A 142,285-nucleotide genomic window follows, 5' to 3' on the forward strand; every position below is an offset into this window, starting at 1 on the left:
ATTACAAGCTTCAATCATTTACTGATCGTTAAAAATAGAATTTATCATCATTTTAAAGAAAAATTGAGCTAATTATCTATTAAAATACAACTGCATCCGTTCTGCTCTGAATGATAATACAAGTTCTCATTGTTCATACAAGTATATCAAATATCTGATGTTTTTCTGAGTACTACACTTTGAATTTATCATCAAACTTAGACTGAGACCACTTTCAAATTGGCTAAAACTCAACAATTTTAGCCAAAACTCTATGTTAAATAAAATTTATCGTCATATTTCGAATTAAATTTTATTGTCAGTTAAAATTTATAACTTCAACCTGAATAAAAATTTTAATTGTAATTTTATGCTTGACAAAAATGTAAGCTTCAACTATTTCTTGACTGGCAAAAGCAGGATTTATCATCATATTATCACCAAATAGAAATTAACATTCATAAAAATTTCGACTATTTAAAATTGTAAATTTTAACTGGAATTCTGTGACTGCTGGCAACAGAAATTTCAATGTTTTCCTAACCGTTGTGAAAGGAGCTTATCGCCAATCAGAATTCCAACAGCTTTCTGACTAGAGTGACTGCTTCTATGTGCATATTGACAGTACAAGTTACAATTGTTTCGAAACAATGAGAAAAAATTTATCGAATTAAAATTATCAAACAGACTAGCTACTTTGCTTAAATTGTAACTAGATTTCTGGGCCTGATGCCAAAACAAGTTATAGTTTTGTCTAAGTAGTTTATAAGAACATACATAAATTGTATGTACATGCATATATTTCAAGTACATACATGTATTTATTGGAAATACAATGTATGTACGATGAACGTACAGTCTGTAAAAAAATATATATATATATATCACCCTGAATAACTTCCGTTCTAATGATCGGATTTTCACGAACTAAGCGTAAATCTTATTGGTTCCTGGGGGTGACCTCAAATATGCTAATTAAATAGTGCTAACTATTAATTAAGCTACGAAATCAGACACAAAAGCGTACTTTCTCTGAATAAACATACATTTCTTTTTTACATATTTGGAATGTAAAAAAGAAATATGTTGTATAATATGTTTTTGTATCTGATTTCGTTTCATGAAATATCATCTGCACTCTTTGGATCAAAAGTTATTCTTGGGGGTGGTCTTTTTTTTGTGCACTGTTACATTTATTGAATTAAAATTTTTATCTGCCTTTCACAGATTGCAATTTTTATTACTAAAAGGCTTTAAATTTCTTTTTCTTCCTGTTAAAGTCATGGTTAACTGACCTGAATGTGAGTACTGAGAAACTCCAGAAAGTGCTATGTCTTTTACTTATTGCTTGAGTCAAAGGTTGTGTAACTGTTTACCTGCATTGACTAGGAACAGTATTAGATTCAAATATACGACTTTTATTTAATGTGTTTAAAAATTTCAATCAAATATTGCATGGCTAAGCATGAGTCACTTTTATCACTTAATGTCACTATCTAAAAAATAGTAACTTTTATTCACTGTTTTTAAGGTTTAGTCCCTCATCTCACTTTTTTTAATTTCACAATTTAATCCCCCCCCCCCATTTCAATCAAAAGAAAGATTTCACATTTCCCTAAACCCATGATATTACAATCCTCTTGCTCTAGTAAAGAAAGACTATGGGTTGGGCATAGAAGTGGATTGAATATGTGAAGAAAAATAGACAATTTTGACTTTCAAATGAATTCCTCATGAAATGAAAGAGAGCTATTTACTGTATCGAGGAATGAATTTAATCATCATCTATCTTAAGTTTCATTTTTCTATCTACTGTGGAGTTTGCAGAACATGAAATTTTTTGTATTTCTCCTTGATTTAAATTTCCTTTTCCTGTGGGGTTCATATTTACCTTAAATGTGCTTAATAGAGCATAATTTTGCACTCTTAAAAGTTCTTATTTTACATTAAAGTTTTTTTTTTTCATAAGAAAAAGCGTAACTAAAATGTTAACTTTTATTACCCATTGGCAAATTGGGTGTTGTTTTGGGTTTGATGCCATGCGCACCTTATTTGGACATCATCACACTCTTCAACTGTGTTCAAGAATAATAGTAAACAGTGTGCATGTCTCTGTATTGCTATGGCGACTGCTATTGTTTGATAATTTTTGTAGAATTAATCTTCTCACTTACTATTATTTAATTTTGTTGTGCATTAAGTTGGTGAGTTTATTTGAGATATAGGGCCAGAGAGATCCCATAGATAATTCTTGAGTTGTGAATAAAAGAGAATTTTATCATTTGAATTATATTTTTGTTTATATTAAGAATCAGAAATTCTTACCTACAGTTCAATCTGAATCGATTTCGATACTTATACAGGTGAATATAAAAATAAAGAATGTATAAAAAAAAATAAATTAGACAACAGACATTTTGCCAAATGGTAACCTGGGATCGCTTTTCTGCAATCACAACTTCTATTGTTATTTTTTTCCCTTTTCAAAAATTTGATTCTTTTTTATCATCATATCTGGCTAGACAGCCCAGGGTGGGCCAGTGCCTTCCTTTGAATTCGAATCCACTTCTCTCTACTTTTGACACTTGTTCGCCAGTTTTTCTCCTTTAGAGTAAGGAAATCAGTCTCAACAAAATACAGCCATCTCAGCCTGGGTCTACCTCTTTTCCTGTTCGTTAGGGGTTTGTGTATAGGATTTTCTTTAAATTTGAGTCATCATTCCTTCTGAAAATGTGAGCTGCCCAGTTCATTCGATTTATTTTTATGAATTTCACATTAAGATGTTATTATGTCATGCGAATTTGAATAATTTTTTTTTGACACGTAATTTCAATTTGCATCATAATGATCCCTATTCATATAAAAACTATTAGCTTATGATGCAACAGAATTCAGGTTAAAGTGATTTATGTATCACACATTGTGATTTACGTCTTGATAGTTCATACGTTTTGTATAATTTGCTATTCATATTGTTCTGATTTAAGAAACATACACCGCAATTCAGTTTCAATTTGCAAATCACACATTGCGCTACGTAATTTACGCTATCTTCGAGACTTACTTCACCTTTCTTATAATTTTGATTTACATATAGTATATATGTAAATTAGATTCGTATAAATGCGATAAAAAAAATTATACTCAGCGAAAATTACGCATGCTCACAAAATTTTAATAATCACGCTTCACATTCTATGGAGATATTTGAAAGAAAATAAATCTTGTTAAGTCTTAGTTATCAGTAAAATATTGTTCTACAATAGATTTTATTATGTTCAAAATACATTACTGATATTCTGAAGTAACAATTTGTAGATAATTTGCTATTAAAATTGAAACAGATATGTTAAATGGATATATTTTGATATTTTATTTAATTTTATACATTTCCTATAACCTAAAATTGGGTCTAACATATTAGAAAATAGTATTTATATTTTAATAACAATACAATCACGCAAACTTTATCAATTATTTAATGTAATATACATTATTCATTAATTCAGTTTCATTAATTCTAATTCACTTCATTAAATGTTTCATGAAGATTTCATGTAAATTTTGACAATTAGATAGGAATGTTGTCTAAATATCACCAATGCAGTCATATCTCATTAAGAAAATTACATCAAACTCATTTTTTTTATCTATTCTGGTTTGAAAATAATAGTATGTTTAGACTGATTCAGATTTGAAAGAACTTGCTATTGTCTAATTATTTGCTTTTCAATTTATGAATAATTTAGGAGATTATTATTTAGTTGTAATATTTTTCAAATGTGAGTTTTGAAAAACAAAAGGAAAACTAAAACAAAAAATATCTATTCACTTTATTTATTAATATAATCATTTGCATTTTTTTGTGTATGTTATGTTCAAACTTGCATTTGTTTTATTCCCCCCAAAGTAATGAGTGATATCAAATTCTTGCTATATAGTATATAATTTACAGTCTGTTTCATGTATATGTTATATTAGCATCTGTATCAATTCAATGAAAATATAGATGTTTACTAAAAAAATATCATGCAAAATATTTAGACCATACATCTTGTTTAGCTATAATCTTGTTCCAATTTATTAAACTTATGCATGTGCCTTTCTTTAATATTACAACATGGTGCATAGCGTTTTTAAAAAATGCTTAAAGGTGCTTATTTTCGATATTCGTTTTTTAAAAGCCCTTAAAGGTGCTTTTTTCATTGGGTGTTTTTAAAAAGTGCTTAATTTTTCCTTTTCCAAAGTGAGATTTTTTTGTATATTGTTATGTATGACTTAGAACTATTGTTTTGTGATTAATGTCATTGTTGTAAAAATATATTTGTCAGTAGCTAATACCTAATACGGTGCACTGCTTTATCACACTTGATCATTTATTGTTAATCTTATTATTGCATAATTTAAATTTCTTAAAGTATTAATGTTAAAAGTTACACCTGGAAAAAGTTTTCTTCTATAGTTAATGCTTACATATTTTGGAAATGATTGGTTATTTTCTTAATCTTGTGATAATTTTTACATAATAAATTTAACTTAAATGATATTATATATTTGTTTGATATAAAAGCATGGATCTGCTTAGAGTTTTTAAAAAATGTAGACTTTATATTGGTTTATTAGAATAGTAGCATATAATAAGTTGTTGAAGATCCTGATACATTTTTTAAACCACTTTTGTAATGACTTTTTTTTTTTTAATTTTTATAAACAATTGAATGTTAATTTATTTTAAAGTGCATTTTTTTTCACAAATACAAAATTATCCTGAACTAATTAAAGTTATTTCTTGGATTATATTTAACTAAAAGCAAATAATGAACTGAAATATCCACAACTTTCATATTTTTTACAACAATTGTGGCTTTTAAAGTTATTGAGATTTTTGTAAAATAAAATGTTTTAGTAGTATAAGTTAGTAGTAGAAAACAATTGCGGTGTAATTTACAGTAAGGCAATTTTTTTACAAAAAGTTTAACTAAGTTTCTTTGAAAAGTGGTTCAACTAATTAAACTTCTTTTTGCAACTAAATTTTATTGTGCTCATTTATTAAATATTGAAAATTGGTTTAGAAATAGGTGGTAAAAATAGAAAATCATCTCAAGAAAGATAAATAATTTACATTCATATTAGTATAATTTTCAATTTAATTTAAATTTTGCATTATCATTCAATACTTCACATAAAAATAAAAAACATTCTTTATTATAAAAGTTAGTTTTTCTACTTATGCATTACATTTGGATGGTTTGTTCAGTGTCTAATGTCAAAACATACCTAAATTATTTTGAAAAGCTTAAATAGTATGAAGCAGTGTGATGGGAATGCATAAATTACATACTAAAAAAGATCCGAAACTTTTTTTTATTCAAACTGTATTCTTGTTTTAATCATTTCTAATAATCAAATTTTTTTATGTATCATTTACTTTATATAAATGATACTTGATAAAAATTTATATGAAACAATATTTTTTTAAATTAATTTTTAATTGAAACGTAAGAAACTAGTTAAAACCATTTTTTAAATAAACTTCATAGCTTATTATAAAGATTGTATCAATGCTAAGAACAAGTATATGTATATTATAAATAATTTAGTATACTAATTTTATTAAAATATTATATGTGCTTTACAAAAATAATATTCTGAAAAAGTAAAAGTTATTTTCTACCTAAGGCCAGACGGATATTGTAACTGTGACTGTTCAAGAGAAAGATATTTTTACTGATATTAAGGAACAATTAAGAATACTTCTCGAAAACCGAATTACTCATTTTGGGTAATTATATTATTCTTTCTTTACATATTATAAGATATATTATTATAATATATATTCTTCTTTTCTTTATAATTTAGTCTAAATTTGCTTATTATTTAAAATCCACTTGCTAATTTGTTTTTTTAAGTTTAGGTTATCCTTTTAGAGGTTATCTCTAATGTACCCCAGTTCATTTTTTTTCTCTCTAGACTTAATTAATGGCAAACTTTTATCAGTTTACCTGAAGCAGATAATATTGCTTACATTTTGTACAGTATGGCTAATTTTTGAAACTCCCCTCTTAACTCAACTTTTTTTTTTAAACATAAAATATTGTTTAAATCTTTTTATTTTGTAATTTAGTGTGTGTATGGCGTTCGTAATTTAGTGTATCTTGGAATTCCGGTTTTTTGGTATAATCTTTCTGGGTCTTCAAATTAGGAGCAGGGCGTGTAATTTTTCTGGGAATATCGCAAGATTCCGCCTTTCTCAATACGATTGGTCCTCCAACTTTTGCTAATCAAAAACTTATAATCCGACGAAATTTTCACGGAATTCCTCAATCTTTCGGTTTATAGGATTTTCGCCATTTTGCCCTGGAACTGCCCTGGAAAGTTTAAAAGTCCAACATTGCGATTCTTGCAAGAACTAAGATTTTTCTTAAATTAGTTAGCATGAAGGTGTGATATTAATGGTAGGTAATTATAAGTCTTATTTCTAAGGAAAATTATGTTAAATGTGAAACATGCTGGGTATATAAATTGCTATCTCGATAGCGATTTTTTGTGCATAAAATTCTCATTGTTTTTCACATTGTGTCACAATCACAACTAGTAAAATTAAATGTTTAAGTTTTAATTTGTGCCTGCAATATTCATTTTGAAGTTGCTTTAATTTTTCTTCCATTTTTTTAATTTTAGTTGATAAATATTCATCATTTCTGGACATTATTATTTTCTTACTTAATTTTCAAAAGTTTTTAAATATTATTTTGCTTACTTAAAGTTATTTAAATAATGAATTAATTTTTTGTTCAATAATTTGCAGTTTTTAAGTATTTTTCTTAATTAATATTTAAAAGATTGCTCCTAAATTATTTATGCTATTTAAACAATTGAGGAGCTCAGTACAATAATAAAACAAATCTTTTTATTTTTACTGTGAACTAGTACTCCAATCAATATAAAAACCAACCATAAATGTAAAACTAATCCTCTACTGTGTGATAAATATTCTGTTGAATAGATACGTAAGACTATAGATTTTGAATTGAAAAGAATTTTTTTTTCTCCACATTTAGCTCTCCCTAACTATTTGTGAAACTAAATCTTGTTATATTTCACCAATACCTTCTTTGATATATATTAAACGATTGTAAAAATTTAAGAATAAAATAAAACAATAGAAAAATGTTTAGTTTTCGTTCTTGGTAACAAAATTAACAGAAATTAATTTCATGTATTTAATTAAGTATTATTTTACTAATTTCATTAGTAATTAAATTTATTTTAGAATAATAATATCATATAATAAATAGGCTTTATCCTAAAATTTATAATATATAATTTTTATTTTAATAATTTAGTCGAGAATCTAACAGTGTACGATGGGCCTCACTCAACGATAATTAAAAGGGCCCCGTAAAGGACCCGCTTTGCTTAAAGCCACTCAAAGTTTAGCTACGGCTTTGAGAACCTCAATTCATTATAAATTTTGCCAAAACACTAATATATAAACTTATATGAGGTAACTTTCTCATAATAGAAGTTTGGTCAAAAACATAGTTTATACAATAAAATTGTATAAGTTAAAAATTAATTAAAATTCATCAAGAAAAGAAGTCAATAAATTTAATTTAAAATTAATATCTAGTGAAAGTCATGAAAAAACAATTAAAAAATAAGATAAATTTTTAATTTTATTGGTGATTAAGCGAATTTATCTCCGGGAAAATCGGTTTGTTGAATTTTACCGAGTCGGTTTTTAATTTACTTTCGTTTATAAGCATTAGATAGCGCCACCAGCCACTAATGATCCACCTTTAAAAACGTTTATAAAATTTAAAACGAGTTCGCCTCCCTTTAATCATGCTGCTATCTAGTGAAAAAGATAAAAGCTTTTAATTATGCTATTTACGAGTTTTTAAAATAGTTTTTAATTTTGGAAGAAGGGAGGAAAAGAGACAACTTTAAAAAAAAAAAAAAAATTCTTGTATAGTGAATCGATATATTTGATTTCAATGATCTAAAAACTGTAGGGAACTAATCACTACGGTAACTGGTAACGACATCTAATGACGTTTATAGAAAGTAAATGCTTATCATTTACTTTCGTAAAAAATAAAATAAATAAATAAAAAAATATATAACTTCTTTTGGTATTTTTAGAAAATTCACCTTTTGGAAAAATATACATTTCAAAGTATTCTATACATTTCAGAGTAAAGATTATTTATTTATAGTTCAAATGAAGAAATTAAGCTGTATGAGTCGTTAATTGCTATGATAAGAATAGGAAAATGCCGCAAATTAGTAGGAGATGTCCTATTAGTAGGAGAAGGTGAGAAGGCCCAGACGTGTAGCAATGGCGCATCTCTTTTTCTAGCTGTTTTGGCTCTAGTGGTTATCTTCCAATAGATGTAAACTTTGATAATGATGGTCTCTGATGGAGACTAACGCAGAGTGTTTTGAAAATTTATTCGAATCATGATATGAACTATGACTGTGATGCTGCCATCTACAAACTGATATAAGAACTAAAATATCATTGTCTCTTACTTGTGGAATTTAGTACATATAAAACTCGTTCTGTATGCGATTAACGCATTTACACGTAGCTATGTTTTATTTATTTATTCATTTTGAGGGGGGGGGGGGTACTATGAAAAAAATTCAAATTAGATCAGAGTTTTTTGTTTAAAATTAAAATTAAACAGAGTAACTTAGATCATCATAAATTATTTATTTTTCAAACTTCATAAGTCAAGGTTGCAGATTTAAATATTCGTAATCTTTGCAGGGATGCCAAATGTTCCACTTTTTACAAAACATTTTTTTGTAGTTGCAGAAAATTATGAATTGCAAAATTATTTAGCAATTATTTTAAAAAATAAGAATTTGTGAAATTTTTTAGTTAATTTTGCGCACACATTTAAACTCACATCTAAAAAATAAATAAATAAAATATAAAAAAAATATTGGTCTTGAAACTAAAATTAGTTTTAGGTTTAAAGCTAAATTTGTTTTTCTACCTCATTCCCGAAATAGTTTAACAAAACATTACATAAAAAAATGGCTTTAGAAAGAGCAAATAGGACATAAGAATTTATTTACACATCCTTTATGAGAAGTTAGGTTTTAAGCAGATTTTTCAATAACTGCTTTTGTAAATACCAAAAATTTTTATAATTGCTGAGCACAATAGGGTAATGAATCACCCTTTTAACTTTTGATCAAATGATCGGTTTTTCATGTTCTAAGAGGTGTATTCTTCCTACGGGGCCCCATGCACATCATTCGTCGTTCACCTAAATTATTGAAATAAATGATTTATTTCCTTGATTTATTTCATGATTATTGCATGATTTATTTCAGATTTTTTTCTAATTTCATTCTTAAGAACAGACATTTTTTCGATTATTTTAACTTATTTTTAAATCAATAATTTTAATTAAGTTTCATTGCTGATTTATCAGACGAGGGATTCATTAAGTAGTAAAATGACCTTTTTATTTTAAATTGTTCCACTTTAATAAACAACTAAAAATGAAATATGCTTTATTTTCTGATTCAGAGGCTTTGATTTCCATGTATATTTTCTTGTGTGGGGCCCCTAGAAACTGGAATCTTCAATTTAATCTAGAATTCAAGAGCCAAGCTTAGGCTATTATCTAAATGCTTCAAACAGAAAACACATTTATTCAATATTCAATACTAAAAAATGATTATAAAATAATAATAATCTAAATTTTTACATTAATTAAACAAAATTATAAAACTTGAGTGAGGCCTACAGATTCCTAGATATATCCCGTTTGCTCCACCTTTACGAAGGTTTTGTCAACGATTAACATAGGCTAATTTATAACTGCTACCGGGCTACTTATTAATTAATTTCTCTCTTTCTCTGAATAAACATATATATTATTCAGAATATATACTCGTTTGTTTGAAATATTGCAAATAATTTCGATTACTCTAAATAATTTCTTACTTTTCAGCGACGAATAATCGGAATAAGATGAAACACTCAAAATGAACAGGATAAATTTAAATTAAGTTAGAAAATAATTCTAATTTTAAAAGTTATAGGAAGTGAATAACAAAATTAATATTTCATTGCAACTTACTCTTGCTTTACTTTATATGATTTTTTTTTTTTCCTTTCTAATTTAGACATAAGAACTTTAGTCGCGTTAACACCTAAATGATAACTTCTGTAAATGAGTGAAAAAAAGTCTTATTTGTTAAAGAACGCTAAATATTTTAAATCATAAAACTTGGGGGGGGGGGCGGACGCTTTAATTATAAACTAAGTCGGGAAGTTAATGTGAAACAGTGCATGGAATTAGGCGAATATATGAGCCACAAATTGATTTGTTTCGATGACATTCTCTCTGTCATCTATAAGCAAATCAAAAACAATGGACTAAATAGTTTTTAAAAATATTTGTATTTTAGCATGGATTAAAAAGATAAAAATGACTGCTTGAAAGCTAGATTTCTATCTTTACTAACCTGGATAGAACTCACTCTATGGCAATTAAAAAATAAAATAAAAAGCAGTTACAAAAAATAATTTTTCTTTACTGGAAATCACATTTCAGGAAAATAATTTTTGTGTTTATTTCGCGGGAAACAAAAATCTGAAAATGGTTGATCTATTATTTTCTAACGAAAGTAGAGTTGTACAAGTTTTAGATTTTTATGCATATATAGGGCACTCATTTTTTTATATGAAATCAGTAAAAATTAATAAAAAAAAAAGAAAATACAGAAATCAAGTAACTGTTCTCTAGAAGTTGAGAAATAACCAGACTTAATTAATAAAATTTAGCTTACTTAGTAACGTAACGCCATATAAAAATGTTTTGTTATGGTGTTCTAAAACATTGACTTCTAAGCACATTCCACAAGTATTAAAACATGTTTAAAAAATTGCTTTGTTAGACCAATCTATGTTTTCGGTTTGGCATATTTTGAACTCAAGTTAATTTCTTAAAAACTGTTCTAAAATATTTTGGGAAATAAAACAGTATTTTCGGAAAATATGACCCCCATTCTCTCAAATAAAAACGATTTCAAAAAAAAAAGAAAAAAAAAGGATTTAAAAAAAAAATACGGGGATAACAATAATAAAAATTTCACAAATTGTTTGCCAGAAAATATGACGATGATATCGTCACATATGCTCTCGAATTTCCTTTTTTGGCTAAATTATAAAATAAAAATCTTTACTATAAATATTTCTAGACAAATAAGGGTATTTTTTTAGATAATAAGGACTAGAGGGTAAACTAACCAGTGAAGGAACACTTAAGCTTCGCTTGCCTTTTAAAAAATCACATAAATTTCAAAATTCGTAATTTTACTTAAACGACAGTGTCAACATATTTGTTACTTGGTAAATAACTGTAAAAAAAACATATTTTCAAACATATTTTCAAACTTATTTTCTAAATATGTTGGTAAATAACTGTTGATAAAAACTGTAAATTACGTAAAAAAAATTGTAGAGAACTTACATAATATTGTTTTGAAGTTTTGGAGGTTCAAATAACAAGTAGTAAGAAGACCAAGTGAAGGAACAGCTCTTACCAGTGAATGAACACCCAGTAAAGGAACACTTAATTTTGGTTATTTTTTAATGCTCTTTATGAATTTATAAGCCATACAATTACTTAAAAACAAGCCTATTCTTGTAATTATAACATATAAATACTTGGAAAATGTTAACTTTTTTTTGTAATCATGAATTGAAAATTAGAGTGTCAACATATTAACACATACTGTTCATTCACTGGAAATCTGTGTCCAGTACAGGAACATGCCTGTTCCCTCAGTGATTAGAAGTTGTTTTTCGTATTGTTAGCATACTTTCGATGCGGAACATCACTAAAGGTACAAGAAAATTAAAGTTCATCTTTTATTTTCATTAACTTAGAAAAAAAACCAGTAAGGGAACACTTGTTCCTTCATTAGTTTTTCATCGTTTGGAGATCCAGTGAATAAACACCCCCTTATCTCAGTACTTTATTATGCTATGATGTTTAAAAAAAAATAAAACGTAAGTTCAATAACTATATTTTGAATTCTCTTTTTCACAGTGAGAAAAATAAAACGATTACATGCAATTAATTCCACTTCAAACATATAAATACAAACTCTCACCTTATAATTTTTTCAAAGATACAAGGTATTGCAGAGATAATAACAAATTCAAAACTTTTTCCAAAGAAGTCTATTTGACCAGGTAATCCAAAACATTGCTAGATGACTTCCTATTGTTTGGCAGTAAGCTATTGTTACAAATCAATCTAAAGAAAAACTTTCAAATTCTTATTTTTAATCAATATATAAGAAATGTTCCTTCCCTGGGTAGTGTTCCTTCACTGGTTGGTTTACCCTATATTTTTGAAAACTGGAATTTCTGCTAAAGCGTTACTATGTTAACGGAAAAATTACGAAATAAATAGTTTAAATATCGTATGTTTTGGTTTTTATTGCCAAATTATGTTTCGTTGTATAACTTTTTTAATGAGAGCACAGTATGGTAATTTTACCAGAATTTATTTCTTATTATGAAATAAGGCTGTTTTTAATGAAGAAATGTGGATAGTAAACTGCATCCTGTGTGTACTATACTTTTTAAACACTTTTTTTTCCAAAGGTGCCTTTACATTAAACTGTACCTAATACTCTTCCCAGAACAATTAATTCCCTAATACTTTCCTAAAATTCCGGAATTTCACAATATAACAGCACAATTCGTTGAAGCACTTACGTAGTTATTGCGGCGTTTTCAACTGAAAACGCTTTTCTGATCCATATAAAATTGTGATTTATCATTATATTGCCTCAAGTTCATCAGGTTGATACGAATTCCACACCCGGCTCGCACCGACCACAGTACTGACGCAAAATACCTTAAGTGGTTGAGTTATGCATGATGGTTGAGTTATGTATGATGGTTGAGTAATCATGAGTTATGAGTGGGTTTTTTCTCCATGTAAGGCAGTGTTTCTTAACCTTTTTGATACAATGGACCCCTTTTAAAATTTTTTAAGAATTTACGGACCACCCCTCTGAGAAAAAAAATTGCAAAAAACATCAATTTTTAGTATTTAATTTGTTTTAGCATTTAATTTTATTATTTCAATAGTATACAAAATATTTAAAATTAAAATTTTTAGTCTGAAGGTTGTTGCTGCTTTTCCTTTATTTATAAATTAAACAGAGGGATGGTTTTCGACAAAGCAACGCGCATAACATGTTCAACATTCAATCGATAACGATGTTTTGCTTTTATTGTCACAACTGTGGATAGTCCGGCTTCGTTAAGATACACTGTAGCTAATGGAATTATAGTTGAAATAGCTCGCTTTACAAGCAATGGGTAGGCTTCTTTCACAGAAGACCAGAACTCTCCGAGTGTGTTTGAATCGAAATCCATTTTTAGCAAGGACTTTATTCTAAGATCAATAAGCTCATCTTTGGCAATGTTCATGTCATCAATACAGTCAATAGCACAAAGAAAAGGACGACGAATCCACAACTCATCTTTTATGTTTATCTCATCTAAATTGAATTATTTTTTCAATGAAACTTGAAGTACTTCCAGATGTTCACAGATTTCATTTTTTAAGTTATTCAGTAACAAATTATCTTGCCAAGATCCATTTTCAGAAAGCACTTCGTCCAACATTTAAAAGTTTGCAGATATCTCATTTTGAATTTTATTTTTTTCAAAGTGGCATCTTCAATTAGAATGCTTGCAATTTCTCAGTTGCATCCATAATGGTGATATCGGGTCCTTGAATTAAAAGACTTATATTGTTCATGCGGTTAAAATTATCTGCCAGGTAAGCCAATTTATAGGTAAAATCTTTTTTGCTTAAATATTCGAAGAATGAGTTATCTTTTTCTTATAGAACAAGTGATAATTCGATCTTCAACACGAAAAATTGTTTCAAAACCTGCCCTCGTGACAGCCAGCGCAATTCCGTGTGGTACAGAAGTACCTCATGTTCTGCGTCCATTTCTTGACACACCGTTTTAAAGAGGCGATGATTAAGAGCTCTACGTCTAATAAAATTTACAGTTTTAATAACTTTTGATAATAATAATAAAGAAAGAAAGTAGAAAATTAATTGAATAAATAAATTATAATACGTATACAATAAATAAAAATAAATGAAGAAAAAATTAAAGATGAGACAAAAACAAAGAGTGAGAAATAGACAATGAAAGCTGCGACAATGAAGCGATATGAAAGCTGGTCTTTAAAAAAATTGAAACAAGCAACTTTTCTTATATTTTTGAAAAAGAAATTGAAAGTAAGGACAAAATCCAAAAAAGAGTATTATCGATACTTTCAATTCATCGATGATCTTTTTCAAGATATTGCAAGAAATTTCAACTCATCTTGAATGTGTCACATCATTTGAAAATGGAATTGACTCAAGTTTCTTTTCTCTGTTCCAATCTACAAACTAATTCAACCATCTCCAGGCCACATGACTTAATTAACGTCTATCCAATAGTATGCCGTTTATTGCTTTTAGCAATATGATATGCAACTTTGAGAGATGCCTCAACCAGAGGTTTTTGTGGAATACCAAATCCAAGTTTGTCTAATGCTCCAGATTTCAAAAACTGGGCTTTCTTCTTAGTAAAAAATTCTAGATCTAGTAACCTGAACAAGGTGTCAAATGTACGTAGCTTGATAGGGGATAATAAAAATAGTACAACGAACGTCATCAGGGGTTGCCCCTGATGGTGCAAACTGAAAGCCGGTTAGTGGAGGATATTAAAAATATGACAGGGATATTAGAGGGCTGAGTGCAGTCCGTACTGAATTTGGGGTATCTCGATCACCTAGTTTCAAATATGTATGTATTTTCACCTTTTAGAAAGAAAAAAAGATGAATGTTATTTAAATATTATTGATCCAAACGTTTTAAAAATTAGGAGCAGTCGGTGGACCCCCAAAATATGACCCATGGACCCCTAAGGGGTCCATGAACCACAGGTTAAGAAACCCTGATGTAAGGCAAAGGAGGGTTAATTCCATCAAAAATACCTTCACGAATGCAAATTTCTCCCAATACTTCTAGGAGGTTTTTTTTTGGATATTTTTTTGAGGAAAAACGCAATGTAAAATAAAATCAGTCTTTTGCTGACCGAAAAATTATTTAAAATTTTTTGTGGCAGCAGTTTCAGTAGTTGTACAGCATGCATGATTAGTTATTGCTGTTTTGAACAATAATATTGTTATTATTTATTATTACAACTTATACCTAAAATTGTTTATATATTTGTTATGCTTATAAAAGAGTTTTATTGAGCGGGCTACCATAGATTTCGTTTGTGATTTTTGGAAGGAAAAAAAAAAGGAAGAAAAAGATGAGAGCTTTCGCAGACTAAAACCTAAGTCAGGATTAAATCACTGTTTATAATTCAGACTCCCTCCTTTCTATATGCTTTTTTTTCCCCCACACCATAGAGGCCTTTAAAGGTGCTGAGTAAGCTGCTATCTTTGTTAAATGACAGGAATTGGGTAACATTAAATGGAAGTCGGCCTAGCATGTAATAAAAATGTCGCTTTTCTGCGGAATATTAATGAGAACGGAAGATCCTTTGAGATTTCCTGAATGATTACAATAGGTTAACAATAGTAAGTTTCATTTGATTATAATTTTTAATGATATAGAGCCGTTACGTTGATAACAGTATAGTTGCATGATTCACAAAAAACAATAGGAAAATTTGAATAACTTTAGTTTCTATTTACCCAACAAGCATTAGTTTTCTTAAGCTGAACGGCGAATTAATAAAAAAATCATTAATTTAGCGGGAAAACTGTCAGTGATAAATAATGTTATATGAAGTTTTTCTTTCTTTCTTTTGACTAATGATTTTTTGTATGTGTGTGGCACAATCTAACAGTATGTTGTTAAATTAAATGTGTGTTTTTAATATAAATACATTGTCTAGTTCTGTTGATTTTAAAATAATTCAAAATTAAATTACGTAGCTGAATAAAAAAAAAATTTTTTTAAGTAATGAATGGTGAAGCAAATAAGTATATAAAATGTGTTTTCATTGAAAAAATAATAATAAAGAAATTTTTTTTTGAGTGACTTCTATCTCTGCAAAATGTGTTGTTTTGAATGCGATTGTCTTTAAAGCTTTTTTCTAAGCTTTCTAAAATTCCAATGTTTTGATAATATTATTAAAATTAATAATAAAATATGGCTTCATAATACAGAAATGATAAAATTTGATAAATAGGGTAATTTTATCTTAGAGCATGTCATAAAAATCATTTATTCGATAAAATTTAATTTTCAATTCGGTATTTTTTTTTTATTGGATGTGTAGAAATAAGAATTATAATATTGAAAACCAGAATTTCCGGTAAACCATTACCATATGAACTGAAAAATTACCAAAATAATTGTTCAAATACCGCATGTTTTGGTTTTATTACGAGGATTATGTTTGTTTTTTTTTTCATCGAAAAGGTCAGTACCATACAGCATGGTAATTTCACTAAACATTTTTCCCCGTGCATAGTATACATAGTTTCTGGCACAATTTATTGTTACAGTTCTTTCTGAAAATATAATGAATGACGGGGTAGTAATTTATTTCTTTGCATGAGCTATGTTGCTGTAAAGTTTTTAAATGAGAAAATACAGCCACAAATAAAAAAATAAACAATTTTTTCTATCTTTATTAAAAAAGTTTTTAAAAATATTGCTATGATGAATGAGTTTTTCCAAAATTTCATGTATTTTTTGAGCAGAGAACGTTTTATTAAAAAATTAGATCATTTTACTAAAAATTAAAGGTAGTAAATAACTTATCATATTGTAACAAATTTTTCAGAAACATTAAAATTTTATTTTAATGTTTCTGAAAAATTGCTAATTTTACTTTTTTATTCTTTTTTTTTATTATTCCATTAACTTCTAATTTATTACTCCATAAAGCGTATACGCTTTCTTTGCTGGATTTCACACACAGAAAACACCCCATGCATGCTAGAATATCCAAAATGTTACAAAAGGAGTCGAAAAAGAGCAAATAAACTGATTTTCCTGGATTTTTCCAGTTTTTTCCCATTTTCCCAATAAAAAAAATTATTTCCTACATGCAGGACCCTCCAGAATATCGAAAAACACATTAAAAAAATAATATAATGTAGAATAAACAAAAGAAAAAAAAGCCTACCATAGTTTCGCTTCAAAAGCTCTCTCCGCACATCTTCGCAATATACCTTTAGGGGCCCACTGAGACCCCCCTAATTGGCCTATAAAATTTTTCTCCGGCAGCCATGTTAGAAACATAGACCACTACTTAGGGTCCGAGTTTGAAAATTATACTTTGATATTAAAGGGAGCTAGGGGGACTCGAAATTTGAACCTTACTCGCGCCATTTTATTTTTTTATTATTCCATTACGCTTTCTTTGCTGGATTTCACACACAGAAAACACCCATGCATGCAGAGGCGTATCTAGAGAAAATGGCGCCTATGGCAATCCTCCTATCGGCGCCCTTTTTAAGATATTTTTATTCTTTATTGTTTCACACACACATGTATATATATATATATATATATATATATATATATATATATATATATATATATATATATATATATATATATTGTGTTTGTATCAATAAAATGCTAAAAATTCATTTATATAAGCAAAAAAATATTATAAAGTGTTACAAATATAATTTTGAACAAAAATACGCGCACACAAATGTTGCTCTGAGTTAAAGAAAACCGTAACATAACTGGATGCTGAAAATTAAAACTGAAAGAAGTTGATTTTTTAAGAGTAATTATGTTTTATTATCATCAAAGCAGTAAAATTATCGTGATATTATAAATTTATTAAAGATCACAGAGTAAATAATTACGTTTTGTTATGGCAATTATAAATTAAATAATTGTTATTAAATTATTCATTTTGATATATTTATTATTTACAAGTCATTAGAAACAATACGCTTTCAATGTAGGTCAGATAAGTTTGACAACCATATTATACTAAGTTATAATAATAAAAATGTCTGCTCATAATTACATACTCTAGATTATATAATGACAATAATACATTATTTGATACGATAAATAAGTCCCGCAGTGGACTGATCGATAAGACACGGTTCCCAGCAGATCACCGAAGTCAAGCATCACTGGCGGCGGTCAGTGTGCGGGTGGGTGACCACTTGGATCAGTCTGCGTAGGGACCGAGGGTGTGCGGTATTGGATCCTCGTTAAACTGTGCTACAGTAAAGTGCTCGACTTCGCGCGCAGGTCGTCGGGCTACCAAAGCGGGGGTGCCATTCCCTCCGCAGAGGATCAAAATTGTGATGGCATGTCTTCGTATCATCCTCCGGGATGTTTCCCAGACCGTCGCCAATAGCCCATTGTGCGACGTAAATTAACAACAACAACAACGATACGATAAATATTGCAAGAAGTTTCTAAAAATAATTGATCCAAGTAATCAATTTAGTTAATTTATTTACAATTCATTAAAGAAAACGATGCTCTTAATATAACTAAATTTGGCAAACATTACATACTAGCAGATAATAAATTAAAAACATTATCTACTCATAATTATATACGAAACTCTTGATTAAATATTGACAATAATACATTCTTTCATGCAAAGAATATTGCAGGATGTTTCTAAAAATAAATGAACCAAATAATCAATTTAGTTAATTTATTTACAATTCATTGGGAAAAAAAACGACGCTCTTAATGTAATTAAATTTTGCAAACATTACATACTTATAAATAATAACAAAAAAGCATCTACACATAATTACATACGAAACTCTTGATTAAATAGTGACAATAATACATTATTTGATACAAAAAATATTGCAGGATCAATACAATAGTGCGAGGAACACTCAAAAAAAATTTTTGAAACAAAATAGAACACATTAAGTAATAAATATCACTCAAAAAGCAGAAAATGAAATGTAAAGAAAAAACTGAACAAAACACACAACAAAATCTATAAAGCGAGTAGCTAATTCAAATGAACTTACATGTACGGGAAAATTTTGAAAGAATGATTTAAAATATTTCCGTAATAAAATTGTCAGATTGTAAAATATAAAAACAGAAACGCAAATTGAGGTAAAAGCGTAAATAGAGGGATTTGTTTTAAAGCGCGTTCTTACTGAAGCGCGTTTAATTTGTTAGTTACCAAAGATTGGCTTGAAAATGGATGTGCGCAAGGTGATATTATACTGGATAATTAAAGAAGTTTATGATAATTAAGGTTGATATTTAGTCATACAATTTTAATGATTTTAGAAAAATAACATTTATATAACAGGGAAAGGAACATGATTTGCCAACTTTGCACATATTTTTAGCTATGAAATTGCCCGAAATGGATTTGCACATTATATAAATTATAAAATTATATAAATTAACCAAGAAGTTTTGAATAAACTTATTTATAATGACATACAATTAACTCAATAATTTCACATAGAATATTATTACTTAAGTTGGGTATCCATTGTTTTTTATCAAATTTTTAAAGAGTTTGCCACTTTAAAAAAAAAAAAAAAAAAAAAAAAAAAACTTTTTTTTTAATAAATAAACATTACTACATGTTCTTTTAATTCTATTAATTTGATTAAAAATGGTATTTAAATAGATATTTTTAGAAATATTAGAATTCTAAGAAATTTGTTTATTTATATTAAAATTGAAATCATTTCTGTTATCGTTCAAATCAACAAAGCAGATATTTTCTTCTTCTATAATACCCAAATCTAAAAAATTAAAATTAATATTATCATCATGATTACGAATCAAGATGAATTCTTCGGGGTAAATATTATTTAATAAAATTGTATAACCTTGAAAATTAAAGATAATTACATCATCAATAAATCTAAAACTAAATTTAATATTAAGAGTATATTTTTTTTCCTTTCATAATAGTGCAAAAATAAGTTAGCTAAGAGAGATAAAAAATTAAATCCTTGTGATATTCCATCGATATTCTAAACTCCGGTGATTATAAGTGACAATTCAGGAAAAACCTTCTTTAATAATATTGTTAATAATTAATATTAAAGTAGTTAGAGAAAATGGAAACCACTATGTACATATTTTTCCGGCATTGTGCTTGAAATTTTTAAAAGGAAAATAAAGGCAGTTAAAGTCTAGACATTTCAGTTTCATTTCGCATTTTTTCTTCTTTTTTAGGATAATAAAACTTTTTTTAAAAATCGTATTGTAGACTTGGAACTATTCAAAAGAATTATATGTTTAATAAAAAGTTTGTATATTTAAATTAAAAATTCTTATCTTTAATTCTTGTTTGTTCATTTTATACACTTAAGTCTGAAGGTGGTAGGAACCCATCAAGCAAATTAGAAAAAGAATTAATTTTGATAATCCTAATTATTAGTATCAGATAATCATGCATTATTACAATTTTAATGGTTCGATAGGAAAACGTTAAATCTTTTATTTTAAATTACAAAATATTACGATAAAATTGTAAGTTACTTTATTTTTCTTTAAACCCATAGAAATAAGCTGAAAAATTAGTACATACAGTAACGTGAGCAATAAAATCAAATATGAAAACGTAAACATACTTCCCCTTAATAAACACATTTTTTATCGAATTTAGGTTTTTGATCTTCAAAATATTCCCCAGAAGGTTAGATTAGAAAACAGGTCGAAATTCTGTGCATCGTAATGATGATACTCCTCCCCCCTAATATATTTCCCTTAAATTTGAACTAAATAGAATATTATTTTTATGTAAATAAACAAAAAACAAACAAAAGTACAATAATAACTGAAAACACATTTAGAAAATCTGCACTAATATTAAAATGTTAAAAACACACATTAATTTCTCTTGCTCATATTTGTCACACAATTTTCGCATATTTCACAAAATAAATAAATAAATAAAATGAAGGATAAAAACTTAAATTCTAAGCAGAAATATTCTGAATTAATATAATAAATAAAAACTGTTTTACAATAATCTTATTTTTCCAAATATAGCCATGGCTACTGTACCAAGGGTATTGTTAAAAAAATCCATAAAAGATATGATAAAAAAATTACTAAAAGAATTACCTAAAAAAATATATATTATTTTTCGTGGGGACAAAATTTTTTTTTAAAGGAAGGTAATGTAATATTATTATTAAATATTTTGAATAGTTCAAAGAAATTTCTATAATTACTGTTTATTAAAACCAAAGTAGGCTGTTATGTGACCAAATTACTACGTTAAACCTTAGTTAAAAAAAATGTCGTTTCTTAAATTTTGCACTCAAGCGGCAATTAGGTGAAAATATATTAAAAAAAAAAAAAAAAAAAGATAGAGACGAAATGCACGTTTACAGAAATAACTATTTAAAATTCATATGATCAAATTTAATCCAAACACATAGATGGTCAAATACATAATTATTAATAACGTACATTTTTGTCTTAGCGGTTATTCGTTTAAACAATTAATGATGCACACACATTTTTCTAAAATTTAAATATTGTCTGGGGTGATAAGTAAGTTTAAAATTTTAAGCGGTTAAAAATTTACCCAATCGAAAACCTTTACATTAAAATACAACTTCAGTTTACAAGCAACAAATAATTAATATATAAAATAAAGGATTTAACCATCGATATTTTTTTTCACAAAGCCATTATCCGAATAAACTTGAGCCTAAGTTATTAATTTAAAATTAAAATTATGTGTGAATAATATTTCTGTGACTTGAAAGCAAAAAAGAAAATCAGTTTGAGCAATTAACAGATACGTTCCTTAATCCATTCATTCAATAAATAAATACATTAAAAAATAAATTAATTAGTTAAAAATAAATAAATTGAACTTTTATGAGTGTTTAAACCTAAAATCTTTTAATGAATGAAAAGAAATTTATTTTTTTGTAGTTGGCACTCTTAACAGAGCCAATGCTACTTAATTTACGCAAAAATGTTTACTTATTGCAATAATTTTTCAGGAAACTTGAAAAATTATGTTTCCAACATTTATAACATGTATAACATTCGTTTTTTTTTTCCATTACGACTTTGTTTTTAATAATAATAATACAATAACGAGCATTTAATTACACAAAGTTCACTTTTTGCTACCAAAATATCATTGGACATATTAAATGATTTTTTTAATAAAATAATTATATACAAAAACAAAATATTATAATGTAGTAAACGCCCCTCTCAATCTACATATACAGAGATGCAAACTTGCTCTGCTCCGTGTAGTTATATTTATTGTATGATTCTTTGTTTATTTAATGTAAAACCATTTTCCCTTTCTACGTATAATTAATAAATAATTAAAAAAAATCATGTGAAACATAATTTTTTTCCAGGTTAAAATTATAAATTTTTCCAGAATTATCTTAAATTGTGCATGGTTTCGTTTTTAATTACCACTCAATAAAATATTTTAAAGAAAGTTGAGCATTGCTAGAAAATATATCGATCGCTACAAAATATAACGTGAAATAATAAAGTGAGCATTATTCATAATAAGAAATTCATATTCATAAATAAGAAATGATTACTTACAATTTAATCCTTGATTATAAGAAAATCCTAACACTTCGTTTAAAATACACTTATGACTGTCTTTTTTTTTTCATAAAAAAAGAATAGATGGGGTGTATTCATTGTTAAGTATTACCATTGGTTTAAGCAACAGAGGCACCTCCTATTTTTAGTATTTAAATGTTTTGTGACAGTCATTCCCACCGTGTGTGGCAAAACCTCCCTTTTTGGAAGGATTTACGCCAATTTACAGCAAGGGTTCTATAAACTGGACAGGGACACCCCATGGTTTTCACATTTCTTTGCCCTCTGTCACCACCAAAGGGCTATTCTCTGCCTGCAGGTGTTCTATTCATACCCGGATAATTGCCCTTTTACATCCTGGTAATGTGATATGAAGAGATGTTTATCTTGTCTTTTTGCTTGTGGTACTGGAAAAATAAAGATTTATCTGAGGATCGGATCATTGGAAGTTTTTATTCTGCATTCTGGAGAGTTTTCTAAATGATTTTTTTCAATGTTTTCTTTATTTTTTTAAAATTTGTATTATTGTTTTTAAAATTTTTATTTGTATGTATGTAAAATTTTTTTTTTTTTTAAACAAACAAAATATCAAAATATTTCGAAAAATTGAAAAAAAAAAAAAAAAAAAGAAACGTTGGTGTTGGTTGATTTTGCGCCCTTTTCAAATATTGCGCCCATGGCTCTCGCCATACCTGCCATACCCTAGATACGCCACTGCATGCATGCTAGAATATCCAAAATGTTACAAAAGGAGTCGAAAAAGAGCAAATAAACAGATTTTACTGGATTTTCCCAGTTTTTCCCATTTTCCCAATAAAAAAATTATTATATAATAAAAAATATATTATATAGTAAAAAAAATTATTTCCAACATGCAGGACCCTCCAGAATATTGAAAAACACATTAAAAAAATAATATAATGTAAAATAAACAAAAGAAAAAAAAAAAGAAATTTTTTTGAAAAAGTGTCCTTCCCTATTATTCGAACCCCGGACCCTCCCTCCAGCAGCGAACTTGCATGAGCAATTTTTCTGAAACATTAAAATAAAATTTTAATGTTTCTGAAAAATTTGTTACAATGTGATAAGTTATTTTGCCTGAAAAATGAAAAAAAAGTTACTATTTGTATTATGAGTTAGTATGAGAGTATTATGAGTTAGAGAATGTAGTTGTGTTTTTGTTTAAACTTCTGAATGAAAACTTGTACTAGCTTTTCTCATTTCTAAAATTCCATGCACATGTCCCACTATGGGTATTTCATCTCAAATTTTATAAAAAAAATTATTTTACCTAGCATTCTCTTAGTTCACTCATTTAAAGTCATGAAAAATATTCTAGTGCATTCGACGTCCAAATCATGTAACATGCTTTCATGTTTATTTTTAAAAAAATCATCCAATTTCAGAATTTTTTTTTTGTAGTTGCTGATCATCCCCAAAGTACGGTCCTTACGGTTTCACAAAATTATATGATACTTTTACTTACAATAATTTTCATTGTTCGCACAGAACAATAGTAAAATTATAATTTTTTTCCTTTGTGGAACTCCCAACCCCAAAAAAATAAAATAAAAAATAAAGAATTTTGATGGGGACAAAAAAGTAGTTCGAAAAAGTATTCTTTATTTTTGATTTAAAAACTCAAGCTCTGGATGTCGGAGAACCCCATTATACTTACAATGAAGCATTTACGATTTTTAGTTAAAATTATAAAAAAATAGAAAAAAAAAAATCACGAACTGAATGAATATTCTGGAGTAACTGTGTTCGAAACCATATTTGATGTAAAAACAAAGAAAGGACGTAGTGACAGAAACAGAGAAAAGCCACGAGGGAAATTAGGTTCGGGTGTTCGTTATGCCATTTCGGGGTCGTGGAATCCGTATTTATAATAACAATACTAACATGAAATAAATCATCTGCATTTTAGGATAACCTATATGTAAAATTAAAATAATATCTGAAAAATTAAGAGACTATATCAACTCGATTCTCAAATGTCTAATTTATAAGTTACTTTCAATATTTTATTTCTTGCTTTTTCAAAAAGACCACAGAAAGAACATTTTTTTTTTCTTTTAAATATATTTCTTCGTACTTTTTTGTCTTAGGGTTCGTTAAATCTTCAAAAAATGAACGTTGATTTTTTTCCAAACTTTTTTCATCTTTGTAAATTTCGAACAACAAATCGCAATTGACAAAATTTAAAATCAGATAATTGTCTTGTGCATAACAAGAGAGAAACGCTTGTATAAATCAGCATATCTACATAAATATTGATTTTAATTATTTAAGCCATCAGGAAAAAAATAAACTTTTATAGACCACAATAACGATGACGGTAACAAATTATGATCCGAAAACAAAATTGAAGCACTTGGCCCATGGGGGGATCGAACCCACGACCTTCGCGTTATTAGCACGACGCTCTAACCAACTGAGCTAATGGGCCTTGTTGTGAAATAGTATATAAAATTTTTTCTTTTTAAAAAAGTTATTTTAATAAGATATTTGTATTGTGTAAAACTAGAGGGAAAAGCTTGTATAAATTAGCATATCTACATAAATATTAGCTAATGGGTCATGTTGTGAAAGAGTAGGGGAGAGTGGGGTCAATTGTAACATTTTTTACTTAACTATTTTTAACTAACAAAAAATCCAATATATTATTAGTATTAATTGACAGACGAGTAAAGTAGACTATACTCTACCAGAAAAATAAATAAATACCTGATTTTAAATGTTATTATATTAGTTATTAACAATTTTTGACAGTCGTGCACTTGTTACAATTGTCCCCACTTACGGGGTCAATTGTAACAGTTCATAAATTCAACTAAAACATAGTTAATTATACATATTATCATAGTTGTGATATATTTTTTTTATTGATCAAAATAGTAGTGATATTTTAGGAGGGAAAATAATAATGAGCAGAGACCTAAAGGGTTAAACTTTTAACTTTAAGGGGTTAAAAATTTTAATTTATGCTGTGAAAGGTGACAAATGAAATAATGCACATGCAACATAATATAAATGATATAGGAAACTATTGGTGGTTCTTAAAGAGTTAAGTAATGGTTTGTAAACATAAGATTATTTATTTTCATCTGTTACATTCGTCCCTTTACTTATTGTTACAATTGTCCCCAAGACACCATTTCAGCTTCATTTGTTAAAAACAATGCTAGTTAATTAGCAAAACTAATCTTTTCTTTTATTAAAATGTTAATTAAGGTGTCCACTTACATATTCGGTTACTAATTTTTATTTGTTTAAACAAAATTACTTTGGTAAAATATAATATTCTAATACCAAAAAAAGTACTTTCGGGGCGTGAAAATATCTTTTATGATGTAACTCTTTCAAAAGTACATAAAAATGGTTGCCATCAGGGGTGTACATGTAGATTTATTAAATACACCTTGTGCGCCACCTAGGAGCCAAATCTAGAACCCGATACTCGAAATTTTTGCTCTGTTACAATCGTACCCTGTTACAATTGACCCCACTCTCCCCTATATAAATTTCTTTTTTTTCAAAAAATGATATTTTAATAAGATATTTGTATTGTGTATAACCAGAGAGAAAAGCTTGTATAAATCAGCATATCTACATAAATATTGATTTGAATTGTTCAAGTCATCAGGAAGAAAAAAAAGCTTTTATAAACTACAATGACGATCACGGTGACAAATTATGATCCGAAAGCAAAATTGTACCATTTGTCCCATAATCGAACCCACGACCTTCGCGTTTTTAGCACGATGCTTTAACCAACTGAGACAGTGGGCTGCATCAGGGAAAAGTTGATAAAAATGAAAAAACATAATTTATATGCATAGAAAAGGGAAGAAGAATGCAATCTCTTTGGTTATAATTGAACTTATTAAATAGTGATTCTAAACATATTTGATAAATTTTTACTAGTACGTGTTTTTTTAAACAAAATTTTTAAATTGATAAATTCTATTCACTTTCTGCTTGTCATGCAAAAGTATTTGAAAAATGTAACGAATTTTACTCGTATCAAATTAAAAATATTAAATCAAATGATCTTATAGTAAAATATCAAAATTGTTTTAAGCGTTTATCTACTTCGACTTCCTTACTGAACATACTTATCGTTTTTCAATTCTCGATCGTACTTAGTTGTTTTGATTGGGCAACTTTTACATAGAATTGAAGTAAATTTTTTTATGACGCCTGGCACGCAACTGGTTCGTAAAAATTTCGAATCTTAAAAATAAAAAAAAATAAAAAATTGGGATGGGGGGTTGTTCAACAACGCTTGGTATGACTCATAGCAGGTACAACGCTAAACTTTTACTCTAAAAAAAAAGATATATCGATCAGTTTAAATTATTTTCAATGAAACTATGAAGTAATCAGAAATTCTAAATATTAATCATACAGAGACTAAATCTGGGAAAATGCATATTTTAAGTGCAAAAATTGTTAAATAATGAAGTTTTATATTTTTCTGATACATATATGTTCTAGGTTCTGTTTTCAAATGACAAATAAAACGAAATTACATATGTTATTTAAATGCAGCTTTATTAACATTCATGTACAGTTTATTGGGATTATGAACACCAATTTACAGTTTATTGAGAGAAAAAATAGAAACATTGTGAACCACTCATATTTCGAGGATGAAGAACACGCTGTTGCGACTGGATGCAATAGAACATTTATGTATTCTGCGTCTTCTTATAGTTGGTTGAAAGTTATAAAAGTTTTTCAAACTACTTTTTGATGTTTCTATGCATTTCAAAATTGAATTTTTTTTTATTTATTAAAATTACAAAACTTTTTTAAAATGAGCTCCTTAAATTATATTTGTAGTCCACTGCAAAGTTTTTACTGAAGTCAAATTTTTAGTAACAACATTTGAACAGTTGGTAACAGATATTTTCGCAGCAAAATATAATTGTTTTTTAAATTGTAATTGGCAATTTAAAAAATAAATTATGTATGTATTTCATAAATTTCTGGGGGAAATTTGTACAAAGCCCGGTCTTTAAAATTTCTTTTTTCCCTTTAACAACTCCGTAAGCAAAATTGCTTAAATTTTATTTTGAATATATTTTATTTTTACTGCATCTAGGTTTCATGATTTGGGATAAATACCAGCAGTAGTTGTTTAGTCAAAAATGCTGAATATTTTATCCCCTGTTTTGTACAGCTCTCCTTTTCAACTCATTTAATCGGCAAAAAATTCTGAAAAAAAGTAGAAAGTGAAAGTATGGATTATTTCAATATGGATGGTGTTTTCAGTAGAAATGTAAACAATAACAATCTCGAGCTGTGCCTGCTCTAGTTCCGGTTAGAAAGTCTGCAGCTGCTTACTATATGTTATTCTGCGAGGCGATATTTTCGAACGGATTACTTTGTTTTCAATAAAAGAAATAAATTAGATAATTTCTGAGCTCAAATCTGCCGTATTTCATAAGATATTAATGTTATTATGTAACTGGTGAGTTAGAAGAGAAAATTTGTTTTAGTTATTTAGAGATATATTGTTAAAAAAGGTGACATGGTTGCTGGATTTTGAATAACTCGCTTTTTTTTTGCAGTCTTGATTTAGCCTCTTCCCATAAGTTTATTACTGTTTGTTCTTGTTTGCAAGCTGTGCACCATCTTACCTTAGTGTTAACACTTTTAGCATTGTAAACACAAGTAATAAGTAATCAAATAAATTGTTTGCAAGAATCTCAAAACACAATGATGTCAAATGGCTTTAAAATACAACGGAAACAGTAACCCTGAAATTTAGGCAGTACCGAGCTGGCAGCGTTCCCTAGTATAGAAAACACCATCCATAACAATTTTCTTAGAGAGGGTAGATAATATTGACAGAGAACAATTCAACAATCATGTGGAAAAAATTAATAAGAAAAGGGTACTTAAATTAGAATATTTTTTAAACATTTTAAGAGAAGGAAAAAAAAAACCATAGATAAAGTTTATATTTCCTTTAAAATATTTTGTTAACCTTTTGATCTCTGACGACTTGCTTTCGTTTCTTTAATTGATTCCCGACTAAAGGACTACTTACCGACATAAATAAGTTCACTTGACTGGCGATTCCAGGAAAGAATAAACAAACTTTGCTGTAGTTCATGTTCATCTCTGTTTATCACTAGTCTTGCTCTGTCAACTGTTGATTATCATCAAACTGAATGATCTATTGTTACATGTTACGTAAATCTTCATTTACGATTTAACCATTGAAAAGACGACACCTAGTCTATCTATATCTTTATGTTAAGATACACTAAATTAAAATAGATAATAAACATTTTTAGAGCTATCTGTTCCTATATCTTCTGACTAATTAATAGTTACAACTAATTAATTAGCTCACTCAAAAGTCACTCTTTGAGCCATTTAAACTGGCATTTAGTTCTTGAAAATATTATAATTGGAACAAGAAATGAAAGTTAAAAAAAACTGCACCATGTACAGCATGCAATAAAAATAATAAATGGACCACCCTGAATATCTTTTGATCTAACGATCTGTTCTTCACGTTCTAAGACTCAATCTTTGGTTTGAGGGGTTGACTTAATATGCTAATTAATTAGGGCAGACAATATTTTAAGTAACAAAATCAGAAACATAAATGTATTTTCTCTGAATAAATATATCTTTTTCAAAGTATTCGGATTTCTGAACACCAATTTATAAATTTGAGCCGCAATCTGGGAAATATGGCCCCAATAGTTTAGTCAGGAGAGCAGTCAAATAAGTTTGTTAATTTTACCCTTAATGTAAATTTTACTTTTTGAGTATTTCACTAAATCTCAAAATTTTTTAAACTGAATTGAAGCATTTATCACACAATTCTAAAATTTATTTATTTATTAAGAAAATTTTACGCAAAAAAATGACCTTTAGCAAATATTTATTATTTTTTACTATTATATTTATTAATAGTCGAACAATTTTTGAAACGCAATTTAAAATTCATTTTCTCAGGAACTATTCAACCAATTTCTCCCGAATTTTGTATTTTGTCTTGTAAAATAACATTCCTTAAAATGATGATGATTCTTTGAAATGATTCTGTTAAGGAAATGAATCTTTTAAATAAAGTTATTCAGAGTAATCCGTTTTTTTTCGCACTTCACCTTTAAATTTCAGTGTATGACTCTCGCGATAACAAGATTCGTGTTATTTTTATCTGTACGCACTCTAATTTAAATCTAAATGCGTAGTGTAGAAAAATATGCTGGAAGTAATTGAAAAAAAAACATAATTTATGTGATTACAATATTCTGAGCGATGATTAAAATTGAAAAAAATAACTAGAAATAACTGTTACGGGGAAGGAGTCATAAGTCATTTAATTGATTTTATCTTTATTTTTGAAATAAAAAATTAGAAATTATTTTCATCCGCACTATCTCATTTAAAAACATTTTTAACAATTATTGTCAACAAACAATAATTTTAAAAGTAAACATTTAAAGTATAAACATTATATTATCAAGTTAAGTTGCGATGTCACATTACTTTTAAAGTTTAAGATGAGTTTCAATTACTATCACCGATGGGTAGAATTCGATCAACTTTTAGGGTAAGTAAATAATATAAGTCTCATTTAAATTTTATAATTTGAAACTGCTTATACATCACTTTTCATTCATTGATTCGTATGACTACCACTTTTTAATTAATCTACCAATTTAAGAGAATTTACGTCAGAGACTAATAATTAACTGTTGTAAAACTTGAGTCTACAGATTCACTCTATTTTTAAATGTATGTAAGATTTCTAAACGCGTACCGAGAAAAAAGTATGGTTAAAACTGCACTCTGTAAAAAATTCAGAATCAAATTATGGTACGGTAATTTTACAGGAACATGTTACGGAACAAAAAAATCTGATATACCGTAGTTTTTACAGTAATAATTACCATAAAATGGCTGAATCACTCGAATTAAATAAATATTACTGTTAAAATAACGGTTACTGTAAAAATGAATTTTACTGTAAAATGGTACTTTATATCGTATTTGATTCGGAATGGCAGAATATTACAGTAGTTCTGGCTCTATGAGAACACCAAGAAAGTTCAGTAATTTTTATAGCAGTACTTAGGTAATGATAAAATAACAATAAAAAATTAACAATTGATAAAATTAACAATAAAGTAAGGTTTAATAATTTGGGATAAAATTTGGTAAGTGTCTCAAAATTTGATAATTTTAACATGATGCTTTAGAGCATGGCATAAAAACCTTTTGATCTGTTGAATTCACTTTTCAGTTTCGTATTCTTTACAAAACGTGTGGCAATAAGAGCTATAAAATTTGATAACCAGAATTTCCGGTAATCCGTTACCATATGAATTGAAAAATTACCAAATGAATGGTTTTAATACTGTATATTTTGGTTACATTAACCAGAATTATGTTTCTTTTTCTTTTTTTTTTTTACCAGAAATGCCATTACTAAACAGTACGGTAGTTTTATCGTGATTTTTTTCTTAGGTTGTGTTGATAAATATCGGTAGTATATTTATCTACACAACCTATTTATATTATTATGACCAACTATATATACTAGTATTACCATAGATATTACTATAACCTACAAATATAATTCAACTGAAAAATATGAGTCAGGTGATTAAAACTAAAGGTAAATTTGAGATGGAATTATTTTATATATAAGGGAAAGTCTCAATTTTTTTTTCTTTTAAAACACACAAAGCATTAAAACATATAATATTTAAATAAAAAATGAATAATATTGTATAAACGCAAAGCTTTTTTAGAACACAAACGACTGCATAAAATGAAAGAAAAATTGCAAGAAAAGTACTAATGTTTTAGTGCTTTATTAGATTTCCTTCTTTTCTTGTATTTACTTAAACTTAACACCTCGTATAAATTAGGAAATTATCTTCTTGTTTAAATGTATACTGAATCAACTTAGAATAATTTTGTTTGTTATTTTCAAAAATCATCAGTTTGATCACAATTTCGGCTATTTTACTACCTTCATTTTTCTATTACGCAAAACAATTCAACATATTTAAATGAAATGTTATCTTTTGATTAGGAGTATTTTATTATTTTCCAACATCAAATCCATGTGTGAATTTATCATATTCAAAATAACAGCAGGTTCATCACAAATGACAGATAAGATAAATAATTTTTTCATACTTTCTTGGGAAATTATCAACTTAGCTAGTTTCTGTCCTCAAAAATAATATTTGTTTGAGTTACATGATTTGTGTTTTCTATTGTTTTCTATGAAAGGAAAATTCAAATCCGGTCTTTTTGTTTCAAATGCATAAGGATATCTATCTTGAATTAATAATTAAGTGTTAAATGGTATTTAACTTTTTTCATATACTGTATCTGAGTTTTGATTGGTAAATGTAAGAAAATCTCACTTAAATAAAAAATAGGATTTTTTTTTAAATTTTTTTTTTTAGAAAAAGTATGCTTTTTTTTCAAATACTCCTTGAATTTTATTTACAAAAATTGTTTTTGCAAATTTATTTAAATACATGAATTCATAAAGATTTTAGTGACAAAAAAGTATTAAATCGAAAAAAGTGGACCTTTGTTTACAAAATAAGTAGAGGCATTGGGCAAAATATCTTTCACTGAGATAGAAAAGTGTGGTTAAAACTACCAGAATATGGTAAAATTTACCATGTTTCTGGCTCTATGAGAGCACTGAAAAGCATGGTTATTTTCAGGTGATAAAATTCGGTAAATGTGGTAAAATATTGTTATTTTATCATGTTACCATGGAGCAGGGCAAAAAAAAACATTTATTTGGTTAAATTTACTTTCCAGTTTTGAAATTAGAACTAAAATTTTGAATACCAGAATTTCTAGCAAATCTGTTACCATGTGAACGGAAAAATGGTTTAAATACCGTTTATTTTAGTTTTTTTTCAACCAGAATTATAGAATAATGGTTTTTTTCTTTCAGAAATGTTATTACCATAGTAAGGTAGTTTTACCAGAATTCTTATCAACGTGCGGTTACTATCGTTAGAGAGAGGGGGATTGATTACTTAAGATTATTTTTAAAGTTTACTACATCTATTTTGTTAACTAAAGTTTACTACATCTATTTTGTTTACTAAAGTTTACTACATCTATTTTGTTTACTAAAGTTTACTACACATATTTTGTTTACTAAAATTTACTACATCTATTTTGTTTACTAAAGTTTACTACATCTATTTTGTTTACTAAAGTTTACTACATCTATTTTGTTTACTAAAGTTTACTATATCTATCCTTTCATATTTTGTTCATTCATAGGCTATTCTACGGAAAGTTCGACAATTGCGTCCTTAGCATTACAAAGATTTTTTCGTTTTTAAAAAAAACTATTAACGTATTCTAATTTTAGTTTTTTTAAAAATAGATGATAAATATGGTGCAGGGAAATGAGGGAGAAAAGTAGCGAAATGTTACTTTTGTCCCTTTAAAAGTAAATTTTCAATTTATTCACAAAGCATGTAGAATACATATTTTTGTAACCACATATTAAGGTTGTTAGAAATATATAATATTTCTTTCCCCGGTCTGTCTATATTTCCACAATGTATCAGAAAAATTCAATCTCTTAATTAACTTGTTACTACAAATCTTTACTCTGAATATTGTAAAATTGATCACTACACTGTAAGAAATACCCGCACTCAAAATGAAGGTACTTTTTACAGAAAAATATATTTTTACCGGAAAATGTTCTGAACAAAAAATCTGATAAGTCGCAATTTTAACAATAATATTTACCATAAAATTACTGAATCACTCTGATAAATATTACCGTAAAAATTACGGGAGATAAATATGGATTTTTGGGTAAAATTGATTTTACGGATGATACATAAAAAAAGTATTTCATATCGTAATTTGATCTGGAAATTTTTACAGTGTAGAAAGCCACATAATGTATGAAATAGGAATAAATTGCTCGTGCGACTATTTATTCTTCACATGTAGTTGAAATGTAGTAAATTTTCACACTAAAAGTTAGATTTATGCATTCAAATCTTAAAAGTAAAAATATTCTTTTTAATTGTCAACATTGTCCCCCTTTCTTTATGTTTTTTAATAGATTAGTTTATATTTCGTAATTTATAATCCCTCTGAGGGTTAGTTTAAAACACACACACGCGCATACACAATAAGGTTATTAACCCTTTGACGCAGCAGATGGGACACCAGTGTCCCTTTTATATATTTTTTTCTGACTCTCTAACTACAACGAAAATTATATTATGTTACTTTTTAATTAAAAAACCTGTCTAATAGTTACCAAAAAAATCTGTTAATTATTGGAATTATATGAGTATTAAAATATAAAATTTAAGAAAAAGCAGTCAGAATTTTTTTTCTTCATTCATATTCAAAAAATTGTCAACAACTGATTTTGTAAATTTAAAAATTTCAGTAATGAATAATTGTTTCTTTTAGTTCTAAATAACATCTAATAAGTGCAAATTTGAAAAACTGATCAGAAGCTAGCCGTGTTTGGAAAATTTTACCTTTAACCAAAAATAGCTGTATTTTGCAAATTCAGTATTTTGAAGCATTAAATTATTAAAATGCTAAATATAATATTTTCCCTTGTTTTAACCTAAATAATTACAAAATAACGAAATAAATGTATGAAAAATGTGTTTAAGAAGAATGGGGGTTAAGCCTAATTAGGTTAATACTAAAAACTATTTTTCAAGATTTTGTCTCCTCTGACCCTGTCTGGACTGTCCGATTTATGCTTCAAATTTTTTTCCTTTTTTAATCAACATTAAAATTATTTGCTTCATCAAATGTACGTTCATCAAATATAAGTGTAATTTCAATGATAGTCAATTTGTGTAGATTAAATTTCTAAATACTATTAATTTTTTAAAAAGGACTTAATAGTTTTATGATCCTGAATATCTCACTTTCTGAAGAATCGCCCTTCTATGCGTTGGGTTACCTTTCTAAGGTAGCTGACCATGGCCCTTTCTTTGTCAGAAAATTTTTTCCATTTACTCTGACCTTGGTAGCAATATTTTTTATTGGTGTAAATTTTGAGGTGCTTGAAAGGTGCTAATCGGTCTGAAAAAGAAGGTGAACGCAAAAGAATTTCATTACCCAGTTCTCTGAACTTTAGAAGATCGGAGTAACTTCAAGGAAACAAACTAGACGACCATTTAATGGATTGCATCTTTCAGTGTTTCTACTTACCTGTGATTGGAAATCGCTGAACTCAGTAATTTGATAGAGAACTAGCAGGAGTTGAAACGTGGTTTGATTCATTAATTAATTTTATCGGATAATTATCACTGATAAATTGGATTTGTCAGAAATTCTTAAATTTTTGAGTTTGAAATCATTCTTTGAACATCACGTTCTTCACAAATATCTGGTTCATTTGATAAGATTTATAGCAATAACTAGTTTTTGAGTGAAACAAAGAATTTGTTGCTGACGTCCTTGAAACTGAGATGTTCTTTCGTTTTATTTTTTAAAGGATAGATAATCATATCAAAGCAATTACAGTCATCAATTTCACGCGATGACTTGCAACAAAAGCATTAATTTCAATTTGGGACAAAAAACTTTTTTTTTCAAAGATCTTGCTTCTAAAGCATAGATTGATGAATTTGTTTTGAAAAATGCTGAATATTAAAATCGAAAGAATTTTGTTAATACATATTGCAAATTATTAATTTGAAATTTTTTATGAAAATAGTACTAACATGCAACTTTTTTTTAAAAAAAAGCTTTTTTTTTAATTGAAAAGAATTTAAATTAATTTTCACGTTCATTAAGGTGAGTTTACGAATATCTGTTACGTATACGCAAATGAAAAGATACATGTAGGCAACAACTAAAGTTTTTCACCAATAAATTAAAAAATTTAAACCTTTTATTTTGATTAGAACTTCTTAACACTAATATGGATGAATTCGTAATTTATAATATATGCCTTTTTACATTTGTTTTTTTTATCTTATAACAACACTAATATTAATAATATTTCAAATTAAAGTGATATTTTATATCTACGTTCTTAGAACATTCTAATTCTGCATCAGCATTTTTTTAAAATGCGTACCCTCAATTTTAAAACATCATCAAGCCCGAATTATCATCATTTTCGCAGTCAAAACAAAAATCTCTTAGTTTTTTATTTATTTATTTACTTATTTTAATTTTTTTTTATTTCTCATCTTTTCAGTTCCTGGATTCCTAAATTCCTAATTCATATTTCCCTAATAAAAATCAAAACATTATTTCCAAATATATATATATATATATATATATATATATATATATATATATATCACCACATTGTGAGCCCCTTAATTGGCCTGAAATAGTATTATAGTACCTTGATGTATAATACCTTGCCGAGATAGAATATTATGAGTTAATATTAAGGTGAGACGTATACGCCAACGCACAAAGTGTAAGCGCATTAATTGTATCAAGCCAATTGCAAAAATATTTTTCAGTAAAAATAAAGATAAATGAATAAAATAGTAAATTTTTTTTTATTGATTTCATGCACCAAATACGGTAAAAAGTATTGGTAACCTAGGTGCATCATCCGTAAAATCCATCTTACTATCAAATTCATTTTACTGTAAAATCATTTTTTACCATAATATTTTATATCGCAACTTTAAGAGTAATATTTACTTAAGTATAGTGATTCATCAATGTTACATTTAATATTACTGCAAAAAGTACAATAGATCAGCTTTTTTATACCATTAAATTTTACGGTAAGAATGGATTTTACAGTAAAATGTACCGTAATGTGAGTGCTGGTACTTTTCACCGTTATTTGATCCAGAACTTTTTACAGAGCATGAAACAAATTGTTGGATGCTGACATGAGTTAATTTATTTATTAATTTCCACACTCTTCTATCACAGATTATTATTTTGTAAGTTCAAGAAAATTTCTTTTATCTTTCTTTCGCTCTATAATAACAAAGAAGAAAGACCGAGGGCTCAGTATATTTTACGTTATACCCAGATAATATTTCCAGACTACAGCAATCATAATCTAAACAAATGCACGTACAAATATTTCCTAATGTTATTTTCACTCTAGAGACTTTGTACGACGTGAGAAAAAGTGGATACACAAGGTGACTAATAAAATAACAGTTCTTGTTCTTGTCAATAAAGCTCATTGCTGACAGTTAAGTCAAATAAGTAATCGAGATTCAAGAAATTTAAATTAAAAAATAACAATAAAATGAATATTTGGAGATTAGCATTTAACCCACTCTTTCTCTAACAAGGAAGGTGCCCCAAAATGTCTATATGTATACACTGTAAAAAGTTCCGAATAAAATTACGATAAAAAGTACAGGCAATCAGGGTGCCGGTACTTCTTTCCGTAGAATCCATTTTCACCGTAAAATTGCATGGAACAAAAAATCTGACGTTTCTTAATTTGTAGAGTAACTTTACTGTAAAATCACTGAATCACTGTAATTGAATAAATATCGCTGTTAAAATTACGATATAAAATTTTACTATAAAAAATCTGATATACCTTAATTTTTACAGTACTATTTACTGTGAAATCACTGAATTACTTTAATTTAATAAAAATTAATATAAAAACTACAATATACATTTTTCGGTAAAAATGAATTTTGCAGTAAAAAGGAATTTTACGGATGCTGTACTCTGGGTGTCAGTAATTTTTAAAATTAGAGAAGGATTACTTTAATGTCTACTGCCTAGCATATAATGTTTACGTATTAAAGAAACGTTTTGAAGTGGTTTTATAAAGTTATTTACTTGAAATCACGATAATTGACCTTGACTGGCCCCCCACAATATCAGTTTTTTCTTATAAACTTTCAATAAATTTATTTTAATTTCAATTTTAAAGCCTTTTTTCATTTCTTAAATATGTATAAAAATTTAAAGAGAAAATATAAACAAACGAGTGGCTCGTTAAAGGTAAAATTAAGAAGTTTTGAAACCTGTGACAGTGGCTATCAGCTGAAGCAATTATAATAGTGGATAATTTTTTAAAACATGGGGCCAATTTTTACAAATTGAAAACTTCAAAAAATTAAAAAGCTATTGAAATTACTAATGTCACTTCTTTTGAAGTATTTCTCAAAGTATGGCTTTTAAAATGAAAGTACATTCTAAAAAACAAGTGAGAGATAAAGATATTTACAGAATATTACAAATATTAAAATTAATTACATATTTTTGAAATAATAATAATAATGAAATGTGCGTGGGGGGAATTTTTAATAAAGGAAGTGGCGATTTGCCGACAATTTTTTTAAATTTTTTTTTTATCTCTATTTGTTAAACTTTGTCTTCCTGTGGACCGTGGCGACTTAAATTTTGTCCGTTGTTCAGTGCACAAAAGAACCTGTTACATTAAATTTTATTTTTTTTATTCCATTTTTGACTGTAGAAAATATAAATGTTTCGATTGGTAGAATACCTGGCACAAATGTTATTTATTCAGTTCTCGTCCGTGGGGTAAATTGTTATATAAAATTCAATTGTGTTTTTATAATTTCATTTAACTTTCCTCAACAATTTCTGACTCATGCCTTATCTTATCTTTTTCTTGCCTTAAGCCTCATCAATTTCTAAAAAAAATTCTGCAAATTTTTTTTTTTTGAAAATGAAAGTCGATTTTTGTATAGTGAATAAATATATTATTAAATCGTATATTCTCCCTACCGGTCCAGTAGCTTTTGCCATCTTTCTGGTAGTAACATGATTCCACACGCATGAATATGTGTAAATAAATATATGTTTTAATATATAATGAAAAATGTATATAATGAGAAATGAATATATATTGAAAATATATAACGAAAATGTTTATGTTTTAATGTATAATGAAAAGAATATATGCTTCAATCTTGTTGAGTTTGTAGAAAATTTGCATCATATAATAATTTAAAATAGAACAAATATTTCTAAGATTGTGCATTAAAGTTTATGAAAGCCTCTGTTAATATAATAAAATATATGCACATACTATTAAAAACTTTAAATTTTTAGTAATAAATTGAGGAAATAAACCAGAAGGAAAAAGATATTATTATTAAAATAACGTTTCATGCATATTATTGGACTGTTCTCAAAGTAATTTTTTTTTATGGAAATGAAAGACAATTTTCTTTAAGGTGAATAAATATTTTATTGGATCATATAGTGCTCATTCTTGATCATAACCTTTTGCCATCTTTCTGGCAATCTGGCAGTAGTATGATACCACGCGTATAAAGTTGTGTTCTTTACTGGCAAAGACCTGATCCAGGTGATTTTTGTCCTCCTTAAAATTGTAAAGACCAGAACATTGTTTCAAACAACCAAACAACCTATTTCTTGTTCTCAGTGATGATGCACTTCAAAAATAGATAATTATCTTGACGTCTCGAGAAGCAAATCTCAGACGTCAACGCGACGGCACAAATTTCTTTCCGTAAGAACAAGAGGAACACATATGTCGAGCTTTGAAATTAAACCTTTAGGCTTTTCAAATGATCATCAACTGTCGAATTCGATAAATTTAATATCACAACGATCTTACGAATTGTTATTCACCGGTTTACATCAATTAATCTCTTTATTGTGTCTTCATAAGTTTAAACTGGTGTGATACATTTTATACCAAAATTAACCAAAACGAAACCATTCGTAACCAAAATTTCGCCGAGCCGAAATTTTGCTTACCAGTTATGGCACTGGCTATTGCCAATACATCTCTATGTATATCGGATAATTGTTTATTTTGCTTGAACAGTATTTTTCTTTTTTCGGTAGCAAGAAGGTAAAATATGCCAAGAATACTGCTTTTGACTTTACATATTTAAAAGAGCTCCAACCAAAATTTACTACTTAGAATCAATTGAACTTTTTTGCAAGCAAGCGCTGCTATATTAGCTGTCAGAATATATAATGATTATGTCGCTGAAGTGTAAAGATGGCTGTGAAAAATTATACTTAAGTCCTTTGTTGGGAGGAGAAAAAAAAGAAATTACATTCCGAACAATATTCAGTGCGGTCAGATTAATTAAATGTATATGTATTTATTGTTTCAAATATGTTGTATTTTTTAAACATATTTGAAGGCAAACTATTCTTTTTTTTTATGACACTCGAAAAGAACTTGGTAACATTTTGATACCACCTATAACTCCGATGACTTCTGATAACTCCGATGAAATATGCTTCATCAAAGCAAGTTTCAGAGTAATATAGAAGTTGTATTTTAACTGTGTACCTAAACAACTCCAACTTTCTCTTAGTTACACATAAAATTGCTTATAAATATAAATTCTAACAACAATAACTACTGTTTTTCAATAGTATTGTTGTTAGAAATAGGAGTACAATAGTATTGTTGTATAAATTTTAAACCAAGTTAAATGTAAAAATTTATTTTTTTGAAATTTTATGTTTGTGATGTTTTTTTTTAAAAAAATTGTTAGTTTCTTTTCTCAGTATCCAAATTCATTTATTTGATGTAATACCGACATAAGTTAGGGATTCAGATGTGATGAACAACACGTAAAAGAAAACTGAAAGACAAATTAAGGAAGGAGATTGGCGATGATAGTTTGTTTTGCTTTGGCGAAGTGACCTTTTCAACTTAACTGATAAGATAGGGAAATCTACTTTGGTAAAAGATATGCAAGGTAGACCAAACGTTTCAAACAAACTTTATTCCATGGTTTTCCAAGGAGCTAGCAATTTTCTTGAATTTTTGCTTGAAATTGATAAATTTTACTATTTAATCATGGTGTCACCAGAATGACTTCAAAGAATTTGTAGGGTTGATTTTAGAAAACTACTTAAGGTAAAAGAATTTTTAGAATATTATATTTAATTTTTAAAACAAATTATTTATTGTTTTATTATCAAATGGATAAAAAATTTATTTATAACTTTAAGTACTGATGTGTATCATTAATCTGTTCTGATACAGATAATCTGAATATGTTTTTTGATAAAGTCCGGTAACAGAAACTCTGCAACACGATGGAGGGTGCTGTAGATTATATCAGCAGCTACAGGCTATTTTTTCTAAATCAGATTTTTAAAAAAATTATCTCAATCTCTAAAGAGTATTTTCAACTCAGATAAAAAAAGGAAGCTAAAATATGAGAGAGAAGCAGAAATATCATTTTTAATTCTTTTACTAATTCAATTACTATTTGTTTTGGTTTGTTCAATAAAACTTGTCTGCCAATCTGCAGATAAGTTTAAGAAAAGTGATTGTTCCAAAAGTTTCTGATAATGCTATTTAATTAATTGGAATTTTGAAAGGAAAAGAATTTGAATAGAAAAAATTGAAAAAATTAGAAAATAGAAACAAATTAAAAATTGTATATCAATATTTTAGCAATTTTTATCTGTCTTATATTTGTTAATTTTACTGTACACATGTTAGATTAAGCCTAATTTTTTTCAGTTTTGACTGTCTTTAGTTCGAAAATAAGAAATAAGTTTAAATTTATGAAGAATGTGTTGCAGATTAACTCTGAAAATTAGTTTTGCCACGTAAATGTACTTAAGCAAGGTGATAGCAAAGATTTTAATTCATTTGGAGTGGAGATAGTACAAGTACTTGTTTATCTAAATTATAAAACTTCGAACTTAATTACACACAGATTTTAAGTCCTATTCAATTCTTGAAATAAAAACTGATATTATTTTTAAATCAGTAAAAGAAGTTCTTGCACTAAAAATTTTTATGCATGTAAATTGAACAAAAAATGATTCTTAATAGATAAACTTATTTTATAAAACATAATTTTTAAATCCATTTTTATTAAATATTAATTGCAAACATTTATGTACTCATTTATTTGGATGAGTTAAGAATTTAACATGCTTAATCAGGTTATTTTGGCGAAAAGGTTTTTTTTCGCAATCACTTGTAATTAGTACATTGAATTGATTTACCAAAACTTTCATACGAAACAAAATATGATAAATTAGTTGATGATTTGTTAGGCGGGGGAAGAATAATATTTTTATTTGGGAATAAAATTTTATTGCTATCGGAACTTTTGATTCAGAGTTAAGTAAAGCTCTAACGTCCATTTAAGGACATAATGAATAGCTTTCAATAATGATTTCAATTGTATCAGATTTGATAATCAATTGTATCAAATTAATTGTGCTAGGTAATTGTACTGGTATCTAATTCTAATGCACGCATGCATAATTTTAATTTAGAATATACTAACAAATAGAATTTTAAAAAACCACCGAATTTTTCAGCCATTTCATATATTCCCCCCCCCCATTTCAATAGCATCTTACGACTAAAAACAATACGTCAAGTTTTGTGAGAAGCAAAAAATAATAAGTTAATATAGCATTTCCTTAATGGAAGTCATTTTATTTTACGTTCATTTCGAATTTAACAATTCTTTAACAATTTATTAAAAACACACGACAGCACTGGATCCTCCAATAAGCGAATTTTGGGCAATCACTTAGGGGTGCCAGAGAATAAGGACGGAAAATTAGCGTTTGTGATTTACTCTCTAGAAAATTATTTTTTAAAAATGTTTAATGTCTTTTGGTAAATTTTTTTTCAAAGACGAATTATAAATCACACTTTTCCTTAATTTTCTCTCTCAAGTTTAAAATGCGTGGTCTTACCTTTTAACTGATAATTTGTAGAAAAATGCTCGTTAAATACTTTTTCAACCTTTCATGTAACACTGTAACTGTACAACTAAATTGGTTGAGTTATCAACTATATTGTTAGTTTCCTACTTCTTAAATATATATATATATATATATTTGTATGTGTGCGTGTGTAAAATACTGTTACGAAATTTACTTAAGTACGCGACTTTCTTTCTAAAATTCGACTTCTCAGAAACTATTTAACTGATTTCTCTCAAATTTTGTATTTTGCCATGTAAAATTAGACGCTAAAATACTGTGTAAAAAATTTTATACCTTAAAATTCATTTTTTTCCAACTCTATTATCAAATAAAATAATAAATACTTACTAAAATCTATTTTTTGCATGAAATTATCTTTGGTCAAATGAATTTTTTAGTTATGTGCAAACATTTTTCAATTCGCTCCAAAAGTTCTCGAGATATGACGAAATACGCAATAAGTAAAATTAACATTAAAGTGTTCGAACTTTGGATCGCTCTCCTGACCAAACTATGGGGACCATATTTCCCAGATTGTGACTACCCCCTATATTTTGGGAGTGAGAAATCCGAATCGTTGAAAAAAAAGGTATGCTTGAGGTATGTAAGAAAGTACGTTTTTGTGTCTATTTTCCCAACTTAAAATATAGTCTGTACTTATTAACTAGCATATACTAGCTCCCCCTTGACCATTAAGATTGAGTCCTAGAACGTTTAGATCCGATCATTAAATCAAAAGTTATTCTGGGTGATCAGTTTCTTTCTTTCTTTTTTTAAAAATTTATTTATTTATTTTTTTCATTTTTTTCGAAAGAATTTTGGAATCAAATATTGTTTAATAATTTTCTTCAGGAAGATAGGTTATTAGAAGAATACTTTTTTTTGTCATTGTGAACAACAGGAAAGTAGAAAATAATTTTAATTGAGAATGTCTCAAGTTAAAAATAAAACTTGAATTCAACAGTTTTTCCTTAACCATTTTTTAGACTCTAAATTCTCGAAATGTTTTAGTTTTGAAACACAATAAAATTTTTTTACATGAAGCGTTATTTACTGATACAAACACCCTTATTTCTGAAGCATTCACATGACTAAGGAAAGAATGAAAACCTGAAATTTATGGCTGAAGATATAAATTAAAGGCAGACAAAGCTTCTTTTTGAAAAATATCGCATCTGATGCTTTGTTAAAATACATTATGAACTCGAAAAATAATGAAGCATCTTTTCTTTAGAACAAGGAAAAAAATAGTAATTATTTTTATCTTCTTTTTCATTTAAAAATTGTATATTGTTTAGAGTAGGCATGCGTTTAAATTATTCATAAGTAACAAATAGCTTAAATTTGATAAAAGAAACGGGAAACACATGCTGAAAATTATTAAATTTGGCTACATGATAAAATTATCTTTTAAATTTTGCCCCAATTTATAGATAAAAAAATGAAACTTACTAATTAAAAATAAAAACTACCGCAACCAACATTAAATACTAAATGTTAATTAATATCATCAGCTCTAAAAATAATAAAAACTAAATGTATGCAAAACTATTAGTTATAATAATTATAAAATTTTCATAACAAAAATTGAGATGCATAAAAAGTTATCAAGAATTATTAAATAAAATAGAGAAAAATTAACCACGAGAAAAACCTTTACTTAAAAATGAATTTAAAAAAACTATGGTGTTTGCGCTATTTAGTCATAGTTTTTTTTTTTATCAAAGATTTCATGCTATAATTAAATATTTTTACATTGTACATACTAATATTTAATGTTTACTATATATATATATATATATATATATATATGTACAGAGAAAGAGAGAGCTCTAAAAATAATGAAGATTTATAAATATAGTTTTTTAAAAATTTTTTTAAAAATTTATTAAAAATATTAATAGAATTCCAGAAAACAAAATAATGAAAAGATGCAATCTCTTCATTTGCTCACTCTATTATATTCGCAAAAATGAGTGCTTTCTAATTTGTATTAATATAGCCAAATTAAAATACATCAATTTATTATAAATATTTAGAAAAACCTTTATTTTCTATAGTTAAATGAAATTTAAAGAAATATTGTTGGGTTAAGGGTTTTGAAACTAAGCAATTTTCAATCGATCTATAACAGTCATTTTAAAAAAAACTTGAACACGTATTTTAGTTTGTAAAATGTTTGAATGAGTCTCATTGCAATGTAAGTTAAAATATTTGCTTTCTAAATAAATGTGGAAAATAAGTACTTATTCATTCCTGAAACGTGACAAGGGCTAATTTAAAACGTAGTTTTCAAACCTATCACTTTCGTATTGGAAAAATATTAAAATTATTAAAAAAAAAACATTGTTAAAACTTTAGTTTATTTAATACCTTCTCAATTTCGATTCACTGCAGACAAATATTTCAATAAAAAAGGATTTCTACTTGGTAAGACTTTGCTTTTTTCCTTCCCTATTGAATTAAGACCTTTTCAATTAGAATAATTATTAAGCGTAAATTTTAATTTAAATAATACAATCGAACTCGCTTATTACGAGCCTTTATTTAACGACAATCCAAATTTAACGGGGAAAAAAATCCGAAATACTTTTTAGGTAAAATGGTAAATCTATTCGCTTTGATGAGCTGACCCGGTTTTATCGAGTAATATTCTTGTGATTCTACTTAATTCTACCTCTCTAGCTCAGAAATCCTGGAAAAAAAAATTCATATTTTTCGGATGGACAAATTCATTTTTGATATCGACTATGTTTTTCGGACCATTAGTTTTATCCTAAATACAATAACAAAAGAGACAACAAGGCAGTTCAAAACAAATTAACTAACTTTTCTTGTACTGTACATAAAAAAATTATTAAAATCAGTATTATATTTAGTATAATGAGCATATATGAAATATATATGAGCTATTATGATTTTTTCACGAACTCGTTTTTTTTACGAGCACTCGGTTGTTAAGAGCAAATATTGAGGTCGTTTCGTGTTCGATATAAACGTGTGCGATATTCCTCATTTGTAAACTATTGTTATATTTGTTGTACTTGTTGTATTTGTAGAGTCGCCTAGCGGTCAGGCTAACCATGGGAGATTTTCCTCTCCATGTAGCGCAACTGTAGGTTAGTTTCCTCAAAACGGCCTTTCTCCCAATACTTGATCCAGGAGTTCCCTTGTCTTCTGTATTGGGTTCAAAATTACAAGGCTATGAAGTTGATCATTAGTAGTCGTAAACCCAAAATCGGGTAGACTGTTCAACGACAGTTATAAAACATATTACTACACGGAGAAAAAAAAGGCTTGCAAAATTACCGCATTGTTTAATAACGACAATTTTGATAAAATAATAATAATAATAATTTTGGTTAATAAAACCAAAATATACTATTTTTAAACTATTCATTTGTTAAGTTTCCTGCTCATATGATAACGGTTTATCGGAAATTCTGTTTTTCAAAATTATGGTTTTTATTGCTACACTAAAAAATAATAAACTGTAAAATAAATTTAACGAATAAATGGTTTTTATGCTATACACAAAGGTATCAGGATAATATATTATAATATATTACAATACAATCTATGTACAAGATATACCATGTATACAATATATTGCAAATATAACGATAGTTTATCGCATATTATGAAACTACAGTTTATTGTTTATTTTACCAAAATAATTACCAAAGCGCTTCGATGAGAGCCAGAAGAGCGGTAATTTTTACCATATTCTGGTAGTTTCACTCATTCTTTCTTTTTCTCTATGTATGAAAGCAACAGTATTTAAACGTAAAACAACTGAGCCTCACATAAGGCCTTGAATTATCAGACAATTATACCACGCATGGGGATTATAGAGGCACGTGTACACGTAAGCAAATCTGCACATTAATCTTAAGATTATTATGGGTAAAAAGAGGCCCGACTTTAAGGAGTTGTTTCAAGTTCCGTGCTTTTGGGGAGTGAAAAACTTCAGTCTTTTACAAGCTGCAAATTAGAATACAGGATAAACTGTAATTTTACTTCAAAGATGAATATTTAGAAAACTATTTTTGTGATTAATGTTGACTATTATTCAAAAATTATTATACATTATTTGGATTCTATTATTCATTCATTCTGTCATTTAAGTCCATGAAATTTTTTGAAAAGTAAGGATCCACTCTCTATATTTTTCCAAGTATCGAGCTTTGAATAATGGCAGAAAATGGTATTTTTACTTAGAAAAATATGGCATTGAAGAAAGTAAATTCATAAATGTAATAAAATAGTTTTTTTTGTAGAAAATTCAATTAATAAAACTTAATTAATTAATTTTTTTTTAAATATTGAGTGAAAAAATTATAGATTTTAATTTTTTATATTGTACGATATTTTGACGGTATATTTCTTCCCATTTTGATCATGAAACGAAATCCACTAATCTTAAATAATAAGAAATTTTTATGCTATAAAACTTTCTTAAAGGTTTCTTATAATTTCTTACCTTTCTGAAGTTTTTTTTCATTGTAATTAAACACTTCTTCTAACAAGGATAAATAGAAGCAGATTTTTACATAGTTAATCACTCAGTAAGAACATATTAGCAAAAAAAATATTGAAATATTATCTTTTAACAGATCAAATGGTTCTAATAAGTGTTGTCTAATATACCAGACGTTGGATCTAATATATTAAGCGATAGGGAAGAATATATAATCAATAATCTATAGCCTATTAAGAAATCTCGAAATCCTAGTAAAACAAAATTAACAGATTTGTTTTAAATCTTAATTTTATTAAATAAAATCTAGTAAATTATAATAGGAAATAAATGGCGTAAATATTATTGCTATGAAGCAATATTCCGCTTAAATATTTAAAATTTAAAGTGTCAAAACTTTAACTAATTAATCCTTATCACTAAAATCATATTAATATTTGCTTCTATATTATTACAGATTAAAATAGAGGTGTATCCGCAAAATTTAAAAACACGTTTTGAAATTCGATTTCTTATAGTCTTGTTAAATTTGCATTTAAGTTAGGCTCGAACATAGTTTCATTATTTTTTTTTAAAAATGTAAACGAGGCATCATAAGGATGCTGTGCAATATATTAAAAATTGTGTTATTTATTGTTCATAATTAGAGTTACTTAGCGAAACATATTTTGAAATTAATAAAAAATAATATCTAATCAGAAAATCTAATTTACAAATACAGAAAAAGACAAAAAAGTAAATTAATAATTAAAACATTGAATCAAAATGGAAAAGCTCCTAAAGCAGCTAAAACCAAATTTGCTTTATTTTAATTTAGATATTGACACAAGCAATTAAAGCAGAAAAAAGTAATAAAAGGCAATAAAATAAAAGATATGTGTGTTGGCAAGACAGCACTTCTTCAGGGGACATACTGCCTACCAACACACAGGAGCCTTTCTGTTGTCAGAGGAAAAACCAAAACTGACAGTGCCCCGAGGCCCCATAATGGATAGACAAATAAGAGAAAATCATTACAAGAATTGAAAAGCACAGAAAAATAATGAACCAGCAAACACTGCTTAAAAGTACACATAAGTAAGACTAAAAAATGAAACGCCCTCTTATAAATGAAAATAAAAATAGTTGCAGTTAGAATAACCAATTCAAAATAAAATATAAATTGTCAAATCAGTAAGAAAATATTTTAAATACATCAAGTGCTGACCCCTGTTTGAAAATCTTGAACAATGAGGTAATGTGGTAGGCAGTGTGTCCCCTGAAGAAGTGCTGTCTTGCCAACACACACATCTTTTATTTTATTGTTTTTTATTAATTTTCCGTGCTTTAATTGTTTGTTTGAATATCTAAATTAAAAAAAATAACATTTAATACTTAATTTAATAATATAAATAAAAACTTAAACTATTGAGAAAATTAAAAAGTGGATATATATTTCTCAAATTTTTATAAATAACACTGATATGAAATTATTAGCTTTAGTTTTTAAAAATAATTTTAAAATCCTTTAAAGCTCATTAATCTTTCATGATAGTCATAAATAATGATTATAATGATTCCATCTTAAAGATGTTGTTTTTTCCGAATCTTTTATCAGTGTTCAGTAACAAAAACAAAATATTTAATGTTAAGTAAATGCATACAAACAAAAATCTAGAATCCTCGATTAAATATTATCATGAAGTTTAAGATATAAAAAAATTAAAATCATAAAGCATGCTCCAGAAAAAAAAATATACTGGAATTTAAGAACTTCTTAAAAATGTAAAACTTCAAAATTCCATGAGTTTTCATCAGAAAATACAGTAATTACGTTGCTTTATTAGAATCTATGAAATTTTAATTTTAAATTTTAAAATTTTTACATCAAATTCTTAAAGTATCATAAAACTTTTTTTCAAAACCTATATTGCCGGTGTCTTAAACTACTATTTAAAAACTACCATAGCTAATTTAATAAAACTTATAAAGTAAAATTAAACAAAAGTTTTCATTTTTGAAATGATTTTAATAAAAAGAGTCAAAATATAACTCTATAAATAGCCTAATATAAATTGCAATATAAATTGTAATTGTACTGGTGCATTTCCTGGACAAGGCAGAAACTTTTGTCAAAATTTAAAATGAAATAAAAAAAATAAAAAAAAACATTTGATTAAGTATGCATTTTTCGAAAAGTTTTGGAGACACACCTCGTTAGACACTGTGACCCAAGTTTGAGTCTGGTTTTACAGATATAGAACAACTGTTCTAGTACAACGCATGCTTTACTTTAATTCAAACCTTACCTTTAACCGTCAATTTAGCACTAGTTTCATCAATACAAAAGTAATTTTTCGAACAGCCTACCCAGAAATAAAAAATATATAAAAGCAACATCTGAAAAACTCGTCTTAAGCCAACGTTATTAAATTTCATTTAGAAATGAGTATCGACCTTTTGTAGGACGAGTATGAAATCATAAATCTAAACTTTCGTAGATTGACGTTAGAGTGGAAGCTGGAATACGTGAAATGAATAATTCCATTTAGCCCCCTAAATTGCCCCTTATACATTACATAGATATACCTCAGAAGGTTGAATCTCTGTGACCTAAAATATATTGCGAAAGTCTAAGAATTTAAAGATCGCCTTTCTTCCCCACTGTGCAATGAGACTAGACATTTGTCCAGTCTTTCTAAGTGGGCCAACATGCCTCTTGGTTCCCCAACTAGTTGAAATCCCCCTTCTTTCAAAAATATTTAAAAACCAAGCTTCTTCAAAGAGTTATTAGAAGATATGTCCTTGATACTATCCATTGATCATCCGAGGATGTTGTGCTTTTTAGTTGAGCTCTATGGATTAAATTATTGAGTATAATGAGTCTGCGTAGATTTCATTTAGATTTTATAAATTTTTAAAAGTTATTGTAGTATTAGTTGCATCATGTTTGGTAGATTGCGCAGAGAATACGTTGAAAAACGTTATTATTTTGAGCCATATAAAACTCCGGTAATATGCAGTGCGATACCATCACTTATAACTGAAGAGAAGTAAGTTTGCTATTAAATATTTTTATAAGAAAACTAATAATTTTAATATTTTTAAGCGTCAATTAATTAAATTTGTGCTGATTTTCTTTATTTTGACATAGTACATAAGTAATATTTGGTACCCAGAGCAATATCATCTTTTATATATGTACGAAGCAATAAGATTGCTTTTAAGTATTGTATTTAAAAAAAATTAATATTTGTAATATTTATTTTGCTTTTTACTTTTTACAGACATTTATTAAAATAATTAAAAAGAAAAATATTTTTAGAAATTTGTTTTTTTTTTATTTATATTCTCAAATTTTAAATGTTAACTTAATCTGATTTTCTAACTAAATGCTAGAAACTTTTACTTCTTATCGTTTAACACATAGATAGCCAAGCCGTGAAACGCGTGACACAGAGTATGGCGTAGCGGGGTTTTAACTGTGACACAAGAAGCATTATTTAGAAATTTTAAAAAAAAATTTAATAATAATGCCAAAATATAGTTTCAAAATCATTAAAAACTCTACTTTTTGAATATTTTATTTTTAAAATTTGTACCAATAAGCAATTTCGCAAATTTACACAGTTTGACTGTCAAATATTTTTGTCAATTAGTACTTAATAATTATTTTTGTCTATTAATACTTTGTGCATAATTAGTACCTTAAGTCATATGTACTTAAAACGCCTAAACTTTTTCTTATCTTCAAAACTAATTCTAATATATATGACTCGTTAAAAAAATTTAACATTACTTAGTTTTTTTAGTTAATTTTTATTTTGAATCTAATAAGTTTGACTGCTTATTTAAAGATTAATGGATCCGAAGTATTTAAATAGACGAAAGCCAATAGATTTTTCTATTCTTTATGTTGATATGCAAATATATTCTACTTTAATAAACAATGGCGAAAAACAATTATTTTGTATTAAGTGTTTTCGCATCTAATATATATTTTATTAAATTTCAAAAAACGAATAAAATAAAAATTATATGCTTAAAAAAGAATACTATTAAAAATGCTTTTTTACGAGGTAAATATTTGTGAACTGTTAAAATACACTCACTTAATCCAAATAAAAAAAAAAGGATATACTTTGTGCTATGTATGAATAAAACAATACACAACGTTAATATAACTGATTTCACAATTCATAATTTGTGTGCATTATTTTGTTTCATTTACGTTATTATACTTTATTCACATGAATATAGCACAATTCCTTCATAATTCCATAAAATTTTGTGCCTTTATTTGCGCTTTTTCACGTTGTTTTGCTTTATTCACACTCATTTAATTTAAAAGTCATATTTGTTAATTAAAAAAGAAGAGTTTCTCTCAAATGCTTTAGAATAACTTAAAAGCAATTTCTAATATATATTGCTTACGAACAATTGATAAATTTTTAGAGCAATTTAATGAAGCATTCAATAAATTAACAGGTAATTAATTATTTAAAGCAGTACAATCTCAATTATTTAGTTCTCAATTAGTTAAAGCAGTTAATAAGCAATTTTCAAAACCATATAAATTAGTTTAAAAATCTTAAACATGTTTAATTTGAAAAAAATATGTTAAAATATATTACATATCATGTATATCATAATCAACAAAAAATCATTGTTTTAATTGTTGATCATTGAATTTGTTTTTCATTCACGATTGACCAAGCATTAAAATGACAAAGAATATTCAAATTTTCTCAGCACTAGGTCTCTGTGTCATTTGGACTAAATAAATTATTTAAAAATATTTATGTTGCATGTTTTTGTGTTGAATTTTAAGTGACCAGTTTGCTTCATATTTTGAGTTTGAAGTGATTATTTTCTTTAATATGTTGAGTTTTAAGGCACTTGTTTTCTTCAGATGTTGAGCTTTTAATGTGTTGTTTTCTTCACGTATCACATTCATGAGAAATGTTGAATTATTATTGATTTTGTAATGAATGTATGCACTCGTTGAATTATTATATAAGCCGATTACAGTGTAAAAATTTCAGAATCAAATAATGGTAAAGTGTACCGGAACTTAGGGTGGTGATATTTTTTACTGTTACATTTTTACCGGAAAATGTTATGAAACAAAATACCGTATTTTTAGAGTAAGAATTACAGTAAAACACTGAATCACATCACTTTAATTAAATAAATATTACAGTAAAAATTACGGTATAATATTTTAGGGCAAAATTAATTTTACGAATACTGCACCCAAAGTGCCCATACTTTGTACCGTGATTTGATCCGGAGATTTTTACAGTGTATAATTTGAAGGTACCTTTTTACAAGCATTAAATTTATTCGCAGCTTTCTGATTAATATTTTATTAGGTGATTTTCAAAGATGTAAAAAATAATAAGGCAAATCCTGGTTTTCCCTCTTTATCAAAACGATTTAATTTCGTTATGTTTTGAGGATGATTTAATTAAAATTCTACTTCTTATTAGTTCAAATAAAAAATGTACATGTTCTTATGATGAATGACTATCCCTTTTTATACTATTTATATCTATAAAAAGCAATTACAAGTAAGGCGTTCATTAAGGCGTAAGCAAATTCAGGACGCAAGACAGAGATAAAGAGATAAGTTGCCTGACGAAACCTTCCTTTCTCAGATGGTTAGTTTTTTAACTCTATATTTAGAAAAATGGTAAGGAAAAAAAAGACGATCTGCTTCTTATTTCATTGCAAATTAAATTGAAAACCTCGGGGCTAAAAAGTGATCCACATCTTATAAAAATTTCATTTCCCTGCAGTTAAAAATCATATCCCACAAAAGATTTTATTTTGCTCAATAAATGTTTAGAAATTGTTAGACAACAAATGTTTCGCTTTAAGTTTTGCTATTTAAGGTATTTAATAATAAATACATTTTTTTGAAGATTTCACCGGGGAACAAATTAAATTTGTTATAATTATGCAAATCTTGCCTAATGTGGGTGTAGGAATATTAAATCTAAAATAAGTTTTGCTCCTGAAGCTACAGAATATTTTCAAATGACATTTACAGAGTATTTTTGTCGAATGGAAAAATTTAAAAACGTTATATATAAATGTTGATACAAACTTCCAGGGGAGTTAGTGCACATATTTAGGATTTTATTTTATTTTATAACCGTCGCCGAACAGCCGACCCAATTTTTGGGTTTGCGACTACTAATGTTCAACTCCGTAGCCTTGTAACATTGAACCCAATCCAGAAGACAAGGGAACTCTTGGATCAAGCATTGGGAGAAATTCTGCCCTCGTGGAGGACTTTTTGATGGAACTTACCCGCATTTACGTTACAGGGAGAGGAAAACCACGAGAACCTCCCACGGTTAGCCTGACGGCAAAGGGACTCTAACCCATTGTCCGTCTAAAACTAAGGATATTTCACGTCAGCACTGTGGTCGGTGCAAGCCAGATACAGATTCATATAGACCAGCCATCGCTGGATTCGAACCCGGTTCACCTCATTGGAAGCCGAACGCTCTATCCCCTGAGCCATCATGGCTCACATATTTAGGATTAAATTGCATAGGAACCATCCAGATGGGTCTCTATTATGACCCATTCAAAAGCACATGAATAAATAATTCATAATAGGGGTGCGCCCCTAGCAGCGTATGATGACATTCTCGTTCATAGATCGTTTGCAATTTTAATCCTAAAGATGTGCCTTAACTCTTTTAGAAGTTTGTCGCAACATTTTGGCAAACTTCTAGTTTTCTTAATTAATGCTTAGCAATTGGTAGACAGCAAATGTTTCGCATAAAGTTATCCAATTAGAGATATTTAATAATAGATATATTTTTTTGAAGATTTTAGTGGGAAACAGTTTATTTGTTGCAAGTATACGGATACTTGATCTCGTCTAATTTGGGTGAGGGGGTTTCAAGTTTGAGATTAGTTTTCCTTCTAAAGCTACAGATTTTCTTAAATGACATTTTTAGTCTATTTTACTGTTAAACTTACAAATTTGAAAACATTATATATAACAGTAAATTGTGTAAATGCTGCTACAAACTTTTAGGAAAGTTAGGGCGCATCATCAGGATTAAAATCACATTGGAGCCTATACTGAGTGTTTTGTTTATCCATAGGTTGCTGGTTGTCAAAGGATTTTTTTTTTGTTTAATCAAAAGTCCGAACCCGATTTATTAAAGGTGAATTCCGGGTTCAATCCATACGAAGGAAGGTTACCCATCAGTTGATCGCTAACTACTGGATGGAGTTTGAAACAAGCGATGCATACATGAACTATTTTTACATACATGAGCTAGATCTTTATATTCTTTCAAAAAATCAGTATAGAGTGGTTGAATGGTCTGCATTGTCAAGTGAAAACAAATTCACTGACGAAATTGAAAGAATTGAAATTTATGATAATTTCATATTGACTGTTAGCATTATGTGACTTAAAATATTTTAAAAAATTGAATTCGTGAAAAGTCACATTTTTTCAAGGTATTACTAACTGTTCTGAAGTATTGTTTCCAGGTAGACACTTAACAGTTTTCGAAGTTCTCACTAAAAAACAGTAAAACATGCAGAAACAACTTATTTTTGACATGAAAATCGTGATGTTTTTTTACAAAAACGCTCACCTGAGCAATCTAAAAATTTTGCCTATCATTATTAAAGGGTGTGTATTAAATTTCATATTTGTACCTTTTAACCTTTCTTTTCAGCATTAAATAAAATAATTTAATTTTAGAAAATGGATCAGAACCCAAATAAAATTCTGCCACAATAAATATCTCTGTTACATACTTCTGTTGCATACCTCTGTTACATACTGAAAAACTGTCCTGAATTCAATCTAAATACATGAAGGGACATTTATAGATTTATGTTCATCAAAAGAATAGTAAGAAATAACTTTTATTAAATTTTCTAGAATGATCAGGTGCCTTAAATAAATTTTTAATGACTTCATTTGTAATTTAATAAAATTTCTTTTTTATTCAAGTTCACTAAAGTTCAAAAACCAGTACATACAAGAAATGTCCATTGAAATTTCGGAAGCAAATCTTACGGCAGAAATATCTCATGAACAATATCTTGTGAGGATAAAATATTATTCTGTCAAAACATCATTGCTAAATTTTAAAATAAGAACTTAAAATAATTGAGAAAAATATAGAAATACTAATGCAAATCGATTGGATTGTGAACATTCATACAATTAGATCTTCGAACAATTTAGAACAAACACAGCCACTTTTTAAATGAATTTTTGAATACTTAAAATCTGTAAAATATGAACTCACTAAAATATGAACACCCTCCATATCCTAAATACCAGATATATATTTTTAGACCAAGGCCCACCGGATTTTTATTTTTAGAACCCTCGTCAAAAATTATGTCAAAATAATATGAACAGAAAAAGGCACAGATTAATATTTAAGCGAGGGGGGGGGAATGTTAATGTATAGTGAGTCACGTGAGATTCAAAACAATTTAGATCATGCACAGCCACTTTTTAAATGAAATTTTGAATACTTAAAATCTGTAAAATATGAACTCACTAAAATATGAGCACCCTCCATATCCTAAACACCAGATATATATTTTTAGACGAAGGCCAACCAGATTTTTATTTTTAGAACCCTCGTCAAAAATTATGTCAAAATAATATGAACAAAATGAGGCACAAATTAATATTTAAGCGAGGGGGGGGGATGTTAATGTATCGTGAGTCACGTGAGATTCAAAACATCCGAGCAATTTAGGGAAGGGAGGTTCTGAATATTCATCAATAAAAATTCTTTTAAATCAATTTTTTTAAAATCTAGATTCATGACATTTAATCGTACTTAAAGCAATTAATTACATAAATATGTTCTGATTAATGCATTCAAATATCGAAAATAAATTTTCATTAAATGGATGAGTTCTCTTAATTTATGGTTGAAATCAAGGCTATATTCTATTAGTTCGTTATTCGATACGTTAGCTCTTTATGAAGAGCTCCGGTATGTGAAGATCAACTCTTGACATCATTTTAATCTAATTCGTTCAAAATGTAAGTAAAAAGATTTTAGAATGTGATTTTACTCTTTAAAGCTGAAGATTTTACTTTTTACTTTAGATTAAGATTTAGATTAAGATTTTACTTCTGATTTCATTTTTTTAGAACTCAATCACATTTTTAAAAAAATATATACTTTTTTTGTTACATAACAATTTATTTTCGAAAATTTTATTTATTTTTAGAACTTAATTAATCAAATTTTTGAAAATATTTTTTTTTTCTGTTACGTGATTATATTTTTTTCAAAGCTTCGTATTTTTAGAACTCTATCACATTTTGGAATATATATATATGTATATTGTTACATTATAATATTTTATCGAAATTTTTCGCTACCTTAAATTTTAAAATAAGACCAAAAGGTAAATTGATGAAATTTAAATACACTTGAAAGAAAAATGTGTTTTTATCATATATGCGTGATTATATATGTAATAAAAATGCGTATCGTCCTTTTAAAAGAACTGATCCTTTTTTCTCAATACATGCATTCAACGCAAATTCGTCTTTGGCAGGTTTGTTAATTTCTTAAATTTATGTAGCAAATTAGGAGTGTCAAACAAATTTACTTATTGTAAAGCAAGTAATGTAATCTAGTTAATCGAATATTTAGTCATTTAAAGATATTTTCTGAATTTCCCATTTTAAATTTGCCCTGCGCTCAAACTTTCGCTTCATGCTGTCACGCATACCGACACATACCAAAGTCACATACCGACAAAATTTTATGCAAACGAAATCCTGTGCGTATAATGAGGGGGGGGGGGCGAAACTCCTTAGTAGCCCCTTCCTGTAAAATGACAAGTATAGCTCGCCATTTGTTTTTCATTTCATACAGCACAATAACAACTAATACTCCTTCACTGTCACAAATTTCGGATCAAATTACGGTAAAATATACCAGCACTCAGGGTGTCAGTACTTTGTACAGTAAAATCCGTTTTTGCCTAAACTTGTTCCGGAGCAAAAAAATCTGATAAACCGTAATTTTTACAGTAAAAATTATCGTAAAATCACTGAATTCCTCAAATTAAATAAATATTTTTTTAAAAATTACGGTATAGTATTTCAGGGAAAAAATAGATTTTACGGACGGGGCGCACAAAGTGCAGAAACTTTATACTGTAATTTGATCTGGAATTTTTTGTAGTGTTATGCGAATTAAGTTACCATGGGATATGATAATGAATTTCGTTAAAAATTTCTAGTGCACTGAATTCGGCAGAACTTTTTAATTGGTTATTTTTTATTTTTTTAAATAAAAATTAAATTATTAAGCCATGCTCTCAGAACAGATATCCGCGTAAGCTGCAATTTTGGTGGTTCCAGCAAGCGTACCTTGAATATTCAATATGCTAATTAATTTGTGTGGACCATTTTTAAAATTACGGAATTAAATACTCCGTTTTTGACGTGCCTATTTCGCTATAACTCTAGATCTATTTAAGCGAATTAAAAAATTTTTGCTCACAATTATAAAAGTTGATAATTCACTAAAATTTCATGCGGAATATGTTTTTCACGTGCGTTAGTACTTTTTCGTAATTTAATTTATAAATAGTCCAAAATATTTTGAATTGTAAGGTATACTAATTTTGATATCCTTTAAAAACTAGGAAATTGCGAATGCCAATATACAATATTTTTACGTAATCGGTCAGTAAATTCTTGATAGATGAAAATATTAAAAAAAAATTATAACATAAAAAAATTCTTTTTTCGAAAATTTTAATCTTTTTTATAACTTAAAAAATATTTGTTTCAGAATATTTGATACAACTTTTATAAAGTTTAATTATTCAGAAATTAATTGACCAAGTTTGTTTAATTTTTTTAACTTTGGTATTCTAAATTTCAAAGCGATTTAAAATTATAATAAAGGGGTCTCCTATTTTTAACCGTTTTTCTGCCTAAACCAAATTTTCTTTTTCTTTTGTGTTGAGAGTTAAGAATCCGAATACGCTTAAAAATATTGTGTTTATTCAGAGAAATTACGTCTTTTGATTGAATTTCCAGACTTAAAATATTTGATACAACTTTTATAAGAATATTTGATACAACTTTTATAAAATTTAATTACTCAGAAATTAATTGACCAAGTTTGTTTAATTTCTTTAAACTTTGGTATTCTAAATTTCAAAACGATTTAAAATTATAATAAAGGGGTCTCCTATTTTTAACCGTTTTTCTGCCTTAACCAAATTTTCTTTTTCTTTTGTGTTGAGAGTTAAGAATCCGAATACGCTTAAAAATATTGTGTTTATTCAGAGAAATTACGTCTTTTGATTGAATTTCCAGACTTAAAATATTTGATACAACTTTTATAAGAATATTTGATACAACTTTTATAAAATTTAATTACTCAGAAATTAATTGACCAAGTTTGTTTAATTTCTTTAAACTTTGGTATTCTAAATTTCAAAACGATTTAAAATTATAATAAAGGGGTCTCCTATTTTTAACCGTTTTTCTGCCTTAACCAAATTTTCTTTTTCTTTTGTGTTGAGAGTTAAGAATCCGAATACGCTTAAAAATATTGTGTTTATTCAGAGAAATTACGTCTTTTGATTGAATTTCCAGACTTAAAATATTTGATACAACTTTTATAAGAATATTTGATACAACTTTTATAAAATTTAATTACTCAGAAATTAATTGACCAAGTTTGTTTAATTTCTTTAAACTTTGGTATTCTAAATTTCAAAACGATTTAAAATTATAATAAAGGGGTCTCCTATTTTTAACCGTTTTTCTGCCTTAACCAAATTTTCTTTTTCTTTTGTGTTGAGAGTTAAGAATCCGAATACGCTTAAAAATATTGTGTTTATTCAGAGAAATTACGTCTTTTGATTGAATTTCCAGACTTAAAATATTTGATACAACTTTTATAAGAATATTTGATACAACTTTTATAAAATTTAATTACTCAGAAATTAATTGACCAAGTTTGTTTAATTTCTTTAAACTTTGGTATTCTAAATTTCAAAACGATTTAAAATTATAATAAAGGGGTCTCCTATTTTTAACCGTTTTTCTGCCTTAACCAAATTTTCTTTTTCTTTTGTGTTGAGAGTTAAGAATCCGAATACGCTTAAAAATATTGTGTTTATTCAGAGAAATTACGTCTTTTGATTGAATTTCCAGACTTAAAATATTTGATACAACTTTTATAAGAATATTTGATACAACTTTTATAAAATTTAATTACTCAGAAATTAATTGACCAAGTTTGTTTAATTTCTTTAAACTTTGGTATTCTAAATTTCAAAACGATTTAAAATTATAATAAAGGGGTCTCCTATTTTTAACCGTTTTTCTGCCTTAACCAAATTTTCTTTTTCTTTTGTGTTGAGAGTTAAGAATCCGAATACGCTTAAAAATATTGTGTTTATTCAGAGAAATTACGTCTTTTGATTGAATTTCCAGACTTAAAATATTTGATACAACTTTTATAAGAATATTTGATACAACTTTTATAAAATTTAATTACTCAGAAATTAATTGACCAAGTTTGTTTAATTTCTTTAAACTTTGGTATTCTAAATTTCAAAACGATTTAAAATTATAATAAAGGGGTCTCCTATTTTTAACCGTTTTTCTGCCTTAACCAAATTTTCTTTTTCTTTTGTGTTGAGAGTTAAGAATCCGAATACGCTTAAAAATATTGTGTTTATTCAGAGAAATTACGTCTTTTGATTGAATTTCCAGACTTAAAATATTTGATACAACTTTTATAAGAATATTTGATACAACTTTTATAAAATTTAATTACTCAGAAATTAATTGACCAAGTTTGTTTAATTTCTTTAAACTTTGGTATTCTAAATTTCAAAACGATTTAAAATTATAATAAAGGGGTCTCCTATTTTTAACCGTTTTTCTGCCTTAACCAAATTTTCTTTTTCTTTTGTGTTGAGAGTTAAGAATCCGAATACGCTTAAAAATATTGTGTTTATTCAGAGAAATTACGTCTTTTGATTGAATTTCCAGACTTAAAATATTTGATACAACTTTTATAAGAATATTTGATACAACTTTTATAAAATTTAATTACTCAGAAATTAATTGACCAAGTTTGTTTAATTTCTTTAAACTTTGGTATTCTAAATTTCAAAACGATTTAAAATTATAATAAAGGGGTCTCCTATTTTTAACCGTTTTTCTGCCTTAACCAAATTTTCTTTTTCTTTTGTGTTGAGAGTTAAGAATCCGAATACGCTTAAAAATATTGTGTTTATTCAGAGAAATTACGTCTTTTGATTGAATTTCCAGACTTAAAATATTTGATACAACTTTTATAAGAATATTTGATACAACTTTTATAAAATTTAATTACTCAGAAATTAATTGACCAAGTTTGTTTAATTTCTTTAAACTTTGGTATTCTAAATTTCAAAACGATTTAAAATTATAATAAAGGGGTCTCCTATTTTTAACCGTTTTTCTGCCTTAACCAAATTTTCTTTTTCTTTTGTGTTGAGAGTTAAGAATCCGAATACGCTTAAAAATATTGTGTTTATTCAGAGAAATTACGTCTTTTGATTGAATTTCCAGACTTAAAATATTTGATACAACTTTTATAAGAATATTTGATACAACTTTTATAAAATTTAATTACTCAGAAATTAATTGACCAAGTTTGTTTAATTTCTTTAAACTTTGGTATTCTAAATTTCAAAACGATTTAAAATTATAATAAAGGGGTCTCCTATTTTTAACCGTTTTTCTGCCTTAACCAAATTTTCTTTTTCTTTTGTGTTGAGAGTTAAGAATCCGAATACGCTTAAAAATATTGTGTTTATTCAGAGAAATTACGTCTTTTGATTGAATTTCCAGACTTAAAATATTTGATACAACTTTTATAAGAATATTTGATACAACTTTTATAAAATTTAATTACTCAGAAATTAATTGACCAAGTTTGTTTAATTTCTTTAAACTTTGGTATTCTAAATTTCAAAACGATTTAAAATTATAATAAAGGGGTCTCCTATTTTTAACCGTTTTTCTGCCTTAACCAAATTTTCTTTTTCTTTTGTGTTGAGAGTTAAGAATCCGAATACGCTTAAAAATATTGTGTTTATTCAGAGAAATTACGTCTTTTGATTGAATTTCCAGACTTAAAATATTTGATACAACTTTTATAAGAATATTTGATACAACTTTTATAAAATTTAATTACTCAGAAATTAATTGACCAAGTTTGTTTAATTTCTTTAAACTTTGGTATTCTAAATTTCAAAACGATTTAAAATTATAATAAAGGGGTCTCCTATTTTTAACCGTTTTTCTGCCTTAACCAAATTTTCTTTTGCGTTGAGAGTTAAGAATCTGAATACGCTGAAAAATATTGTGTTTATTCAGAGAAATTACGTCTTTTGATTGAATTTCCAAACTTAAAATACTGTCTGCATAAATTAATTAGCATATAAGGTTATGGTATTAATATACTATCAATAGGATAGAAAAGATTTGATCCATTAGACGACTAAAAACACTAACATTTTAAATCCATTACACTTATTTTTATTGTAAAATTAATTTTTTAACAAATAAATATTTTGCTCAAGCAAATTATTTTATGAAAAATCGAATAATTAAACAAATTAAATAAAGAAGTTTTTGGACATTTGAAGAAGTTTTCTTTACATTAAAAAAGTATTCTATTAGAAATAATAATTTTTTTATCACAGTGTCGTTTCCTTTTAAATTTACATGAAAATTCAGATTTTTATATTTTCAACATTTCTTAAAAATTTGTTCTTTCTTAGCCCCCTCTAGTGATTTCCTTCCTCTTTTAAAGGGTATCCAATCCAAGATTTTAATCCTGGTATCATCACACCTTTTCACCCATCTGACTGTAGTTGTTTATTAGTTTTGAACATCGGTTAATAGAAAGATAACTTTTTTCCCATGCTTAGTTTACTATTTTTCAAAATATCAAATCGTATTTCCGAGAACGAAAGTCTATACAAGTATCAGAAGCTCGGAAGTTATTGATGAAAGATAGATTATACGTTGTTTAATTTTCTTTTGAAAGAAAAGATTAAGAAGTGACTAAGTTTGAAGTGTCAGCATGATAATTGTTTATTCTTATTCCTGTTCTCTATCAATTAAACTTGCCAAATTTTTTTCATCGTCTGCTTTGTTTTTATGTACAATTTTCATCAGCGGCGATGATGGCCTTTATTTGAATGAAAGACTATCATATCCGTCTGATATGATGCGTCAGATAAGAGTTTGACTTGATATTTCTCGCAAAAGCGGTGATTTCTTATCCTTAAATAAAATTTATTTCAAAACTACTTAAAAAGTGATAATATAATATTTTTCTCTTTTTGTTTTAGTTTCAATGATAACACTGATAAGATAACCGAGTTTAATAAATAAACCAGTCTCTCAGAGCTTCCGATTTAAACGTTTCATTTCCTCATACGAATTTAGATCCTTCCTTCTATTTTTCTTCTTTGAAATGAATTTTTTTCACTAAAATACAACAAGAAATGAAGAGTTCTAATTCTTCTTTACCAAAACTACTTTTGAATGAGAGAGAAACATTATTATTTTTATTTACTTTTCTCTTCTATACCCAAAATAGCGAGTATTTTTAATTTTATTTTTTTATTAAATTTAATTAATTCTTCATTCTCTTTTTTTTCGATTAATTTATTTTCTCAAAGAGTAACTAACCCCGTTTTTAATTTGAACAATTTTTCTACTTTGTTTTATAAATAACTAGTTGCATTCAATGCAATTAGTTTATGCTGGTCTTAGTAATAGTTTTTTTTTTATTTCCAATGAGCTGCACAATCGGTTTTGCCGATGCGTTCTCCAGAGGTGGGTCCACTCTTTCAGGACCACCACAATAGGTGAGATACCGTTGGCGATGTTAATTTGGACGTCTAGTTTCTGCCACACTAGATGGCAGCACCGAGACTCTATTTGGATGCTAAAGTGCACTAGGAATTTAATTTTGCCGGAAATGCTAAGAGCCAATAAAACACTCCAGGGATCTTTTACATGCCGCATAATCATACGACATGACCGCTGAGGATTTTCTGAAAATCCGGTGCCTGGGCCGGGGATCGAACCCGCAGGCTTGGGCTCAGAAGGCTGACGACAAACCAACTAGATAATAGATCTTAGTAAAAGTTTAGCACAAAGTTATTATTTAGCACAAAGTACGAGTATAAGACACAAATTAAAATTAAAAAAGCCGGCAACCATTTTAGTACTATATACCTTCAATAGTGCCGAATCATTCATTGTATGTCTGTGTACTAATGATTAGTAGGTACTATATACCTTCATCAGTACCGAATCATTCATTGTATCTCTGTGTACTAATGATTAGTAGGTACTATATACCTTCATCAGTGCCGAATCATTCATTGTATGTCTGTGTACTAATGATTAGTAGGTACTATATACCTTCATCAGTGCCGAATCATTCATTGTATGTCTGTGTACTAATGATGGTTACAGAATATAACCCTGAACAACTTTTGTACGCCCGATCGGATTTTCACGAAATGAGTGCCCTTCTTAATGGTCCAAAGGGGGTGACCTAAAGCATTAATAAATTTTCGTAACTATTAACTAAGTTACGAAATCAGATACAAAAACGACTTTCTTTGAAAGAAGACGACTTTTTTCGGCGGCTATTAAAATTTTAGACAGTCAAAACATGGCTGGTAACCGCAGTCTGAAATCTTGACAATGGTCGATGGTTGGTTTACTAAAAGGTTAATTCTGCTTTTTAAGTATTTCACTATATTTCGGGAACTCACTATATAAGAGAATCCAAAAATTTTTGCACAAAATTATGAAAATGCAATTTCAACATCAAATGAATGCAAATGCAACATCAAAATGCAATTTCATGTAAGAATAATTTCTAATAATTATTAACTCTTTTTATTATTTTAAAAAATAATTTTAATAATTATTAATTATTTTTAAAAATAATTATTCAATAATTATAATTTATAATTATTAATTAATTTTTGAATAATTAAGTATTTGAATTTTTATATCATTTCAAACTATGTGATTAGAAATGGCAAAAACCGAATTTAAAACGAAATAGATCGAATGATTCTGGAGGTATAAAACTTTAAAAAAACCTTATTTTTAAATTTTCATTTCTCCAAAATTGTTCTACTGATTTCTTTTAAATTTCAGATTTTTGACATTTCAATTTATCTAGTTCAAAATAGTGTAAAAATTTGCAATCTTCGCAATTCAAAACTTTTTTGATTCGCTCAAAAAATTCTTTAGAGATATGGCGAAATAGGTAAAATTGATATAGGCAAGTTTGATATTCTAAATTTATCGAAGAAAAAATATGTTTATTCAGAGAAAAAACGTTTTTGAAAGATTCCCCATTTTAATTAGTTATTAGCACTAATTATTTAGCATGCTTGATGTTGCCCTTTATAACCCTTAAGATTGGATTTTGTAATAGCATGACAAACCAATCGATAAAACTAAAATTTTTAGAGTGATATCTTTCTTTTTTTAGGCCTCTGAACTTATTTGAAATACAAAATTGGCTATCTAACTTTTTACCTTTTCATATTTGTAACAGATTCAGAACTTTCTGCACAATTAATATATATTTCTGGAATCCTTGTGAACACTAAAATAGAAGCACGAGGAAGAAAATATTATCAAACCTTGACGAATTGTGAACGAGGAAAGCTGGATTTAAGAAATTTATAACCTCTTTGATTTTTGAGTGAAATTGAGGTACGGTGAAAGCAGTTTTCAGAAACATCTTCATATTGCGTCCTGCAGTTAAACTGATTCTGAAATTTTTAAACTCCTCTTCCTTAATAGTGATTCGTCAGATTTGTGTATGATTTTTCATCTTTACTTAAATATTAATTAGAGCCTCCTGATGTTCATACTCTTTTTACTTTATTTTTCATAATGATTCTAAAAATATATATTAAGGGTGGTAATTGCAAACTACCCAGCATGCTTAAACTTCATTGTTTTTTTCAACAAAGAGAAAACCCTCAAGTTAGCATTAAATGATATTTTAATGGTTCTCTCTTAGCGCCAAAAAATTGCAAGGTACGATGGCGCTAGACATTGAAGAAGAATTCAACTCAAGACTAGAAACAATCAAGTGTGTTGTGGTAGGAGATACAGCTGTTGGAAAAACACGTTTGATCTGTGCAAGAACTTGCAATGCAGTACTCAATCTTCCTCAAATGCTTACTACTCATGTACCTACAGTTTGGGCCATAGATCAGTATAGAATTCATAAAGAGGTAATACATGAAGAGGTAATTCATAATAAATAATTTCAGCGCTTCTTAAAGATTTGTACATATCATTCGAACTATAGTAAGGTACAGTTTTAAAACAAATCAATAAAACTATGATATTCCTATGGATATGTAACCCTATATAGCTATGCACAGGTGGCGTTTTCAATTAACATTTGTATTACTTTCTTAATTTTAGCTTAAAAAATTGATCATTTTCTTGTTAATGTACATTGTTACAATATGACTTGTTCTATTTATTTCCATTTATAAATTCATTTAACTTAGGCTAAAAACTCAAAAAACTGACGATAATATTCAAAACATGGAAACCTTTAGACTTTATGTTGTAATATTAATTTCTGACCAATTCTGAATTTGCGACTAGCAATGTTCAATTCCGCAGAATCGTTATTTTGAACCCAACCCACGGCAAGGGAATTCCTGGATCAAGCATTGGGACAAATAAGCCTTCGTAGAGGACTTTTTTGATTTAAATAACCCACATTTGCGTTACATGGAGAAGAATTTAAACAAACAAACAAACACGAAAACCATCCACGATTAGCCCGATGGCAAGGGGATTCTAATGTATGATCTATCTATTCCTGAGGATATTTTGCGTCAGTGATCGGTTCGAATTCGAAACAAACAGCCACCGATGGAATTCTGAACCACCTCATTGGGTGGCGATCGCTCTATCCCCTGAGCCACCGAGACTCTTTTCTTAGAGTTGGTGAAATTCAGAAAAATCATTTAAGCGATAAAAGTACGTGCAAATTTAAATACAATCTCATATCTTGAATATAAAGATTCATATATCGCCTCACAAGCGGATGGATACTCCGGAAGTGACGATTTTGGAATCTTGTTATTGTTTGCATTCAGTATACCATCCATAGGTACAGCTTTGAATAAAACAATGCAACTTTCATAATCTGAAAGTAATGATTGAAGACACGTTTCTGACATTTATCGCAGTGGATCGTTTTATGGAACATTTTCATTGACTTACGTATATTTCTAACATGCTTATGCAAACTTTGAATGACATTGTCTGGAATATGTATTTTCCACACTCTCGGGCTCGAAAATTTTACTCTTCATTCTTTTGATCACGGGAAGCCTTTGAAGCTCTTTTGGCCAAAAGTAAATAAATAAAGGGAATTTTAGTACCTTAAATTCGAAGCTAAGATTAACTCGAAGATGCGAACTTAAACTAACTATATCATCTTGTTGTGAAGAATCGTTTGAACTTTAAAACGGATAAATAGCTTAAATATATAAAAAAAAATTCCCTTTTTTTTTAGAGATTGCTAATTCGGCGAGTTTTATTCATAGTTACGTATAAAATATTTAAGACTTCATAAGTTCTAGTTGAGTAGGATTTTAACTGAACTATGTCATGCATATAAGACGTGATTTGTGTTTTAACCAGATCAATATTAAGGCAACAATAAACGAGAAAAACTAAGAAGGAAGCTATTAATAGTTCTAAAGGTAACCTCTAATTGGAACGTAAAATAATTAATGTTTAAGGAAATTGTAACACTTCGAAAATAGAAAACTTAGTTTAAAAAGAGGGGGGGAAAAGAATTTGTCCTAAACTAAGGTTAATATTTGCCATATTTTAATGAATATTTTGAGCTACTATTTCCAAAATTCAAAAGCAATTTTCCTGAAACAACAAATGGGTTTTCTTGCTGCAACAAATAGGTTTTCCCCATGCTGTTTATAGAAAAAAGCAGAAAAATTTTCTTTTCCTTTTTAAACATTTAAAAACTAATAACCGGTATAAAACATTTAATATTGATACTTAGCAAACTTCAGTATATAAATCAACCTACAGTATACTACCAAATAGTATGTAAATCCTTAACTGGTTTGTTGCTTCTAGGGGCGCAGATGTTATAGCGGTACTAAGCAATAAAACAAATTCAACTTTTTTTTTACCACTTCAGTTTTCCAAACTTCACACTTAGCTGTGTCACACATTCTTATTACGTTATTTTTGAATAATAAGCATTTCTTAGAAAATAACACTGAATTTTCGGAAATAATTTAATAAATATATATTTTTGGCATCGCATAATTTGCTCAATAAATAAATCACGCCATTGTCAGAAAATGTCGATTTCTTTGCAGATTTCGTCACGTCTTTCATTATAGCTCGTGTAAATTAAGAATAAAAATGTTGTTTGTATATTGATGTTTAAATATGTATTGAACAGTTTTTCGTATACAACTTCCTTTTTCTCCCTTTTAAAACATATTTGTGCATTCCAAACCTAAATTATGCCCATTTTCAATCTTAAAATGTGGAGCAATATGACGATAAGCCACACTTTTTAAAAAGTCACCATTTTCACATCCAGCTGTTCCTTAGTATTTCTTCAAGATATGTATTTTGGAATTCTCACTTCTTTACAACAACATTACACAGAAACATCTCCTTACTTTATGGAAATCAGGGTGTTTTTTTAAAGCTAAACATGCTTTTATCAATAATACGGCGTACCATTATATTGCCCTAAGTCAGCGGGATCGAACATATAACCCGCAAATCAGATATTGACCCATGAAAAACCACAGTGCTGACGTAAAATATCCTCAGTAGTAGACGGATCATGGGTTAGAGTCCCCTTGCAATAAGGCTAACCATAGGAGGTTTTCGTGATTTTCCTCTTCATGTAACGCAAATGCTGGTTAGTTCCATCAAAAAGTCCTCCACGAAGGCAAATTTCTCCCAATACTTGATCCAGGAGTTCCATTGTCTGTCTTGTCTTGTTTCTGGATTGGGTTCAAAATTACATGGCTGCGGAATTGAGCATTAGTAGTCGTAAACCCAAAATTTATTCGGCTGTTCAACGACTGTTATAAAATATAATCATTAAAAAAAGCGAACAGACAATTCGAAATATTAAAAAATTAAAATATAAGTATTTAATTCAATTTTCTATATGAAAATTGGACAGCTGATTTTCTGTCAAGTATACAAGCAAGCACCTGTGCATGAATTTATGACAATTGGTCATAAACTTAGAAGTAGCGCTCATTTTCGATAATCATATTATTTAGTCAAAACATGATGTGACTTGATCAACTACTCGATAATCATAAATATAAAGGAAAGGACAAATTTGATTGTACCTATCAAATTTCGCATATTTAATTTATATGTAGTACATATATAATTGTAAATAAATTATTTCAAATTTAATAGTTTGAGAAAAGTTAAAGAAACGAAGTAATCCTTTTTAAAGAAGTTCAAAAGTGAAAACAAAGAAAGAAACGATCAACTACCTAGTTTTCTGTTAATAAATTTCCGATGTTTCCTAATTATGTTGTTGTTCATTTACGTCGCACTAGGGTTGTTCATTTACGTGCACAATGGGCTATTGGCGACTGTCTGGGAAACATCCCTGAGGATGATCCGAAGACATGCCATCACAATTTTGATCCCCTGCAGAGGGGATGGCACCTCCGCTTCGGTAGCCCGACGACCTGCACGCGAAGTCGAGAACTTTACGGTAGAACAGTTTAACGAGGATCGATACCGCACATTCTCGGTCCCTACGCACACTAATCCAAGTGGTCACCCACCCGCACACTGACCGCAGCCAGTGATGCTTGACTTCGGTGATCAGGCTGGGAACCGAGTCCTATTGATCAGACCACTGCGGGACTTCCTAATTATGAGTACACTTTTAACAACTCTCCTTTGCTAATGGAACCCCTGAGTTTGTAACCCATGGTCGACTATTTAAGGCTGTTTTTCGAAGGCTCAGTCGTAATTTGTTGTTGTTGTTAATTTACGTCGCACTAGAGCTGCACAATGGGCTATTTGCGACTGTCTGGGAAACATCCCTGAGGATGATCCGAAGACATGCCATCACAATTTTTATCCCCAGAGGGGATGGCACCTCCGCTTCGGTAGCCCGATGACCTGCGCGCGAAGTCGAGCACTTTACGGTAGCACAGTTTAACGAGGACCAATACCGCACACCCTCGGTCCCTACGCAGACTGATCCAAGTGGTCCCCGTCGTAATTTGAAATGATGCTTTTTACGAATAATATGCTATTTTTACAGCTGCTTTGAGTTTGTAGCAGTTACTCATGATAGCCAGCGCTGTCTACGGTTATTTTTAAAATGGCGCAAACATCAATATGGAGAAACGCCACAGTTTTGTGAAAATGAAAAGCGTTTGTGGTCTAATTTTTTAATATTTAAAAGCTTACTCCAATGCAGCATTATCTGGGCTCATAAAAATTTGAAAAAACTGAGAATAGAGCAGTGATTTTGATAATTTTCATCTAAGTGAAAAATGTGCTAAATTAGCGATTTTCAAAAATGTGTAATAACTTTTAAAATATTTAAGTTATTCGTCCGTTCTAAAGCCCAGACAATTCCTCACAGCAAGATCATATATATAGTTCAAAATCATCGCATTGCTTCAAGTGTACTTAAATTATGGCTATTTTATTTTGTTTGGCGACTGAGCTTCGAAAAACAGTGTTAAATTTATAATCAACAGAACTTGACCCACTTCGACATAGCAGCCTAAGGCCTTCATGTTTTCTTTAACCGTATCAGTAACACAGTAAATATTAAAATTAGAAAAGACGATTATTATTATTTAATACAATGTTATCCAAACATTTTCCTAATTTACCTAAATATACACGCAACGCTTCAGCTTCGCTGGTTGAGTGTTTTATCTACTTTTGAGTCTCTGGAAAGTTTATTTGCGTTAACACAGAATGTTTTTAGGTTCTTAAAAGATCTTGGATGAGTGTGGACGGAGTCAATGTTTCACTGCGTTTATGGGACACATTTGGAGATCATGAAAAAGACCGGAAATTTGCTTATGGAAGGTAACTAAAATTATTTCTTAAAGATGTTTTTTTCGAAACTCTGGCACCTAGCAAAAACAAAAGATAGCAAATGTCTTCAGTCCGAAGCAAAGCTATTTTCTGTCCTAAGTTATCTGGGCTTTAGAATGGCAAAAAGTTTCCTATACTGTACATCACGTGCTGTTTCCTATACTGTATGTCTTAAATAATTGTCAATATTCAAATTTGGGAATATAAAGGAATATACTTAAAGGAATATATTTGGGAATATACTTACGAGAATTTCTGAATTAATATTTTAACCTTTTAGATATCCAAAATATCTTCCAATTCCTGACATACAATTGGGGAGACGAAAACCTAAAAATTTAAAAAAAAAAATGCTGAAAGAATAGAGGCTACAGCTAGCAGACACGCCGGAATCAGAGTAACTTTTGCTTCGCCACAGTTAATCAAAAATGTCTATATCAGAAAATCAATGAAACCAATTAAATGGTTTAAATGCCAACGCAATTAGATTAAATATTACTGAGAAAACTAAGTTGACTTTAACAAGGAAGTTTACATTTCTATGGGAAAACTAATTTGATAAAGTTAAGCTGTAGAAATTTGAAGTAAGTGTGATGCGGCAATATCACATTTTATGGGTCCATATAATGCAGGAGTAACTTTTCAAATATTAAAATACCAGATCACAAGATCACAAACGCTTTTCATTTCAAAAAAAATAATAATAATAATAATATTTTTCTTATTGACAAGTTGTATTATTTTCATTGCTAGCATAGAGAAGGCTGGCCAAAACTAAATCTGTCATAAATAACTGCTATAAACTCACAACAGTTATAAAAACAGTATGTTATCCTCTAACGAGTATGACGAGAGACCATTCAAAAAAACAGCTTCAAGAGCAGTGATTACGTTACACAATATGCCTTCATTGAATTTTTAAAAAAATTCTGTTTGAAATTTAGGGCTGATATTGTTCTGCTATGCTTTTCCATATCCAGTCCCCAATCTTTCAAGCATTGTAAAACAAAATGGTTTCCAGAGATTCGCCAATACTGTCCTCAAGTGCCAATTGTAGTGGTGGGATGCAAGAGTGATCTGAGACACATGTACAAAGATGATGGATTTGTTACACTTTGCCATGAGAAAAATCATCAGTTTGCGAAGTAAGAATTTAAAATGTATCTGTATATATATGTATGTTAACCCAAGACTGAATTCTTAGACAAAATTTTAAACACCATTTTTTTATTTATTTTTAATTTTCATTCAATATAGTTTCTAAGGATGCATATCTACATTTTATACATTTGGTGCGTGGCCAAGGCCGGATTAACCATTAAGCATACTAAGCACGTGCGTAGGGCAGAGGTAAAGGGGGCACCACGAAGCAAACATGAAAAAAATATCTTTCTACTAGGAATATTTTTTTACACATTTTAATTCGATTTTTAAGTTCTTACATGGTTTTAACTTATTTGATATTGCGTTAAAATTTTTTCTATCACGCGGACACGAAAAAGAAAGTTCTGTATTTACAGTATCCCATCACCAAATGACCAATGTTTTTTTCCTAACAGACCTCCTATATAGTCAGTGAATAGCCGAGACCTGAAATACAAAACTACGGCAAGTGACACATTTTCCATTGTATTTTTCTCCCTGAAAAGAATGAAATCAATGTCGAAACTATCATACTTATAGTTTAGAAGTTATAGTACAATTTTGTACTTAAAACGCTTATAAGTATTTACGAATCTGACCTAAACAAATTGCCTTATTATTGCCTATTGGGCATGGGCCTAGGTCCCAAAATTTCTAAGGGGTCACGAAAATTAGTAAAATGTAATCAACATTACTATTTCTTTTAAATACTATAAGAAACATTTTTTCTACAAAAAAAATTAGATTTTCTTTATTTCAAATTTTCTTTATATCGTGATAACTCGCGTAAAAATTGCACAAATCAGATTCGAAAGTAAGATGGGCTAGCTTTGTGTTCGTTTAACTAATGAATAATTGCAGCTTAGTGACGCAGCAAAAGTTCTTGTTAGTGACTACTAAATGTTTTTAAGTAGTTTTATTTAAAATTTTATCTTATAAGTTGAATCAGATATTACTATAGAATAGGATTTTGAAATTCTCGAAATTGTTGGAAAAAAAATTTTTTTTTTTAAAGAAATCCATTGTATTGAATACTTTAAAATGTATGAATATTTTGAGTAACTTTTTCATTAAATATGAATTTTAATTTTTTAAAATGTGTTACATCTGCATAAACTATTATTTAAATGAGTTTTTAATTATCTATGAGCATTATCTACATTTTGGCTCTTTTGGATATTTTTTATGTGTTGAAAAGTATTTAATAAAAATTATAATTAACAGCCTTAATATCTTAGAATACGTGCTGAACTTGTATTTATATCTAATGAAAGGTGAGCTAGCTTTGTGTTGGTTTAAATACTAAATAAAAAATAAATACAGCTTACAATAAAAATAATTCAGCGAATCAGTGACTTTTAGCAAAAATCACTAAAATCAATTGCTTGTGGTCACCAAACTATTTTTATTTTGACATAACATATTTTGTATTAATATATAGATGCGTTAAATTTCTCTTCGAAAAAAAATCTTCAATTGTCTGCTTTTAAAATTTTTTAGAATGTTTCTCTTGAATCATGCACTTTAATAGATTTTTTTAATTGCTAGGACTACTCTTCAGCAATTTAATTTCAAACATTCTGTAAAGAGCCCAAAAAATCTGGAGGGCCTTGGGCCTGAATTTGCCTTGATCGGCCCTGCCTAAACAAGTAACGCAATTTTTCTGTACAATTTCTTATGATGGATTGAATGAGACTACACACGTCAATGGACAAAACACTGTCTCACCTTTATTTAACGAAGTCGCTAAATCCGATAACAAGTTCGTTGTATGGAAAATTCGTTAAATAGAAAATCAACTTTTAAAATACTTAAACACAAAACAGGTTTTAATTTCATCAACACTAGACATAATTAAAATAGTAATTGATACACCTCTATCTTGTAAACTAGTATCTACTGTGTATTTGTTTTATAAATCTTAAACATAAGAGAAATCTGCATGGAAAGCAAGAATAGAGCAAAACATTATGCAGTGTTACACTATCAAGATACATACATTTTCGACTAAAAAAAGAGCTAAATTTATGTGTAAAATTATAGCTGCATTTAATTTAAAATTAATTTTAAACATACAATACCACATGCGTTCTTAAATTTAATTGCTACTCATGAATCCGCTAATTTTGTCTGAGTTTTTCTTTCGAGATGCAAACAAAAAGGGAAAAGGATTATAGTGCGTTCTTTAAAAGTTAAGTGGATTTGAAATATTAATATCCCCCATAAAATACGTTAACAAGTTTGAAATGTTCAGAAATATTTTGGGAAATAGGGAAAGTGGATCTCAAAGAAAAGTTCGTTAAATAAAAAATTCACTTCACTATTTAGAAGTTATTTTACGTAAAAATTTCCAATGTTCCTTGAAAAAAAAATTGCAAAATGGAAGAATGGGAAAAAAATCGGAAAATGGAATAGAAGTGCGACTGTAGTTCAAAAAGTACAGGAGTTTTATGTATTCAAGTACTACTTCCGACGCATACTGATACTTTATATTGTTGTCAAGGAACTATCTTTATCGGGCAAAATATATTTTCCGATGAGTCTTAGTCTCGTGATTGATCTCTTTAGGTTCAGCGAATACCACCGGACTATTAAACCTGAAAATGAAAGAGTTTTTGACTAACAAGTACCCTAATTTACTCTAATTCTTTACGTTCTGAAATTTTAAAGTTCCAGAATGTTACCCAAATGATTCCCAATAATAGTTTATAATCTGATATCAAATTTTAATTTTTCTTTAGTTAGTAATTCATGTAACTTTGTTTAACTATGAATTAACACACTTTCTTTCAAATGAATAAATTTTCTTTGATTATTTCTTAAATCAGAAATTTTATCTCACTTACGCTTTAAATATCATTGTATTTCAGTTTTGAATCAAAATTTTTTAAAGTTAATTAACGGAATAACTGTTCAGTGAATTTCCTTTTCTTTTTAAAATTAATTTTCTCTAAATTCATTTATATGCTATGATTTGGGGATTGAAGAAGTCATGCCACTATCTTAACCCTATAAGACTTTCCTCTGATAAATTATTAGACTAGATCTACAAATTAAAAACATTTATTTCTCCTCTTATTTCAAAATATCGATGTAGCTTAAGAGAAATGCACTTAAATTCCCTCAAGTAAAGTTAAGTGCTAAAATTTCACGTTCACTCTGAAAACATTAAAGTAACACGGTAACATCTAGCAATCACTATGTACGCAAAAGAAGAGTTAGAACAATATATTTAAAGAAGGATAAATTTCTCAGTGAGAAACACTAACAACATCACGCTTTAATAATCAATTTTATTCAATTCTAAATTCATAAATTATACATTAATTTTCGGGTTTAAGCCAAATGTACAATTACACTGAATGCTGTAATTTCAAAATACAACAATATACAACAATATGCAGCATCTTTTTGGTCTTACAATAAAGAACTGGATGCAAAATTTGTCAACTGCAATTTTCGATAAGAAACTAGTATAAAATTTTTCCACGGCTTCAATATTAACTCTTTCTCCTATTTTTATAAAATGATTTTGATTGATCTTTTTGTCATGGTTTGTTCGAATTGTTACTTATAGCCTAATAGCAGTTAACAGATTTTGTTACATTATGGATTACTAACAGTTTTGTTCTAGTACAGATATGGGTAAATATTTTATACTTTATTGTGCTGAATGTGTACTTAAAAATTTTGATTATTTTAATGCAGTCTGTTCATGAAATTTTCGCATTTTAGTATCTTAATTTTATGAGCACATAAAATTGATTACGCTCATAACACATTGTATAAAATACCGAATAATATCAATTTGAGAGCAAATTAAAGCATAAAGAAAAGTTAATTCAGTTCAGCTTAAGTTCGTTACAAAACTTCAAAATTATGATTCATGCTATTTTACTCGCTAGTCTTTCTATTTAATGCAACATTAAATGTCTAAGGAACATTTTGAATTAACTTTAAAAAATCACTTGAAATTTAAACTAGAAGTACGATTTTTTTAAATTTTAGAGCATTTGAATTTCACATAATGTTCAACACTGTGGGATGGATTTTTGCCGAGAGTAGTTTTAATACGCGTAGTTGATTTTACTTGTATAAAAAAAGTAAATGGTTTACCTCTATCTGGAATGCTAATACTGTATATCGAAAAACATGGATGCACATTTGCCAGGTCTGCTTCGATTTCATCGAAAAATAGGCGAGGAGAAATAGTTTGGTTACTTTGTAGTACTATGCGCGTTCTTCGGGAAATATCTATTACCTAGTACCGAAGAAAATCGTCCTGCAGTAGTATCTTTTCCTTTTGGACACAAACTGAATCTCTAAGTTAAGAATTCGCTTTTAACTTAAGTCCAGAAACTAAACATACAAATGAATTGATAGGAAAGGAACAAATTAAAAATATTTGGCTTTAATTTCTCTGTAAATTAAAATATTATACTTTTTATTATCATATTTATGACTCATATTTCTAGAGCATTATTCAAAGCCAGTAAGTAGGTCATATTAGGAACCCGACAGTATAGAAAAATTTAGGACATTTAAAATTATCTTTTGGAGGCTTTATAATCTTCGTCACTGCTTATTTAAAAAATTTATATTACGTTTCTCCGATTTTGCCTTGAAGTGATTACTTGTATAAGCATTGTTGTATAGGGCTACTTTTACTTAGGAATTAATAAAAAACTGAGCATGCTTGTGAAATTAGAAATTTTAAAACCTTCATTTATTTATTAGTAGTAACCCCACCCAGATTGTTTCAGTATTTTTAGAATTCCACGAGCATTCGCATGGGTTGTAACCGAATTGTCACCTTTTGCTACATAGGGACAAAGTTTATTTTTTTGACTTTAGGTTAGAGATTTTCTTCAATTATTGAGGATATAGGCTTAACATTGTAGAGTAGCTATAAAGAAATTTGAATAAATAGGTTCTGTTTAAATTTAACGGATTTCTGTATTTATTAGAAATTAAGAGACCTTACTTCTGTAGAGATTGGCCCCGTTAAGTGAGCATATGAATAAAAAAAAAACACTTCATTACAAAAATATAAGATCAAAAATATGACTTTAATAGAAAACAAAGGAATAAAAATTAAACGGGAGAAAGGTTACGAATTTCAAAGTTAAATTCCTCATTAACTCGTAAAAATGATAATAACTCAATGATTTTATTTCCTTAAAGTTAAAATAAATGATAAAATGTAAAAATTTAAAACGAAAAGCAGCAATTTATGCTTCATTGTGCAGTATATTTAGGTACTATTTAATTAATATATCTGTAGACAAAGAATACTTGATTTGTGATAACTGAAGTGTGTAATGAGTGTTTATTTTAAAACTCATAAATTTACAATAATTAAGAAACTTATGCTAACGAATTTATATCTGAATAAATTTTAGAGCTTATTTTAAATAAAAGGAGAAATGTTGAAATTATTGTAATCTGAATTCTTTTAAAACTGTTACTACTTTATAATATTGTAATTATCTTTTAACAGAATAGAACTATTTTGATGGTCTTAAATATTTTAGACTAGAAAATTACTAAAATTAGCTTTGAAAAATTCCTTTGCACGCTAAGGTTTAAGTAGGTCAAGATTTAAGTTTGGTTTTAAGTTATAAATTAAATATTTTCAATGAATGCAAAGTTACAGTATTGAAAATTCCCAGTCGTATTGAAAATTCCCCAAATTCACTATTAAAAGTTGCTCCTTATTTTACCTAATAAACAGATCCCCAGATTTAAAATTTGGTTTAACTAACTCAGATGCTCGTTTGCCATATTGAATTAAAAATTTTAATTTTTAAATCTCTTATATGACGTGCAGATTTTAAATATGTAATTGTTCCCAACAATGCAAAATAAAGCACTAATTTGTTACGAACTACATTAGAACTATCTAAAACCACGAAAAATAAATTTAAATAACCAAATTCTAAAGTAAAATCTGAAAGGCGTGAATTATTGGGAATTTGTTGAACAATCATTAAAATTGTCTTTTAGAAACTAAATTAGACTATATGGGAAAAATAGTTAAAAATTAGTTACCCTAAACTATTACATGCTAACATTTATAAGACATAAAATATTTGTAATTAGGAAAACTTTAATTATGAAAATAAAATATTCAAAAATCATTCTTTCAAAAAAACTAATGTACATTTGAAACACTAAATTTATATCTACAAGAAAGAAAGTTTGTTACGTACGAACTTTTTATACACACGAAAATTAAAAATTCATAAATTTGACGTATATTTACATTGTAAAATTTCGAATTTAGTGTTTATTGCTGCACAAATTGTGTTTGCAATAAATATTTCAAAGTAAAAATTTATGGAGAAAAGCTTATTTTCTGGAATTGAACGAAAGATGAAATTCCCGGGCTATTTCATCCCATGTTTTATTCCATTTATAAAAAATTACTCCGATAAAAAATTTTCATACCTGAAGCCATGTTACACTAGATTTTATCAAATTTCATATTAAAAGTATTGCGTTATTTTAAACTACATTAGAATAAGTATTTCTTTTGCATTGCTTGATTTGCATCTAAAAAAGTACGTAATGTTACACATTTGCTACTTACATAGACTGTATACATCCTTGTATACTTTATACGAAAAACTAATTAAAACATTTCATAGCATATTATTTGCAAGGTTATAAATTTGTCTCGTTTCATATTCTGGGGTCTACAAAAATACAAATTTCTAGGAATCAGTATAAATTTTTAAGAACCCAGCATGCTCTAGAACATAAAATAGCCTTTAAGACTTTTGCTTTTGTTTCACTTTTAGGGCCTGCTATTGGTTTTTAGACGCAGCAGCGACCAGATGCCCGATATTTGAGATAGTTGTAGACCCCTCATGTTACTGACAACACTCCTAAATACTTTTCGGTGTTAAGATTATTAGTATTAATGCTAGTGTTTAGTAAAAGTCAATGTTATTAGCATCAAAGTATTTAGCAGTGTATCATCAGTGTTGCTGATACCAGTTTAAAATACCTGTATCAAAACCATCTACTTACTGTAATAATTGGTTTTCCAAATTACTTATTCATTTTATTACTCGCCGTTTTGGTAGTTTCTTATCTTTAATAAAATTAAATACTGAGATATTTTATTGATGTTTCACAAGCAATGCGAAAGAAATGAAATATTCCAACGTAAATAAAAATAACTCAGATTTCATGAATACCATATTGGAGGAAATACTGAGTCTTAAACCGTTTTTCCTAATTTTAAGAATTATTAACTAGTTTCTCAAATTACAATTCCCGATAAAATAATATTTATTTTGCTTTTTAAAATTAAATGCTCTAAAATTGTTTTTAATTTGCAATAATAGACATGAAAAATACAATTACACTACTTTTAAAAGTGATAAATCGAAAAAAAGAGAAAAAGAAAATCTGTAAAAATTAAGTTGTGCGTATTTAGGAGAGAAAATATTAAATATTTCACTTAACATTTTTTCCCGCATACTCATCTTAAAAATGAGCCTGAATTTTTCCTTCATAAAATTAAAAATGAAGCGCTTATTTGACTTTTTCTAAAATTGATTTTATTAAATTAGAATTATTGAATTTCGGATCAAAAAATACTAACAATGACACTTTTAAAACAATTTTGTAAATATATTTCATAATATTTTGTTTTGAAAGTATACTCAACCGAAAAGAAATTAATTTCTTCTCAGAACTCTGAAAATTTTTTGTCCCGAAATTAAGAAAAAAGTTACGCGGTGTTCAGTGTCATATGCAATGTTTAATTATGGGCTGAATCTAATGAAAGTTATATTTATGTTTTATTTATATTTGCGTGCATGCATCCTTAGAAACCAAGCAATAAATAAAATACACCTTAAATGAAACATTAAGAGCGAAAATTATTAAAATGCACCATTTAAAATATAAATTTCAAAGATAAAAATTTATTGAAATGGAATTTGGATGAACAGCTTTAAAAGTTTCATTGTAAAGAGTAACATGACGCCCAGTTCGAATAATGTCATTTATTCTGTTTTAAATTAAACTATTCAAGTTAATGTATACTAATTTAGCCTGCATTCAGGAATATTTAATGAATTAGATTGTTTGCTTCAAAAAAGTGAAAAATATGCAATCCAGTTTACCACTTAAGAGAACCGTATATCACTAAATTATAAAGTGTATTTTTACACTGTGTAGAAGGAAAGGAACAGATTCTAGAGCTTTCATACACTTCAATTAACACAAACAGTATTTTTATCACTTTTTTTTAAAAAATAAATACTACAATGTCTATATACGTTATATTTTTTTCCAATATAATTCATACGCAGGAGATTTTCACAGATTCTTTGAAAAAGTAATTTAGCAAATTTTTTGTATAATAATGCTTAAACAGATAAAATACTTTAACAATTAGCGTGTGAAAGCAGTCGCAAAGTGATCTGTGGATATGAATATAACATGTTCATTAATAAAAGTTTTTTTTCTTCTAAAAGACTTGAAAATTTGCACCGACTCTTATAGTATTAAAAACTAATCAAGTATTTCTTAAAAACTTCCTGAAATATTTGGTTATTCCTGAAATATTTGGTTACTTGAAATATTTGGTCCATATTATTGATTATCTTGGTAGTTCTGTATATTTTTTATCGGTAAGCATTCCGCACATCTGCGCATGCGTCAGGACTACTTCGATTTCATAAATGCATGGGTGTAGTGAAAAAAAAGTGTCCGTCTTTGACGTGTGCCGCGCTTATTTCAGGATGTATACAACCAAATTACTCATTCTCTATGACAATCGTCCTGGTGTAGTATATTCCTTTCGAAAACTAACAGTACCACTATTTTAAGAATTTGCTTTTACTTCATTCTAGAAACATAGCAATACATACAAATAAATCAATCAGTAGGGGTCAAATGAAAAACATTTGGTTTTAATTTCTTTAATTAAAATACTATACTTTTTATTACTCACAGATTATTCTTTCCCCGTCACATTTCTAGAGCGTTATTCAAACGCGTATATTTGCCAGTATCCTATCAGGAACCTGATTGGTTTAGTAAAAAATAGGATACAATTAAAATTGTGTAAATATTTAAAGTCATATAGAGCCACTAAAAATTTTATTTCTAAAACTGAGCTTTCTTATCAACGGGAAATTAAAAATCTGAAAACCTTCATTTAATTTTTTATTATATTGAACTAACTCTGATTGTTTCAGCATTTTCAGAATTCCGCGAGCAGATGTGTTATTACCGAATTGTCACCTTTTGCTACATAGGGTAAAAATGTGTTTCTTAAGCTTAAATTGGTGACTTCCCTTAAGTATTTTGGATATAGGCTTAAGATTGTAGAGTATATATAAAATTGGGATAAAAATGCACTGTAGAAATTGAACGGATTTCAGTATTTCGTAACAAATTAGAGAACTCATTTCTGCTGAAGTTGTCCTCGTTAAGGAAGTGTGCTATTTTTAAAGAAACATAACATTACAAAAAATGTATATTAAAAATTGTAATTTAACACAAATTGATTTTGACTGAAAAGAGACTTATAAGCATAAAAATTAAATGGGACAAAGGTTAGGAATTACAACTTCATTGTGTTAAATAATTTAAGATTTCCTTCAAATTTAAAATATGAGATACAAAGAGGAAATTTTAAACAAAAAATATCTGTTTATACTGCCATTGTGCTGAATATTCAAGTATCATTTAATTAATCCATACATCTGCAGACAAAAAGTACTTTATTTGTGATAACTGAAGTTCGTAAGGAGAGTTCATTTTGAAACTTGTCACTAATTTGCAATGTTAGACAAAACTCCAATCTTAACGAATTTATATCTTTATAAAATTTAAAGCATATTTTAAAAATGGGAGAAATGTTTAAATTAATGTAATCTAAATTCTTTCACCACGAACTCAAACTACTTTATGATATAATTATCTTTTTAATCGAATTAAAATCGAACTATTGATTTTAGGTTAGAAAATAACTTAAATTAGCTTAAAAAATCTATTGTACACTAAGGTTTAAGTTGGTCAGCGTTTACATTCGATTAAATTATAAATAATATTTTCAATGAAAGCGAAGTTTCAGATCTCATATTGAAAATTCCTGAAATACAATATTAAAAATTGCTCCTTTACTTCATAAACAGATCCCTGAATTTAATATTTGGTTCAACTTGTTTAGATACATTTACTGCATTTAAAATTTTAAATCTCTTGTACTGTGTTGATAAATTAAAACTAGCAAAGAATTTAATAACGTAATTTTGCTCCGTTGAGAACTCGCTTGTTATAAGCTAGCTTAAAACTAGAAAACAGTGAGAAATAAATTGAAATAACTGAATTCTTAAGGAAAATCAGTAAGAAGTGAATTCTTTAATTTGTTAAAAATCATTAAAATTAAGTTCTGAACAAGACTATGTGGGAAGAAATAAATTTAGTTACTATTAACAGTAACATACTAAAATTAATAAATTTAATTATATAATCAAAGTAAGAATTAAATTTACTGAGAAAAGTTTATTTTCTGGAATTTAACTCAAGATGAAATTCCCGGGCTATTTCATCCCATGTTTTATTCCATTTATAAAAAATTACTCCGATAAAAAATTTTCATAATCTGGAAACTCCCATCACTATTTTCATACCTGAAGCCATATTACACTAGATTTTATCAAATTTCATATTAGAAGTATTGCGTTATTTTAAACTACATTAGAATAAGTATTTCTTTTGCATTGCTTGATTTGCATCTAAAAAAGTACGTAATGTTACACATTTGCTACTTACATAGACTGTATACATCCTTGTATACTTTATACAAAAAAAACTAATTAAAACATTTCATAGCATATTATTTGCAAGGTAATAAATTTGTCTCGTTTCATATTCTGGGGTCTACAAAAATACAAATTTCTAGGAATCGGTGTAAATTTTTAAGAGCCCAGCATGCTCTAGAACATAAAATAGGCTTAAAGACTTTTGCTTTTGTTTCACTTTTTGGGCCTGCTATAGCAGTAGCGACCAGATGCCCGATATTTGAGATAGTTGTAGACCCCTCATGTTACTGACAACACTCCTAAATACTTTTCGGTGTTAAGATTATTAGTATTAATGCTAGTGTTTAGTAAAAGTCAATGTTATTAGCATCAAAGTATTTAGCAGTGTATCATCAGTGTTGCTGATATCAGTTTAAAATACCTGTATCAAAACCATCTACTTACTGTAATAATTGGTTTTCCAAAATACTTATTCGTTTTATTACTCGCCGTTTTGGTAGTTTCTTATCTTTAATAAAATTAAATACTGAGATATTTATTGATGTTTCCCAAGCAATGCAAAAGAAATCAAATATTCCAACGTAAATAAAAATAATTTAGATTTCATGAATACCATATTGGAAGAAATACTGAGTCTTAAACAGTTTCTTCCTAATTTTAAGAATTATTAACTAGTTTCTCAAATTACAATTCCCGATAAAATAATATTTATTTCGCTTTTTAAAATTAAATCCTCTTAAATTGTTTTTAATTTACAATAATAGACATGAAATACAATTACACTACTTTTAAGTGATAAGTCAAAAAAAAGAAGAAAAAAAAAAGAAGAAAATTTGTAAAAACTAAGTTGTGCGTATTTAGGAGAGAAAATATTAAATATTTCACTTAAAAACATTTTTTCCCACATACTCTTAAAAATGAGTCAGAATTTTTCCTTCGCAAAATTAAAAATTAAAACGCTTAGACTTTTCTTTAAAAGTGATTACATTAAATTAGAATTATTGAATTCTGTATCACGGAAAAGGAATTAATTTCCTCTCAGACCTCTGAAATTTTTTTGTTGCCGAAATAAAGAAAACAGATGACGCGGTGTTTAGTATCACATGCAATGTTTAATTATGGCCTGAATCTAAGTTATATATGTTTTATTTATATTTGTGCGCAATCATCCTTATAAACCAAGCAATAAGTAAAATTACACTTTAAACGAAACATGAAAACAGAAAATTATTAAAATGCATCATTAATAAATAAATTTTAAAGATAAGAATTCATTGAGAAGGAATTTGGATATAGAGCTTTGAAAATTTCATTGTTAAGAGTAACATGACGCCCAATTTGAATTATGCACTTTATTCTGTTTTAAATTACAATACTATTCAAGTGAGTGTAAAGTATTTTTATTTAACTGGATTCACGAATATTTACTTTTTTAGCAACGAAGAATATTTAATGAATATGATCATAGAGTGTCTGCTTCGAAAAAGAGTGACAAATATACAACCCAGTTTACCGCTTAGTTGAACTGTATGCCCCGAGACTATGAAGTTAAAGGTATTTTTACACTGTGTAGAAGGAATAGAATCTAGAGCTCTCTTACCCTTCAGTTAACACAAACGGTATTTTGTCTTTTTTTTAAAAAAAAAATACTACAATGTCTATATACGTTTTATTTTCGTTCATTATAATTCATACGCAGGAGATTTTTACAGATTCTTCGCAAAATAATTTTTAGCAAATTTTTTTTGTATAATAATGCTTAAACAGATAAAATACTTTAATAATTAGCGTGTGAAAGCAGTCGCAATATAACATGCTTATTAGTGAAACGTTTTTTTCTTCTAAAAGACTTGAAAATTTGCACCGACTCTTATAGTATTAAAAACTAATCAAGTATTTCTTAAAAACTTCCTGAAATTTTTGGTTTAATAGAAATTTCAATAGGAAACCAAAATCATTTGCTAACACACAATTATATTTTTTGAGGCAAGACAATATTGATATATACTTAAGCTAACAAGTTTTTAAATAATAATGCTTGAAAAAATTTTGCGTATAGACTAATAAAAGTATGTCAATAATCGGTTGTTTTTTATTAAAATTTATTAGACTTCATTGTAAATTATTTCTGGCATATAACAAAGTATTAAAATCTATTATGATATTCAAACTTATACAAAGCAAGGTGACTATTCCGTAACAAACCATATGACATCCGACACTATCAATGTAAAATTAAAGATTTGGTATATTTACCATCGCCCGGTGGCTGAGCGGTAGCGCTTCGCGCTGTCGTGCCACAGGTCCTTGGTTCGATCCTTGGGCTGGGCAAGGCCGACTCAGCCTTTCATCCCTTCAGTGGGTCGATAAAATGAGTACCAAGCATGCTTGGGAACTAACCGCGTTCGGCTGACCACCTGACCGGAACATATGCTCCTGCACCCCAGAGCCCAAGGTCAAGAAAACTGAGATGGGCACAGTCGGCCTTGGCCCTCTTAATGGGCTGTCGCGCCACTGAGTTAGTTATATTTACCATATTATTGATTATCCCTAGAACGTAGAATTTACATATAATTTACTGCATTGCTTTGAAAAGTAACTGTCAGTTCTCATATATCTATCGCAGTTTTGAAACATCCAGTAAATTTGTCATTTATCCGTTCAATTTGAAGACATTGTAATTTTTTTTAAAAATAAAATTGTGAGGGATTTAGAATTTTAAAATATATGAAGATTTGTTGAATACATTAAAAGTTCGCAAGTATTACATTCTATCAATGCTGCTTCGAATTTATCACTAGCGATAAACAAAATACGAGTAAAGTGTAATACCAGAATTAAAATCTCAACCTCTAAATTTCTAATCGTATAAAAATTTCAATAGAAACCAAGGGATCAAAATATAAGTTTTCTAATTGCTCATAAGTACGCTGATAATTTTCTCTCGCAATAATCTGCTCTCAAATTAAGTTTTAAAATAAATTTAATTATAATACTTTGAAAAACTAAGTTGCAACAAAACTGCATTTAAATAAACTTTAAAAAGAGCGGCTAACTTCAAAGCTAGAAAATTTAATAATTTTGACCTAAATTTTAACACAAAACAGCAAGTAAAATTTTGAATATAGCATGATAAAAAGTTACGTTGTTGCATAAATCATACATATCTAACAAAGATTATCTAACATCTTTAACAAAACATTTAACTTTGAGAGAATATTGAATAATCTATTGATGGATAAAAATGGGAGTGTCTTGGAACAAAGATACTGGAAGGATAAAATTCTCTTACTGATAGGAACTGCTCTTAATCCAGTCTTTAATGCGAGACTCCAGCACAGTCTTTAATGCGAGACTCCAGCACAGTCTTTAATGCGAGACTCCAGCACAGTCTTTAATGCGAGACTCCAGCACAGTCTTTAATGCGAGACTCCAGCACAGTCTTTAATGCGAGACTCCAGCACAGTCTTTAATGCGAGACTCCAGCACAGTCTTTAATGCGAGACTCCAGCACAGTCTTTAATGCGAGACTCCAGCACAGTCTTTAATGCGAGACTCCAGCACAGTCTTTAATGCGAGACTCCAGCACAGTCTTTAATGCGAGACTCCAGCACAGTCTTTAATGCGAGACTCCAGCACAGTCTTTAATGCGAGACTCCAGCACAGTCTTTAATGCGAGACTCCAGCACAGTCTTTAATGCGAGACTCCAGCACAGTCTTTAATGCGAGACTCCAGCACAGTCTTTAATGCGAGACTCCAGCACAGTCTTTAATGCGAGACTCCAGCACAGTCTTTAATGCGAGACTCCAGCACAGTCTTTAATGCGAGACTCCAGCACAGTCTTTAATGCGAGACTCCAGCACAGTCTTTAATGCGAGACTCCAGCACAGTCTTTAATGCGAGACTCCAGCACAGTCTTTAATGCGAGACTCCAGCACAGTCTTTAATGCGAGACTCCAGCACAGTCTTTAATGCGAGACTCCAGCACAGTCTTTAATGCGAGACTCCAGCACAGTCTTTAATGCGAGACTCCAGCACAGTCTTTAATGCGAGACTCCAGCACAGTCTTTAATGCGAGACTCCAGCACAGTCTTTAATGCGAGACTCCAGCACAGTCTTTAATGCGAGACTCCAGCACAGTCTTTAATGCGAGACTCCAGCACAGTCTTTAATGCGAGACTCCAGCACAGTCTTTAATGCGAGACTCCAGCACAGTCTTTAATGCGAGACTCCAGCACAGTCTTTAATGCGAGACTCCAGCACAGTCTTTAATGCGAGACTCCAGCACAGTCTTTAATGCGAGACTCCAGCACAGTCTTTAATGCGAGACTCCAGCACAGTCTTTAATGCGAGACTCCAGCACAGTCTTTAATGCGAGACTCCAGCACAGTCTTTAATGCGAGACTCCAGCACAGTCTTTAATGCGAGACTCCAGCACAGTCTTTAATGCGAGACTCCAGCACAGTCTTTAATGCGAGACTCCAGCACAGTCTTTAATGCGAGACTCCAGCACAGTCTTTAATGCGAGACTCCAGCACAGTCTTTAATGCGAGACTCCAGCACAGTCTTTAATGCGAGACTCCAGCACAGTCTTTAATGCGAGACTCCAGCACAGTCTTTAATGCGAGACTCCCAGTCAATACAGTCTTTAATGCGAGACTCCCAGTCAATACAGTCTTAGTTCGTGGCTCAAATTACTGTAGATGCAATTGCCAATTAACCTATAATGACACAGAAATATTTAGAATTTTAAATTTCATATACATTTAAAAATATTCAGACTTAAAATTTAACTAAAATTTCGCATTTAAAATATACAATGTCATATACGACAAGTTATTTATACAAATTAATTTGCGCTTAACTTGAGAAATTAATACAAGATAAACGAAAACTTTACACAAGTGTTGTTTAACAATTTGTCGATTCAACTACTTGTTTGATCTGTTGAAATTTTTACCGATTTTTAACTTTTTTCATTCTTTTCATTTTTTACGCACAATCGCATTAATCAATGTGTGTTCGACAGTGAATACGCATTTATTTTTACGAGTGTAAGTTCACTGGAAAATATAATTTATTTCAAATATTTTGTTTATGAGAGTTACTTATGTTATTGAATTAAAAATGAAGTTGGTTTGAAATGTTTAGGTCATTTATTTTAGAACATTTAAAAAGCAATGCTTACCAAAATTCATTAAATATCGTTTGGCATTCCGTGAGAAAAACAGATTATGAATTTAATTAAATTCAGTGTGTGATCAAATGGTTGAAAATATTATAATTTCTAAGTAACGGCTTTTATTAACGCAGACATAATCAATCACTAGTTTTATTAAAACTGTAACTCATGGAATAAAAATTTACAGTAAATTTTAGATAAATTTAGATCGCTTAATATTTCCTATCTAATTTTTAAAAATTAAAATATCACAATTTCTTTAAAAATTCAAAAATAGTAATTTTTTAATAAAAGAAAATTCTAAAACAATCCAAATTTTATTCTACACTGCTAAAAATTCTATAAAGCTGCGAAGATAAAACTTACCAAATATAGCTGAAGCTGCCGTAACTAAAATTCCTAAAATTTAGTAGGATAATTCGTAAGAGCGTATTGAGATGACAATACTCAGTTAGTTAAACTTTTGAACTAGAGCACGCTACGAGATGGCTGGAGAGCTTAAATAGATTTTCATCCCATGGTCACAGTTATATTACTTGTGTTGGTCATTATTAGCAAAAGGTAATTCAGAAACTATGCAGTCGTGCAGAATTCGAATCGTAACATAAAAATTTTTACAACAAACGTTGCTTGAGAATTTGGATATTTACATTGAAGTTGCCATCAAAGTATTGTTCTTTTGCCAATTGCTCCGAAGTATAAAGAGAGCAAGTTCAATTTTCTTTTTTATTCTGATCTACTTATTTAAATTGTTCAACCTGTATTCCAATTTATAGAAGTAGCAAGAAGATGTACTCTCGTTACTACTTTAATCCTACCATGAAAAGTAATTTTACAAGAATTAATAAACTGCCTAAAGTCATTCTTAATAACTTAGATTTATATAATGAAAAGTCGTATCGCATTAAAGTTTAACCGCAGAAAATTCTGGGACTGGAATAGTCTGAAAGCTGAAGCACCAAACTACAATAAAGATGATCACACGTTTATAATCCAAATTCACCCAATAAGTACAACGAATATTTATAAGTAGTACATGACTGTTTAATTATAAGACATAGAAACACAACATGACACTGCGGTGTAATTTTTTATATTTCAAAATAAAGTTTTTATGCAGATCACTCGGTTACTTGCATATTTGTAAGTGCTGGAATTCGGTTGAAACTTCGGGGCTCGATCCTGCGACCTTCTCCACCGTGATGCAACAGTAACTAAGGCTCAAGATCAATTCGACAACTGTGAGCTTAATACTAAAAAAGTGTAGTTTACGAATGCGTCTGATTTGTCTTCGTATCATAAAAAAGGAAAATGCCCAGATGCTAAGACATCATTAGTATTGCTGTATTAAGAAGTTAATGAAATGTTTCAAGTCTTACTTATATTAAAATATTCGCTAACATTTTTTATATATTCAAAGCAGAAATTTTTTTTTAGAATAACTATTTTATTAGCCATAGAATTTAGTGACTTTGCTGTTGGGTGACAAACTGAAATCGTTGGTAGATTTGCGCCCCTGACTTTCTAAATCATGTCAGCACTCAAAAACGGTAGGTAGGTATTTTATTTACGTCGACACTAGAGCTGCACGATGGGCTATTGGCGACGTTCTGGGAAACATCCCTGAGAATAAACCGAAGACATGCCTCGCAATTTTTATGCTCTGCAGAGGGGATGGCTTCCCTGCATTGGTCGACGACCTGCTCGTGAATTCGAGCACTTCACGATAGAACAATTTAACTAACAAGGACCAGTACTGCACACCCCCGGCTTATCAATGTGGTCACCCACCCTCTAAATGACCGCAGTCAGTGATGCTTGACTTAGGTGTTCTACTGGTAGACATGTCTTTGCGATCAGTAAACTGCGGGATCGCTAAAAAACGAAAATAGTGTACTACTTACAAGGACTAAATTAACTATAAAGGTTCTGCTTAAAACAGGTCAGAAGGATTATCAGCATAATCCAAAAATCGATTTTCGTCGGTATAAATAATAATGGACAGCTGACAAATGTTAAGTTGCCTAACCAATATTACTAACCTTATAACCTTATTGCTGAAAAACTTTGAGGAAAAAAAGTCCTCAAATTCTAAAAATTATTAATTACCTTTTCTCCCGATCAGCGTCTCTTTATATTTAAAAGTTTCATAGTATCAAATCGCAATCTATCATCAAGTGTTTGTTGAAAACAGAAAAACAAATCGAGATAGCAAAAATACGGAATTCTTCCTAAAATCTAAATTAATGATCATAATTTTGTTGCTGCTGTTGTAGTTCATTTACGACGCACTAGAGCTGCGCAGTTGGCTATTGGCGACGGTCTGAGAAACATCCCCGAGGATGATCCGAAGACATGCCTTCACTATTTTGATCCTTTACAGAGGGGATAATACCCCCGCTTCGGTAGCCCGCCGACCTACACGTGAAGTCCAGCACTTTACTGTAAAACAATTTAACGAGGACCAATACCGCACACCCTTTTGTCCTTACACAGACTGATCCAAGTGGTCACCCACCCGCACACTGACCGCAGCCGGGGATGCTTGACTTCCGTGATCTGCAGGGAACCGGGTCTTAACGATCAGTCCACCACTGTGGGACAGTTATTCTGAGAATATATATATATATATATATATATATATATATATATATATATATATATATATATATATATATATATATATATATATATATATATATATATATATATATATATATATAAATATATATATATATATATATATATTTGCTTTCAAGAAATAAGGAATCACATCGAATATTTTAATTTGTAAGATTTCATTAACTTCTTAGTGTAGCAATAAATCGAAATTATTAAGAATGACTTTAAGAAGTTTATTGTTTCTTGTAAAATTAGTTTTGATGGTAGGATTAAAGCAACGAGCGTACACCCTCTTGCTACTTCTATAAAATGGAATACAGGTTGGCGCCTCCCTTGCCGAGCGTTATCTCCAATGAAACGTTGTGCAAAGCATAGAGGTGTCGAGTTCGAATTCCACCGTAACCCTGGATGTATTCTTTGTTATGCCCTTCTCTAAATTGTTCTATCTCTTCTTCTACTTTACAAAGGTTTATTAGCCTAAATTGAGCAAATAAGCCTGCAAATGTATGTAATTCTAATAAAACAATAAAGGAATACAGGTTGAACAATTTAAAGAAGTAGATCAGAAAGAAAAAAAAAAGCAAATTGAACTTGCTTACTTTATACTTCGTAACATTTGGCAAAAGAACAATACTCTAATGGCAACTTAAATGCAAATGTCCAGATTCTCAAGCAGCGTTTGTTGTACAAGGGGCCTTCCTGGTCGAGCGGTATCGCCGGTCCAAACGCTCTGTTAAGCGTGGAGGTAGCGGGTTCGAATCCCGCCGTAACCCTGGATGTATTCTTTGTGATGTCTTTCTCTGAATTGTTCTATCTGTATTTTCTACTTAACAATGACTTATTACCCTATATATTGAGCACACAAGTCAGCAAATGTATGTAATTTCAGTAAAATAAATAAATAAATTGTTGTACAAGTTTTTATGTAACGATTCGAAATCACTGCGTCGCTTCTAAATTATCTTTTGCTAATAATGACCAACACAAGTAATAACCCTTCAAAGAATTAATTTAAAAATTTTGATTTCCATCAGATTCTCGGCAAGAAGCTTTAAATTTGACGGTGATATAAATTTATTATTTTTTTCTTCAATTTACTTATTTAAGAAAAAGATTTTATATTCGTATTGATGTTTTTAATTACATTTAAGGAACATCAAAAATTTTTAAGTGCTTAGGGCCTCTTAGGTTCTTAATCCGGCCCTGTGCGTGGCAACTGTGAATTGCAGTTTGCATTTTAATAACATGAAATATTTCAAAGATTAATGTCTGATATATTTTTATTTTTAGTGCAAGAAACCCACTTCTTTTATTTCCTCAAAAAATAATGAATGTTTGAAAAAACGTTTTCTTAGCGTTTTTAAAGTTATTTTGCATTTATGCTTTTTTTTTTTTTAATTTTAATAAAAATTGGTTCTACGTGTAATTTTTTAGGAAAATAATAAAGGAGCATATTTTTACTAAAACTTGTTGAATTGAGTTTCTTCTAGTAATTTTGCCTTAATAACTGTTTTTAAATTTTATAACATCGGTTATGACTTCGAATGATAATAATGAAAGTTTATTGGGAAAAAAAAGAAGAATATTCACCGAAAACGGTATTTTGATTTTAAATTTTTTTTAAAAGTCATAGAAATTTAGATTAAATAAAATATAATTGAAGTTATTGAAATATTTTAAATTAGGATATAACTTGATTTTATTCTCAAGAAAGCAAAGAATAAACAATGGGCTCTTAAGGTGCTTAAAAAAATTAGTTTTATTAAAGTAGAAAAACTGGTTTTAAAACCAAGCACTTCACATAATTTCCAAAAAAAAAACATTTTTTTAATAAAAATATATTTTTATTTAATATAGCTTTTGAATTATTTCAGACTTGTTGAAGAAGCTGAACTTATAACTCGAGAGCAAGGACGTAATTTGGCAGCTGAACTAGGTGCCGTTTACTACGAGGTTAGTGTGTATACACACTATGGTATTGATAATGTATTTGAAAATGCTATGAGGCAGGCCCTCAGAGCTCGTCGGCTGAAAAGATTCTGGGCGAAGAATCTGAAAAATGTCATGCTGCCTGCTCCTCAGGTAAGGATACTCCATACCCTTTGCTGAAAAATTCGAGACAACACCTTGAATTTTTGAAGAAAGAAAATCAAAAATTTGAATTTTCCAATTTCGGATTTTTTTTCATTCTCATAAAGCTTTCTTCCCTTTTCTTTTAGTTTTTTGAAAACTCCTTCTCTTTTTCCTTTTCTTTTAGTTTTTTGAAAACTCTCTTTTTCCTTTTCTTTTAGTTTTTTGAAAACTCTCTCTCTTTCTCCTTTTCTTTTAGTTTTTTGAAAACTCTTTCTCTTTTTCCTTTTGCATAGTATGATTTTTTTTTCTGCTTTGCTTGAAGATTTTTTTTTCCCTTCCTCGATTGCATAAAAAAAATTTTTTTATGCAGATGAAAACTAATCGAATTAAAATGATTTTCCGAAAGCTCTTTTAATTTATTTTGTAGCTTCAGATTTTTTTTTCTTATTTTTTGAATTTTTTGAAAAACACTTTTTTTTTCATTTTCTTAAAGCTTCTCTCTTTTTTTTCCTCCTGCATATTATAAAATTTCTTTCTTTTTACTTTTCTTGAAGATTTCTATTTCTTGTTCACGAAAAAAATTCTAATTGAATTAAACGAATTTTCTAAAAGCTTTTTTATTTTATTTTATTTATTTATTTATTATTATTTTTTTTTTTTTGCATTTTCGGAGTTTTTTCATCTTTTTTTTTATTTTTCTGAAATTGTTTTCTTTGTTTTTCTTCCTTTTGATCTTTTCTGAAAGTTTTTTTTAAATCTTATTTTGCATTTTTCGAATTAAATTATATGCTAAAATTATTTTGTCAAGTTCGAATATTTAGAAAAGTTATGCAGATTTATGTAACATGCAGCACATACTAATCTACAAATTTCCATCGTATTTTTTTTAACAACAAAAATAATAATAATTTTGATAACCTTCTAATCGATAACTCTGAAAATATCCGTTTGATTTGAAAATCCGTTTGATTGATCCGTTGATCCGTTTGATTGATCCGTTTGATTCTGCTTTACTGAGAATATGCATTTTCTATAATGTATCATAGATTTTTTAATTTTCATAAGTATTAAAATTTTATTTTCTTGATTTTTGTATTTGAGCTTTAAGAAAAAGCAAAATATATAAACTAGATATTTGAATTGAATTGATATTGAATTTGATACTGAAATTCTGGGTAGTGTTCTCTCTTAAAGTTTCTTGCTACAATAAAAGAAAATTCGTCTCTTAATGAACTTAATAAAATACATATTTATTTTACATTTACTAGATGCCTTACCTTCCTCCAATGCCTAAAGAACCAGAGGTTAAAGCTTTGGCGTCTTCTTACAAAATCGAAATGGGTTCTTTGCTGGACAAAGGATTTGCTTCAGATGTTAACTTAGAAGCTGCAGGAGCGGTATTTCGGACACATAAGATCATTTTGGCCGCTGCATCATCATTTTTCAAGGATATATTTATTTCATCTGAAATTGATTGTCTAAAGGTGCGTAACACACGCTCACTTGTTTCACCCATTTAAGACAACTGTTGCGAAAATACAATATTTCGTTTTAAATTAAAAAGCACCGCATGAAAGAAAGGCAGTTTATGTTTACACTAATTCGGTGTTTTATACTGTAATCCACCAATTTAGTTTTATAAATATCACAATGGCCTATTCTTGGAACAAAATAAAAATATTTATGTATTTAATAAATATGGTGATAAAATAATGTTTTCCAAGACAACTATCAAGAATGAAATAATTGAGCCATGACCTTCTTAAAGAAAGTTCATGAAAACGGTTGCCCTTAACCGTTTGAGTGCTGAAGAGTTTTCTTATATACGTATATGCTAATAGTGCGGAATGAAATGTGTAGTAATTTTTTTTGGAGAACAATAGAAATGCTTATAATTAACACTAATTATTATGTTTATAAACACTAATTGTTATGTTAATTACGAAATTTATGCTAATCAGTAGCAGCGTCTCCGCATTTTCGGTACAAAACAAGAGCTCCGCATTTTTGACCCATAATAAGCGAAGCGCGATAGCTCTTCGCCGCACTCAAACGGTTAATGTGTTAACAATTAGTGTGAAGCGAAAATAAGAAGTTTTTTATTCCAAGATGCAGCATCACGAAATGTGTAGTTTGGGTATACACTGTAAAAAATTCCGGATCAAATTACGGTATAAAGTACCAGCACTTTGGATGCATCATTCGTAAAATCCATTTATCCTAAAAATCCATTTTTACTGTAAAATATAAAACCATAGTTTCTGCAGTAATATTTATTTAATTCGAGTGATTCAGTGATTTCACGGTGATTACTGTAAGAATTACGGAATATATTATTTTTTGTTCCATAAAATGTTCCGTTAAAAATCGATTTCACGGTAAAAAGTATCGGCGACTTGATTGCCGGTACTTTTTATCGTAATGTGAGCCGAAATGTTTTGCAGTTCACAATCAAACGAATAAAGCAAAATGATTATTGTCATTTTTGTCGGAAACACAGTGAATTGAGCGTTATGATACAAAATTGTTAAAGTAATTTTTATAGTTTAAAGGCAGGCAGACCAATTGTAAATTAAAAATGAAGAGATATTTCTGTATCAATACTAGTTTGCGCGAAATAAATGAACAAGGAGCCAAATAAAACTGTTAAACAAGTAATAAATTAAATAAAATTATATATTTCCTTACCCGGGGGTTACTAATAGTTTTATCTTTGCCCTATTCGATTTTTTTTTATTTCTTTCTTTTCTTTTCTTTTTTAGTTTTTTGCATGCGGCTGCTCCAGAGTTACCAAAACTTGACAATCATTTTTGCACAGATACCAAAACAAAAATATTTCTAAATATAACAAAGCAAAAATATTTTCTCAGGCACAGTGCACAAAAAAAAGGCTGTGATTAACTTTTGATCTAGTGATCGGATCTTCAAGTTCTATGACTCAATCTAAATATTTCGAACGGTTAACTTCAAATATGCTAATTAATTAATGCAGAATATATTTTAAACTACGAAGTAAAACACAAAGACGTTATTTTCTCTAGAACGTAAATTATTATTCCCTTTTTTCGACGGATTCGGATTTTTGTCTCCCAAAATATAGTTGCTATCTGGGTAATATGGTCCCAATATTTTGGTCGTGAGAGCGATCCAAAACTTGGACCCTTACTGTTAATTTTATTTTTTGCGCATTAAGCAATATCTCGTGAACTTTTTCAGCGAATTGAAACATTTTTGCGCATAATCATAAAATTTGCCTATCAAAAGATAATTCTATGAAAAAAATAACTTTTGAAAAACATTTATTATTTTTTTATTATTTTCTTTTATAGCAGTCGAAAAAACTTTCAAATGTCAGGTATACAGCTTCTTTTTATCATTTTAAAGAATGTAATTTTACATAGGAAAATACAAAATTGAACAAATCGGAGTGTTCTTTAAAACCATTTTACATTTTTATTCCAACTTCCAAAGCGCACACTTACATCCGAATCCAAAACCTTAAAACTAATGCATTAAAAAGAATTGGTAGCTGATTTTTTATAAATTTTTTGAAGATTAGTTAGAATCATTTCGTTTAAACGGTTTTGCAATGTAGTTTGTATTAGAGTTTTTTAAAATATCGGGTCTTATTTTATATGCATATTTTTTTCTGACAGGTAAACTTAGAAGATCTTCAGTTTGTGACACTTCAATCTTTTCAAATCTATCTCAGGTATCTCTTTAAACTGTTTTCTAGCTTTTAAAAACTTTTTTATTGCGGAAACATCAATTCAAATTGAAATGAATTTTTAAACTTTCCAGATTTGTATACTGTGGAGAATTAGATGCTCTACCTGATGTAGCCCTGGGTGATATCAAAGAGGCTGCAACTTTAACTCAGATTGATATCTTAGAGGTAGTTAACTTTTTACATTCAACTGTATTTTTTTGAAGTGAAACTTCTAATGCGACTTACAACAAGGTTGCGTTAAACGCTTAACGCTACCATGGCAACGAACGGCCTGTGATCCTTGCAGGAGATTTTAATGTGAATTTCTCGTTACCTGAAGCTGAAACATTATTAACCTTCCTTAAAGACAAATTTGGATTGGAAGTGATAAATGGTAGAAATGATTCAACAACCAAAGGGGGAACTACCATTGATGCAGTTTTTGCAAGAAATATTGAAAAAATAGAACTCAAACATTTCGTATCTTACTTTAGTTATCATAATCCCATTGTAAATGTTATAGATTTGGATATTTCTCCACTCGAAAATGATAATTAAAAGATGCGATCAATTGTGAATTGTAAGCAATGTTAATAAAGTTTGTCTTAAAGAAACAACATGATTTCACTAAAAATCAATTTCTACCCCTTCCTATTTTCATTTCCACATTACGAAGTTTCACTTCTTCCGCGCGGAGGGACTCCACGCACTATTTTTTTAAAATTTCTATTATGGTACAAATTGCTCTAAAAATAAAAGATCCAAAACTTAAAATTTTGAACTTAAAAAATTATGTTTAAGGTTCAATTTGAAAAATCAATTAAATTAAGACTGGAGATTGAAATTTATAATACGTTAGAAAACGAGAGCACAACTTCAGAAACCAGTTTATTTATTCAGACAAAATTTAAAAGTTAATTACTAAATTCGCCGAAAAAAGGTGCTATAAATTTTAATCTTTTAACAAAGGGTGAAATGCAACAAAACGATGTTTTCTGCTCGTAAATCAGACCATTCCTTAGACTTTTGATTTCTCTTGTCCTTAAACTGCACCACGTTGTTGAAAATGATGGTTATTTTGAAGACATGATTCGATTATATTTTTCACTTATCAGAGAAATTTGTTAACGAATTAAGTACTTTTAATATCAGGTTTTGAGAATGAAGAAATTTATTTAGTTTCCTAAACAGAACGTAGCAAATCGCACAATTCTATCCCCTTCTATTTTTCTTGAATTAACTTTTCATACTGTCAGTCTTTGTTAGAATAAAATGTTAGTCTTCAATGCGTAGCTATTTGCTGTTCTACAAGCCTACCATATCTTTTAAATTAGCTGTTTGATATGAAAATGACATTTATTTCAGCTGCAGTGTAAGAACCGTCATGGTTCATGGGATAGAACGTTTGCCTTCTAGAGAGGTGACCCAGGTTTGAATCCCGGCATTGGCTGGTTGATATGAATTCCGCATCCGGTTTGCACCGACCACAGTGCTGATGTGAAATACCCTCAGTGGTAGATGGATCATGGGTTAGAACCTCTTGCCATCAGGTTAACAGTTGGAGGCTCTCGTGGTATTCCTCTCCATGTAACACAAATGCGAGTTAGCTCCATCAAAAAGTCCTCCACGAAGGCAAATTTCTCCTAATACTTGATCTATGAGTTCCCTTGTCTTCTGGGTTAGATTCAAAATTACAAGGTTACGTAGCTGAACATTAGTAGTCGTAAACCCAAAAATTAAGTTGGCTGATAAACGACAGTTAAAAGAAAAAAAGTAAAAGATAAAAGATGCAGCGTAAAATTCATGACTAACATAGATCTATTTATTGGGTGAGATATCACCAACAAACCATTGATCAAAGAACACAATATCGAAAGCAAGTCTTGACATATTTTGGAGGATAAAATTACAATAATAGCTATTTCACATGATCGAGTGATATCGTTGCTACAGTTAAATACACACTATGTTAAATTACGCATTCAGTTTGCAATAATAAAGAAAATAACAAAACTACATCAAATATATTGATTCTATTTTAATTTAATTCCAAATTTCAACAAAACTCGAGTGCCATAGAGATGAAAAAATTAGTAACCTGCGCTTAATTATCCTCCTGCTTATAAATCTCTTTAACTATAATTATATTATACAGAAGATGTGGGACCCATGAGATTTTTAGAATCTATTGCTGTGGCTCTCTGGCGAAAAAGGTTGAAGACCTTTACCATAGAGAATAAATGCAATAATAAAGAAAATAACGAAACTGCAAAAAATTTATTGACTCTACTTTAATTTCATTCCAGATTTTAACAAAACATGAGCACCATAGAGATTAAAAAATACGTTACCTGCACTTAATTATCCTCTTGTTTATAAATCTCTATAACTGAATTATATCATATAGAAGATGTGTGACCCGTGAAATTTTTAGAATCTATTGCTGTCGCCCTTTGGTGAAAGAGGTTGAAGACCCTTACTATAGAGACTAAACCCCTGTAAAAACAATTAGTTCTGTCGTTTAAGCGTCTTTATTTTTTCCATTTTTCAGAGATTTTGAATGTTTGACTTCTGTTTTATGTTATTTTATGAGTGAAAATCTTTTTACTAATGATCTACTTTTAGCACTACACTTTCTTACCAATTAATAATAAAATAAAAATATTAATCACTTGTGATGGCCGCTCTCTAAATCAACATTCTATTTATTCAGGATCTAATCTATGACATTGAAGAGCATGAAGGCAAACTCAAGAACAACATTCAAGAAAGTTATCAGTATCATTTCAAGGAAAGCCTAAAGCAAATATGCTTAGTAGAACACCTCTATACAGGTACAGTTTCAGCTCATCAAGCTATAGTTTTAGCTCTTATTAGCTCCAGTTTTAAATAACTAATTTTAATCCATATCAATACCCAGATCATACTCCAAGGTTTGTTAAAATTGTTAAAATAATAATGAATCAATAACTTAACTTATACCAGTCAACTACTTTTAAGCTTTATTGTCGTCATATATTCCAATAGAATATACGTTGATGTGTCAAAAGTCATCTTAATATCGTGTCGAACCTACGAAATGCATCAACTCGAAGTGGCATGGACTCAATAAGTAGTCTCTTGCAAGGATATTCAGCAATGCAGACTCAATAGATGTCCATAATTGCGAAAGTCTTGCAGAATTTTGTGCACGAACTGCTTAAATCCACTAAGTGGCTTAGCAGCTTTAAACAAAGATGAGCAAAGAAATAATGGTACAGAAATAAATGAATTTTTGCAGTATTTAGTTAAAATTAGTTCACATTCATATAGGGGGCTCAAACTTATTCAGATATCGTAGCAAATCCCCCAATTTCATTTAAATTGGATTTTGTAAGCATTTTCTAAATTTTGAAAGCATGCTATTCAAATAGATGTGGAATTAAGTGTTATTTCTAATTAGTCGCGATAACTATACTTTGCTTTTCGTTGCATGATTTGAAGAGAATACTTTATCGTGTGGTTAGATGAATAATTATTTTATTTTATTTACAGACGTTATTTTCATTGTCGATGATGGTGAATGCTATGCTCATCGATCAGTTTTAATGGCGCGCTGTGACGTTATGACTGCAATGTTTGGAGGTGATTTCAAGGAAAGTTCAACTGAAAAAGTAATTTTCACCAAGTATTATCATTTAACCATATTAATTTGTTTTTACTAACTTCGCTCTCCGTACATAATACTTACCTAATTTCTAAGTGAGCAAAAAAGAAAAGCAACAAATCTAGACTGTAATTAGCTCATAGAGTGTTTCAAATAAAATTCAAATAAATTTTCGAAATATTCAAGTTATATTGAACTCCTAATTGAAATTTTCGCCATTTGTGCTTTACAATGTTGCCAAAAATGTGACAGGTGTTAGTTTAGGATCATTAAAAGTTGAACGCTAGATGAAAGAGCGATTTCTTTGTTGAGATTTTGAGCTTTGTTGTGCCCTTTCTTGCCCTTGTAATTTACTGTTTGGGTAACCTGAGTTAGCCACTCAGCAATTTCCCACTGCTAGACTTTTTCTTTGGGATTTTTCGAAGTTTCATTTATACCAACAAACCCACGTTTCGAAGAATAAAATTGAAAGCCCTGTCAACGAGCCTCAGTTACGTTCATGTAAAATGATCGTTTACCCTATCATCCTATCAACGGAATTCAGTCCCATCCTAGATAGCAAAATAAGGTTTATTTTAACTCATCAAAAACCTTGTACTGTAAACCTAAGAAGGTTTGTTATATGGTTCACGTGCAAACCTTCTAACCTTAAAACGAGATCTGTTACAATCTGATCTATTCTACGCACATTACTCTAATCCAAAACCTTGGAAAACAACCTTCTATTTAAAAACTTTAAATCGAGATTGACTTAAGGTTTTCAAGAGTGAAAAAAACCTTTAATAAATCTAGTCTCAAGGAGAAAATAATCTTAAATCTAGGTAATTATAAGGTTTCTTTTCGCAAAGTCTTGTATGCTCAGCTAGAATCCACCTTGTCTTTGAATTTTAATGAACAATGCAATTTGATCCTATCGCTAGTGTGACGTCAGGTTAAACGTCATTACGCCTCTAAGTGACCATTTTCCCTAAGTGACAATACTTTTTAAAAAAAGCGTTAAAAATAATTTTTAATCCTTTTAGGATGAAAGATTTTAAACTGCAATATTTTTGCTTTATTAAATAAAGGTTTTTAGTACAAACATTTTTATGGCAATAAAAAGAAAATTTCGACGCAAGGTTGCCTTAAGGTTACGTGCTTTCTGGGATTCATACAAAATGGCAATGACGGTCAACAATAGGGTGCACATGTGACATTTACCCTTGATATAATATTTCATACATAAACCAGCACCGTATACTTTTTAAAACAATAAGAAAAATTCCAATTTCCTATAACCAGTATTTTATATTGAAATCAATGCGTGAGTGAATTTAGGCTTAACCAATATTGTCTACATTTTCAATTGCAATATACACTCTATAACAAAAAAATCGACGCACCAAAAAGGAGTTGTCCGATTGATACGAAAATTGGTGGATAGGAAGACAATGTACAGAATAGTAAATGATTGAAATTTCAGAACAATTGAATAATTTATTTCAGAGTTACAGTAACAATTTCAATACGGTGTTAATCCGCCTCTAGCCAGGATACAAGCTGCCACACGGCGTGGCATAGACCGATAAAGCTCCCGGATGGTCTCTTGCGGTATTTCCTGCCAAATTCGATCCAATTGTCGAACGAGGTCATCAACATTCTGTGCCAGATGCAATCGCCTTCCCATCATATCCCAGACATGCTCGATGGGAGAGAGATCTGGTGATCTGGCAGGCCAAGGAAGAGTTTGACAAGCTTACAGACAGTTCATAGCAACACGTGCCGTATGTGGTCTGGCATTGTCCTGCTGAAAAACCAACCTCGGGGCGCTGCAAAAGGAACGGTAGCAAAACAGGTCTTAGGATGTCGTCGACGTACCGCTGTGCAGTAAGTGTACCTTTAATGACGACCAAAGGGATTCAGCGTTCAAAGGAAAGTACCCCAGACCATAATGCCTTGTTGAGGGCCAGTGTGGCGGGCAATAGTGAAGGCAGGATCTCCCCTCTGCCCTGTGCGTCTCCAAACACGCCTTCGATGATCGTCAGGACACAATTGGAAGTGGGATTCGTCGCTAATACGTCCCCAGTCGGCATCATTCCAGCCATATCTGTTCAAAAGATTCATGCATACGAAATTTCAAAGCAATCGGATGATTGCTTCTTGGTGCGTCGATTTTTTTGTTATAGAGTGTATTTCATCCCTTAATAATAAATTGTATTTCCTATTAGATTCCATTTCCAGGAGCTACTAAGTCCACATTTGACATATGTTTGCAATATCTATACACGGATAAGATTGATGATAAAAGCCTCACAGTTCAAAATGGTGCTGCAGTTATCGAACTGGCAAATAGGCTGTGCCTGCCTCATCTTATATCACTGGTAGAAAAACATATCATTAAGGAACTCAAATTGATGAATGCAAAGGATGGTGACATTATTGAATATGTCTTTCAGTTCTTGGAAGTATGCCAAGTAAGAATATATTTAGTACAATCTAGGGTAGTAAATGAGTAATAAAAGATCTTAAAAAGAAACTAAAAATCTTTAATAGTTGCTAAAAATATAAATGCTGCTTTCATGGAAATGCAGAACAATAAATAATAATGTTTGGACTAAAAATACATTTCCTGCTCATGCCATTGGTCTAAGATATATTACGAAGGAATTCGCTTCTATCAAATTCACATAAGGAATAAAATAGTAGAGCTTTGTGTAGTATAGTGATAAGACACATTTTTTCCGAAAGTAACTTTTTCATCAAACTGATCCTTAATATTGGTTCCCGATAGGTATTTTACCAGCAATTGATGTATACACTAAAGAGCACCTCAACACACACAAATATCTTACTGCCTATATGAAAATTATTTTTTTTGCACCAAAAACGCTCCTAGAAAATGATTTCTTGAACATTTAAAAATGAGGGTTATCATTATTTTCCTTTTAGGAATTCATCATTTCAATTACTTAAGCGTTATAAGAATTTAAAAGATATTTTAAAAATTGTTTCAACTTTCAGTTAGAAAGTTTATTTACTTTGTAATACCTGAAACTGTAAGTTTGCATAATTTAAAATAATAATAATTTATTAAAATGATTGAATTTAAATGTAAGTAAAATATGTCTATTTAAAACTAATTAATGTGTTAAATTAGCTTTTAGTAGAATCACTTTTCAATTTTAACCATGAAGCAGTACGCAAAAAGTTTTAAAAAATTGAAATGGCTCGCAGCTGATTGTGTTAAATGACATTTGAAAACCACACATTTTCTAGGTTTAACAGCAAATATATATCATGATGTCTGCTGTAAGCCTTGAAATTGGGCGATTTTTAAAAATAATAATTAAAAATTTTAACAACTTTAAAGTGTGTTAAAGCTGTCTTTCTCAAAATCATTAAAGTATCACTTTTCTTCTTCTCAACTAATTTTTTTTAATAACCGTCGTTGAACAACCAACCCATTTTTGGGTTATGACTATCAATGTTCAGCTCCGTAGTTTTGTAATTTTTAACCCAACCCAGAAGACAGAGAAATTCCTTGATCAAATATTTAAAACAAACTACCCTCCATGATGAACTTTTTAAAGAATTACCCGCATTCGCGTTACATGGGCAGGAAAACTACGAAAACATAACACCGTTATTCCGATGGCAAGGGGATTATGACCCATAATCCGTCAACCAAGAGGATATTTTACGTCAATACTGTGGTCAGTACGAGGCCGAAACAGAATTTCAATTGTCTAGGCATCGCTGGGATATGAACCTGGGTCACCTAATTGAGAGGCAAGAGCTCTATACTCAGAGCCAACATGGCTCTCTTTCAACCTGTTGTTTTATATTTTATTTTATGACCGTCTTTAAACAGCCGACCACATTCTGAGCTTACTATTATCAATCTTCTACTTCGTAGCCTTATAATTTTAAATCCAACCCAGAAGACACAAACTTCTGTATAAGCATTGGAGCAAACTAGCTTTCGTTGAGGACTATTTGAGGCAACTATACCGCATTTGCGTAGCATATAGAAGAAAACCTCTCATGGTCAGCCCGATGTCAAGGAAATTCTAATCCATGAAACATCTACTACTGAGAATATTTTACTTCAGCACTGTGGTCGGTGTAAGCCGGGAGCACAATTCGTATCAGACAGTCACCGATGGGTTTCGAATCAGGGTCACCTCATCGGAAGGCGAACGCTCAGTTCCTTGAGCCACCGTGACTCATTCTGTTAAAAATTATATAACTTGTAAACTTTTAAAGCATCATATAATGATTATTTTTTTTAAATCAAATATATACAGTAGGTTCTTAAAATACCACCCTTTATACAAATACTTTTAGATTCTTTGTAAAAATTGAAGACAAAAAGTACAAGCATTGGAGATCACAAATTAATTTCTAAAACTTTATCAAAATCTGAATAAGTAATAAAGAATCAGGCCCTTTCACTGCTGGAAAAAACTGAAACATTTTAAATTTTTCTAGCAATCAAACTGGTTTTGATATTTTTATCCCGTTTTTTTGCATTAGTGATTCATTCGATTTTAGAAACTTTTCTGCTCTTTCTCACTTAACTACTAATTTTAAACCAAAAAAATTTTGACTTCCGTTTTTGACAAGGACTCTAAAGACATGCATAGAGGGAGGCAATTACAAAACGCTCTAAATGTCATATTAGAAGGAAAGGAAGTGAAAACAATGCAAAACCTTGACTCTTACCCCAAATAAATATTATAAAAATTAGAAAATTGATTTTAAATTTTTTTTATTTAGCTTCATAATGCAGACCAACTCTTTGAATGGTGTCAGTATTACATCATCATAAACTACAAGAATATTGAACTACATGCGCTTTTGCAAAGACTTGATTATGATTATCAAATGTATTTGCAAAAGAACAGATGGCCTCCTCAGCAGTAAGTATAAAATTGGTCTTCTTATGCTATAGTCTGGAGTCTAAAAAAAGCAAAGTATACAGTATTTAACAAGCAGAAAACGCAACTTCTTCTAAATATAAACGCAAATAACTTTAAAGTTCTGCAACACTGTATGCTGTTAATCCACTACCAGTCTCAGAGCCTGCTTGGTTGTTAATCGATGAATAAACATGAAGTATTTCAGTATAAAAGTTCATAGTACCATGTGTGCTGCTAATTCATTATTCGTTACAGAACGTGCTTGACTGATTAATAAATGAATAAAGATTACGAATTTCAGTTAAAAATTCTCAGAACAGTGTGTGCTGTTAATCCATTATCAGTCACACAACGTGATTGGTGAATTAATAGATGAATAAAGATGATATTATAAAACCAACTTCATATTATGAAAACTCATGGCATGTAAGAGTTTCAGTTGTAAGATAATCGAGTTTTCTACCCGTAAAAATGAGTAGATATTGTACATTTAAACATCAATGGTTTATTGAAAAATCCGACTCTTTGTTATGCATCAGGTTAATTTGAAGAATTTCCAGTACTGCCTAATATTTTTAGGCTTATTGCAATAAGACTTCATGCCTTTATTCTAATTCGGAAATGTACGAAGTACTACTCAATCACTCTGGATTTGCTTAGGATTACTGACTTAAGCCTTTAATAAGTTATTTACATGACTTCACTATTCTGAGCTTATTTCAAACATCCTAAAATAAATCAGGCTAATTGAACAATGAATGATATATTTTCAAATTAGTTTAATACTATGTGGGCTTACAGAAATAAGGCTTGCAAGTAACATACTAATTAAAAAATACTAGCGACTTTTCCTATTAACCTGAATGATGAAAGGATGTCAGTTATTTGCTAAGAACGGTTATATTCAATTAGCCGTGAACATATTGGAAAACAAGTTTATGCTTTAATATTTTATGGAATTAAAAAGTAAAAAAAGTGTAAAAAAATAGCAAAAAGATCAGCATTTTTTTTATCCGATATTTTTTTTTAAAAAAAAATGGAAAAAGGCAACAGCTGATAGCCTCTGTTGCGCACGTTTTTTCTCGCTCCTTGAATATTTTGATTTCACCCATTGTTTTAAATCTAATTTCACTTATAATTATTAAAAATTTGAAAATATCAATCTAACGTTTTAGTAAGCAAACTTTCTATACATAAATATTGCTTCAAACAATGTCTTCGTCAAAAATTTTGTGCAAAGCATGTACAGAACCAATTCTGGAAGACTCGGATGGATTTACATGCAAAGGTGAATGCAATTCTGTTTTTCATTTTCATTGTGGTGGTTTCACTGAAAGAGATTTTAGAAGACTTACTGTTGATAAAAAACAAGAGTGGACCTGCGTACAATGTTCAAAAACACAGGAAAACCCAACGAAAATAAAAAGTGCAACTAGCCCAGACATTCTCGAGGATATATTACAGCAAAATAAAGACCTAAAAGAGTTAATAACTAACAGATTCAATGATTTAACCCGTTCAATTAAATTCAGTAGTGAAATAATTCAAGAGTTGAAAAATTCTATCACAGAGCTACAAAATGCAAACAAAACTTTACAAGCAAAGAATGAACAGCTAACTAGAGAAAACGCAGAAATAAAGAAGGAAATGAATGAACTAATAGAAGCAGTTATTGAACTCAAGCAATATTCCCGAAGATCCAACTTTGAAATAAATAACTCTCCCGAATGCGAAAATGAAGACATACAACAAGCAATATCCCAGATTGATAATGTTGCGAATACTAATATATCCGAAAATCTGATCACCGCTCACACAGTCCCCAGCTTTAATAAAGATAAACCTAAACCCATCATCGTTCAAGTTAAATCCAAATCTGTACGTGATGAGCTCTTAAGGAAACTGAGAAATCGTAAACTTACAACCTGCGAAGTCAACTCCAGGTTCAAAGAAATGCCTGTTTACTTCAATGAACATTTGACTCCCGAACTGAAGCATCTATTTTGTCTTTCAAGTAAGGCTAAATCTGAAAAGGGATTCAAGTTTTGTTGGGTTCGCGACGGTAAAATATTCCTGAGAAAAGATGAATCGTCCAAAATAATACGAGTGAAATCATCTCAAGACCTTAATATTCCATCTAACTGAAGAAACATTTTTATCTGTGCCGGACTGCAGAAAATCTGAAAATTTGGACGATTTAAATTTTTTTATTACTTCAACCTGTAAGTTAAACATTAATATTCTACATATAAATATTAGAAGTTTAAGAGCCAACTTTGATAATTTTATTTCACATATTTCTAGCATGATTGAAAATATAAGTGTCATAATTATGTCGGAAATTTGGATTTAACAAAATTAAACTAATTTTTACTCAATAGATGGTTATAATTCATTCTTTAATTGCAGAAATAATAATCGCTCTGGAGGTGTTCGTGTTTTTATGTCTTGATATTTCAGAGTTAGCTATACATTTTGCTTCTGCAGAATCTATATTACTTGATTGCAAATCTTTAGATTTATTATTTCTATCTTTATATACATCTCATGATTTTAGTGTTGATTTTTTTAATACTGAACTTAAAGTAATAATCTCTAAGCTTAAATATCCTAATATAATACTGATGGGTGATATAAATATTGATATTCTAAGTGATGATTTTATTACTCATGAATATATTAATTTATTATGCCAATTTGGATTTCAAAATTACATAGACAAACCAACTATAATAAATTCCTCGTCAACTTGAATTGATCATGTCTTCGTAAAAACAAATAAATTCTCAGTCAAATCCGGAATATTCATAAATGACATAAGCGATCACTATCCAACCTTTTGCAGTGTTTATAACGATGAGGTAAGTAAAATTAAGGAAACTGAAAATAAAATTTCAATCAACTATAATAAGCTTTATAATTATCTGTCAAATTACAAATTTTATTACAATCCTCAAGATTCTCTTGATCAACAATATCTAAGTTTTTTTTATCAAACTTAATAATTTAAAAAATAATTTTAAATATGCGCATAAATCAAACAAAAGAGCCAAAAATAACTGGATGACTTGTAATATCTTGATTTTAATTCGAAGAAAGGAAAAACTATTCAAAAAAACTAGAAAATATCCATGGGATATTATTTACAAAACAGCATACATCACTATAGTTTCTGAGTTTAAGAACTTAATTAAAACAGCAAAATCAGAATATTTAAAAATTAAATTTTTAAATTGTGATTCAAATAAACAAAAATGGGATCTTGTAAATAGTATTATTGGTAATTAGAGCAAATCACCTACTTTACCTGATATTTTAAACGACTATGAATCTTCTGATCAATTCAACAAATCATTTTCAAATGCTAACAGCACCTCAAACCCAAATTCAAACAGATTTTAAATATATATTTCACCAAGTTTAACCTCGTTTGTTTTAATAGAATTGAATGATTGTGATGTACTTTACTTAATAAATTCTCTTTCTAATAAAAACTCATTTGACTATGACGGTATTAATGCAAAATTAATTAAACTATTTGCTCTCAATAATATAAATTTTGTAACTAATTTCATCAATACCTCAATCAAATCATCCATTTTTCCAACTTCTTTAAAAAGAGCAACCATAACTCCTATTTTTAAAACCGGCGATAAAAATTGCTTATCAAACTATACACCAATTTCAATATTACCTGTTTTTTCCAGAATCATTGAAAAAGCTCTAGCTGATAAAATGTACAATTATTTAAAAAACTTATAAATTTTTTCTCTGAAAATCAACAAGGATTTATTAAAGGCAAAAGCACAGAAAAAGCTCTTTTAGAATTTTCAAAATTTATTCATAATAGTATTGCTGAAAATAAGATAACTGTAGCTATATTTCTTGATATATCAAAAGCTTTCGATATTGTCAATCACAATCTTTTAATCAAAAAATTAGAATTTGCTGGTTTCAGAGGAATTATTTTGAATTGGTTTATTTCATATCTTTCAAACAGAGAACATAGAGTTAAAATCCGAAGTAATTTTAGTAATTATATTTTTTCAAACCATGGTGTTCCTCAAGGATCTATTCTAGGACCCTTATTGTTTATTATATTCATCAATGACTTTTGTCAACTCAAACTTTGGTAAGATAATAACATATGCTGATGATTCCGTAATTTTGTGTTCTTGCACTGATTTAAATCAACTAATTTTTCAAATTGAATCTGATTTACGCGTAATTTCAAAATGGCTTACAGTAAATGACTTAAATTTAAATCTAATTAAAACTAAATATATTTATTTCTGTTTAAAAAAATCAAAATTTAACTTAAATTTAAAATTTCACTCTCTCTCCTGTAAAAGTACTAATGAAAATTGTCAATGCTATATTCTACAATCTGTAAATAATATCAAATATTTAGGACTATATATCGATTCTAATTTGAAATGGCAAACACATATTTACAATTTAAGTTAAAAAATTGCGTTTTGTTTGAGTTAAATTTTATCATCTTAAGAATAAAATTCATTTTAATTTTGTGAAAGCACTCTATTACTCCTGGTTTTATTCTTTAATTAATTATGGTGCAATAATATATGGCGATGAATATAAAACTAATTTACTTCCTTTAATCTCAGTTCAGAATAAATGCTTCAAGATTATTAATTCTCTAAATATAAATAATTGAAGTATAACTACTACCAATATATATACAAGAATTAACCTATTACCATTTCGCCATAATGTATTTTTTCGTATTTTACTTTATTTACACAACAATAAATTAATATGCAAATTAAAAACTAATGTGTCTTCAAGGAGACCAACTGAAATATATGAGATTCCCCACTTTTCAAAAGAAATTTCACGAAAACAGTTTTTTTACTTAACACCTAAATTATATAATAAATTACCATTTCAGTTGCAAAACAACCAAATATATTCTTCTTTTAAGCTTGCTTTATTTCAATTTGTGATGAACATTGACGATTTAGATCTCTATTTTTTACTTTAAAGGAAGCATTTGATTTTTTTATACCAGTCTTGTGCCAATCCAAATGAATTTCTTATGTTACCTTTGTTATTCTTTTATACAGTTTCATGTATTTTTTTTCTATTATGACAGTGCTCAACAATATATGATGTCTTATGATGAGCAAAAGAATTTTTGATTGTAATATCCCCCCCCCTTTTTTTTTCTTTTTTTTTTCTTTTCTAAATTTCTATTTTAAATTTATTGTATTACTTTTCTTTGTCGCCTTAACAGGATTTTTCTCTTGACGACGAATATATATTCTTTGTATTTATGTTTTTGTGTTTGTTTTTGTTCCCAATAAAGTTATATTAGCTTGTTAAAAAAAATCTGTAATTTTTTTTTAAAACATATCCTGGGTAAAAACTTAACCGTGGACACTTATGCCCTCTTCTCCTTTTTTTAATTATTTTTATATCCAATTATACATATTACAAGAAGTTTAATAGTATATAAGAATTGCTGTTCAGCAGCAATCAAGCAGCTTTTCATGTTTTCGGTTCCGCCTTCTTTGCTAGTGATTTGTTAAAGTTCAATAGCAGAAAATTTTTTACGCATAATTAGCATACTTTTTTTATTTCATTTTTTAAAAGGATTTTGAAATTATAAATAGAAGGTTGTGGGGGACTTCATGTATAGAGGATAATTGTTTTAAGCAAGTTGAGGTTATGAGTTTACTCCATTTTTATTGAGTTTATTATTTTTTAGGTATCTGGCTGAAAGAGAATATTATGATGCAAGTATGCGAGTTTATAATGCAAATCACAATACTTCTGGATTCGCATTTTGGTTATCAGCAAAGAAAAGGATCATCAAGTACTTCAATTCATTTAAAAGGAATAATCCACCCAAAATTGCAGCTGAGCCTGTTCCTAGACCTTCCTTTATTGAATATTTGGCAAGAAAAAGCAGATTAATTTAAACCTTTGTGCTCAAACTGGAGAAATATTATTTCTCGAATAGGTTTTTATCTTTCAAATAAACGCACAGTTTTTTGTTGAGATCCTTAGATATCTCTGTCTACAGCATTAAAAAAAAAAGATTTTTAAATTGAAAACGTTTGAAATCTCTGTCTACAGCATTAAGAAAAGAGGTTTTTAAGTTGAGAACATTAGACATCTCTGTGTACAGCATTAAGAAAAGAGATTTTCAAAATGAAAAGTTTTTTTAAATTGAAAGCATACATCTCTGTTTATAGAATTAAGAAAAAAGATTTTTTTTAAGTTGAGAAAATTCAAAATATCTGTCTACAGCATTAAGAAAAAGGAATTTTTTAAAATATTTCTTATCAGTCATCATTCTTAAATAAAACTTTTTGTATTTTTATTTGTTTGTTGTTCTTGAAAAGCTCTTTTGTCCAAATGTCAGAGGTTATAAAAAAAAACTTTCAAACAATAAAAATTACTCTACTTCCTCCATGAACCAAGCTTATATATGAATATTATATCTTTATTTAAGTAACTAATAAATATTTTTGAATATTTTTAGTTTTATTTTATTCATTGAGCTATATTCTAGTCATCATAGTCCCCAAATTTTTAATTGTTTCATATTAAATAATTTTTTCAAAGCTTAAAGTTAATTCAAATTAAAGTTTTAAAACTCATTATAATCTTATTTAATGTTTCGTAACTAAGTACAAAAAAAACATTTCAATAAATAAAAAGAAATAAAAATATTCAAAAATATTAATGACTTGTCGCATATATAAGGAAAAACGGATCACCCTGAGTAACTTTTGATGTAATGATAGGATCTTCACGATCTAGGACTCAATCAAAATGGCTCGTGGAGGTGACTTCAAATACCCTAATTAGTTAGTGCAGACGATAGTTCAAGTTACGAAATCAGACACAAAAACGCACTTTCTCTGAACGAACATACCTTTTTTTTACTGATTCGAATTTCTGACATTCAAAATATAGGGGGGAGCCGCAATCTCGAAAATACGATCCCAATATTTCTATCCAGGAGAGCAGCCCCAAAGTTTGGACCCCGTAATTTTAATTTCACTTTTTGCGTATTTCGCTATATCTCTACAACTTTTTAAGTGAATTGAAAATTTTTTGCACACAATTATAAAATTTATTCACCGAAGGATAATTCCATGTATAAAAATAATTTTTAGCAAATATTTACCATTTTTTATATTTATCTTAGTCGAAAGACATTTTCCTTGCTCTTTGACTATAAATATAAAAGAGAATGTTGAGCAAATATTTTTTTCCCGTTGTTAATAAAAAAATTAAAAAAAAAAAAAACACTCTGAGATTACGTCATTAAAACTGAAAAGGGAAATTTAATGTGAGTCCTAACCAATTTCCAGCTTTAACAGTAAGAAGTAATTAACAATATAAAGCAATTGAAAAGAAGCTAGTTAAGCGCTTGATTCTCGTTAAGCAACCATATGAAATATTTAAATATTTTAAATTATCTCCCTCAATATTCTCCTTTCTAAAGAAAGCGTTCGGACACTATGAAAAATTTCTAAGGATTTCTTGTGTTCTTTCCGTATATATAAAAGCCTATATTTTGCCCCATTTATTGTTTTTATATAAGTAAATTTGAGGTCAAATCGCAAATAAACTCGAGTAAAGTCGTCTAAAGGATTTCTTGAAGACATGTTTCACAAAACAAATCACTTGCACTTGCAGTGAATGTCTTTAACTAACTAACTAATCAACTTTTTTCAGAGTACCTATCCATGTATGGATATCTGCTCTTTCATCTAAATTGGATAATATGTGGTGGAAGGGAAGGGAGGTGCTGCGTTAACATTAAGTTAAATCTCAGAATGAACAATAATTGATAAAATCAAGTCTGAGTCATATATAAAGATAAGTCGCAAGTTGATACATAATATAGGGAACAAATTGAAGATAAAGATAAAGAAAGAATATTTACACTATTTACAAAAGGGGGAAGACTCCCTGTGCACTCTCTCGCCTCCCACCGGTATAACCGGGCTTCATTGGTGCAGAGAACACAGTTTGTCTAGGGCAGTGGGGATAGTCATGATTATCCGAAATGCTTAGAGCAGTGATTCTCAACCACTGTGCCGCGGCACTTTTGTGTGCCGCCAAATTCTTAAAATGTGCCGCTAATGCGTGTTTAGAAATGATACAATAAAAATTATAATAATTTTTTTTTATTATGAGTAAAGTTTAAATTAAAGAAAAGTGCATATATATGTAATACAAAAATTAAATACTTTTGTATTAATAAAAGAATTAAAACTCTTTCGTTTTCATAAAATGTCTTTGTTAAAGAATAAGCGTAGAGAGATTCTATTTTGGGAATTCAAGGCTGAAAACATACCATTGAAATATAAATAGATTTATATTTCAAAGGAAGAGTTATTTTTAGAATCGTTCCCTTTTTCAATTCCATATAAGGAAGCAGAAATGATTTTCCTTAATGCGTAAGGTTACAAGGAATGTACGAAATGTGCCTTTTTACCTCAAATCTATGTTGGTATAAAACGTAAGAACGCATAGTTTTGCGTGTCCTTTTCATCATGATTTGATCCTGATAAGCTGTTCAGGAATTGTCAGAAGTCTTGTCCATTCCCCTCCCATAGGGGGTGTGGACGTGAACTGTTAGCAATACCAGCCTACATTAAATAACCCTGTTTAGAACGTATGATGGCTTAAGACTGCAATTATTTCAAGCTAAATACAACACTGATAACAGGGTTGTAGCCCTGTTATTACATATATATATATATTTTCATTGTGTGCCGTCAAATTTCGAAATCGTTAAAAGTGTGCCGCAACAAAAAAAAGGTTGAGAATCACTGGCTTAGAGAGAACACAGTCGCTTAAGAAAAAAGCGGTTATCGGGCTGAAATTTTTATTGTCATCTATGAAATCAATGTCTAATAACTTATTGAATTTACATGTTGAACAATTTTTGGCACCTTTAAAAAAGGATGCATTGAGTTTAAAAAGGTACTCGTCTATTTTGTCGATTTTGAGGTCATTATAGAGGGTGTTATTTCTGACAAACCAGGGAGCCCCAGTGATTCGTCTTAGGGTTTTGTGTTCGAAGACTCTGAGTCTCTTTCTTTGTGTATTTGTAAGCGTCCCCCATGCCGGGGATGCATAGCTGAGGATTGGTCTTATGCACATTAGATAAATGTGCCTTTTCGTGTTTAAAGCCATTTTGCTATGTCTTTAACTACGGTGCTCTTCATCCTTTTATCATAGCTTTGACCTGCGCACGCCGACCCACAAGATTTACGTACACTTACATCACCTACGACGTTTTATTTCTAAAATTTATATACAAATAATCTTTCTACTAAATTACGTGCATATTACACTGCAATTTCATGGCTATCTTATTCTTTGTTGGGGAGCTGCGGCCGAAAAACCACTTGTTGCTTAAGTTTTGCACACCAGTGAATAAACTTAATTGCTTTCATACTTTAAAAAAAACATCTATTTTTATTTATTTTAACCAAATAATTCTTATTAATAATATAAAAATTACTTTAACTTTAAAAAACCTTATAAAAGACATTAAAAAATCAAGCCATTCAAATATTTAAATGGCTTAGTAATAAAATATACAATTGTCAAATTTAAAATGATGTAATATTGAAATAAAATAACACTTTAGTGTTAACATTTCAATAGAACTATTCCATTTCATAAGCACTTACAAAGATATTTAAATGGTTTACTAACGGTTTTTGCAATTTTTAAGATTTGAATGATTTGAATATAATATTAAAATAAAATAACACTTTTTTGTAACCTGCCCAACAAAATTACGCAGTTTCAAACGTATCTGCGTAACAAAAAATATTTACATGGTTCAATATGGATGGGTGATCGTGTAAAGCTAAGGGTGGTGGCGCTAGTGGTTGAATTGCTCTCGCAAGACTTCCGGGTTACTGCTTCCGATATATTTTTACGCCGCAGACGGAAAAAACGCGGCATCATATTATTGCAGCATATCTTTTGCAGTATTTCACATGTACCGAGTTCTTTCTTTCAGCCTTTAAACTTCAGCAATATCATATTAATATTATAATCATTAGAATATTTTCTAATTAGGCTAACTTAAAAAGATATTTTTAAAGATATTTTTGGCGACATTTTATTCAAATGTAGCCAAATAAGGGATAAAATACAAAACATGACAAACCTTAAGAATTATTCTCACTGAGATATTAACTTTATAAAAATTTTCTTTGGCTTTACGACCTCTGAGAATCAATACATTTCTGAAAGCGCTTATGAATGGTACAATTATGTTTAGATTTGAACCCAAATTACAATAACAAAACTGCATAGAATATTAGGCTTGTTCACACATCGCCTCATAGTCATAACCTAAGCGGAGGGATACACCGGAAATTTTCTAAATTTCTTCCGGTTTAAAGACGCTAGTTATTGTTTACATTAGGCCACCCATCTATAGTTATGCGATTTAAAAATTTAAGTTGATACATTAATGCAATAAAATATAACTTTCGTTTAAGTTATCTAGCAGAACTATTCCATTTTATAAGTGTTTCCGTCACAAATATATTTAAATGATTTAATAACAGTTTATACAGTTTCAAAGTTTAAATTGATATTATAGTGAAATAAAATAATACTTTCATGTAAGCCCTCTAACAGAATCATTCTATTCTATACATATTTATATTATAAAAAAACATTTAAATGACTAATAACATACATAATTTTAAGGTTTACTTTGATATATTATTGAAATAAAATTTCTTGCACTAAATTACATAAAATTTCACTGCATGAAAAAAATTTTATTAGAGAAATAAAAAAAATTAATGACAACTTTACACTAAATACAAAAGAAATTTGATAAATAAATGTTGATGTAACAAAGATTTATGTTATGGAATTTATTTAACGAATCAAAGTAATGAACGACATCATCTGACTGACTAAGGAGGTTTTATTTTCAAAATATAAATATAATTTTTTAAAATTAAGTAATTCTTTGCTTAAAAAATTAAGAAGACTGTGTCTGACTATTGACAATCGAAATGGGCTGCAGGTAGCTTAGAGCAGAACTCTCTACCTATGGCAACACTTCGTATGCTTTCACCATTAGCATGTGGAAAGTCATACAAGAAGGGAATACGTTAGTTTCTGTCTTGATTTTTATATAGTTTAAAATTTTTTAAGTTGGAAAACTATATGGAACTGAAAACTTCACTAAACATTGTTCTAAAAGAAAGCATCATGGACATTTTAAAAAATATTTGCATTAATTAAAGACGAAAAATATTAAGAAAAGGAAGAATATCGTAGTACATTCCTATACAAAACTGTAAATAGAAGGAGAGGGAAGGGAGAAAGGCCAAGAGCATGGAACCGTTCTTTTCCTCAGGTGGCGTATTCGAGCACAGATGGGCTGCAAATCAATGTCTATTCACAAGCGCAATCCCATTACAGCACTGTGTGGGAGGTTTTGCCCACTCCATTTCCGACCAGGGTCTGTTCGCCCTGCCTCATACCAGATTGCTCTTAAAGATCTCTGCCTGTTAATCCGTATCTCTTTAGAACTTAACATTTAGCAATATAATAACGAAGCTCAAATCACTCAGTTGTTGTAGTTGTAGTTCTGCACGCGACCTGCACGCGAAGACGAGCACTTTACGATAGAACAGTTTAACGAGGATCCATACCACACACCCTCTGTCCCTTCGCAGACTGATACAAGTGGTCACCTACCTGCAAACTGACCGCAGCCAGTGATGCTTGACTTCGATAATCTACTGGGACCCGTGTCTCAAAGATCAGTCCATTGCGGGACAATTTTTTTTTCCTTTCTTAAAATATATACACTGCTGGACAATTGCTAAGGACGGATAACACTATCAACCCTAGCAATCACAAAATGAAAGGAAGCAAAATGTGGAAAATTAGAATAAGTGCGGAATATAATAAGAAGAGGTATGCGTTTGCAAATTTTTTTCCCACGTCTGTTCATCACGTGATAGCGCTGATAAGAGCTTTAAAGGTTTTGACGCGTATGGAGAGTTGTTGTTTCAAGTCAAAGTTTTACAGGAAAGATTTAGTTGACGAACTTGAAATTTTCGGCATGTCTTCCCGATATCACTTAGATGATTTTAAACGTAGTCGAATTATTGGAGAGATCGAAAAAGGGCGAAAAATAACAGATGTTGCCAGGGAGTTCGACATCGCTCACAGCGTTGTTTCACGGCTGTGGAAATCATTTGAAACTACTGGAATGTGTAGTAGGCGGTACGGGGGAGGTCGTGTTGGAAGTACGACGCCTGCAGAAGACAGATATATCATCCTATCAGCAAAATGGAACAGGCGCACCACAGCTCAGCAGGTGGCAAATCAGTTTCTTGCTGCCACAGAAAAGCAGATCTCCCGAAAAACTGTTGCCAGACGTTTGAGGGGAGGAGGACTATACGCCCGTAGACCTGTTGTGTGTGCCCCATTGACCAGTCAGCACCGTACTGCCCGTTTGCAAAGGCGTCGTGAGCATCACAATTGGACTGAACTGGACTGGACATGCGTACTATTCTAAGATGATAGTAGGTTCAGTCTGTCATCGGATTGTAGACGCCAACTGATCTGGCGCGAGAGTGGTACTGGTTATCGCCCAGAAAATATCCAGGAAAGGGACCGATATCCGACATGCAGTGTCATGGTGTGGGCCGGTATCATGATCAATGGCCGCACGCGCCTACATATGGTTGCGAATGGGACTATGACGGGCCAACGATACATTGATGAAGTTCTACTTCCTCATGTTCCTCTTTTCCGTGGTGCTGTCGGTGATAAATTTGTTTTTATGGACGACAACGCAACATGCCATCGAACACTAGCTGTTCAGGATTGTCTAGACAGCGAGGGTATTCAACGCCTTGTATGACCATCACGTTCTCCAGATATAAACCCCATTGAAAATGTTTGGGATGCTTTGGGAAGGCAACTTGCTGGTCGAAACTATCCTCCGAAAAACAAAAAGAACACCCTCATCCGTGCACTGACAGAGGAATGGGCTAAATTGCCTCAACAGCTGCAGGATAATGTTGTGTAAAGTATGATAGGACGTGTAGAATGTTGCATCACACTCCACGGTGGACATATCCCGTACTGACACCTTTCTTCAAGTTGCCTGCTGACATTTAGATGCATTGTTCCAGTTTTCCGTGCGCGGCATCAAATGAACATTTTTTTTCTTTCAAATGTTTCATAGCTTTAGTACTTTCCAGAACAATGAATATTCTTTATTCTAATGTCTGAACAGTGAGGCAACTAAATTTAATTCTACTAGGCCTCACGTATCGCTTAATGTTATGCTACATTGCAATTTGTGATCCGTCCTTAGCAATTGTCCAGCAGTGTATATATATATATATATATATATATATATATATATATATATATATATATATATATATATATATATATATATATATATATATATATATATATATATATATATATATATATATATATATATATATATATATATATATATATATATATATATATATATATATATATATATATATATATATATATATAAATGAATAAATTGTAATAAGGCAATAAAAAAATTAAATTTTAAGTATTTTGAATGCTTTGAAAAAAATTACAATCTAACATTTAAAAAATTTTGGTGTTCTAAAATTTTATTTTTCCAATTTATTTATTTCTAAATATTTTTATTTCTATATATTTTTATTTCTTTATATACAGCACACGGCACCCTGTTGGAGTTGTGTTCACCGACCTTCAGAGGGTGTGCCACTTCCTCCGTTGTACCGATAAAAGATAGTGGATACAAGTAATGATCAAATCATAGCAGAAAGCAGTATTGAACCAATGATAGCGAGTTCGAGAACTGGTAAAAATCAGTGGATTCTAGTACCGATAAAAAAATGAGTTCGAGTACTGATTAAATGATAGAGGGTTCAAGTACCAATAAAAAAGATTGCGGGTAGGAGAATTGTTCAAAAGAGAGTGGGCTTGAAAGCTCTTCAAATGATATCCGATTCGAGTACTGATAAAAAAAAAGGGTGTGGGTTTGAATATTGAAAACAAAAGGAAGTTGGTCGGAAAAATATTCGATAGATCGATAAAAAATATTCGATAGATCGATAAAAAATATTCGATAGATGGAATAATGTTCAAACAGCCGAATTGTGGTAGAATGTTTTAAGAAAACCTTAATTTTAAATTTTAATTTTTCAAAAAATATATTCGAATACTTAAATTTTAATTTGTCAAAAAATATTGTTTGAAATTTCGCGAATTGACATCTAAAATTACTTAATTCAAAATTTTATAAAAATTTTTATATTGTTGTTGTTGTTGATTTACGTCGCACTAGAGCTGCTCGATGGGCTATTAAGGATAATCCGAAGGATCTCGAGGATAATCCGAAGACATGCCATCACAATTCGCGATCGCAACACTCGAATACGCCATCTGGGGAGAGACCGGTTTCATGCCTTTAGCCCTTCTCCCTTCCCTCTCCTCCTCTTTTCAGTTGTATAGGAATGTACTACGATATTTTCCCTTTTCTTAATATTTTTCCTTTTTATTTAATAAGAATATTTTTTAAAATTTCCATAATACTTTTCTTTAGAACTATGTTTAATGTAGTTTTCAGTTCCATATAGTTTTTCAAGTTAAAAGATTTCAATCTATATGAAAATCAAGAGAGAAACTAACGTACTTCCTTCCTCTATGACTTTCCACACGCTAATGGGAAAAGCATGTGAAGTGTTGCCATAGGAAAAGAGTTCTGCTCTACGCCACCTGCAGCCCATTTCGATCGCCAATTTTGATCCTCTGCAGAGGGGATGGCACCTCCGCTTCGGTAGCCCAACGACCTGCACGCGAAGTCGAGCTCTTTACGGTAGCACAGTTTAACGAGGACCAATACCGCACACCCTCGGTCCCTACGCAGACTGATCCAAGTGGGTCACCCACCCGCACACTGACCGCAGTCAGTGATGCTTGACTTCGGCGATCTGATGAGAACCGTGTCTTAACGATCAGTCCACTGTGGGACTTTATATTATACAGTGATGTATCAATTTTGAACAGATCACTATATTAATACTGAGTGCACGGTGTTTTTAAATCCGACTCTATTTGTTTGACAAGTATTTTGAGTATTTGATGGGATCAAAAATATGACTACTTTATTGCTCATGACAGAGGTGGCTCATAAGTCATTTGTCAAAATTTAAGAACAAATAGTACACATAAGTACATTACAGAGACACCAGGTTTGCGGTGAGACTTGAACCCGCTATCTCTACGTAACAGATCCCGCTCGGTCACGGAGTTCAGTTGGTGAAGAGGATCTAATATGATTCTCAATTTTATCCTCTGAATCTTGAGAGAGATGAGTTGAAATTATAGATACATAGCGAAAGTAGCAGAACAGAGAAAAATTCAGCTAATAAGGATTAAAAAAAACAAGTTATTTATCGTCTGGTTTTCAATGGGAAGAGCTACCAACAACAAATGTGGTGTACCAATAACTTTGGAGAGCATCAAATAATGGAAGGTACTCATTAGATGAAAAATACCATCAGATAGATAGGTAGGTAAGTGGGTATTTTATTTACGTCGCACTAGAGCTGCACGATGAGCTATTGGCGACGGTCTGAGAAACAGCTCTGAGGATGATCCGAAGACATGCCATCACAATTTTTGTGAAACCACTGCCTGAATCCAGACATAGATCTGAAGAGGAAGGACAAATCCCTGTCACCCACGGTACTTCTCGGCCACCCACCACACGATTTTTGATTCCACAGATTTTACGAGCACATTTACTCGATGGGTCTCAGCGGAGTCCAGGATCGAACCACGGCCCTTCCGGACCAGAGTCCGATTCTCTAAACACTAGGCTACCATGGCCCCCATCAGAGATAGTTCTAGTTGTAGTTTATTTACGTTTCATTAGAGCTGCACAATGGGTTATTGGCGACGGTCTGGGAAACATCCTTGAAGATGATCCGAAGACATGCTATCACTATTTTAATCTTTAGCAGAGGGGATGGCGACCCCTCTTGGGTAGCTCGACGCACGCTACGGCGGAACAGTTTAGTGAGGACCCATACAGCACAAACTGATCCAAGTGGTCACCCATACACACACTGACCGCAGCTAATGATGCTTGACTTCGACGATATGCTGGGAATCATGTCTTGATGATCAGTCCACTTTGAGAACCCATCAGAAATAGAAAAATCCTTTCTGGTCAAGGAGGCCTGCTAAAGAGAAAAATGGTTCTTATGACAAAAATGAGCAGTTATGCGACCCCAAGCATATACCCTCTTATATAAAAAGAGCAACACTCGCTCTCACTCTTTACTAGAGTTCAGATCGGGAGTCGTCTACGGGAGTTGAAACATTGATGTTTTCCGAAGCTTTTTCATGAAGTCAGTTGGTTAATAACAAGGTTTTAGAGAGAGTAATGTGACTAAAGAAAAGCCACGTTTAAGTTTTATTTCGAATTTTTAATATTTTCTGAATATCATTTTTTTTTGTTGGATAATAAGCAAACATCCATGAATTTATAGTTAGATGTTAAAAATCTCCCTCCTTATTTCAGGATTACCAAAAAACAGGTAAGCCACTTTTACTCTTTACCTTTTGGGGGCCATCTGGTCAAAATGACCAATCTCCTAGACTACCAGTGGTGCTCCAAGGAGCCCATAGAAGATATTTTGGCTCAAGCTAAAAACAACGGCTCAGCAGACTTTTGGTTTAATATTGAAGCAAAAGAAAAATCTAGTGCTATACCACAGACCTCACCAGTACGCCTTAAAGCAGACTTAAATGCTTCTGTACCGACAAAAAAAATTAAAAGTATTAGATTCCAAAAAAGCGGGTCGCTCCTTGTTCAATGTGACGACTTAGAAACTGCAAAACACATCTTAAAGATAAACACAATCCTAGAGATTCCTGTAGCAGCTAAATGCCTTCTAGAATGCATTTCCTCCGAATTTATTCTCCGGAACTTTCCTGTTGAAACTTCGGTTTCGGACATTAGTCGGGAGTTCAATTTCGAAAACAAGACACAAGCCCTAGAAATTCGTCGGTTCTTAAAACAAGGGAAACCGACAACCACAATCCTTTTCAATATCTTAGGTACTGTTGTCCCTGAGAAAATCCGTCTCTGGTATCAATACTATGAGACTAAACTCTTCCAAGATAGCGTTACCTTATGCAAAAACTGCTGGAGTTTTGACCACCCCGATAAATACTGTAAATCCCCAACCAGATGCCACAACTGTGGAGGCCTTTCCTCTGAACATCAGGGCCCGTGTACTAGGGTCCAGTGCTACAGAAATTGTAACGGCAACCATAATCCAATTCAGCGTGATTGTCCTGCATTTTTAAATTTTGAGAAACTAATGAGAATTAAGTCTATCCATCATGTTCCGATGAGTGAAGCTAGAAGAATAGCGTATTTGAAAAAGCCCTCATACGCAGAAATAACTCAGTCTGTGCCAGGAGAATACATTACCCGAGCAGAGTTAAAATCGGAACTTAACAAGTTCGCGGGTTCCATGCAACAGCTAGTCGAGAATACCTGCGCAAAACAAGTTTCTATACTGGCAGCCCAAATTGAGAATTTGACTGCCTCTATAAATAATATTCTTATCCCCGCAATAACTAACATCCAACGAAGCACCACTACCCAGGGTGCAATCACAGAAACAAAAATCTCAACCTACTCGTCCGACTTCTCTCCAGAACGGGCAAAAAAGAAGAAGAAATCGAACACACCCCCAACTTATGTGCAATTCACTACAAATCCTCTCCTATCAGCTGATCACCCTATAGTCCAAGATCTGCCTAAGCCTATGGACAACTCCTTATCAATGCCTCTAATACCGTTGAACAACGATGAGGATGAATTATCTCTTGTGCCTTAAGAAAAGGCTTTACTTATTTATTTATTTTTTTTTTAAAAAAAACTCTTACCGTACTACATACATCCCAGGCGTTTAGAAAAACTTTAAAAAAAAACTTTTATTTTATTTCTTATAAACTATGTCAATTCCGATATTTAATATAGTGCAATGGAATGCTCGCAGTCTTAGAAATAAACGCTACTGGCTGAGTCAAAACATATTTTCAGAAGCCGATATTATCGCAATTCAGGAAACCTTCCTTCAATGCGATGATCAAATTAACTTTAAAAATAAAATTACTCTCCGACAAGATCGTGACCCCCCTAACCATAGAGGTGGTGGCACCCTCTTAGCTATTTCAAAACATATCCCATTTCAAAGAATTTATTTCCATAATCTCCCCCCTTCCCGAATTGAGACCCTCGGTATAAAAATTCAAGTCAATAATAGACAAATCACGGTAGTTAATATCTATTCACCAGACGGTAATTACTCCTCACAATGGTTGGAAAATTTCCTTCCCAATATTGGGAAACCCTTCATCATCGTCGGAGATTTTAACGTAAGACACCGAGCCCTCGGCTTTGTCTCGGGCTCCCAAACTGCTGATATCTTTCTCGACTGGATCCTAACAAATAATATTACTATTTTGAATACAAATACTCCCACCCACTTTGGCGGCCCACATCATCAACAGTCATTATTAGATCTTACCCTAGTTTCCCCTGAACTTTACCAGAAATCTTCTTACTCTGTCTTCCCAGACCCTTTTGATAGTGACCATTTTCCAATTATTACCAAAGTTAAATTCTCCTTAAACAACCCTAACATACCACGCCCGTACCTCCATTTGCAAAACGCACAAAATGAAATCACTCAAGCTCTGTCAAATAATAACTTCAACGCAAGGAACATAGAAGATACTTGCAATTCCGTAGTCAAAGATAATACTCGATTTACAAAATTTTCCCCGCATCCCACGACTCCGTGGTGGGATAAAAAATGCGCGTTTCTGCTAGGTCAAAAGCGCAAATTTTTGCGTAAGGCTAAAAAACAAGTCTCATCCACATTTTGGCTTAAATACAAACACTACTCCGCTCAACTCCGCCAATACATTAAAATCAGAAAAAGAATCTATTGGGACAAAATTTGTTCCAATTTAGGTTCCTCAAAAAAAATTTTTAAAATCTTAAAAAGTATCTCAACTCGAAATTCCTCTGCTCCCTCCGAAAACCTGATTTTAACCCACCAAGCGACAGCTATCACCTGCCCACTCGACCAAGCGAACCTTTTTGGGGAGCACCTTTTTCATGCTCAAAGCCCCTGTCCAATCCCTTTCTCATTCTGGGGTACAGGCTACAGCCACTTGGATACCCCTTTCTCGTCTACCGAACTGGAAGCAGCTATTCATCGAACAAAGAACACGGCACCCGGGCCAGACCGCATTCCGGCTATTCTCATTAAATTTATTCACTCCCGTTACCCAACTAAGCTCCTTAACTTCTTTAATGTCGTTCAAGATACAGCCCAACCTCCATGTTCATGGACCCAAGCAAAAATCGTTCCGATCTTAAAACCAGGAAAAAACCCATCAGAAATTCTCAGCTACAGACCTATTGCTCTCACCTCGACTTTCTCTAAGGTCTACGAACGTATGCTTTTACAAAGGCTCCTTAATTTTTGCCTTCAACAAAATATCTTCCCCCCTCCCACACTGGCTTCCTCCCCTTTCGTGACTGTAATACAACTCACTCAATACTCTACCATAACATACGAGAAGCACGTGAACGGAGAAAATTTATCGTTTGTGTTGCACTCGATCTAGTCTCGGCATACGACAACGTATGGATTGATGGTCTCCTCACCAAACTCTTCTCGGTCGGCATATCTGGAAAAACAGCGCTTTTCTTACAAAACTTTCTCTCCAATAGAACCTTCTACATCTCTTGGCGCTACAGCCTGTCTAAAGATTTCCAGCAACCCCAGGGCCTGCCGCAGGGCAGTGCCTTCTCCCCCCTTCTTTTTATGTTTTACCTTAAAGACATTCACAAACACCTTCCCACTGGAGTTCAAATTCTTGTGTTCGCTGATGACATGTACATTTACTTTGCTGCAAAATCTTTTGACAGGGTTATTGCTAAACTTCAAGATGCCCTCATCACCATTCAAACTTGGTGCACAGAGTGGAAAATGGCTATTTCACCCTCAAAAAGTGCAACTATTAACTTCTCTAACAAACGTCTCTCGCCTACGATTCAGTTAACAATTTTTAACGAACGAATTCCCCAAGTTAATTCCATCAAAATTCTCGGCATCCATTACACTGCAAACATTTCTTTCCTCTGTCATTTTCAATACCTAAAAAAGAAATGTTTAAAAAAATTAATGTACTCCGCTGCATCTCTAGCACTCAGTGGGGGTCTCGAACCTACCACCTCATTCAGATTGTTAATGCCACAATCAGAAGTATCTTAGAGTATGGCAGCCCAATCCTCTTCTCTGCGCCAAAATCTCATCTCCGAGTAATTGAAACAATCTACAACTCTAGCCTCCGAGCAGCAACGGGCCTCCCACGATGGACTCCAATTCATATCCTCCACAGAGAAGCCGGCACTACCTCAATCTCACTCAGACTTGTTTTAGCAGCTAAAAAATTCTACCTCCGTCACTGTTCCCTTGGCTCTCACTCCCCAATAAATCGCCTTTTGCATAAATTCCATTTTACTAGACTTAAAAAGAAACCCCACCTTTTCCTCAAATTTCAGGACATCTTCAGCCAAAAAGGCATAAGTAAATTCAATATCATCCCCTTCCACATTCCAGTTTTCCTCACAGATCTCCCGAACCTCTGTCTTTTTGTACACGATCTTCCTTTTCAAACTACGAAAAATCCCAACGAAATCCTCCCTCTCTATCAGGAAACCCTCCCCACCCTTTGGAAAGACTTTGTCATCCTGGCTACCGATGCCTCAAAATCCAGTACGAACACAGGTATTGCGGCTATTAACTCAGGGAACAATATGTCTTATATCTCTCAAATCCATCCTATTAACTCAGTTTTCACCGGAGAAGTTTTAGCGATTTGGTTAGCAGTCACAAAATTCACTACCGAGTATCTAGATTACGTTATTTTATCGGACAGTAAGTCCGCAATCACTGCCCTCATCTCAGCCACCCATAAATCCCCTCACAGCATCCTCCTCTTACAAAATAAGATAGTTTCCGCAAGTGCAAAAGTGAAATCAATTACGATCGCCTGGACACCAGCACACGTTGACATCCCCCTCCCAATGAAACCGCTGATAAGCTGGCCAAACACGCCACCAATGCCCCTCGAGCCATCCCTTTTATCTCACCTGAAGACTTGTCATATTCAGCAGTTTTAGACTCAAACCGCGAACTCAGTAACCTCCGGACTAATTCAAAATACCACAAGCGTTTCCCCTTTGATCACCCTGTTAATAAAACTTCCCTCAATCAACTCCCAAACCGAAAATACGATATCTTAATCTCGCGTCTCCGAAGCAACACAATCCAACTTAACGAAATTTATGCAAAAATAGGGCTCGTAGACTCCCCTTTGTGCGATCATTGTCAACTTCCAGAATCTGCTATCCCTTCTCTTTGAATGCAAAAAATTTGAACATCAGAAACAAACACTGCGCGCCTCAATCGGAATTTTCCCACTCTCCCATCACCGGCTTCTTAGTTATAACCAATATGACAATCTTCTCAAAAATTTAGTGGATTTTTTAATTTCAACTAAGCGTTTCTAGTCTCCAGTTTTCAAATCCCTAATTAAATGCAGTTACAAATTTTTTAAGTTTTAGTTTAAGCCTCTCTGAGTGCCTGGGAAAAAGAGTATGTTCTTTTTATTTATTAAGAATTTTGCTTTGATGAACGTGTTTCTCCAAAAGTATTGGAACCACCAAATGCTAGATTTTAATTTTTTCTAATCTACCTCTCCAAAAGTGTTTTGGAAAAATATTTAATTTTGATCTCTACTGTCAATTTGTTTCGCTTCTTCAAGAACAGCGTGTACTCTCATCAGCATCAACAACTCAACTCACAAAAATACAACTTACAGCAAGGGGGATAAAAGCGAGTAGCAGAGATCCCCCCCCACATCATCATCAACAGTCGCTCTTTACTGTGTGTGTTCCCGTCATGGGATATTTAGGTCTCAGATGACCAGTTCTACAATTTATGTTATTACAAATTATCTTATTTATGTTCGTACAAAGAAATTAAAATTGTGGGATATACCATCTGTTGTTGGTTCAATATTAACAGGTAAGTTTACTTTCATTCTTATATAATCAGCAATATTTTTTGCATGAAATTATTTTTAAATAGAAAAGTTCATATCAACTTCATAGTCGTTGAAAAAGTCTTAGTAACTCTAAAATAAATAATTTTAATTTCAAATGAAACAAATTTCACTAAACTTTTAATTCTTTTAAACAAGGATTTTTTAAATAGCATTTAGATGCTTGAAGCATCCAGACACGCTCTATAAAATGTGTACGTAATATTCGCTTGGATAACCTTTTCCGGTGTAGCGTAAAGTCTAGTAAAACTAATTTAACACATTTTACATGCCTTCTTTAAATGTAAAACTAATTGCTTATAAACATTAAGTAACCACTACTCCTTAAACAATAAATGTATAGACAAAACTTTTTAAAATGATACTTTAATGTTTCATTTGCTAATTTCTTGCTTCATGTGTAATGTTTCGATTCGAAATTTTCAACCAAAATTTGTTGTTCGGGAAGAGGTAAACATGATAAGCGTCCAAAATTTGCCATTTTGATTTGAAAGATAATTTAAATAAATGCATTCGAATTCTTGTTATTAGATCGAACTCGGAATTTACACCAGAGTTTTTGTAGTGAACTAAAATTGTTCTTATTATTGAAAATTCGACTTATTAAACTCTTGTGTTGCATTTTCTTTCATGCAGTTCTTTTTGTTGCAGAGTTTTGATTCCTTATTTTACATGCAAAATGTTTAGAAATGTTTGGAATGTTGGAATTGTTCTAATTAAAATATTAATTAATACAAAGTAGATCTTTGTTAGAAATCACATATTATTTAGTTTCTAGTAATTTTCCTTCTTATTTGGAATCTTACAATTGAAACTTTTAGTGTATCTACCACTAAAAAAATATAAATCCAATTCACTAGTATACAAGACATGTTAACCTGACAGTTGACATTGTTGTTAACTACTTACTCTCCACATTGGTGACCCGGACGTATTGTGAACACTCCTACCTTAACAGGAACTCCCCCTACGAACAGTTTCAGACCAGCTTATGAGTTTATTCAATAGTTTCCTGGTTATAACTATCTCAGATATAATGGCTAAGCGATAGTTTGTTGCAAATTCTGACCGCTTTCTGATTCCTATTCAAATTTTAAATTAAATTTTCAAATTTGTGCTCTCCGGCTATCATCGTTTCATGTTTTTCTCAATGATATAAGCAAAATATATAGCTATTATATAACCCAAAAAAATGCGTCTTGTTGCGAAATTTTGGACACTTTCAAATTTGCTAGTGTACTCAAATAATAATTACAACTTTGACTTGGAAGAAATTTCCCTATTTTCGTAACCATAATCATCATCATAATTGGCCAGACAGCCCAATGTGGGCCAATGCCTTCCTCTGAGGATTTCTCCATAATGACTTCCGATTTATCTTTGATCTGCAATTCTTTTCATTAATTGTAAGAAAATCACTCCACCGAGTCAGTCCATCTTAACCTTCCCTGCTTTCTGATTCCAGAGGGTTTAAAAAGCATCTATTTTAGTTTCCTGACCTGTTATGAATAAAATTTGTTGCCCACAAAATATTATATTTGCAATCTACTTAATTTTTTTCTAAACGTCATGCAAAGCTCATCTGCTATTCTCCTTCACGATTCTCCAATATGTTTTTTAATCAATGTATTACTTGTATATTGGCGACTAGTTTCTTTTAAAAGTAACGTTACTCTTTGTTGCTTCATTCAGGAGCTGATTTCTGACTGGATTTGTGTAATCACGATTGGAATTTTTTTTTTTTTTCCTGCGTATAAAACTGCCGATGTTTGTGGAATCTCTAAGAAAGCAAAAGTGAGTATTTTTATTTTCTTGTGTTTCTATTAACGAAGATTTGTTTAAATCTTTAAATATTTTTTACTCTTTGAAACTAAGCATTTGTAAACGTTAAACTTTAAGAATTTCTTCGCAAAAACACAATTTGTTGTTTTGGTGGAGAACTAAAAGAAATCAGCGTACAGTGTAAAAAGTGATGCACTATTTCTCTAAATTAGATGTTTAAAACATAAACAATCTTATAAGGGAACTTTTTTCATAATATCTAATCTACAGCTTTCAGGAATTTATAGGGTCTAATAGTCTAAATGTCTATAAATCTGAAATTTTTATAATGGTCGACACCAGTCTCTCTCGGTTATTCACACCATACATTAAATATTCTTGTTTTCGAACGTCGATACACTTTGGATTAAAACTATAGGTAGCATGTTGGTTGTCTTCAACACTGCTATGAATTTATATAGAAACTAATATTCGCTGCTAAAAAGTATTTTTAGTTGTAAAATCAGGATTTGTGTTTTTTGTTTTGAGACTTAAGAACTTAAAAATTTTGTTTCTGGTCTGAATTTTTTATGCATCTGTCGATCCATTCAAAAATCCTGACTCACTCATTGAGGAAACTTATTTTACCGAAGATAGTTCCAAGCAAATTTTTTATTTTGTAGTCTAAAATTTTGAATTGTAAGACAAAGTAACGCCCAAAAGATATAAAATTTAAGCAACACCGTTCAAATAGTTAGTCAGAAGTGAAACGTTAAAGATGTATTCGATGTATTCAAAATTCCAAATGTATAAATCTAAATTTTGAATTTCTTTTTAATTTACATTGGTTTTTCTTTTGCAAGGCAGACTAAGTCATACGCACTTCAATAATTTGGTCCAACTTGCATACACGTCAAAACCCTTTAATTTATACAAATTATCCTACAAATGTGGAATCAGATGTCAGTCTTAACTAAAAGTATTTCTCGAAAAGAGCTTTGTTTGAAGCTTTATACATAGAGATTAAATACTAATCGTAATCCTTATTTTATTGAACTTTGATTCTTCTATCATAAAACTTTTACATTTTTAAAGGCTCTATGGCGCATTAAAAAATCGATATTTTCAATGTGTTATCAACTTTTTTAAAGATTTTTAAAAAAACGTGAATACTCTTTATTTGACTGAGAAAATTTTAGAACCTTGTACAGATTTGTCTGGCACTTTTAGCAAAACTTCCATTTGCAGCCTTCGTCTCCCAAAACACCCGTTATTAGCAAGAGAACTTTCAATTTACTTAAATTAAAAGATCAAAGGTTTTTAATGTATCCTTTGATTTAGTTCCTGATTCTGTTTGGGATATAACTTAAATCAGTCTTTTAGCTCTGTTACTCTTGCAACATGCAAGACTTTTTAAATTCCTATTAAATTTTCGGGTTGATTATTTGGTACTAAGTAGTGCTGCTAGTCAAGAATGTCTCACTATTTTAACAGCATGTTTTGAAAGTTTTAAATAACCTGCTATAACGAAAATATCTTAATTTACTTTAAAGATTGTAAAACTGATATTTATAAATATTTTCATAAAATGTTTAGCATATTAATATAAAATTACTTAATAAAGGATCATAACTTTGAAAAAGTGTTTAAACGCATAGCCTATCAAAACACTATTAAGAAAGGATTATACATAGATTGAAACAGAATAACAAGGAATTTGCAGAAAATTTTTAATTATGCTCTTGATAGCTAAAGAAATCTGAATCTTTAGAAACAAAGTGATTTTTCTGGCTAGAAAGAATAAGCAGACAATGTGACGTTTTTAGAACATTGTGTAATAAAGTGCAACTTATGGGATCAAAAAATGGGTTGGGTTTCGTGAATTTTATGATCTGATTAATTCTTCGCTTAAAATTTATATCATTTAGAAAAGCTTCTGTGAATTCAGATTTTCTGCGGTGTTTAAGGAAAGCTTTATTAATTTGTTAAATGGCAAAATTTATAAAATTCCTCTCCAATGTTAAGTAATGGAAGAGTGCCTCCTGGTTGCTAAGCAACTGAATCGTCAAACAAAATTCCCTTTAACTGGGTCGTTTTTTTCGTGCAAAATAAAATGAATCTGAAATTTAAAAACAATCTGCTTGAAAAAATTTTTTTTTAAACAGCTTCCTTTTTCTTCCAATCAAAATGGTTTAATTTAGTGCGCTGGCTGTAGGAATGTAGGCTGTAGAATGCTTACCGTAACATTTTTAACTGAAAATTTCAGTTTTTTAAAAATCACTTTCAATGCATTCATTCACTAATATAAGTGGTTTACGGCCCAGTAATTATAGTTATCATTTAATTGCAGCCTGACTATTGCTCACCGGAAGCCTGAATTTCACAGCACGGAATGAACGAGCAGCCTGACTATTGCTCACCGGATGCCTGAATTTCACAGCACGGAATGAACGAGCAGCCTGACTATTGCTCACCGGATGCCTGAATTTCACAGCACGGAATGAACGAGCAGCCTGACTATTGCTCACCGGATGCCTGAATTTCACAGCATGGAATGAACGAGCAGCCTGACTATTGCTCACCGGATGCCTGAATTTCCCAGCATGGAATGAACGAGCAGCCTGACTATTGCTCACCGGATGCCTGCATTTCACAGCATGGAATGAACGAGCAGCCTGACTATTGCTAACCGGATGCCTGAATTTCCCAGCATGGAATGAACGAGCAGCCTGACTATTGCTCACCGGATGCCTGAATTTCACAGCATGGAAGGAACAAGGAACATTTTATTGATTAACAGAAGTAACCAGAAATGAATTCTGGCTGTAAGGACATCGAAACAAGGTGTGTATGTTAGCTGTATTTTATTCTGTAAAATATTTGTCTAGTTAAGTTCTTTAGGCGCAAACTATTTTTGTCTGTCAATTTCTAAGCTCTATAAATTACTCTGCAAATAGCATATTTTCAGTGTTTTTTTTTCATAAAAGAAACCGTTTAACGGATTTTCAAAAAATTACTTGTATGAGTCTTAAATTTTATGGCAAGCTTTATTTAATTTTTTATCTTAAAAAAAAAAAAACTTTTACTAGAACTTTCTGCGTATTCTAAAATATATATTTTAAACTATGTAATAAAACTACGTAGTTTTTGAATTTATTAAATTTAAGACACTAATCTATATTTCAGAATGGAAGTCAGTTTTTATCTTTGCTATTTACGGAAATCTGACTTTTATGACTGTTTTAATGAAAGTTAAACAAAATCTGGCTAAAGACAAGTTTTTACAACTGCTTTGTGCACGCAAAACCTTTCTGCTTTACCTTTTACTCTTCCATAGTGTCTATGAAACCACGATAGCCCAGATACAAATTCTTATTCTGTTCAAATTCTGTTTGACTATGTCTTCTGAATTTCGAGTTTCTGTTAGTAATTTTTAAAGTATTATAATATGATACAATATTTTAAATCTAGTTACGTCTCAAATTTTAACTGTTAAACTTGTGTTAAATTTAAATATTTGTTTTCTCTAAGTACTATATCTTAGATTGTCAAATGAATATTAATTATTGAACTTGAATTTCATGTCAGTTGAGAAAATTTTCTCACTAAAACATAAATTTAAATCAATTTACATTGACGGGTTAATTCCATAGCCATTTTAGTTTCAGTTTAAAATTTCGTTTTTAAGATTAGTTTGCAACGAAAGTTTTAAACTGTTACCACTCCAGTAATTTTTGAAAGAAATTTGTCGAAGTATTTACGCTCATTTTATCTCTAATTATGAAAGTGATGATTTGTTTTTGTTTTTTTAGATTTATTACCGTCCTCACTTCTATTGGAATGAGCACCCATAGTTCACTGCATGAAAGAGCGTCGAATGCAACAAATTGAAACAGAACTCTATACAGGTCAAGAACTCTTTTTATATTATGTGGAATGTTCCTAATTTGTACACTTTACGCATTAATTGCCTACACATGTTAATCTTGACTTATGCAAATATTTTAGATCGTTGATATTAGTTTCAATCTTACTTTTCTAATGAATAGTCTTAAGAATTCTTTTTAAGCAAGATATAATTAAAAACATTTCAGTTAAATTTTGACAACAATATTCCTAAACTCTATAGAAAGTCAAAGAGCAAAACAGATGTTCATAAATTTTAACTTTTTATTTTTAAACATTTTCTTTAATGTGTCAAATTACAAGATTCCAATAAATATTGGTAAAGGCAAATACTGTTAGATGCAAAATATCATTTTATAATTAAAATATAGGGCATATAGAGAACATCTCTAAGTACGCTAATTTCCTCAAGTAGCAAAATTTGTGAAGGACTTTCCTTACCCGAATTTTTTAAATTCTGATTTAAGATGTTGTGAGACGTTTTATGAAGTCATCGAGAAGAATGTAAGATTTTAGCTCTGCTCAGGTATTTTGTCTTTCAAGTTATCCTTTGCGCTAGTATAATTGAAAACATTGGGCGATCACTCAGTCTTCGGAATTGCTTAATTAATTGTAATTTCGCCAAACTTATCCAAATTTAGATTGTTGACACAAAAATTAGAAGCAATTAGCATTATTATTGTGAAAGTAATAAAATTGAGTGCTTTCAAATAAAAACATTCATTATAATTCTTTATTAGCGTTTTTTTTTCTTAACTCACCTTTAAGTTAAAAAGGGTGTGATTCTGAAAACAATTCATTCAATTAATAATTAAATTTAAAATGTCAAGCAATTCTCAAAGTTTTTGCTGCAAATTTTGGTATTTTTACAGATGCACAAAACAGACTGAAAATGCTTTTGAAGTTATATTTAATAATTCAGAAGTATCTGATTTTGAATATCAGAAACTGGACTTATATTTACGTCGCTCGGTACCAAGTTTATAGAACGAATTTTTAATTCAACAGTTTTAGGGCATTTATAAAACATACAATTTGTCTGCTTTCACAGTAAACCTGCTTTTCAGTTAGGAAAAAAATGGACTTGACTTATGACTCTTTATTTTACTAAATTCTAAAAACTCTAGGGTGGAAGTGAGGGGGGGGGACTATATGAATGTAAAAACCTAAATAGGATTTTTACTTAAGCTTAATTATATAATTAAAAGTTTTTAATAGTCTACGTGCTCTAATTAAAATGAGTTGAGAAAACTAATTCAAAAATAAGTATTTCTAAAGAATTGTTCTTGCGTAATTTAGTTTAAATCTAAAGATTTTATAATATTGGTGTAATTGCAGTTGGAAAATTTTATTTAATTTTTTTCCATAAAAAATGCTTACTTGTCTCAAGAATTTTCAACGTAGTTCAAAATTTTATTCTAGCAAGTAGCTAATATTGTAAAAGTAATAAGCTATTTAGTCCAGTCAAATTACTAATAGTAAATAGATAAATTACATTTAAAGTCTATCACAAATTTGTTAGTTTTAATGATTCTTATTTGCTGCTGGAGTAGCCAGATAATGACTAACTGTTCAATAATCACGTAACATACCTACATACCTTAACATTAACCATAACACTAATTCGCTGCTTCAGTAGTAGAATAAGAATAGAGTACAAGACTAAACATCTTTTTGAATAAAAGTAAAATTATAATTGGGATTGGACTGAATAGAAACTGAGCTGAAAAATTGATAACTTAACCAGAAATTTTATTTTTTAATAAAAATCAAATTTTTGAATGACTAAATTTTTAAAGAATTTTTGTTTCAAAGGTTACAGCAAGTTCTTTAAAGTAAAAACTAACTTTCAAACACTGTAAAAAGGTCATTTTAATGGCAATTATAAATTTACAACTTACGAATTGCGCTTATTACACTTGAGAGAACTTTATAACTATAGCTTTATTCAAACCTTTAAGTCCATTTTACCTAGAAAACCAGATTTCCATTTAGTTCTAGCCAGACTTAATTTCCTACTAGTTTTTTTTTAACATGAATATTTTATAGGATCTTAAATGTAAAAGAAACTCTTTTGAAAAAATTTCTTTAAATAGAAAGTAAATATGAAGAGATTTGTTTTCAATGACAGCCCCAGATTTGTCTAAAATTACATAAACTTTAAGGCAAAAGTCATGCAAAAAGTTGCTCAATTAACATAGTTTTGCATGTGCTGACCCTCAAATCTCATAATACGAGCTTTCGAGCCAATACAAAACTATTTGTAACGAAATCAAAGCTCCAGTCAATATGCACAATACTTTTAAACCAAAAGTTTAAATAGAATTCTATTATTAACTAAACCCTTTTTAAATTTTCCAGTTTAAGAAATTTTAACTTGAGTAGACGGAGCTTTTTATAAAACCGAAGTGTTTAAGTTAAAAAATTTTCAAATGTAAAAATTTTCAGAAATTATTTGTTCGTAAACATATTAAAACAACTCTAAGGAGGGGAAATCTGGATGCCTGAAGTGTTTTATAGTTATAAGAGGGCAAATGTGTGTTGCGATTTTTAATAAAGGTAAGACTCCCAAGTTTGTAATAAAACTATTGATAATTTGATTTAGAGTTGAAGTAACATTGAAGGAAAAATAAGGATTTAATCTTTTACTTTAATATTACTATTAAACATGAACTTTGACAGAGACAGTTTAAAATTTCGTAGTTTTTTATAATGTTCCAAAAATTAACTTGTATAGACCAGCTTTTAAAAGAAAACTCGGGAAAACTATCAGTTCGATGTATTATATTTGATAATGAACTCAGATTCGCGTAGTTCATTAATTACCCCTTGTTTTTTTTCTTCGAAGTTAAGCTCATTTAGAATAATTCAACTGTTTACGCCCCATAAGTTGGATCTATCGGAAACTCTATCTAGGGACATAGCTTTACAACACAGATAAACATGTGTAAAACGAAAAATTCCAAAACCACTCTACAAGTGTGGAGGTCGAATTGGTAGAATTGACGCTGATTCGGATGTTCGTGACCTGAAATCTCCATGGAACTCTAGCACTTACAGCCGAACAACATAGAAACTTTTAAACTAGTTCATGAATGAAATTTTAAAGGGTTGGGTGGAGTACAGTAAGGTCCTGGACTGTAATTTTAGTTTCGCAGGTTCGTGCCCTGAAAAAATCCCCCAGCGCTTTAAAAGTGTTTATTAGAACTAGATCACTCATTAAAAGAATCTTTTAAAAAAAAAAGTGATCTAAGCGTTATGTGGATGAGGGCTGCCTTTCGAAGATCTTAAACTAAGCGCTAAAAACTTTGCATCGTTCTGAATTTGAAACTTAGAATTCTTAGATTTGCGATCGATGAAAATTTTGATACCAAAGTTTGAAATGCAGCTCTAACTTCCCAAGTCTTAAAATATATGAACTACAGCAGCGAACATTTATAGTTGCCATATTCAACATTTATTTTGATGCAGACTTTTATTAATCTTTAAGTGCTAATAATCGATAAGCATATTTCTGGAGTGTCTTAGGGCAAAGCTTTTCTAAATTTTGAGTAATTTAACAGTATTTGCATTTAATAGTTTTCTAAATTTTCAATTCTACGTAAGTCTTTCAAATAAATAAAAGGTTTAAATGTAATAAGCAAATTTTATACGAATTTTTTATGAGCCAAAATTTAATTGAAATGTTTAACACTAAATTTACCTTTTTCCATGTATTAAAAGTACAATTTACCAACAAATTTAAAGTTTCTTATTCGCTTTAAACTTGTGTTAAAAGTAACTAAATTTGAATTGAAATTATGTTTTGAAATCTTAATTCTTGTTACCCTAAAGCTAAATGTTTTTCTTAAATCTTGTATCAGTTAGATTACATGACTCAAACTGTATTCTTAAATTTGTTTTATTTTAAAACAATGTGTATTTAATAACAAATGTATTGTATTACAATAGTATGAAATTCAATTTATATTTAATGTTGATGTCAACGATATTATTGTGTGTGTATATATATATAAGTATTGGGTGAGTAATGTGTCTAGAATATTAGTTTTAAAGCACTCTTTTTGTACACATTTCGCCACTAAAAATGCTCCTAGTATCAATCATTTTAAAAAATGAATACTGGCTTATCGTGTAGTTTGTTTCGTATTAAACCAAAGGTCGCTGGACAAGTTTATAATCTTTTCAGAATTTTCAAAGATACTAAATTTTAAACCAGTTATCAAAATATTATAAACTTAAATTTTCTAAATTAATCATTTTGTTTTCTGGATAACAAAATTTTCCGATATATCTTAATTAAAAAATTAAAATTGTGTATGACAATGCAGTTTTATTTGTTCTGTAACTTTCTACATTTGAATACTAGACCTTTTTTAATAGTAATAGTAAAACAGTCTTAAAAATTATACTCACTACGTTAATTTATATTTTTCTTAAATTTATTTCAGTTTAAAATTCTAAATTTTATTGTAGCTTAAGCCTAAGGTTGAATCTGTCATTTTGTAAAAGGGTCTTCTTCAATTTGGATCCATTGAAGAAACCCCTTTTTCAAAATGATTCCTTCAATTTTGGCTTTCATTAAATGATATTAGATAAAAATTTAAAACTGCGAAATAAAATTTAAACTCTTAGCTAAACTTAACTGAACAAAATTTTAAAAGTGAACTTTCATAAATTTTTTAAGTTTCGTTATTTAAAAATGTTGCAATCACATGTTCAAAAATTTATTACAATAGTTTCAGATAAAATAGTTAAATAAACAATAACGTTAACTGATATAATTAGCCATTTATAAATCTCCAGCTGTGTAGAAACAAAATAGTATATGTAATATTGGTTTAAATTTCTTTATTAAATAGATTTAGTGGCGAATGTTTTCAGTATTTTGTATTGAATTATTTCTTTGATACTTTAAAATGCTAAATTTGTAAAAGCTTGTAATTTGTCTTGGACAGAAATAAAACTTACGTTTAGTTTACTTTTGGTCTTTTATTAAATAAGAATAAACTTTTGTTGGGTTACGTTGTAGGATCGCGATAATCGAGGATCTTTTATACATACTTTAGCACGAACTCTTATTTCCGGAAGAAACCTAAAAAAGAATTTAGATGAAAAATTTACTTAAAATCCACTCAAAACCAGTTTACTCGGCATGGTAGAGAACAAAAGTTTTATGGCACTTAAAATGATCTGGTTTACTAATGCAAAATGTTCTTTATATTGAAAAACAAAGTATATCAGCATACGTTAATTCCAGTTATATTGTAAAAAAAACTAATCACTTTTTAAATATACTAAGCGTCTTTTACATTGCATTATTAATTCAAATGTAAAGATTTAAAAATTTATTTATTTCAGCAGCAAAATTGCTTGATAAAAATATTAAACGTTATAAATGCAAACAGAGGTTAGAAATTTTTCTTTCGTGAAAAAAAATGCCATTGCACTTTGTATTTAGGATTTTGAAACATTTTCTGATTTTTGAAAATTCGATGCTTTAACACAATCATTTTTGAATTTTTACGAATCTGAATTTAAATTTCTGGGTCATAGTTCCAAAGGCCATTTTTAAAAATACCTCGTGTTTTTTGTAGTATATTTAACTATTCCTGAGTGCTAAAAATCGTGTTAAATTATGCTAAATTAAATGAAGCAGTCTTAACGGTAATTTCGTAGATTTTGTGCGAATCAAAGCTTTTAATAATTTAAACTCTTTTAGTCTTGTTCTAATGCTAAATCTTTAACTTCAAGAATAGTTTGTTTTTAAAGAATACAAAAATAGTGTCTAAAAGCCATTAAATGGAAATGATTTCGTGCTATTTCACTTTATAGAATCTAATGTCTTTTAACTTATGAAAATATTGGATTTTTAAATTTTTCCCGTAGATTTTACTATTTTAGTTTGAATATTATTTGGAAGAATTAAGGATTTTACATAACTTTTTGCAAATAAGTTTTATAAGCAAAACTTTTTGGATGACTTTTGTCTAATACATAATATTCGATAGATACTAAGAGAATATAGTTTGCTTTATTATACGCTAGAATAACCCTAGTGTTTTAAGAACGGGTTTATTGAAATTGCTTATAACATGCTGAAATAGGCCTAATCTCTCAGAAAAATAAAATTTCAAAAATTATAAGTGTTTTGAGTTTGCAAATCCTGTAAATTTACGGAATATTTATAAGGTGTATCTTTGGTTTAGATCGCAGTAAATTTGATATAAAATCAAAATTAATTTTAAAGTTAATTTCAATATCTCTTAAAACTAATGTTAATCGTGAATTTAAATGTATAAAATGTCCTAAAAGTTCCATAAAGATATGTTTACGTGCCGCATTTGTTTTTATTCACTTATTACATTTACTTCGAATTATTGAAAATAACGAAGGAAGTTTAGGTGCCCTATTTCAAAAATTTAATAAATAAAAAAAATCAAACGCTATCTGAAATATTTTGAATATAAACTATTAAAAGTAACGAGAGTTCTAGGCAGCTACTGGAATATAAATTAGTCTAGTATAAATTATTAATGTTTAATATTGTATATGGTATAAATTATAATGTAAATGTTATCTCCATATAATATAGTATAAATTAAAGCTAAATTTCTAATCATTAAGTTGGAAATAAAATTGGACCTATGATTTTTTACAATGTTTATCCACTTTCGCGGCTTGATCAAATCACTCAGGGAACGCGACCCTTTGAAAACCCATCAATAGCTGTGAAGAAAATAAATGAGTAAAGCTCATATGCTAATCTGGGAATCGCGACGACAACTTTAGTATTTTTCATGGCAAATCTTTCAATGTCAGAAAAATCAAGTGGCCTGTGCACAGATGGTCCTTTTTAAAACTATTTGTCTTGAAACTTTTCCAAACAATTTTCTTTTCACTAAGAATAACGTAATCATTTAAGTTTTGTCTTACCCCCTCTTTTCCTTCTCTTTTTCAAACGAAAAAAAGATTCATTTCAGTTCGCCACGTTTTTGAAATCCAGTTAGGACAATTTTTTAGTCATTTACGGAAAAAAAATTTAATAATTTATTTATCACTTCCTTTGTACAACAAATACCTTTTCACGTTAAAATCATTGGAATCTTCAGCTCTCGTTCATTTTTATTCGTTTTTAAAATAAAAATCGTTATAATTGAGCACATTTTTTCTAAAACCTTTCTGGAAAATAAAACTTCCCAAGATTTTGCAACATATTCCGATTAAAAAAAATTAGGAAATAAGTTTTCCCAACTTCATATTATTTAGTAAAATGAGGACACTTGGGCAGTTCTAAAATGGTTCAAAGCTTCCATAATTACACTTAACTGTGCTGTGATTTAATAAAATATAATTTATACTTTTCATAGCTATATACCTTTGTAAAGAGAATTTAATGGGTATCCTCTATCAGTTTTAATATTTTTAACCCTTCGAAACTTTATGAAACTGAGATACAATAGTGAATGAATCCATTATTTATAACACTACAATTATAGAATATCGTGCCATTCTTATTAAAAATGTATAAATTATTAAAAGCTCTTTTATAACTTGAAATAAAACGATTGATCAAAAATCGTCGAATAATGTCAAGTTTCGAATAATAGCCATTAAAATTTTTGTGATCGGTACTAGGACACCCTGGTTCAGTTTGTATTAGGCGATAGTTCGGGTTCAACATGGAAGATAACGTGATCGATTGTGCTAATTGATGGATTGCTTCGACCACAAAATTTTCGGAACTTGAATGTAGTTTATCTATTGATTCGACTTCATATTTATATACAGTGCGAAACAAAATTACTCGTCTTAAATAACTTTCAATCTAATACGTAAATGGTTTACGTCTTGAGTCTCAATTTTTCTTTTGTTCGAGGACATAATCTTGTACATGTTAATTAATTTATACAAACGATATTTTAAGTTACAAAACCAGAAAAAAAAACGATTTTTTCTTCTCCGATGGATTTGAATTTTTGATCCTAAAAATATGGAAGGTAGTCAATATTTTAAAAGTTTTCCAGCCTGAAAATATTGCTAAAGTTGTTTAGGCAGGAGAGCGATTGAATGTTTGGATCTCTTAATGTTAACAAAGCTTTTTGAGTATTTCGCTGTATTTGAAGAGCTTTTTTAAGCGAATCATGAAATTTTTGCACACTATTATAAGATTCGTTTATCCAAAGATAATTCTATGCAAAAAATCACTTTAAATAAATATTATTATTTTATTTACTAAAACACTTTGCATTGCAAAATATAGAAATTTTTTTCCATAATTTTTAAAGTAATTTTAAAGGCAAAATGAGAAATTTGAATGAAATCGGACTAATAGTTTCTAGGTAGTCAAGTATTTACACAATACAAGCTATTTATAGAAAATTCGATTTCTGAAGAACGCTTCGATTGATTTCATTCAAATTTTAAGTTTTGATTTGCTTCAAAAGTTATACAATGCGAAATTTGCAAAAAGGAATTTTACTATTAAGTGATTTAAACTTTCCACCGCTCTCCTTCATAAACTGTTGATACCATATTTTGCAGATGGCAGGTGCTTCTCCTGTTTTAAGGGTCTAGGAACTGAATCCCTCATAAAGTTAGACATTCAAACCAATAAGATCGATTAGTAGTATGTAGGGTAAACTAACCAGTGAAGGACCTTTTAAAAAACCATATTAATTTCAAAATTCGTAATTTTAGTTAAATGACAGTGTCAACATATTTGTTAATAATTGCAAATTACGTAAAAAAAATTGTAGAGAACTTACATAATATCGTTTTGAAGTTTTGGAGGTTCAAATAACAAGTAGTAAGAAGACCAAGTGAAGGAACAGCTCTTACCAGTGAATGAACACCCAGTAAAGGAACACTTAATTTTGGTTATTTTTTAATGCTCTTTATGAATTTATAAGCCGTACAATTACTTAAAAACAAGCCTATTCTTGTAATTATAACATATAAATACTTGGAAAATGTTAACTTTTTTTTTGTAATCATGAATTGAAAATTAAAGTGTCAGCATATTAATACATACTGCTCATTTACTGGGAAATCTATGCCCAGTAAACTGGTTAGTAGTCCCTCACTGGTTAGTAGTTGTTTTTCGTATTTTTAACCTACTTTTGATGCAGAACATCATTAAAGATCAGGGGAGAAAGCTAGACGGAAAAGAGGAAAGGCTGGTAGTAAAACCATTTCAGTTATAGCTAGTTTTGGGGAGGAGTTTACTTATTCTTTTTTTTAAATTTTTCAACAATATCTACTTTATCTTGGAAAAGAAGCAGTTTCATATATATGCCAGAATTATAAAAGAAATCTTGATGGTTACAGATATTTCATTTTTTTTCGAAAAAAATACTGAAATGAAATGTTTTACATACCAGGTTTTTCTCTTTTCCGTCTTGCTATATAAGGGCTTTCACCCATGCTAAAGGTACAAGGAAATTAAAGTTTATCTTTTATTTTCATTAACTTAGAAAAAAATCCAGTAAAGTAACACTTGTTCCTTCACTGGTTTTTCATGGTTTGGTGATCCAGTGAATAAACACCCCTTATCTCAGTACTTTATTATGCTATGATGCTTTAAAAAAAATAAAGCGTAATTTCAGTAACTATATTTTGAATTCTCTTTTTCGCAGTGAAAGAAATAAAACTATTACATGCAATTAATACCACTTCAAACATATACATGCAAACACTCATCTTATAATTTCTTCAAAGAAACAAGGTGTTTCAGAGATAATAACAAATTCAAAAATTTTTCCAGAGAAGTCTATTTGACCAGGTAATCCAAAACATTGCTAGATGACTTCCTATTGTTTGGCAGTAAGCTATTGTTACCAATCAATCGAAAGGAAAACTTTCAAATTCTCATTTTTAATCAATATACATGAAATGTTCCTTCACTGGGTAATGTTCCTTCACTGGTTGGTTTATCCTACATTAAAATCCGATCAATAGATAAAATATTTTCAGGGTTTTCCCTTTTTTGCGCCCTGTTTATACATAAGTGCATACATCGTTATTACATAGCCGTGAATATATGCGTACATATATTGAGCATATATAAATTGTGTATATACGTACAAACGTACGGGCGTACAAATATACCTACATTTACATAGATACATATACACATTATATATTCATATAAAGTATGTGTGTATCTGCATATATGTGAATTAACGTACATAAGATTATGCATACTTATATGTACTACTTAAAGTATATATACGTATGTACAATACGCAAAAAATAAATGGACCATTCTAAATATGTTTTCATCTAATGATCGTATCTTCACATTCAAGGACTC

At 29.6% G+C, this 142,285-nt stretch overlaps 1 protein-coding gene and 1 non-coding gene across 13 annotated transcripts; one reads left to right on the top strand and one right to left on the bottom strand.

Moving 5' to 3' along the window:
- The first annotated feature begins 6,340 nt into the window (after window positions 1–6,340).
- On the top strand, window positions 6,341–110,485 carry LOC107456640 (rho-related BTB domain-containing protein 1). Of its 12 annotated transcripts, none has more exons than XM_087155833.1 (13): window positions 6,341–6,434; window positions 64,872–65,103; window positions 69,858–69,961; window positions 70,915–71,115; window positions 91,586–91,793; window positions 93,053–93,268; window positions 95,441–95,496; window positions 95,586–95,679; window positions 98,207–98,327; window positions 99,028–99,146; window positions 101,347–101,592; window positions 103,898–104,040; window positions 109,772–110,485. In XM_087155833.1, exons 2-13 carry the CDS (start codon window positions 64,894–64,896, stop codon window positions 109,983–109,985), a joined length of 1,932 nt encoding a protein of 643 aa, XP_087011959.1. In that variant the 5' UTR covers window positions 6,341–6,434; window positions 64,872–64,893; the 3' UTR covers window positions 109,986–110,485. The 12 variants fall into 12 exon arrangements, with proteins under 12 accessions (XP_087011959.1, XP_087011962.1, XP_087011965.1 ...); XM_087155836.1 differs by lacking the exon at window positions 6,341–6,434 and adding an exon at window positions 15,478–15,634 and having other exon boundaries at window positions 64,872–65,088; XM_087155834.1 differs by lacking the exon at window positions 6,341–6,434 and adding an exon at window positions 15,500–15,634.
- On the bottom strand, window positions 24,971–25,044 carry TRNAI-AAU (transfer RNA isoleucine (anticodon AAU)). The gene has a single exon. It is a non-coding gene; the product is annotated as a tRNA-Ile (tRNA).
- Window positions 110,486–142,285: the final 31,800 nt, after the last annotated feature.

This window comes from Parasteatoda tepidariorum, chromosome 12, assembly GCF_982258835.1.
Source record: "Parasteatoda tepidariorum strain Cologne lab strain chromosome 12, Ptep-v5.0, whole genome shotgun sequence".
Taxonomy (NCBI): domain Eukaryota; kingdom Metazoa; phylum Arthropoda; class Arachnida; order Araneae; family Theridiidae; genus Parasteatoda; species Parasteatoda tepidariorum.

What these genes read in the sequence shown, in the direction of transcription:
- LOC107456640 (XM_087155828.1), top strand. Translation starts at nt 49,687, where the DNA reads ATGTTTGGTAGATTGCGCAGAGAATACGTTGAAAAACGTTATTATTTT. An exon ending in AAGAGGTAATACATGAAGAG is followed by an intron (nt 65,104 to 69,857) that starts GTAATTCATAAT and finishes GAATGTTTTTAG; the next exon opens with GTTCTTAAAAGATCTTGGAT. An exon ending in CGGAAATTTGCTTATGGAAG is followed by an intron (nt 69,962 to 70,914) that starts GTAACTAAAATT and finishes TTTGAAATTTAG; the next exon opens with GGCTGATATTGTTCTGCTAT.